The sequence below is a fragment of the Eutrigla gurnardus genome (genome assembly GCF_963514095.1).
Source record: "Eutrigla gurnardus genome assembly, chromosome: 3".
Lineage (NCBI taxonomy): Eukaryota > Metazoa > Chordata > Actinopteri > Perciformes > Triglidae > Eutrigla > Eutrigla gurnardus.
This window is the reverse complement of record NC_139917.1, coordinates 16,517,382-16,647,668: the sequence shown is the minus strand read 5'-3', so window position 1 is coordinate 16,647,668 and position 130,287 is coordinate 16,517,382. Positions and strand designations below refer to the sequence as shown.

The 130,287-nt window shown below is 41.0% G+C and overlaps 5 protein-coding genes across 9 annotated transcripts; 4 read left to right on the top strand and 1 right to left on the bottom strand.

The window, feature by feature from the left end:
- The first annotated feature begins 8,907 nt into the window (after nt 1-8,907).
- On the top strand, nt 8,908-50,319 carry rbm20 (RNA binding motif protein 20). 4 transcript variants are annotated; one of them, XM_084005571.1, is made up of 14 exons: nt 8,908-9,044; nt 34,544-35,573; nt 35,998-36,062; nt 36,386-36,495; nt 37,258-37,358; nt 42,637-42,783; nt 43,329-43,460; nt 43,539-43,615; nt 44,507-45,206; nt 45,299-45,385; nt 45,723-46,266; nt 46,574-46,639; nt 48,099-48,220; nt 49,285-50,319. In XM_084005571.1, the coding sequence occupies exons 2-14, from the start codon at nt 34,773-34,775 to the stop codon at nt 49,357-49,359; spliced, it is 3,027 nt and encodes a 1,008-aa protein (XP_083861697.1). In that variant the 5' UTR covers nt 8,908-9,044; nt 34,544-34,772; the 3' UTR covers nt 49,360-50,319. The 4 variants fall into 4 exon arrangements, with proteins under 4 accessions (XP_083861697.1, XP_083861695.1, XP_083861694.1 ...); XM_084005569.1 differs by lacking the exon at nt 8,908-9,044 and adding an exon at nt 11,047-11,214; XM_084005568.1 differs by lacking the exon at nt 8,908-9,044 and adding an exon at nt 30,459-30,658.
- A 583-nt stretch (nt 50,320-50,902) lies between these two features.
- On the top strand, nt 50,903-59,534 carry pdcd4b (programmed cell death 4b). Its single transcript, XM_084005227.1, has 12 exons — nt 50,903-51,019; nt 51,504-51,617; nt 51,945-52,259; nt 54,593-54,687; nt 54,993-55,106; nt 55,259-55,480; nt 56,734-56,831; nt 57,228-57,342; nt 58,115-58,222; nt 58,538-58,648; nt 58,771-58,910; nt 59,021-59,534. The coding sequence occupies exons 2-12, from the start codon at nt 51,575-51,577 to the stop codon at nt 59,079-59,081; spliced, it is 1,422 nt and encodes a 473-aa protein (XP_083861353.1). The 5' UTR covers nt 50,903-51,019; nt 51,504-51,574; the 3' UTR covers nt 59,082-59,534.
- Nucleotides 59,535-59,697: 163 nt separating this feature from the next.
- On the bottom strand, nt 59,698-61,917 carry bbip1 (BBSome interacting protein 1). Of its 2 annotated transcripts, none has more exons than XM_084005229.1 (3): nt 61,818-61,882; nt 61,015-61,079; nt 59,698-60,384 (listed from the first exon to the last, which is right to left on the bottom strand). In XM_084005229.1, the coding sequence occupies exons 2-3, from the start codon at nt 61,058-61,060 to the stop codon at nt 60,230-60,232; spliced, it is 201 nt and encodes a 66-aa protein (XP_083861355.1). In that variant the 5' UTR covers nt 61,061-61,079; nt 61,818-61,882; the 3' UTR covers nt 59,698-60,229. The 2 variants fall into 2 exon arrangements, with proteins under 2 accessions (XP_083861355.1, XP_083861354.1); XM_084005228.1 differs by having other exon boundaries at nt 59,701-60,384; nt 61,847-61,917.
- A 1,118-nt stretch (nt 61,918-63,035) lies between these two features.
- shoc2 (SHOC2 leucine rich repeat scaffold protein) lies at nt 63,036-78,331 on the top strand. Its single transcript, XM_084005119.1, has 9 exons — nt 63,036-63,121; nt 68,071-69,142; nt 69,499-69,636; nt 69,718-69,848; nt 71,133-71,321; nt 71,946-72,068; nt 72,909-73,046; nt 73,354-73,471; nt 74,475-78,331. The coding sequence occupies exons 2-9, from the start codon at nt 68,440-68,442 to the stop codon at nt 74,681-74,683; spliced, it is 1,749 nt and encodes a 582-aa protein (XP_083861245.1). The 5' UTR covers nt 63,036-63,121; nt 68,071-68,439; the 3' UTR covers nt 74,684-78,331.
- A 7,755-nt stretch (nt 78,332-86,086) lies between these two features.
- Nucleotides 86,087-88,427, top strand: adra2a (adrenoceptor alpha 2A). Its single transcript, XM_084005707.1, has 2 exons — nt 86,087-86,315; nt 86,469-88,427. The coding sequence occupies exon 2, from the start codon at nt 86,669-86,671 to the stop codon at nt 87,932-87,934; it is 1,266 nt and encodes a 421-aa protein (XP_083861833.1). The 5' UTR covers nt 86,087-86,315; nt 86,469-86,668; the 3' UTR covers nt 87,935-88,427.
- Nucleotides 88,428-130,287: the final 41,860 nt, after the last annotated feature.

Sequence of the window (130,287 nt, the reverse complement as noted above, 5' to 3'; positions counted from 1 at the left end):
TGTTTGCCAGGATTTACATGGTGCCATACCTTTTTAACCTTTGAAAATAGAGTACCGACAACTGGCTTTCATAATGATAGTCCACCTAATTAGTTGAGTTACTGTTAGACCTAAAGCAGGAATACATTTTGGGCCTGCTGTTGGAGGGAGATGACTGGTACATTTTGCTCAATACTTCCTCGACCTGCTGTATCTTGGTAACCACTGCTTCACTCTGTCTGCTGTTCTGCTCTCGTACAGATTCCTCTGCCACGTATTCACACTTCTATATTGAAAAATAGAAATAACAACCCCCCCCCCCCCCCCCCCCCCCCCCCCATCTCACACCTTAACTGTGATAGCTGTGGCATTTTGTCTACCATGGACATTGTTCTGCATATAAGGAACATTATTCACATTCACACTCCATGGTGGGAGGAATACTAATTTACAGGTTTACATGGTACCGTTCCTTTCCTCTTCGTCAGAAGTTTACACATGCTTATTGTTGAGTAAAGCTGCATTTTGCTATTTTGAAAGATAAATTTGTCTGATATAAAATACAGTATAGTTATCAAAGTATTGGGGTTTTATTGAAACTCACTACATGCATGCAAAATAACAAGATTATGTGTACACAGTAGAGTGGTGCTTATACATAAAAAACAAATGTAAAGCATTTCTTTTTATCAATGAAAGTAAATGTTAGTATCCATTTTGTAACTTCACATTTTTATATTATTGCACCCTGTTGCACTTTTCTGATTCCATTAAATGTCATCACACTGACCTCAAAGTCAGTTGGTTAAAAGAACGGGTGGCAACACGCCAGCGAGCCTGGCGTGACACGCATGTGCACCTGGACCGGCCGACAGAGAGAGGATCTGTCGCTCCGGCTGCCAGATATTAACAACTCTGCACACTATCTGTCGCCAGGTCAGCTGGTGATGAGGATCAGGAAGACGTGTGCTTAATTTCGGCTCAAAATTAATCTCCTACAGATTTAAATTTCCTTCCATCTGTCTCGTATATGTGTAAGATGTGTGCTCAAAATGAAGACTCATATTTATTCTTCTGTTTGTTTGTATTGGTTTGTTATCTGTACAGACAGGAACACATATTTTCTGTACCGTTGTTGGACAATACCAGGAAACTGCACTGAAGCACTGACATGGAGCTAGAGGTCACACTAAGAGGAAATGATGGTGCCTTTGGCCCATTGTAGCTTTTAATGTTAAAGTGCCCCTGTAGTAACAGTGATAGATTTTACAGCTATAGGCTGAAATCTAAGTTGAGCTGTTTTACCCATCCACCCTTTTACCAACCCGATGGCCACTTAAGTTAATGTGTAATACATCACCAATCAAGCAAAAACCACCAACAATCAATAGTTGGAAGTTGTCTTTTGTTAAACGTATATCCTGTCATTCCTAAATCATTGATTGGAATTTCTTAATGAAAGTGGGTTTGTAAGGTTAGTTTTTTTTAACGATGACACAATCTCTTCTCTTCTTGCCCATATAGTATTTCCTCCGCTACGTTATCCAGCCCTCCCTGGTGTCCCCTCTTCCCTCCATTCTCTGACAATAAACACCATATCTTTTCAACCATCCGCTTGCCCTTCTGCCCTTTGCTATCAGAACGTGGAGTGCAGGAATGGACAGATAATACTAGCCCACATAATCAAGCTATTTATCATAAAAACAGGCATAAAACTGTCCTGTTTTTCTTCTTTTTACAGGCAACAAGTTAATTTGTTGTCCAACAGGTGCTTATTAACTGCGGTGGGAGGGGGAGGAGGAAGGGGAGGGGGAGGAGGGTGCCCTGTGAACAGACTGACTCTGTCCTTGCACTTCATGGTGGTCCATCTGCCAGGCAGGCCTGACCGGCTGCCTGGCTGTCTGTCTCTCTGTGCTGCCCCAAAGTCATCTCCATGACCGTGTGCTTTATCTGCCTGTCAGATGATCAGTCTGTCTGTCTGACATGTGATTTTGGTCAGACATTTCCCTGCTCCGTACCTGTAGCCTGAAGGTGGCGCTGATTGTGGATGAGTTGCAAGCTGCCAAGCAAAGGATCATTGATGAGATTCATGGGCAATCTTGTTCATTAAATTACATTAAATTGCAGCGGTGGTGTATGTATGTTCAGTTTGTCATGGGTGAAACACAAATTTCCTAGTTCCTGTGAACACAGCATCACTCTTCTGTTGAGTCTTATTCCAGTATGCCTGACTGCTCCCACTTGAGGTAATTTCAAAATGTTATGGTTTGGAAATGTTGGAATGCCTTTTTTTAAGAAAATAAAACAAATGCGAAGATTTTATCTAGCTGTTTTACTTGGAAAAATGAACAATACCACCTAAAAAAAGAAATACTATCAGGATGTAAGAAGGGGGATTTTAATTATTACATTTTATCAATTTAAATAATACGTTTAAGGTAAAATGGATGAAGGAATGTCATAAAGCCCCAAACTCTATTCGGTATTTTATTCTGAACGATTTATTCGGTTTCTCCTTTCTACTTACTTGCAATCTTAATATTACCAAATTGGAAATGATGCTACATTCATAACTTTTCCCCCCACACAAATCATATGGAATAATGAAGAAAATTGCTCCAAGAGGAAAAGCTTTTTGGGACATTTTGACTGTTTGGCAGAGGGCGTTGCTATTACCAAATACATTCTGTATCACCAATAAGATTAAGGAAGTAGCCTACACATCAAAATTTCAATATTTCAATATTTTTTCAACAAATCAATATTTTTTCCAAATTCCTAGATATTGAAAACAAATTCAATTTTTGCAACAATGAACCAGAATCTTTGACACATTTATTCTATAATTGTTTACATTGTGCCTCTTTTTGGACTCGACTGTCACATTATGTATTTTGTAAAATTAACTGTAATATCAGAATTGAATGTAGAAATGTAATTTTGTATTTTGAACCTGAGGCATATAATATTGAATCTGTTGTTAACTTGATGATATGGTACATTTTATTTGCAAAGATGCAAGGTAACAAAAACTATCATCACTTCATCACTTTCCAAAAAAAGGTGCGTTTGTTGTAATTTCCTAAATTATTCATGCTACGTTTTTATTACCTGTACTATTACCTGTGCCAACTAAGTTAGCTAGGTAATGCTAACGCCACCTAATAGCAAGCCCGTTGTGTTGTAACATCGTAAGGCTAACTTGCTAATGCTAAGCTAGAGCTAATGTGTCACGCTGTTGGTGAGACTAGCCAGTTAGCTAAAAACAAAGGCTAACCTTCCTTTGTAAAGTCCTGAAGGTGATTTAACATGGTATCTGACCAAAAACATGTTCTATTGTTGACTCAGATAATCACATGAAATTATTAATGAGTGCAAACAGTCATGCCAAGTGTAGGAGACCAAAGAAATTAACTCAATTCGGGGGTTAGTTGAACTAACACTTTACAAGTTACTCACTGTTTACTTTCTGCATGCATTGTTGTTTTACTTAAAAGCTAATTAAAGCTACTGTGGGATTCCAAGAGGTTGGTAAAGTATATATTCTGCACGTTTTTATCTAAACATCATCAGAAGTTGACTGTTGTTTTTTTAGGACTACAGATTTGAAGCCTCAAATTCAGCATTACATAGAACGGAAGTGTTTGAGCTGCAGGAGGAGCAACGGGTGGATGAGATAATAAATCAAGTGAGAATTTGAGTCCTTTTCTCATAGACTTCCACACAATCCGAGTTATTTTTGCAAGCAGATGAGTCGCCCCCTGATGGCCAGCAGAGAGAATGCAAGCTTAAGGCACATCATTCACATAACGGCGTAGGCTGGTGTAGCTTTGACAGTGGGACAGCTCTAAACCCTCACACACTCAGCAGGATTGTGCTGTGTTCGCGTTGGCCTCATTCACTTTATGTTGCCCCGCCCATTTTTGCACTTCCGGTACAAACTCAATTGTCTTCGTTCTTCCAGTTGATCGCGAGAAGCGTTGTAAACAATGAATGAGGAGCATTCAGCAGCTACATCAGATTGTTTTACAGTATCACAAATAAAATACATACAAAACACATACAAAAGCACAATTTGTAATTTCTCTCACTGCTAGAAGGTTAGACAAGGATCCAAATAGAGAGCTGAAATGCATCAATATTAGTTTGTCTAGACAGTGAATTAACTCAACCTGTCTAGGTGAGTATTTAGCTGGTCTAATGACCTGTACAAGATTATGCTTGCTAGTTAAGTGAGATAGTTGGATACATTAGTTGTAGAGGCCTGTTGACTGTTGAGGTGAAGAACTGCACCGACGTCGAAGTGCTTCCAGTTGTTATTCCGCCATACTATATAGTTATCCTTGTTATCCGCTTAGAAAAATTGGCATGTTTAATTTTCCATCCATCCATCCATTTTCTACCGCTTATCCTGTTTTCAGGGTCGCGGGGGGGCTGGAGCCAATCCCAGCTGTCATTGGGCGAAGGCAGGGTACACCCTGGACAGGACGCCAGTCCATCGCAGGGCCAACATGTAGAGACAAACAACCATTCACACTCACATTCACACCTACGGGCAATTTAGAGTCATCAATTAACCTATCCCCATCCTGCATGTCTTTGGACTGTGGGAGGAAGCCGGAGAACCCGGAGAGAACCCACGCTTACACGGGGAGAACATGCAAACTCCACACAGAAGGAACCCAGGCCGACCCGGGAATCGAACCCAGGACCCTCTTGCTGTGAGGCGAGAGTGCTACCCACTACACCACCGTGCAGCCCACATGTTTAATTTTGTGTAACCAAACTTGGGTCGTGTAACTACTCACGTAACCGTATTTAAATAGGGACAAGGTGGAAGTGCTTGGTCGCTTCTAACTTCACCCCCCTTTGGATCCTAAGGAATATACTGGGACAAGCTACATGCTAGCAAATTAGCGCTGCGCGGAGTGCGCGCAAGAGCCATTGAGTGCACGCACAGAGGAGAGGGAGGTATGTATCACCTCGTCTAAGATCAGAGCAGAACATAGTTCAGTATGGAAATGCGGTGGTGTTTTCCTTTAAGATAAGAAGACTTTTGGCATCCCGAGATAAATGTGATTTCTCGCAATACACAAATCCAATGTACCTGTCATTCTTGTGGATAGGAGGAATACACAATAGGATTCAAATTAAAGAACAATATTAGTTTTATCTCCAGGGGTCTTCTCAGAGTGATGTTTATTTAGCTGACACCAATCTGCCTGACAGGGAGACAGACATTAACCCCTGTTGTTCTGCCGTTGAGCTGCTGAGCCCTGCAGGAGGCCCTGGCTCAGACTCCGTGGAACCAAAGGTCACCAGTCGATCTGGCCCCTGATTTCACTACATGACCCAAGCTGCTGGCCTGAAGCAACATGTGATTTGCTCAAGATAGATCCGTGTTGTTTGAATAGCTTATTCTGTGATTGACATGAGTTTTGAAGAAAAACAACAATGGCAGTGTTTGGAAGTGGTGATCTTTAATTATTAGTTATTAGCTATGCGGTTCTTTGTTCATCTCGGATGATGAAAAGGTGTGTCCCTTACCTGTGTGTTTTCCAGGGAATGATGAACCAAATACCAGGCTTTTTATAAGAGCAACCTGGGAATAAAGATTAATAAATCAACTAAAATATTAGTTATAAATGCTGTAGATTAATGTTCAATCCCTTTAATGATTTCTCTATGCCTGTGAGTAATACTTGTGTGACTGTTATAGAACTACTTGAATGCATTCTAAAGTCAGAATTTCTACTTTGCCTCATCCCTAAGTAGATTCAAGTATTTTTACTCAATAACCTTGAAAAAAGCAAATGACAGAGTAGCCTATAGTTATGCTGCTATGGTTTGATCATTTGAGTTTGCTGTTCATTTATTAACTGTGACACTATTAATTTGAAGATTTAAGTTCTTTGAAATCTCTTTCATTCAGAACAGATCTCTGAATTAGCGAGGGAAGGTTGACAGGGCAAGTATAGAAATGCTTACAGACCAGGAATCCACTTAATGAAATAATTCAGAAATGTAACTATAAGTTACTGAAAGCAGTTTTTGCCGGAGCTACTTTCCAACCATAATAGATGTTTACACAATTTATTTTTCATAAGTCATTTTTAAGTCAAGCAATACCTCTACATTGGAATAAAGCTGTGATTGTCTTACTGATACTCACTATGTCTTTACTCACTTTTGCCCATCAAATTATTATAATGGCAATGTTAAGGTAAATGTGAAGAAATCTACAGTTGAACTTGTATTTACATGCAGAAGAAGACTACCAATTTAATTTCAAGAATCTGCTCTGTCTTTTTTTCAAGACTTGCCACTTAGTTATTAACAAGTTATTGTAGGGGCTGCTCAAGTCTATAAAATGTGTTAACAAACTCTTTCTTAGTCTCAGGTCTTTATAGCTTCTCAGGTTGGGACTAAATCCATTCACACAGGATCTGATGCAGGCTCCCCTGGTGGTGTTGGTGTCCTTCAGGCCTATAAAATGTTAACTGTTTACAAACTGGCTTCTATTTATGGCTGTGTGAAACTGGCTTTTTTTTTATGTCTGCCCTCCGTAAAGCTGGTAACGCGATTGGTGGATAGTGATTTTGAATGCGGTCGCACGGCAGTGTGTCACTGTGTAATTTTAGTTCAACAATAAAAAAAAATGCAACTGCTGTTGAAGGAATTTACAGGCTGTTGTGTGTCAGTGATTGCTGGTGCCTCATTCCTTCTTTGAGCTGCTTTTATGGGGTCATATGTTCTCTGGATCCTTGGCCAAATGCTGATGGCTGCTCATAACCTCTCTGAAGTCTGCACTTGCAACAAGGGCACCGGTGTCTATACTGCAAATGACAAAACACGGAAATGGGTTAGCATGTTTACACTTCCGGTTCCCTTTTCTTGACGTCAGTGGGGTGTTTGAATGGGTTGGATGCCTGGAGTAAGGCCTGCATGGTCAACACATGCTTAAGAGACCTTAAAGTTTTGTTCTGCGATAAAAAGTTGCCACGAATTTTGAAGATTTTATGCATCTTCAAGATCCATCAAGTGGCTTAATCAGACTATGATGAGTCTGCCTTTACAGCCTCGTTGTGTATCATTGGACATGGGACCGTGGTGTAGTTTGTTTATAGCCTAACGTCAGCTTTTTACCTGAGTATCAACTGAGCTCATTTAAATGCAGAATATAGGGAAATACAGTTGCGGCTTAACCACAACCACAGCAGTGGCACTCTGGTTCAAATTGGCTAACCACTCGTGTTGACACTGAGGACAAGCCCCACACCCACTGATGAACAAAACACGTAAAATGTATTTATTCAAAGCATATTCATTTTGAATGTCTAAATGTCTAAATTTGACAGAAGCACTTCATCGCGTCCCCAGCGATACACCTACAGAGTCAAGTAGGTTGGACGACACACAAACAGACAGAGATTCCTTTTGCTTCATAGCAAGAGAAATGATCTTAACAAGCTTTTACCCCAAAGCAGATAAACACTATTGTATGTTTGTGCATGCCATCGGTGCTCGCTGATGTCCCCGTAAAAAGAGGCCGGCTGAAATAGACACCTTCTTCTCATGCAATGACCATGGCAACATTTGACCTTCAGTGTGTGTCACATGGGTTGGTAAATGAACTGGTGAGCTTTGGTTCGTCACATACTATGGCTCAGTTCTCAACATAAAGGTCTCACTCTAATGAGGCTAAAGGTAGAGTATTAGAATGGCTTTAATTAACGGACTAAGCCCGCTTAATGGCTTCACACATGTCAGCTTAAACCCACTGCAAAATAAACATTCCCCTCTTCATGGGAATGCTGCGCTCCAGAGCGGCATTCTCAGCTGCAGCCGGAGCGTTTTCTGGAAAACCGATCGCCTGGACACGGAGTTGTTCTTACTTAGCGCAGACTTACTTCGGCATTTGGCCGATGGCACGGGTTGCTATACGCTTGTCTTTGTTTTCACTGAATTATCATACGATACTGATACAGAGAACTTATGGTGTCATTACATTTGTCATGCTATGACATTAGCGCAAGGGACAAACCATTTCCCTGTTCCCTTTATCCCCGTAAAACTAGAGACACTCTAAATACCTCTTCATCTCCTGATAATGACTGCATGCGTGGTGAGTTGCCCCGTGCTGCTTTCAGATCCACACATACCGAGGATGTGGGGACACATTCACACAAACATCACCCTCTGCCAGCATTACACCTACAGGGCTGTAGCTTACCAGTTTAAGTATGAGAGAAGATGTTTGATGGAACAAATATTCTGTAGAACTAACAAATCTTTGAAAAAATACATTTTCATAAGATATTTAATCCCACAACATTTACATTTTTATATAACAAAACCTCACAAAGAATCAAATAAAAAACTTTAACTTTTCCCATCAATGTACTAATAAGTGGAAACCTGAACTGAATAATGTTGAAATAACAAGTGGTTGTCCTTCACTGCTCTTGTACCGTTTGCGGCGCTAACTGCCACACTTCTCCGAGTCGTGAGGAGTGGCGACTCAGACTTTCACACCTTGTCATTGGTTCGTTTTTCTTTTTCGAGGCCTCTTGCTGCCGCTCTCAATCATCAAAAATGACTTTTCATCGCTCAGCTTTTCAACCACAGCTGGCTACCCCGAATATGACGGATCACTTCTCAACATGTTCTCAGTTCGCACAACTGCGCTAATGTTAGCCGGACGGGGCAGCATCGGTGAGTTGTGGGAAATGTGGTTTCATGGCAAACTTCAAGAGTAGTGAGAAGGTTCCACTGATATTCTGATTGACTACAAATACCATCATGGGTAGAAAGAGACAGCATTCTTACATAGACGGCGCGCAAACAGACACCGACGCACTCAGACGGATGATTGTGAAGCAACTTTGACCATTTTTAAAGGTTGGATTTCCTGCGGTTATGTCTTAGTTATGTCTTTGTAGGCGTTTCTTTTTCCGTTCTGTAAATTGCTGCGGCCCCAGCTTTGTGGCTCATGTGTTTTAATTTCAAAGAGGATGGTGATGTACGAGAAGGAACATGTGAAACTCTGTGTAACATTTGTGGAGGTAACTATTGTTTATTTTTTCTTTGAGTGTAGAGTTTGATGGTTTTGAAGGATTGCTGGAGATACTCTGGACTGTTTAACTAACGGTTTAATCACAGTTCAGCTCTGTTACTGCCACGCTTAACACCGAGTCATTCAGGCTTGCTCCCTTATAGAAACCACTTTATGCTACAGTGGTATCTGCTTTCTCACAGGGCCAAAAATAAGTGGGGGAATTGTTATGTAGAGTTAACACACTACTCCGAACACAACAAACGACGCATGGCGAGAGTTTCCTGGTGATTGTCAGCGAGGAATCTGTCAGATATGTTTGGACTTTTCTCATTCGTCATGGAGGCAGACAAGATAATGATGGAGAGAATGCAACCACTCTTCGTTGAATCAGGGAGGTGCCCTCTGTTTGTTTGACCAGGGTTTATAATTCAGGTCCAAAATGTAAAGCATTTTTGTGTTGTTGCCTTACATTACCTCTGCTGGACTGTTTAGTCAATTGTTTTTTGCCTCAAACAGCCACTAGTTGTAGCTAGCGACATGCGCACCACCCATTTATTGGGATGAGTGTGTGTTTGTGTGACATCAGAGCTCACCAGATTACCACGATTAATAAAGTCTGAGGGTAAGTCCAAACGTCTGAATACAACATGAGAATGCTTGAGTTATGTGAACTAAGGCCACTTGTCACAAGTTTCATTTGAACATTTATAAAAATCATTGATCCATCCATTCATTTACACTAGTTTTCTAGGTTTAAGTAGCCATATGTCTTTGTGTTTTGAAAAACTGAAGCTTAAGGACCCACAGGGAGTAAAAAGTTACTCGTGAGCATGTTGTATCACACTCGTGACTTTTGACTAAAACGTGACACCATATCTTATCTAAACTCACTTTTATTAATCTTTTTAATTCATCGACTTATCTTAACGTTCAAAAAACAGTTGTCAAAAAAACCTCTGTAAACAAAAGCTTTAAATTATTAGGTTTCTGCATGGGGACAGTGTTTCAGTGTCTGTAAATAGACCAATGACAAACTCAGATTCTCAGACTGATCCTTTGGAAACAGTCTATGTGCCCAGTCATAATATTAATCCCCTTGCCAAATGACAATTTCCTATCCAACCAAAATAAATAAATAATTAAAAATCCAAGCTGGCGACACCATGCTAGAACCTGTCTTTTCCATTTTGAGGGGTGGTATATCCATCAAGGACTGCTGATGTGCTCTCACTCAGTACTATTCTTCCTCTCATGGTGATTTATTTCCAACACGTCCTACCTTTTGGCTCACAGATGTGAAACCTCAGACTGCCAGACCATTACAAAATGTGAATAATCTATTCGACACGGTGTTCCAGGAGCTGGAGACCGGACCCGGCTGATGATTCAGCAGCTAAATTGATCCCGACACCTACTGAGTGACTGATTGCATTCCCAGAGCCCCAGTGCATCCCATCATTGGCCAGACTATGCGAGTGTGCGTGTGTCTGCGGGTGTGTGTCAGTATGGGACTGTCGAGGTGATAATCAGTTGTGGCAGGGGGGACTTTCTTGTCCCTGTTGTTGTGCCGCGTGGAGCTGTCCCAGGCAGGGACTCCCAGTTGGTCCCTGTATACTCACCCCCCTTCTGCCGTCCCCTGAGCCCACCTCTTCTGGTATTCCCTCCTAAACTTCACTCAGTCAACCTCCTGTTTCCCTTTGAAGAGGCTCTGATCTGTTTTCCCCATCTTCTGACACTTGGGGGGGGAGAGGGGAAGTGAAGGAACGCGCCGGAGGTGTACGCTGCGTGGTTTATAGGGAAAGAGAGCTGGACAGAAGAGGCGAAAGGGCGCTTTGCTGCCTTTGCTGCTGTCGATCAGGAGTAGCTGAGTGGAAGAGCCCCTGCTGAAGTGCTCAGCAGCCGGTCTTTTCCTTTCTGCCATCTGTCCATGCACAAGAGAGAACGTTGACTCATCAGGATTGCTGTCTTTGGACTGTGGTAGTTATTTTTGAGGGTGGTGTTTGGGGAGGTTACGGGTGTTAAGGCTGCAGGTGGTGCTAGGGAGTTGGTTTTGCCATGCAGCAAGCTTGGGATCGGACGAGTAGCACTGAGAGTGTCAAGAGAGGCCATACAAAAATGCTGGGAAACGGACAAAGTGGCGGATACCCACCCGAGACAACAAGTGAATTCTTGCAGAGGTAAGAGACATCATGTCCACCACATAATCGTAAGGTGTATCAGTATAAGCACACGTCTGGTGCTCACATGGCTGTGTTTCACTGGGATCTGGGTGATGCTTCATGAATACACTGTAACTTCCAAAAGTAACTGTGTTGGTGGAAAGTGTTTGTGGAAGAAAGAATTATGCTGAAATGTCCGCCGCATGGAATCCCCGTAGTGTGTCAATAAGTCAGTAATTTATTGAATTATAAGTCAATAAATGATCTGCAGAATGGCTCCAAACTAAGTTTATGGATATATTCTACAAAGTATTATTTATTTCTTTTGGAATTAAATACAAGTATAGAGTAAGTATCATAAATATAAGTAAAGACACTAATATTCATCTACATCCAACTAACAAACTTTGTTCTATTAGTTAATTTGATCCTCTTTTAAAGATAAACCGGCTATAAATTCTGTGTAAAACACGTTACACGTTAACGTTATCTGCCATGGAATCAAAACTTTGGTCGTTGTGTCACAAAGAGACAAATAAGGTGGAGGTGACGAAGTTTAATATCTGACATTTTTATTAAATGTATTTTGTACAGCAAGGAGAATAAAATATATTTGCTGACTATAAGGAATATAAGTGCAAACATTTTACAAGCACACATTTTTTGACACGTCACATGACGATTAAAGAATGTTAATTGATGTTTGTATATTCAATATCATTAACTGAACTTCTTGCTGCAATGTTGTCTCAAAAAAATGGGAATTGGTAAATACAACATAATTTCTCTGAAACAAAAACTGCATGTGAAGAAGCCACTGAAGCCGTGCCTCTTGCGGTGAAAACAACTTCAGTTTGCGTGCTTCGCTGTTTCGCTGCATCTCATCTCTGGGTGAAGCTATAAATCAGCATTTCTCACAGCTAAACCACTATCCTACAAAAAAATGTGCTTTTCAGCTATTAAACAAGGACTGAATGCTTCTTTCTTACCTTTATGAATCAATATTGTCCACGTTAGGAAACAGCGATGTTATTTTCCTTAACATAACATTGTCACCACTGAAACAGCGCGGGCCTTTGCAGAGTTAATGTGGTTTATCGTTTAATGCTCGTTCCTTTATGCTTAATTGGTCAAACATCTGTCACAGACCCAGGAGTGATAATGAGTGTTTACAGTGTGAGAAAGTGTTTGCTGAGACCACATTTAACTAGCTTACTTGACAAAAGGCTTACAGCGGTCCATACATGGAGTTTCAGTCTGCTGCGTATTTGAGATCATCAACTAATTAAAGATGCACTTCTACACCTGATATCCAGCATGCCTTTCTTGTGTGAGCCAATCAGATTTCTTCTCGGAAATATTTTTGATTTATGTAAATGCTAAACTGCTCAAAAGCCAGTAACACTGGGTAACATGCTATTTTAATTGCAGATCCGTCTTTTTCCATTTCACTTTAGCTGACTCATTGTTACAGCATATTCAACATTTAATACAATTACACTCAACCTAATTTGCTTTACAGTTAGTTAACTAACTTTAAATTTAGTAGTCGTAGTCAAGTCAACTTTATTTATAAAGCCTCATATTAAAAGTCACATGTTTGCCTCAAGGGGCTTTACAATCTTTACAACATGCTATTTTACCCTTCTTGTTTTAAATACTTTCCAAAACTTGTTAGTTACTAAACAAGTACTGGAAAATGTCAATTTCCCAAATTAATAGATCAAGAATGCAGCTCCATGCTTCAGCACAAAAGTGAATTATCCTATTGTGTAATATATAAGGCCTGTAAATGTTATTAATTAAGTCACATTTATTTTATAACTCAATATAAGTAGGCCCATGTAAAAGTAACAAACACAAACCCCTCTAAAAATAAAAAGCCTGATAAAATAACAAAAGTAGCGTACTTTCTTCACAAAGTAGCGTAACAAACAACAAAAAAATCTAAAGAAAGTTCTAACAATAATAGAAATACAGAGTCAAACAGTGGGATCATAGCAAAATTATAATCATTAAAATCAAATATACCCAGAGGGAGCCGTCCAATAACAATTCTATATATTTATCTTTTCTTTAACCCTCTTAAAGTGTTCAAGGCTTTTTTTAATACAACCTCTCAAAGTTTTCTTGAATCCTCTCAATGCCTCTCTGTTAAGTGACCAACACGGACCTTGTTGTTCTGTCTGAGTCAGGTGTGTGATGTGATTAACCTCTTTATGTTACAGGATAAAAGTTTCAGTCCGCTCTTAAGTGATATAAAAACCTGACTTCTGAACCGGCCCCAACATATTATGAATAATGATGGTTTGCTGATGAATTCTCTGTGATGGATTGCACTTCAACAGATGTGCAGTCAAGGAGATTTAGTTAAGCATGTTAACATGTCTGATGCCATCAGTTTTACATGAGCACTCTTCCCTCCTTTTTTCACTTTCCTCCTCCTGCGGCTCTTCCCCACCTGCTGGCTCTATATCACTCTATGTCACAGAAGGGAAAGTTGTCGAAGCAAATTGTACCTTCTACCACAGTTCCCGCAGTTGTTCATCAGCACGCTGACGTGTGAAAATGCCACAGGAAAGGTGAATGCACATGTGCTTTTCCGTCATTGATTCGGTTTTATTGCGGGTCGCGTTTGCCGTTTGCTGGGTCGAGTTTTTTTCTCTCTTGGCCCGCTGAGCAAGCGGAGCCGCGGCTGCTTTTAAAGGCAAAACCTGAATGCACCAAATGTTGTTATACTACCTCTGACACTCAAGAGTGTAAAGTGAGCCTTTTGCAGCACAGCACTATAAAATAGATCCTTTAGATGTGATGTTGCCTTTTCTTTTTGCGGCTAGTTGTAAAACCGCTAGCTATTTCACATCACTGTCTAATTACGACTACATTAGAACAAGTCGTTTTTGATTAATGGACATATTAAAAAAAAACTTTTTTTTAATATCTTTCACCCCTCCCCCAGATGTATTTGTTTTTATTTGCATTATGTAAAATAAAACTTATTTTGCACCTTTAGGTTTGTTATCATTAACGAGGATTTTTTTTCACGAAGGTATAATTTTACCTCTTTTTTTGTTTTCTGTAACTGATTTATGATCTAGCCATCTGCCCATCTATCGTTGTCACCGGGTAAATATTTAAAACTATTCAAATAAATCTGGGCAAGTGAGGGTTTATCTCACCGAAGGGCATTAACGAGAGCTAATCTGTGAGGCCTTCCCGCTCCTCATAAGCCCAAATGCTTGTCTGGACTTGGATGTGGCGATTGATTATGGAGCAGGCTTTACAGCTCTGTAACGTGGCGAGTCTCCTTTCAAATCCACGCGATTTGTTTAAACAAGGCAGTACAGACAATGTGTTGCTTACAACAAATTGTATTTTGAAAATGGGAAGATGTTTGTGAAATGAACAAAGAAATCCTCACAGAAACTAGATGTTTATTATCAGTACTGTTAGCTAGAGAAGCAGGAGATGAGTTACGACCTCGACTCGCTCGTAGGTGAGAAAAGTCTCCCCTTGCTTACAGGAATTGTTTATTTATTGTGTCACCTCCTGTAGTCTTACTACCGTCGGCCTCCCCCACCACCACCTTAAGCATGTGTTCATTGCTGTGTTGACACGTGGCAGCAACTGTGGCTAATCTTGATGTTAAATGGCTGACAGTTGCATGGCACCACGCAGGGGCCTCCGGAGCCTCGTAGTTACCGGGGCCGTGTTGGGCGTCTTCTGTCGTGGGGTCGCAAGTCAAGTCTAGGTGCATCCTGAAATGACATCAGCAAACTAGCATATGATGTGTCAAAATCATCCAAATCCAAATCACCAATCATTTAATGATTCATACTTTTACACCATTTTAGCATACAAGCTGTAAAATATGTCCATACGAAACTTTTTGTTTTGTGGAGCCACATGTCCAGTGGTGAGAGAAAATGCAAGAGAAGGTTGATTTTTAAATGGATGTCTTCGCTATACTGCACCTTTAAATGTAATGTCACTCCTCTGTTTCAATTGGTTTGGTTGTTGTATTATTGCATATATCAAAGACGAGTTTGTCATAGTTTTTCTATTCGTCATTTGGCTTTCTTTTTGCTGTTATACCAGAAATCGTGCAGTGTTGTGATGTCAGATTTCATCGGTAAGCGTCACCAAATATCCACCAGTACTGTAGGTTTGTGACGGTCCTCTTCCTGCTGTGTTACTGTGTCCTCGTGTGAAAGGTTTGCAGGCGTTGAGATGGTAGACTTAGCAGGGCTGACTATGTGGAACAATGGGAGTGGACGGAATTAAAGAGGCTTAAATGTCTTTATACGCTGCATCAACATTAAAAGACACCAATGAGGAAAGAGTGTGAAATATTTCCGCCTGTATATATTGACCAATGAGATTTGCACATAACTTGAACAGGCTTGAGTGGGATAGACCCGTTAATCCTAAAAATCATCACAGTTTCAGGGATTTGTTCTGGGGACGCCATAAATGAAGCTGTAATGTGAATCAATTATGATGGTCTTCCTATGTGATACAGCAAAAATCACAATATTGAGAATGCAATGTTTGTCATGTCTCCCACAGAAGGGATACGGATTAGCAGGATTTTAAGAGAGATAGTTAACACAGGGCTCCATAGCGAATCTTAACGTTATTGCACTGACATCATTGGTCCGTGAGAGTGTAAATAAACTGTAAACGTATGTTATTTCTATCTGCTTTGAGACTGAAAAGGTGCAGCTGTAGCTTCGAGGACGAAGGGTTAACAAAGGTTCACATTGTGAATCCCTGGAACATCCAACAGGAGATGACCTTAGCTCTTCATCACTATCTTCCCAGTCCTTCATGCTTAAATATACAAGCTGGCAGAGTTTAAAGGTCTCAGTGTAAGTACAATCTAAATTTAAAGGGTTGTTCATATGAAACTAATGAAGCGCACTGCCCTGTGGGAAATATTAGCTTTCGTCTTTATGACTCGTATTAAAGGGAGATAAATCTGCAAGTGCTATTTGTTTATTTTAAGCTAGATAAAAGATCTTAAATGAATGTGTGTATATGTTTTTTTGTTTTTATATAATTGTTTATGTGTGATGTTTTTCTACACGCGTGAAATGATATTATATTGAAATTTAAAACTTGAATTTAAATTGTGCCAAAGTTGCGTTGGCGGCACAGATTTGGCACCTTATTAGTTTCTACTAGTTGGCTTTTTTTTAGGAGATAAAAGGGTGAAATGATGTCACTGTTGTCCTTCACCCATCAACTCTCATAGGCGTTCCTCCTCGGGGCGCATCTATCAATTTACCACATTTGTTGGATGAAAACCAGAACCCAGACGTCGTCCCAGTCCAGCATGATGACAGACCGCCGCGGAGGGCTCACACGTGGCGTTGTAGCTCGACACGTTGTGTCTCACTGTCTGAACACCGGACCGTCGCTATGAACCTAACCAGGAAGTGGATGATAAGAGCCGTGTCTTCAACAAAATATTTTGACTTAATTTAGACAAAAGAAACTATTTTTAAAACATTTTCACACAGTGGAAATTAGTATTACTAAACTACAACTTATTCCCTCCCATGATCTCATAAATCATCACTAACATTCATCATTAGAACAAAGCTACGCAAACTAAGCTTTTGGTCAAGATATCCCTCTACTGTTGAGTCATAGCCTGGAGTAAGATGTTAATGCGCGGACAGTTATGATGGGAAATATATAATTGGTAGTATAGACTCTCTAAATACATTTGGTTATGCACCTGAAATCAAAAGTTCTTCTGTCGATGTGGTCTGGAGTGTTCTTCACCAGGAACCTCCTTTTCTTGCTTTTATTTTATTTTTATTTCATGTGTGTTCATGTGTTTGTAAGGGGGGGGGGGCATTTTTAAAGGAGAAAAACAAATACTTACAGTTACAGTTTTACCATCTTATCAATACCATCGCTGTTGTGCTATTTTCTTTTGACAAGAAAAAAAAAAGTGGGAGGCCTCGCTCCTTGTTGTCAATCAGATGCTTTTGGTATTTGTTGGCGAGATGGTGAAGTGAGGGAGGAAGGAGGATTAAATGCCGCTGCTACTTTATGTGCCGCATGCAGAGTTGCTTTTTTTTTTTTTTTTGTTTACACTTCAGACACTGTGAGAAAGCCCTTACTGACACTTTCCACATTTCACCTCTTTGGGTGTAAAAGAAATCTCTTTGGTTGATTCATTGCTGTCTAAATTGACCTTTCCCCACACGCGGAGCTAGTTATTTTACGAAGCCGTGAGATAGTTTCTGCATACGACGGTGCTCCACCGATGGCATGCTTGTCGGTACACTCTGGGCGTTCACAAATGATGTCCACATGGTCTGCAAGGGCATGTGAAGATGATAAAATGTCACGCCTCTTGGCCCCTCATGAAGCCTCGGACCTACATGGATGCATGAAAGAAGCGTTTAGATGTTTTTATGATGTTCTTTTTCTCAGCTCTTTTGTTATTTAGCAGTATATATGCTATGCTAAAAGCCTTCGGAGAATGTATAGAAAGCATGTTGCCCTCCGGCTTTAACAGTGAGAGAGTAGGGTTTCTAAGTGACACATTAACCCACCCCCTGTTTTAAGTCTTAACACAGCCGCTCTGCTCCGCCGCCACCAACAGCTGAGGCCGGGGGAGATTGTAGCACGTGTGCTCACCCCAAAGGCATTTTGCTTTCGTCCACACAGTGACAGGGCCAGAACACAGGAAATGAAATGTACAGAACCTCAGCCGCATGCAGGTGCAGCACAGACAGTCAGAAAAATGAAAGGACAGTACTGACAGACGGACAAGAAATTAATTTGTCTACATTTCAAAGAGAAATTTGTTTCCATCATTCATAATACAATGAAATTACTTTTTAACAATAAATATTCATCATATTCATCTTTTACATATATATATATATATGTGTGTGTGTGTGTGTGTGTGTGTGTGTCATGGATTTCAGTATAATTTTAGCATTTTAATCGGGCTGCCCCTAAAATAATAATATTTTATTTAATATTTTTTTTAAATAGTAATTTCGTTGAGTCATCAGTTGAAAACAGCATGGCAGGTTAGAAACTTTACTAAATCTTTCTTCTATGCAGATGTATTTAAAACACTTGTAAAATCTAAAAGCTAAGTGTGTGTGTGTGTGTGTGTGTGTGTGTGTGTGTGTGTGTGTGTGTGTGTGTGTGTGTGTGTGTGTGTGTGTGTGTGTGTGTGTGTGTGTGTGTGTGTGTGTATACTACTGTATGCCTGTGGGAGCTTCTGATTATAGAGGCAACAGACTGTAAACTAATCTGGCACAAAGTATTACTAACAATGAATTTGCATTACTGTGTGGTGATAATCTCTGTAAATACAATTCCTTCTCAGGGCTCAAGAATGTATGACAGGAATGAAGGCAGACGGACTGACAAACGGATAGAACACACATAGATGTTTAAATATATAGAGATCAGGTCCGTTTTAAGTTAAGGATTTACTCTTAGTTTAGGTTTGAAATGAGTTGGTTACATAAATCAAAAGAGCTAGACTGTTAGTGATTATACTGAATTAGAGCTTGGATTCTATCAGCGTCAGGTGGCCCCCATCCCATCAGCATGGCTGGCTATGTATAGGTCCCTAATAGCAGATGCAAGGCTCAGCCTCGTGGCCCTGAAAGGGAGGGAATACCACACAGGCAGGGGGTGATAATAACCTCCCTATAATTATTCATAATTACCAGATAAATGATCATTTAGGGAAATATGATGAATCCATACTGACATAAATAGGTGGGAGTGTCAGTGCTTTAGACCAGGAGATGTTTTAATGTTTTAATTCAGGTTGTCTAGCTCTATCAAATGGTTGATATGATACCAAGCCTACTCATAACTCTGTATCAAAATGTTTGATGTTGTAAAACTGTGACGCAATGTGCCGAAAGAACTTGGACGAAATTCAGTGACACGGACGCAGTGACCTCCCTCTCACACTGAAGTAGATATACCATCGTTACACACATTAATACACACCCAACGGTGCAACAAAGGGAATTCTTTTTGGGCTTTAGGTGTGCAAGTCGTCTGTTTGAGATCTCCTGGATTTTTAGTCCAGGGAAGACTTGGCCCAAGAGTGGAGGTGATAAAACATTGGTATTTGACACTAGTAGTATAATCTGACCACAAGGTTAACAGTTTCATCCCCAGCAATTTGGCAACTTCTTAATAAAGCAGTTTTGCCAAATTCATAAAGGTCACCAAGTGTTGTGAGTGGGGCTGGGTATCGTTTGACATTTTTAGATATCGATTCCCTTCAAACCGAAACCACAACGATCCTTTTTTCGATACATAAATAAAAACTGCATAGCCTTATTAGTAGCCCAAGTATTCATTTCTCTGCTATATATAACATATTATATTGTTTTTCTTTAAATGTCAGTCTGTTATCGTGAATGACAAGCGGTATTAGTTTATTGCCAAACAAACAGGTTGGCAACATCAAAAGAAATTAATTCAACACTCATTCTACCACCCCACCAAAGTTTCTCAAATTTAACACTAAACAGTTCTTTAAATATTTATCAGTTGATTTTAGGAATATTTATCATCAGTCCCTTTTCAAAATTCACATGAACCGCTCTTCATATCGGCATAAATTAGATCCACTTATTTAAAAATAAAATACATCACTTTAAAGATGGTTTCTCTCCGTTTGCTGACAAGCAACTAACATATAAAATGTGTTTTTTTAAATGGATTCTGCCGCATTGCTCACTCCACATGAAATGCACTGGGACCACAATCCATCACTTCCACTAAACATTATGAAGAACAATGAGAGCAAAACGACATCACTGATCTGTTTTAACCAAATATTCTCTGGTCTATTATTAGTTAATAAGAAACACCACGTTTGTCCTTCACTTCACCTGTCTGTCCTCTGCTCTGCGCTCTGTGTGTCTGTGGAGAATCTCAGTGACACACGAGAGCAGAGGATGTTAATGCTTGTGTGAAATTTTAGCAGCATGAATACAAGTGAAACACTATGTATGTCTTGTTTTCTCTTCTTCCACGGCATCTCGTAAAGCACCAACGTTTTTTCCATACGAGGTAGTACTGGCATAATTCGGTAGGTGCCTGTTGGCACCGTTAACGATGCCAGCCCTAGTTAAAAGTGTTTATTAGTGTTATGATATCTAAACCCATCTGACCCAGGTCAATGTCATCCATCCAAATTTAGGAGTTCACGGCCAGTTTACATTAGAAGTAGCGTTTGTTGGAAACGCTTGCCTGCCTGAACTCTGGTTGATTGCTAAATATACCGTAAGCACACACATTGACTTGACATTTTTTCTGGGAGTGAACCATTGTGCATTTTTCAGTCTAATGCAATACAAAAAAAGCAGGGTTGGACACAGAAGAGTCTGGCATTTGTTGTTCCAGACCATGTGTGGTTATTCCCTTTTCTTATTTTCTTTTTCTTACGTGTCTACTGTCTTTTTCTTACGTGTTTGTTGTTCGGGTAGTAAAGCAACATGTCCATGTTCTAAAACGAGCTTTTATGTGTTACGTGTTTGACATGTCTTGCTTGTCTTACAGATCCAGATTTATGGGTCTTGTGTCAGCAGTGTCCCACAAGGACATAGGTGTTGTTTTCCATCCAAGAGACAGCATTGCCTCCGTTAATCTTACTCAATCGAATTAGTTGCCTATGTGTTGTTACTCTCTACGTATGAGACTCACATAAACATGTAGCAGATGAAGGCTTACCAGCTTTATTCCCACTACCATGCGGTTTTGAACATATGTGGCAATGGATGGCAGTTTAAAGATGCCTGGTGATTTGTGGTGGCATTGAGTTACAGTACGACTTGCAATAGGGTTGGCTCATGTTGCTTTTTGACCTCTTCCTATTTATTTCCCCCTTCGGAGGCAAAAGAAAAAGCTGGGCTTAGGCAGTAGATGGTCAAGCCTGCTGCCTGGAGGGCACCAGGTGGGTGGTGTATAAATTATCACACATGCCATGTCCCCAACTCCCACCCAACACTTTTAGTCAGAATTTGCTGTTCATATATAACTATACAGTTAAGCAATTGTACATGTAAATCCAATCGTTAATGGGTACTAGTAGTTGATATCCACTGTGGAGTATTAGCCTCTGCCAACAGAGTAGGCAGGCAAACAGGACTGCTAATATTGTTGACAGTTGAGAAGAGCACCTAGGTCCAGACCAGAGGAAGTGGACATGGTCACCGTGACCCCTCCCCTACGGGAGGCGGACTATTGTTTTGAAGTTATGGCATTTTGGCCATCACCATCATTGTTTGGGATCCAGAGGTGACCATATTTGGATGAAGAGTGAGACCCAGAGGGGCCAGGTTCCATCAGCATAGAAAAAACTAAGGGTACACTCACACTAGGCAATCTGTACCATGCCCAAGAACGTTTGACCCCCAAAGTCCGGTTGGTTTGACTAGTGCTTGTGCTCCGTACCGTGCCCAAGCACATTCTTTTTCTTGTACCACATTATCATCATCTGTTGGTTTGACAGGAATAGTACACTTGTGTTACTTATCAGTTTCCTTTTTAAAGTACTTTGTGAACGCCAGTATAAGCTGATTTTGAATGAATGATTTTTGCTGATTTTTGACTGAAAATACTGTTGATGACTGTGACACAGATGGATTCTGGGTCGGGCTTGGACATGATTCAGACTTGTGGTGTGAGCGGTAACAACATCACACTATGTTGAGGAAGACTAGTAATGAGACCCGCTAATGTTAACAATCTTTACTGAGGTAATTAATCAAGTCAAAATTAGTCGTTTTTTATTGGACTCGTTCAATGTCACTTCTTTTTGCAACCTGTGGAGTCGCCCAGCTGGCAAAGAGTATTGTCTTCACTTTTCAGACAAGGAGGTTGCTCCTTGGTCCAGCTAAATGGCTGTTGCTACAAGAGATGTCAGATGTCAGTTATTTTTTTAGATTAAAAAAGAAAGAAATATGTTTTTAAATCCAATCCAGTTGGGTGGAACTTTTCCATAACTAGCATTGCAATTACAGTTACACATTAATCTAAGCACTCTTCCCTGAAGCTATTTGACATTTTAGCCACAGATTTTACAGCAGTGGGATCCGACAGAACTCTAGAACATATTTATATTCAGGGATTAAATTGAAATGAGCTGAGCAGGATGGCATTAGGAAGAGCGCCTCTCCTGAGACCACGTTGCCACCCGTGAGAGCCTCTCAATCTGTCACCAAGCCCACTTTGTATAAACTTTCCTGTAATCAAAAACCATGTGACCATGCCAAACTCCCTGTGCCATAACAGTAAATAAATTAATGGCAATATTTTATGAATATATTTCCCAAACTAAAAAAAACCTCCCTGATGAAGCATGGATCTGTGTGCTGTCCTCCCCCGAGTATGACGTGTGATAAAGCTCCGCCTCTTCTTAAATTCAAGTGCCATTGTGTATCTCAGTGAAGCACCAGGTGAGCACAATTTAATACATTTTGGGTGTAGAGATGAGTCATATCAAGGTTTGTGGGTCTGGAGTGAGTAATCCTTACATAACACTAAAATTGTTACTTTGGAAACTAGAGCTCATGCATCATCATTGTGTTGACGTAACAAGTTTGGAGCTCAAAGTAAGTCCCTGAGCTTAGCTTTAATGTAATGATTGCTCCCACAGTTCATTGGTCACAGGTTTATGGAAAATGAGTGAAAGCAAAACAATCCTCTTGGTTTTATCAAGACACATGACTCATCACTGTTAGGCAACACTTGTCTCCTCCAGCCTGTCCCACATTGTTCTTTTTCCACCGTTATCATCATTTTCTCCCTCCGTATGCATGCACATAAAAGCACCACCACCAGGTTAGATGACCATGTCGTGGTGGGATCATCATACCCTTTTGTCCAACCCATGTTGGAAAAGTTTACAGAATGTGAGTTGTATTTGTTTTGTTTTTGGTTTGATATTTTGCTCGGGGTTTGTAGTCCAAAAGCAATGTGATTCCAGTCCTTCTATCTTTTAGCAAGCATTATAGACTTCAGGGGAGCCTTTCTTCATTCTGGACAAGACAAGTGTATAATGACAAACTGTCCTTATTGAGGCTGAACTTTGGCTAACTGACAATAATAATACAGAAAAATGTTTACTTTTTAATTGTTATATCGCAGTAGCCTATAAAAAGGCCCTAACCTTGAATCTTGATGGTGACCCAGGTTGTTGAGTGAGCCCAGTCTATGTCCTTCACCTCCAGGCTGTGAGGGCATTTTTTTCACCAATTTGTAGCTCTGTGCAAATGTGAAATCTCGATAGGACAATACGGTCAGTACTGGGCGAGCTGGAACCCACTGGTAAGGTCGAGTGTCCATTTGTAATTATGTAACTTTGGCCGTCAAAATGCTGCAAGACCCGACTTAGCGCAATCATTTCCACTTTTCTGCAATTAAAACAAATTATGCAATTTTTGCAAAGTTGAGGACTTCCTGATTACAGAATATGCCTGTTTAGTTTAGCTCAGGGGGGCAAACTGAATGAAGGGAAGGCGAGGGGACCTTGGACCGACGTCCTCAGGGAGTTAAAGAGGTTAATGACATCACTAAAAAGATCACTTTGCATTAAACTCCCCATTTCCAGCATTAACTCTTGGTAGACACCATGTTGCTTCAACCTCTATTCCTGGCCTCTGCTATCAGCCTCACTCGTAGCGCTATCAGGGAGCGTCGGGGAGAGATGTCTGCGTCTGGAGAGAGCCGGCCAAAGAGAGCAAGTCAGTGGGAAAGAAGATAGACGAATACACGGACGGGAAGAGGAAATGATAGAGCGGCGCTGTCGTGCCTGGCAGTTTGAGGAACAGATTAGAAATCAGGCATGCTAATGGGCCACCTAAAATACCCGGAGTGATGAGGGAAGTGGCCTAGAGGTCTCTGCTTGTCAGCACAGGGTCAAAACCGAAGACTGATTCATCTCCCAGCTGATCAATTACACCTCGGGGAGGCGGGAGGGCAGCAGGCTGTGGCTTCCGACTTCCCCTTTGAGATAGCCGTTATTAAGTAATTGGCTATAATTGCGCTGTTGATATGAATCTGTTCTCTCCCTTCCACATTTCTCTGAGTAACACAATTGGTGTCAAACTTGTAAAATCCATATTTTTGGGGGTGGGTCAGCTGGATAGGGGCCGTAAGCTTCCTCCCTGCAGTGTATGGATTTCCCCCTTGCTGATAGTAGGCTGAAGATAAAATCTCTCTATCTCAGGCTGCTCAGTGTGTTGGCTTGCAGTGCGAATGCCTTCCATTTAATCTATCACTTTCTGAACAAATAAGTCCCACCATGTCATTTTTCTTCCGATCTGACACGCCTGCCCCCCTCCCCTGGCAGCAGATGCTGTGTGGAAAATAATGCATTTTCAGTTTAGATTAGAATGATCTACGCATGAAACTAATGCTGTACAAGCCTTGTAGCCTTAAAATTATTAAACACTAAATGATTAGTCTTATTTGTTTTGTTTCTATTTTATGAGTGAGTGTTATTTCAGTGACTGGGTCCCACAGAGAAATCCCTTGATGGTCATTACTCCAGGGCATAACCAACCCATTCTGTCCACTGGCTTTGAGGAGGATTTCTCACTTACCCTGGGGTGTTGCTGGGCAACTTTCTCTTTTTCCCTTTTCCCTGTTGTTTATTTGTCATTTTGGGGGTTCTGCAGAGCAGCTGTTGGAAAAGCTGAGTTCACTTGATTTACATTGTTTGGGTAATTTGTGCTAATGGCTATTTGGGCAGCGTGTGATGCCAGCGGCTTCCAGCAGGATCAGACACGTCGAGCCATATGGTCGTAGTGGCCTACGTGTCACTGGCAGACCTCGGCTGCTTCCACCATGTGTGTTCAAAACAGGCTGGACCTATTTTATTAGTGAAGAAAGCACCACTCAGAATTCTAGACAGCATGTGTACAATTATCTCCTCTTTTATGTTTTCTTTTCCCTCTCAATTTGAATTCTATTTACGGCCATAAAAATAAAAGTGCTTGTGAGGGGATGGGAGTATGTAGAAGTTGCGAGTTATTTAAAAATATATATATATTTTGAAGAGTTTAACTGTTATTTTAAAGGCCTTAATAAATCACTTGTATTTGGTGTTTAGAACATTAAGTTATAAGGAAAGACCGCATTAATTGCCGTTGCAGGGATTTGATTTGCGATTGCTTTTGCTTCCTGAACGGTCTCTTGAAGCACAGGGCTTCCCTTGGCGATCGCGTTCAGCCACCTGTCGCAGTGGTGCCGGGCTTGGACGCGTTGTTTACTATCAATACTTTATGCTTGATTTGCTTTGAGAAATGTACAAAAAATAGGGCGGGAACCCCTAAGGTATAGCATGATTACTACTGAAGGGCAGTGAAGTAATTTGTTTTTTTCAATGATGGGAGATGAGAAGGGAGTTGTTCTGCCATTGGCTAGAAAGTGGGTGAGTGTGACAACCCAACGGGGTTTGATTGGTGTTTGTAAGCATGACGGCAGTGGCAGATGGTAAAATGCAACGCTCGCTTTGGACAGAGATGGAGGGGAGTGAGGGTGAGGTAAGAACGGAGAGAGAGGGGGGGATAAGAGAGGAAGGAGAAAAGGATTGAAGGAGGGGTGTAGCAATCATCGCTACGTCACCTCGTACACCAATATAGCTCCGATGTTGCTGACCGCTGTCGGGGAAGACTCCAGTTAGGTGTTCCTCACTGTAGCCTGCAGAATGATATAGCATGTAGAAAATGTAATGGTCCATTTTATACGTTCATATTTGGAACTGCTGAATTTCATAAAGGGAAATTATAGACTTTTATTGTGTCACTGGACGGCACGGCAGCTTGTGAAAAAGAAATGTACTGTCTACACTCAGGCAGCAGCTATAAATAACTCTTTCACTGCAGCAGGAAAAATGGCTGGTCAGACTCAGTTGTCAAAGCCAATACAATCTCTCCCCCACGCCTCAGATTACTTCACCTCTGAGTCTTGTGACACTTCCTGTGCTTAAATCCCTACCTGGGAAATACGTATTCCTCTAATCCAACATTAACTTTGCTAAATAAAGTCTTTCTTATTTTATTTTTTACGTAAGTCTCCCTTATGTAGTTCCTGCTCCCTCAGCTTTTTCAGTGCGGGATTTCTTTTGTCAAACGTGTGGCTACTGTGACAGGAGCTATAGCTGCTGTAAGTTCAGATTTCCCTTTCAGCCTGTGCGGTCACCATCCTGCTTTTTTGCCGGCAACAACTCTTACAAGCCAGATGGTTCTCTGATGTCATTCTGTCCAAAGTCCAAGAAAGCAGTCCGGCGACTTAGTCACCTGGTCCCCAGCTCTCAGCACCCAGTTTGACACTCAATGCCGGCGGACCCCAGGTAACTTGAAGGCTTTTCTTGAGCTCTTGTCACCACTCTCATATTAAAAACTGACCACAGAACACCTGATATGCCAGAAAAGAGGTGCAAAGTGTTGATAATCTGTCAGAAAAAACGTGGCGTTGGAATGTATGGTTTAAAACATTCTTCTTGGGTTTTGTTTCTTCTTTTTTCTTTTTTTTTGTGTGATTTTAATTCAAGCTTCCTGTGATATTTAACTTCCTAATGACCCAAACAGGTGTCACTCTAAAGTCCTCACATGGCCGCTATGTCAGCAGACCTCTAAAGCCTAATTGCAGATTTCCTGCTAGGGGACATATTTTTTGGGAATGCTTTTAAAGCTACACAGTTGGGCGGCAGCTGTCAAGTCAGAATGTTCCTCTTGACCTGTATGTTTCCCCCTGACCCCAATATCCCCTGTTACGATGCCCTAATGGTTGAAACAAGATCACCTGCTGCTACCATGTGTATGTGGGAGAGAAGTGGAGGAAAGTGTTTCTCCAGCGTTAGCCTCAACACGATTTAATATCATATCTCTGGGTCTAATGTGTGTTTGTGTGCGACTAAGTCAGTGACTTATTATCAGACCTGTCGTTTTATTTGACAGTCAGGCCAAGGCCGTATGCACGTGATTGTTACCTCACAAACTTTAATTTACCTTTTAATATCACTTCATAAACCCCTGTGACTGATCCCGGGCATAAATCTTACTGTTTTACAAGCATCATCAGAGTGTCATGGTATGAATCAAAGAGATGCCTTCTCTTATGGTGCTCATGAGGGGCCAGACCCTATGTCTCTTTGGCCCAGATACCTCATCCATCGCTAGGGTGCCGTAAATCAGGAGCCACCCCCGTTTGCAACCGTGCCAAATGCGGAGAGAGGCAAGCTGACCCTGCTTCCTCACCCGTACCTCGCCCCATGAAACTATCTCTCATGGCATGATGGCGGCTATGTGTTGACGATGCAAGCCGTGGCTACGTGTCTGATTTGTTGAAAAGTTAAATTAAGGCTCTGGAATGTCAGTAACCATATTGGGAAGAGTAAGGGTTTCATGGCCTCCTCTTGATTTGTGCCTCGAGTCGCATATTCTGAAGTTCATGTGTAATTGTATGCATATCTCTCTCACACTCTCCTTTGAATTAGGTGTCAGCATTGAGCCCTCTGTCTATTTAAATGTCAGCCAACTATGTATAAGGAATTGGCAAAATATATCTTAAGCACAAAGTTAAATTACATTACACATGTGTCACAATATGTAAATCACAGCCTGCAAATGTAAGCATCGTGACTCCCATTCTGGAGTCTGGATCGAACTGAAATAAGTACACGGCCCTCTATGGCAGGCCGTCAGACCTCCTGGGACCAGTTATGGCAACATGTGGCGCCACCTAGTGCGTCGTGGAAAAAGTGTTTTGTAAGACACTTTTAGTGTGTGTGTGTGTGTGTGTGTGTGTGTGTGTGCTTCCACCTGCCTTTGCTTGATCATAACCTCTGTCCTATCCTACCACACAGTGGCAGGAAACCAACAAGGAAACAGCAGAGTTGCTATGGAACAATTACGAATAGACAAAGAATAAAATAAAAACGCAACAAACTAGTGAAATCAACAAGGAGTTTTTAGGCAGTCAGTGACTAAGATTTTTCCTCTTTCCAATCTCTTTTTCCAGCCACTTCCAAAACTCCTACACCCTCCCACCAGCACCTACTGTACTTGCATTTACAGCGGCATATTGAAGGAGGACAGTTTTATAATGTCGAAACATTTCAGCTCCAAAAGCCAACTAAAAAAAAAAATACGCTAGAATGCATATGGCAAGTCAGCCTTTCTTTTATTATTTATTGCATTTGCAAGTTAGATCTCAGCTCTAGTGAGATACTGATATCAGTTTCAAAATTGGAGGTATGAAAATATAACCTGGCATACACTGTTAATTGTTAATCACATGTTTGAGTTGTTTTTAGCACTGGTTAGACCATGTGTCTTATCTGTAAGACAGCATAAAACCTTGTTGTTGTTGTTATTGTGGATGACGTGACTGTGGCACTTTCTCCATATTTAAAGTAATAAAACTAATAATAATATATTCAAACAATCCCCCTTTTGATTATTGTATGCTATTGGAGGAGGATACAAAGCGGCTTGTTGTTTGAGTGTGATGCTAACAGATGTAGTGACTGTAAATCTGTCAGGGCGGTAACCTCTTGGAGTCGAACGCTTGTGTGGTAAACGGCTCACACAGTTGCTAAATCTGCAGGTGGAGCTCCATAGAAGAAGGCTGGATAGGAAAATAATATATACAGTAGAGGAAGCTGTAGGAATACATATATTTATTTAGCTGTAAGATTTTTACTTTTGTTCATGGGTTACCTGTCTGGCTTACAGGGTCTGCTTGTTGTGCTTTTTTTTATTCATTTATGTATCAGCTGCAAAAGACTGCAATGATGTTGCTTGTGAATGGGCTTACATGCCATAAAATAACAAACTTGAAAAGTGAAAGTTTTTATTTTTTATTTTATTACCATCTTTAGTAAGGCTGATATAACATAAAAGTGAAATCCAAACCGCACCTTTATAAAATGGTATATTAAGAAGGGAAACGGTAATGAATTACAAATATATGCAAACATATTATTTTAATTGTATTATTTTTAATTGAAAATATTTGGCCTCATATCCTTTTATACAGAAAGGAGGAAATAATTTGAATGTACAAATCAAAACAAAAACATATTTGACTGTACTTGATGTTTTTCACACAAAGCAATCACTAAGGGACAAATAGGACACAAAAAAAGTTCAGCAGTATTGTTAGAAATGTGGTTGGACAAAAATGTTTGAATGTAATATCATGCTTTATCTATTTAGTACTTGTATAGCTCCAGCTTGCCTTATGTGGCATGTGATATTGAATAGTCCTCCTGTTGAAAGAAAAACATTCTCATGAACAAACCAATAAGTATCTTTAAAAAAGATTGTTTTTGCATAATTTCTGCTATATGAAACAATCTGTTTTAAAAAAATGTATTTGTAAAAATAACTTCCACAGAGGACTGCTTCTTCTTCTTCTTCTTCTTCTTCTTCTTCTTCTTCTTCTTCTTCTTCTTCTTCTTCTTCTTCTTCTTCTTCTTCTTCTTCTTCTTCTTCTTCTTCTTCTTCTTTAAAATGTGATGTAAATGTACAAGCACATGTAAAGACCTGGTTAGTAAAATAGATGCAAGCACTTAATATTTTGCAAGTCAATACATTTCACATGAATTGTTTCTTATAGTTGTTTAAACCAGTAGAGTGAAGAAGCCGCTTGTAGAATAAAACACATGCAGCTAAAGCCTGATCGTTGTCTGGCTCACTGTGACGGAGATGAGTGTAGACGGTACATTATCTCCGCCGATCACACGGCATACTCGGGATACAAATTAAATATCTGCCAAGAAAGAGTCTAGTTAAAGCAAAATGAGCTTTAATTATATTCCATATTTGTGGGTTCTTTATGGGAAATGCATTTCAAAGAGCACTAAGAGGAGGGCGATTTGATTTAAAATATGACATACGTTGTGTCATGTGCATGTGGTGCATTACATGCATTCTTCTACTACTATTTTTTCTACTAATTTGGACCCGACCGCCGACTCAACGTTGAGCTTTGGGCCAAGCTTTGAAAGCAGCAGTTTGCACAGGATCACTAAGGCCTCCTCTGCACACACTCACACACACACACACACACACACACACACACACACACACACACACACACACACATACACACACACACACACACACACACACACACACACACACACGCTGACCACTTGTGACTTCTCATCACATGCGTCTCCTCTCCCGTCCAGCGGCCTGTAAAGCCCTGATTATGCTTCCGCGTAGTGATAACGCAAGGGAGCACCCCGAGAAGTGACGTCATGCGTACATGTACATGTGCTGGCATTAGTCGTCATGTCAGAGGGTCGAGACATACGTCAGTGTCCGCTGGAGCCAGAGGTCAGGCTTCAGAGCAGCAGTGCCGAGTGTCAGAGGTGTAACTTGGACCTCCGCTGCGTGTCTTGTCAAGGTTGGTGTTTCCGCGATCCCGCCAGGTGGATGTTTCCTGTGTAAGCCTGCCGTGGCGTGTATATATGAGGTGGTAAGTCTCGTCAGCTGTACGGTGTTGGGGGATCCGCATAGAGGCAGGATTTATAGCCGTCTCCGGGGCGGCAGTGTGTTTGGACGTCGTGGAATCGTTTGTCGGATGTTTCATTGGACTCAGTTGATGCCTGTTCTGCTGCTGGACTGGACTTGAATCCTTCCACTAATGTGTTGCTTCCTCAAGCGAGGCTGTGCGGACAGATTCGGCCCATGTGGCGTTTTGTTATGACTACGGAGCTGCCTTTGGTCTTTGTGGAAGTGCGTGTGTGTTTACTTTACGAGGACACTGTGGCTGAGAATTGGATTTATGTTTTTTTTTTTTTAAGCCGTCCTGAAAAATCTACATTTTTGATGGAGGTTTGCTTAAAGTTTCATCATAGCTGTAATTGTGTTTTCTCTGGTCAAACGTGTTAGAATTGTACAAGTGTAATGTGTGTGAGAGGAGAGGTCGACCTTTGCAGTTGGAAGTTGGGCTGCACATGTAAAACATATTAGTAAACGTATCCATCATTATCTACTGATGTTGATGTCAGCTGTGTCTCATTTGCATTTAACTGTGTTTAATCCATGATATCCTTTTTTTTTAAATGTAATGATGTGGCAGCGGGTCATGTCTTTAATAATTGAGCCAGTAAATGTCCACATTTAATTGTTATCTTTATTCTGTTGATTATGGTATGTGTTTGATAGTCTATGGCTTACTTGACCTGTTGTATTTTTCTTTTTAAGCCTCATGAAGTGGAAAGCATTGTGAACTATCAAAGTACAAGTACTTGACACTACATATGACTTACAAATTCTACTACTCCCTACTTTAACTTGGATGTCATTCACTACAATTATACAAAAATGACTGAACACTTTCTTCATGCGATGTGTACTTTTTAATTGCGAAATAACAATTTACAAATTTGTCAAATATCAGTTTTTAAATGAACACATGAAGATGAGCTAATACATAATGTTATGAAATAATAGTTTTCTCTTTTTAATGCAGCAAGACAACAGTACAACACAAGTATAACACAATTCAAAATAATGGGAACTGGAAAACTTAAAAAAAACTAAATCTAAACTCCTTGGTACGACTTAGAGGTTTGTTGAATTTTAACAAAGAGTTTCTAAAACATTTTTTGTGGGCATCTGAAATGTGTTTTGTTCTTTATAACACGGACTTCATTCTTTATATAATTGTCTTTGTTCTGCTACTGAAAGCCTAATGGTAGCTCTGTCCCCCTGCATTACATACATTAGCAAACATTCTGCTGCATTACTCAACAATTGACAAAATAACTTTTGAAAAAAGCAGTTCAAATATATTGTCACTGATCCATGAAGAACATCTGCTAGATGCGGAGACCAAACAATTTCTTCTTTCTTGAGTTTATCAATTTGTCATTTACCTTAAAGAACTGATTTGTTTCTATATAGTTGTGAATATAATAGCATGTAAATAACAAAACAATGTATATGTTCTTTCAAAGAAGCCAATTCAACTGCAGTCGTAGTATGGATATGTCCAGATGACGTGGCTGTGTGGACTTTGCCAACATAAGATCATTAAATTACAGTAACAGTGAGACTAATGATCTTCATAATTTCATTAGCGGGCTTTTATCTCTCTTGCCATCCAGCTTGACACGTATTGTCCCTGTATTCATCACAAGATTGGCCTGAAGTGTCCAGCACACTGTGCCAGTAGCCCAAGAGTCCATATTAGTCTATTAAGGACACCGTGTGTCAGGATGGCACAGGATAACTCTCGTATTTATAGCTCTGAGTCATAAGCTGGAATGGTGTAATATCACTCCATCAGCGTGCTTCCTCACTTAAGAGTGTGTACAATCGGCAGTGAAAATTAAGGCTGTCAATTGTCCAACATTAGTCAATTATCATAATTACACTTGTAACCTCTTAGACTAGGGTATATTAATTTAATAATGGTCTGTTTTATGTTTTTTTATTGTATGCATTGCAAAGACATAAAACCTCAACACTGCAAAAACACCCATGCGATTACTGCACATCATTTTAGCAGTCATGTTTAATATTTTGTGGCTTTGTTCTAGTAATAAATAGTAATAATTTACAAAATAAAATTGTTGTATACAACTTTTCTGAAGAAATTTGCAAAAAAATATCCCCTTATGATTATTTTTTGTATTTTGTCCAGCAAAATTAAAAAAAAATAATGTTATTTGAAATTGAGTGTGTGCCAAGTCTTGAGTGGCAAGTAGCCTGACTCCCAGTCTCGATCACAGCTGACTGATAAATATTGAGCAACTGTGGACACTAAATCCAATTTAAGTTGTCTTTACATCCATGTTGGAATATTTGGTTCCCATTAGGATTTAGAATTGATTCGATATGCTGGTGTTATTTGCCAGCCACATTGTGAAGTTGAGTGAAATAAGTATTGTAATTTAATATTATGTCCTAAGTCAGTTACACCATTTACAACCATCAAAAGTGATTTCAGGACCATATGCCCACAGTGGGGTATTAAAGCTTGGCTTATAGCTCAGTATGGCTTGGAGTATAAGTTATGATTGTTATATGGTGAGTTTATGATGTGGCAATGTTATTGCAAGACCCCATCACAACTATATAAGCTTTAGAAGACAGACTTGGAGGTGACAATCCTTTGCAAGATTCAATTGAATAAATTCCCTTTTAAAAGTGTCTCTTCTTCTTCCTCTGTGATTAAAATGGACAACTACAACCTGTTTTATTATAACCCATTTTCTACGTGTGTGCAGTACAACCTAAATAATCTGTGTAAACAAATATCCATAACTCAGTGCATCAGTGTCTCTGCATGGAAAAGTCAGTGGCTGACAAATCTTTCTCTCTTTGGATTTCACTGCGTCTTATCTGATTGGCTTGTCACCTTTTTAGCAGGGTTGGTGGGAGCGCTTTCTAGATAGGGCAGTGTCAGGTGCTTAACATAGACGTTGTGATGAATAGTTGAGTAGACTATGTTTAGACAGCATGTGAGAGCATTCATCAGAAAAGGGCAGGCCAGTCAAACAGGGTCACAGAACCCGTGATGAGGTTCTAAGTGGTTCTCCTAGCAGTTTGCGTTATAACACATGAATAGGCGCTCAAGCTGCTAACCATTTGATATTTTAACCGTGCTCTAAGAGCTTCTAGAATCGGGTCTTGTTATATCAATTTACAATGTTGTGCGTTTTTTGTTTAAATATATGTTTTATAGCAAGAGCTGCTGTAGGTTTTAATAGATAAGTGAGACAGCCCGAAAGTTGGCAAGAGCAATTAGAGTGAATAGTGTAACTTTTGCTACATCATGCCCTCCACATTCACCTCGGTCCCAGACTAGCACCTAAACCATTGTTCCAGGAAGTGGCCCGTGGATGGCCTTCTCACTGTGGCTCTCTAGTTCACACAAGTGGAAGCCAACGTACTGTAGCTCGTGGGCAGTGTTTGACGGTGACTTAGCAGAGCATGTTATAACATAGGAGATATTCTGGGCACATTGCATCGTACCCAGTGACTTCCTTACAGCCATACAGCAAAAGGAAAATACATTTCCTTCCCATTTTTTTCTGATGTTGCAAGATAAATGAAACAGCTAGTGGAACACGCAATGCTCATTACTGTAATCATTTCCAACTATACTTTACTTTTGTATTAGTATACAATATCTGCAGCAAGCATGATGACTTGCTCCTGCTCAACGTGAAACAGGATGTGATTGACACTTTAGGAGTATGCTTGTGATAATAGACACAAACCTTAGCAGTTAGCTAGCAGTGAGTGGATTTGGCCATTGAGTTTCTTGAGGTATGTGATGTTTATTTTCTTTCCCCCCATAGCGTCGGTGCGGTGCCTGCGGACGGCGCCAATAAGAAGGGCTTCCAGGTAGGGGGAGGCGGTGTGCCGGCGGGGCCTCAGCAGCAGAACCAGCAGCTCCTCCTGACCCCAGCCAGCCTCCAGCTCGCTCAGCTCCAGGCCCAGCTTACCCTCCATCGCCTGAAACTGGCTCAGGGGGGCAATACAGCCGCTGCCGCCACCGTTCTCAATCAGGTTCTTTCCAATGTCGCCATGTCCCAACCCCTGTTCAATCAGCTACGGAATACTATGGTTGGGAACCCTCAGGGTGCCTTCCCCACGGGGGTGCTGGGCTATTCCTCTTCAAATTCAGCCTTGGGGGCCTTGGTTGGTGGAGGATTCAACACAGGAAATGTGAGACTGAACCATGCTGGTGGAGGGGCCACGGTGGGCCAGCAGGGTGCAGATTACGGTAAAACATCAGGGCCAACTTACCCTTCCGATACTGACAGGCGTGTCCAGTACAACTTAGTCGGAGGGGCGTCTGAAGCGCCAGCCACTGCTGGTGATGGACAGTACACAGTGATTAACACTCAGGCAAATAACATGAACAGCGTTGGTTTTCAGAGGGATTTCTACGGGCGTGAAAGGCCTGGACAACAAGCTGGGTTTAGTGTCAATGAGCAGAACATGAATGTTTATAACTCCACTGGGCATAAGGAACAATGGAAAGGCCCCGCTAGCTTGAGTCACACTGGAAAGATGGATATGGTTTCCAGTGCTGCCAATGTGTGGACAGCAGCTGGGCAGCCGTGTCGGTCCAGAACAGAACTGTATAACCCAGAGGAGCCAACCCCTGACCCAAAGTTTAATCCCACTAGTGGGGTTTCCTCTTTTGCTTCAAGTGGCCCGCAGGGGTTTGGGGGCTACCAGCCCCTGCATGGAAGTGAGGAAACCCTGTCTTCAGGTACCAGAACCCTTCAGCCTTACCAAGTCAACGATTACCATGCAGCTACACCGAGTCAACTGCCGCACCAGTGTAGCATCTGTGACAAGAAGGTCTACAACCTCAAGGTAAGTGGACCGATCAATCAAAAAACGTACATGCTTCTATGTAAGTGTATGAGGAGTTGCATGTTTTGTAAACATACACGTGGCGGAGGCTGCAAAACACTTGAAACTTAACAGAATGATTCACCCGCAAGTCTCATTTTTCACAACTTAATTAAAAATAGACTACAGAGGCTTGAACAAGCGGGCAACACGATCCCTCATGTGATGCTTATAGCTGATATACTCTAACTACGTGTTTTGATTTGCGGGGCAGCCACTCGCTAACTAATCCAAGATGTTGTCTCTTTAAATGCTCTAAGCCATGAGCATATACAAGTGGTATGTAAGACCTAGCAGTGTTTCCAAGCTGTCTGAGACTATGTTTGGATGGTTCGTGTGTGTGTGTGTGTACGTGTGTGTGTGTGTGTGTACATGGGCATTTTAGGACTGGGACCAGCATGTGAAGGGAAAACTACACCTGCAGAACCGAACCTTGTACACAAATGAAAGGTGAGTTATTCGCAACTCTAAAATGTACTGGAGTTAAAAGTAAATTAATTCAATCAAAAGCAAAAAGTTCTGTAAAAATGTTTGCTTTCATTATTCACCTTCATCGGGATGTTTGTGTCGGGTTTGTTTGAGCTTCAGCACTATATTGATTACCGGTACTTCCGAGCAATATCTCTCTTGAGGGTTGGAAGCATTTTATTTTGCTTTTCCTTGCTCTGCATACAGCTGTCTTAATGTTTCTATGAATATGAGCTCTGTCACAAGATATGAGTGAGCAAGGCAGGGGAGAGGCAGCTAAAATCAGCCTTCTCCGATTGTTGCAGCTCCGCCGCGGCATCAGCTGGAGCTGTTCACTACGCTGTCGGTAGGTCTTCTGATGGAGTTCTGAACCCCGGAGGGACGAACTCCATGGTATTCTCCGCTGCAAGTCAAGGTAGGATAACCCATGGGCCACCACACGTGTCTCTGTCTGCTAGTCATGTTTATCTGATCGCTGGAACATGTGAAACAGAGTGGTAGATGGAGGTCAGGCAGTATTTTTAGGATTACATGAGGGCATGAGGCATCATATTTTAATAACTTGACAAAGTGTATTTTGATACATTGATGTATGCTGTTAGAATATCCAAAATATGACTGACCACAACACTAAGCCAAACCTTAATAAATCTTACATGTGCACTTGTTGGTGCCAATCCGCCGATGACACATGTGAAGTGCTTTTCTACACAATAGTCAATAGTAACTGTCCACCTTGAATCTATATCCCTTTCGATATTCGCCACGTATTCCCTTTGTATGATTCCTTTAACAAATCTCCTTTGGGCGGGGGGCATGTCTGTAGAATTAAAAGCTTGATTTTACATTTGTATGTATTTTATAGAGGTAGCCAACACTTCCATTTAAGAGCAGTTTTCAACTGTTTATTGTAAAAAATAAACAGTTTTCTGGAGGGAAAAACACACAGGGTATGATAGAGAACCTGGGAGTATATCTACAACACAATATACAATATATGTATCACTGTCCCAGATGTCAGTTCATAGCATCGTCCTATTCCTAATATTCCCACCCAACAATACCCTGTCATATTTATTACAATGAGCGTTAAAGTTAAATAAAAAAAATCTTTATTCCACATTTGGTCGACTGTATGCTGAAAATTTAAAATCTAAATTTAAAATTGTTTTCACAGATGTATCCGCAGGAGCCAATGCATCATACTTGCAAGCTGCAGCTATGAAGACATATCCCACGTCAGATGCAGGATTTGCCTTACACCAGCCAGAGTCAAAGGTCAGACTAATGTATGTTTTTTTTTTTCTCAGGGTTATTACATTTTTCCCTTTACATGTAAATCAAATTTTGCGACAGGGTATAAAGAACGCTAGTGATGAGGACCAGCTGTCATCCTTGAAAGTGAAACCGACTATGATTATATCTTGTTTCATGGAAATTTTCAGAGTGATTAATGATTAATATCTGACTCATATCAATGACTGCTGCAGTAATAGACTAGGGCACTGGCCAGTTTCCGTTGGTGCTCTTTGTTGCGGAGTAAGATGATATGTTACTTCATTTTATCCCTAATTAAATTAAATACTGCATACCTCCTATATACTGTATGTTCTGTATATCTGAAAGGAATGTGTAGCTCACCAGCAGGAAGAAAGCATATAAAGGGCCTAATGAATGGAGCCAGAAGGTGTGAGCTTGCTGAATAGACCCAGATGCTCTCGTTGACAGCTGCTGGGGCCCAACAGCAGACTTTGTCTGGACTTGACAAGTCTTTTTCACTCAACTGGATAGCCTTCGAACTGTGTCATTAACATGAAGGAGTGTTTTTCAGATATCCTTATATTACCAGTTAGTGTTAATTTAATGATATGCTCCAACTACGTCACACGCACATGTACATTATCTGCAGAGTGAGCTGTGAGTGTTGATTTGCTCTACATACCCATGTAACAAAGCCATCATGCATGTGGATGCTGATGCAGGATATGAACAGACTGCTGAAGGGCTGCTGCGGTGACGCTTGCATGGCATGCTGGGTAAAAACAAAGAGATGTAAATGAGCATTAGTCCATAATATGTTATTTATATTCTATAGGCAGAGTTTATTTACGCTATTCATTTCATTTATTTATTTATTTGCTAGGCTACACAGTCTCTAAACATACTCAAATCAAAAAGTCTTTAATAACAGTGGAGCAAATATACATTACAGGAATGTGTTGGGTTACTAATAGAGAAGAAACGGTCAATGTTAGTCACATCACTTTGTCTTTGGCTGCAATTAAATAAGAGAATTCCCAAGAGCGCTTCTGTCACTACTCGCTGCCCGCAGTAGGTTTTCCTGTCCAAAAGTGTTGGCTATTGACTGGGGTTGAGAAACTGCAGCTGTCGATAAGCGTCCATCACGAAGGCAGGTCTCTTGCAAAGCACAGTGCAGCAGATGATGAGCGAGGTGAAAATTAGCTCGGGCAAACCTGTGGAAAGCCGTCTCTGGTCAGCTTTCAACAGTCTGCACACACACATACCTGCACACATTTACATACTGTACACACTGTACATTATGTATCTTAGCTACAGTTCTTCTATATATATATATACATATATATATATATATATATATATATATACACACACACGCACAATACAGAGGACAATTTGGACCTTCTAAAAAAATGTAGTTTGGCCGACAGGGGCCTCTATTCTGGGGCCGTGTTTGTTAAATCTCTTCCACTGTAAAACCACTTCTTCCGTTCCGACACACATGCGTGCTGTTTCTTGTATCAGCCATTTGTTCTCTTCTTCATTGCCAGGGGGACCAATTTAACAGGAGCCTGAACCCAGTGATGTGAAAGTCATATGTTTCATTGGCTGGTTATTGACAAAGAGTTTTATTGTATCACTGGGAAAATATTTATAGGCTGTGCTACATGAGCTAATAGTAGTCGCCATAAACGTACACCTGTCGACGGAGAACAGGTGGAGTTTTACTTATTTTAAAGCCCTGCAACGAACAGAGAGCGCTCATACTCATAATCTCATGCAACGACAATTTGTGAACTTATTTTCAATATATTCATTTTTACTTGCGTATGTTTGTAAATGAAAATGAAAAAGTAAACGTGCATTTTGTGATCAAAACACAAAAGGATTACTACAACCTGTACAGTGAAGCTCACACACGTGCGTTAGCATGCAAGCATACCTAACGCACATAGACAGCAGTCCTTAGTTTGGACTGTAGTTTCCAGCAGCCCAGGTTGAAGTTACACAGTAGCTTCATGTGATAAGAGAACTCAAACAGAATTAAACCCAGGATTACAACTAACTGCTGTCAGGAGCACGGACCTTAAAACCCCCAGGTCACACTCCAAAGGCAGCGGTGTAACATTTCAGCCTGGTGAGTGACTGGTAAAGCGATCTGAGGGATCGGCGTGTGGGTGCCCTGCGTAGGAACGTGGGGAGAAACTGTGAAACCAAACTGACTATCCCCAACATGGATCCCACTTTGTACAAACAAACAGACATGTCCTGAGGTGAGATTCCAGCTGATGTCAGTCAACACGCTGCCTGTGAAAACAGGAAAAGCAAAGTGTGAAATGGTTGTTATCCTTTTGGCCCTCGTTCTGTAGGTCATAGAGAGAACATATGGCCTACACACATAGGAAAAGCCATCACCTCCTTTGTAGTGTAGTGTAAGTTACAACTCGTCTGATCAGTAGATGGAAAAGTACCACACAAGAAAGAGAACCTAATAAAGAAACATTACGGTAATCACAAAAGCTATATTCCAATGATAGTTAATTGGTAGTTAAATTAAAGTAGCTGACCAAGCAAATTGCACACAGAAAAAAAATATACATTAGTCTGACCTTTGACGTGGGATAAGTCTGAATAGCTGCAGTTGGTTCCTGCAGATACATCTGTGAAAACAATTTGAAATTTAGATTTGAAATTCTCAGCATACAGTTGACCAAATGCGGAATAAAGATTTTTTTATTTAACTTTAACCCTCATTGTTATAAATATGACAAACAAAGGTTACCGTTCAAATCATTATTTCCCCCTGCTTTTTATTTGTTTATTTCTGGTATCCTTATGGAATTCTAAAACACTGGGTGGGAATAATAGGAGTCAGAATAGGACGATGCTATGAACTGAGACTGCAAAATATAATTTATTTATTTCTGTAACTGTTCATTTTTGTTGTTGTTTTGCTGTAGTGAATGTGAGTGCATACACTACAAATTTCAGGTTTTTTTTACCCCAAGGGTTTTATAAAGAAACCATATATTGAAAGCCCCATTATAGACCATTTAACAAAGCCTCAGTAGTGTGTGTGTGTGTGTGTGTGTGTGTGTGTGTATCCTCCGTGTGAGTAAGCAACAACGTGGCTCTGAGCCTCTAGTTTTGCGGTTAACAGCAACAGCTACTGTTCAAAGCCTGAGCCAACCTTGACTCTGATATCAATGTTGCTGTCAAACCGTCTGAGCTTCCAGACACAGACAACATTTTACAAGTCAAACTTTAGTGAGTGCAGTGAGCAGGACTCCTGTTCTCTTGCATATTCCAAGGACATAAACAGCCTATTCCTGGATCTGTTTATTGGGCCCAACCTGCGCTGACCTTTGTGTGTTCTGATGGCACGGAGCTGCTGATAGAATTAGCGCTCCATCATCTGAAGCTGTTTATGTCCGCCTGCTGGCCAGAAACCATTAAGTTGTGGCATAGAAATGCAGTGATCTGGCTCACGCAGATCATTTGTTTGTATTTGCCCCATGTATGTTTTGAATACTGACACACTTGCTTCTGATTATGTTCAACATGCACAGTAAAGACATTGTAAAAGTGTGCTGCTCCCCTTCATACATTCCACACGTCATGGCTGTTGGACCCGGTGCGAAGTGTATGTTAGTGTTGGGTTTTCCCTGAACAAATTCCCTGGCTGCCAGTCTGAGGTGGAATTAGGACCCCAGTCTGTCCCACACATGGAGCTGCCTGTCAGGTCTATCAGCCAGACAAGCAAGAAGAGGAGGAGGGGCCACCGGAAAACTTGCAGTTGCAGCACAATGATATAAATACGGTATATAAAAAAAATACGACCCCGAAACACAACCCCTAGATGTGATGCTCTGAATTTACAAAGCAATGATGTTAGGGCAACATGAGGTGCCAAACGGTATGTCCACCAGGCTAGTTTGACGTTGAATAGAGATGACAGATTAAATCAGTCAGTGGTAGCGGCACTTTGCATTTTTAAAGTCAACATGGAATAAGCAAGTTTTTCAGGGGACCTAATGGAAAATGTGAATCTGCCACTAAAAGGGTGCACATGATGTACGATGGAGTCGTCTTCACATTCCTCCACTTTTGATCACAGAGGTCGAGATTGAACCGACCGAAGTTGAAGTCGATCTGATTAAATCTGTAGAAAGAGAAAGTACAGCATGTGCAAAGGACTCTAAATGTCCTAAAACGCCACATCCTGATGGATTTTGGGTACGTCTTTGTTGTACGTCTCCACGTCTTACACCTGAATACCGAATTTTATACATGTGGGCGAAACCTCAGTAAACGTAAATCAATTTTAGCAACTGTGTAGGAGGTGCTATCGAGCCATGTTTGACCCCCCCAAGCACGAGACCCCTTAAAATATAGAAAGTGTGCCAAGATGCACACTTTTTTGTGAATGTTAAGCCCCTTAAAAAGGCGATTTATTTGAGAAAAAAAATTGTAATTACTTCAGTTTCAATAGAGTCCTCACCAATCGCTGATCAGTGCTCGGGCACTTAATTAAGCAATAGATTGTCCGAAATTTTGATAATACAATATCTGAAACTAAAACAGATATTGGTTTCACTATCTCTGTACTATCTCTATGCAGCCCACTGTGCATCTCCATACTGCTCATTGTCTCTCCTTAAAGTTAATAAAAGCAATGCAAGTCACTATAGTTGGCGGCCCAGAGGGGTTTGTGTTAAATGTGTGAAATGTCTGGGGCCAGTCAGCTGACAAGTCTCTAAATCCAAACAAGTAAACTTTCATTATCACTGCGGCGCTACTGCCAAGGAACTATTCATAGATGGAATGAGGTGGGTCGTATCAAGGAGGGAAACCGACACGGCATCCTGTATGATAGTGTTACATGATGTTAGGCAGACTAGTTTCCTGCAGTGTGACTGACTCTGTGCTATACAGACTCTACAAAGATCACATAGACATCTTTGGATAAAATTTTTGTTGCTGTCATGCCCCAATGAGAAGACCAACCAAGGCCTAGCTTCACACAATTACTGAGGTTACAGGTAGTTCCAGTTTATATCTGGTACATCTACCCATGTAGAAATAGAAGAGGTGACGCTGTCTCTGGAGCAGTTAGCTTACGCATTGCAACTAGATTTGGATTCAGTGTACGCAGGATCTCAGACATCCTGAATACAACCAGATGACTAGCCCAGTATGCTTAGATTTTGATACATTTATTATTTTCAAATGTTCAATATATATTTTTTTCTTTGTGACATTTATTCATGGTCGTCATAAATTTGCTTATTTGCAGCCATTTCTAGCCAGAAAGGCCACAGCAGGGAGAGTCGTTCACATCTGCAACCTCCCTGAAGGCAGCTGCACAGAGAATGATGTCATCAACCTGGGACTTCCCTTTGGAAAAGTCACCAACTACATCCTCATGCGCTCTACCCACCAGGTACGAGACTATTGCTATTTATTGATTATTTGATATTCATATAAATCAATAACTATTGCACATATTTCTGTCCTGACGAGTTCCAAAACATGTATTGATGTTGATTGAATTGTTATGCTTGTAAAAAAATGCAAATCATCAAATTATCTATGTGCATTTAATGTATTTTTTTTTAAATATATTTTTTCTGCAGCTGTTATGTGATATCATATATTTTGTCATAACATACTAGATGTTTAGCTTCCAGTACGTGACAACTCATTCAGGAGTCAGTTATCAGCACTCAACAACATATAGTACATATAATATCACACCTATGAAAGCATTCATGCTAAAATGACGGTGTTGGGTTAGGGACTAAAGCGACGGTTCTCGTGTTTTATTACGGCAATGAAATGTGAACGCTTGTGCTGATGATTTTCAAAGATTAGCCTGAATCCATTCTGACATTTGAGATGTGCGGCATGTGCGTACAGACTCAAGAGAAACTATATAACTGTCAGAAGGGGATTATTGTTTATAGCAATTTCCTGTTCTCCCATCAGGCATTTGTGGAGATGGCATATGTTGAGGCAGCTCAAGCCATGGTTCAATACTACCAACTCACTCCAGCTATGCTCAGCAATCAGAAACTTCTCATACGGATGTCTAAGAGGTACAAGGAGCTGCAACTCAAGGTAAGACTGAAGAACAAAGTAAACAGCAGGTTATAGACTCACTTAACCAGGTATAACGTGGATTTCTTTTCTGTATAGAAACCAGGTAAAGATCTTCAGTCGATTATCCACGATATCACCTCTCAGCGGGAACGGGATGAGATTCAAGATCAACAGTAAGGCAGCTTTTCGTTCTAATTTCAGCCTCAAATGCTTTTTTTGTGGTGCTTTTTTCCTCCCTTTATCCAAGAGCACGTTCAGATTTTGTAATGCTTTCCCTAAAAATCCTGCCCTTGCACTCAAATAGCTTGCGCTTGGACACATTGTTGCTTGCATAGATTTCCAGAGCTCCAGCTATCCTCTCACTGTTGAAACCCGTCGACCCATAGAATGCAGGTGTAGGTTTAACCAACAGGTGTGTTCGCTTTACTAGAATTTCCCTGACAGTGGTCACTCTTCAACCGGATTCATCCACTTTCAGCCACCTAGGCTTCATTAGATGTGCTTCCCTTCCTTTATTTACAACCTTTGGAATAAATGGGCAGTTAATATACATACCAGTACAACTCCTGTACTTCTTCTTTTACTATAATAGCAACGCCTCCTGTTGCATATACTAGTGAGAACTGGTTTATGCTGTTTGTGTTTTTATGGCAGCTTGCTACCACAAAAATACCACTGAACATTATATACCAACCTACCCAGACCTTCACTCATTGAGATACCGTTAACTGTGCATCAAGCTAACATTAGCAGAGTATTTTCAGTTTCAGCTTAGAAGAACTACAAGACTAAAGTTTAGCTTAATGTGGACGAACCATCTCAAATTAAAACACCACGCTCTTGTATAACGAAAGGAAACACGCTTGAGAGATTTTTATGAAGCTAAGTAGCTAGCCTGTAGCTTTGAGTCATTGAGGAAAGCAAAATTGACACTCTCTGAGGTGAAATTGACACAGTTGATTACTTAAGTTGAGTCAGTGTGGTATTTCTGATCTCCACACTTACAAAGTGGAGTGCAGCTTTAGAGGATTTCTCCATGTAATCTATCCATCATCTCCCTCCAGCTACATGCCAGAGAGAGCACGCTCCCGCAGCCCTATCAGCCGCTCTCTGAGTCCTCATTCCCACAGCCCCAGTTTCACGTCATGCAGCTCGGCCCACAGCCCCCAAGGGACATCATGCAGAGGCGCGGAAAGAGGTAGCAATGGCCTGGGCCCCCGCCGGGGCTCTTGGGATTGGTCATCGCACTTAAGAAGGGGTGAGGACGAAAGGGAGAGGGATGATCCATGGAGGAACGGGGGCAGCGTGGACGACGATCGGCCCAACGGACGGGCAGCCGACCGTCGGAAGGCTTACCAGAAACCCTTGGATCATATCAGCTTGAGATCTGCAGATGAGCGAGGAGGTGGAGGTGAAGGGTTGAGGGGCAACAGAGACTGGCACCCACGAGGCAGCCCTCAAGGCATGTCCTTCGGCTCTTACAGGAATATGGAGGACGGCTTCTACATGAAGGATCAAATGTACAAGTCAGACAAGCTGGCCAGACCTTCATATCAAAGGCATGATACTAAACCAAAGAGAAGGGATGGCGGGGACTTTCACAGTAGATCGAGGCATTCAGAGTTTGAGATAACTGAGGAGCCCTTTCGCAGAACACTAGAAGACAAGAGGCCGAGTTCACCGGGCAGGGACAGGAGCAAAAGGACAAGCAGAAGACACGTCACTGAGGAAAGACATGAGAAAGAAGATGCTAGTGAAAATACTGTGAGTAGCTTTTGTCAACATTTATTATTTGTTGTTGTATGCCTGCTTTTTATGGCATGTCCTTGTCGTTGCTAAGTCATTTCTCTTTCCAGGATCGCAGGTCAAAAGAAAAATCTGTTTCACCTCAGAACAGCAAAATGCCAAAAGAGTCGACTGAATGTAGTAAAGAAAGAGACACTGTAAGTAAGGATTGTGGTCCTTATAACACTACTAACTCAATCGCATTACATTCCACATTATGGGAAAGGCTTCTCCCCCAACACATGTAGGTCTATAACTCATTTTCATTCTGAATTGGAGCCAATAAACACATCTGTTTTTTCTTAAATTATTTTTTACTTTCTTAAGATACGTCGGCAATAAACAACATTTGGTAGAATCATGTTTTGAGTGGAGTATGCCTTTTTAATTTAAAATTGCTGTCTGTGAATAAAGATATACTGTGATATAATGTAAGATTATATTGCCCAGTCCAGCTACCACCACTAAAGCTCTTTTCCTGATCCATTTTCTAAGGTGAAGGAGGGGGAAAGCGGAGCTGAGACTGATGAAGAGTGTTGGTATCCTAAGAACATGGAGGAACTGGTCACTGTCGATGAAGTTGGAGGAGAAGACGATTCCATAATTGAGCCAGACCTTCCCGAGCTGGAAGAGTATGCATCCTGCCCCAAAGAGTCTGCAAAGGAAGAAGCAGCGGAGGACCATATATTACCACCTACCTCCTCCTCCTCTTTGGAGGTGCCGGAGACATCTGACAAGAAGTCTAACCAGGAAAAGTCCAATGAGGAAGTTGTAACCGCAATCACTCCTGAAAACCAGACGCTCAATCCAGTGGTTCCTGAGCTACCAACCACTAATCTAAGTAACTTCCCCACTGAGGAGTTCAAGGCTGCACTGGAGGATACCTGTTTAGAGGATAAAGTAACCAAACGTGAGCGTTCAGAGATGCAAGTGGAAAATCATATTTGCGTATCAGAAGACAGCAAAGCCCTGGAAGAGGGACAGGTCTTGGAAACGATCAATAATGGCAGTCAACACAAGGATGGTGTTCTTAAAAAAGGTACTTTTCAGAAGAGTCAAATGTTTGCTGCAGAACCAAGTGAGATCGAGCATTCAGTTACATGAAGAATCCTGAAGGTTTAGGTTTAGATGTTTTCAAGTCTATCTCAATGGGATAGATTGGTCAATTAATCAATTAGTCTATTGTCCAAAATATATTATCAAATAAAGATAAACTAATGATCATTTATGCAGTTTTGTTTCATACAAAAAGGCATTCTGAAGTATTACAAAATGATCAAAATGTATATTGTTGAGTAAAAGTTTTGTGCATCCTGCCTTTCTTATAATTAACATGCATTTTACAGAGATTGAGGCCCCCTCGCCAACTCGCGAACAAAACAAAGCAGTCAGTGAACACAGCATCCCTTTGGGTAAGCATAAAAAGTTTTTTATCACTCTGATCCTAACCTGAACATTTCAAAATACGATGAAAATGAGAGTTATAGGCACTATATTTGATATTCTGTAAGCAAATATCAGGTTAATATTCAGCGGTAGAAATAATGATACAAACTCAGATTTCTTGGGCTGAATAAAAGTCCAAGAGTCCTTGAACTGGTTTATATTTAACCGTTGTCACTGGGACAAGTTCATTGAGCCTGTGGTTTTAGTCCTAAAGATAAAGTGTTATCATGTACACCATTAGTAACTGCACTGACAACCCGTTGCATTAACACTCTAATTGGCTGGAATTGCTTGGCCACTGACCTATTTCCATGAGCAGGTTGTGAAATGCACCCCTGAGAGATGGGTATTTATATTATCATTAGGGCTAGAATGACACGGCCAAGCACATGGCCGGTGTTGGGTCTGCTGCATGGAGACTTACATAAGCTCTGCTGCAGCGTAACAACAATAGACCTCAGTACAGACACATGAGCCCAGCTATTTCTGTTGTATGATGACTCGAGCATGTGTGTGTGTGTGTGTGTGTGTGTGTCCAGAGCAAACTGTGTCCAATGACAGCATGGCTGTGACAAATTTAACACTGATGAGTCATCTGGATGTTTTTTTTTTTTTTTTATTGTCACAGGCAGATACGTGCTGTTGAATCGTTCTTCACACTCACCTGAACAGTGTTTCAAAAGCAATAACATGCATATTAATATATGTATGTTTTTTGGAAAAGGGGTATTCATCTCATCAGCATATAACAGGCAGTTGCCTCGGCTCGGATTTGTGACACAACTATGTCATGACAGGTGTATTACCCAAGGCAGCGAAGTGACGTGTGAAGTTGTTTGTTTGGAAACTTTTCATGTGCATTTTACTAACATCCAATCTCATGGTTTCAGTCTTTTGAAACTTTTTGTGTGAGATTTAATATAAAATACATTAAAAGTACATTTATGAGTTTTCATTTTGGTTCATCTTTTTTCGGTAAAATATATATATTTTTTTTTCATTCAAATATCTTGAATTATTGTGGTTGGAGTGTAGAAGGAAGTGGTGTAGTGAGGATTCGACCCAGAGAGGTTAGAACTTCATCAGACGGTGATTTAGTTTCCCTCTGTCAATTTGACTGAATAAGAATGCCAAAAAAGATGCACAGCAAATATAAAAAGCAGGATCATTTTACTTACACCGCTCACCCAAAGATTTAAATGAGGCGCTGGAGCTATGCACAGGCAGTCTAGAAGCAAAACCTCACCCTCAAATCTATCCAAATATTTGATGCAGTTGATAAAAAAATAAAAAAAAAAGTTTAATTTTGATCTTGAACAAAGTGCAGCAACTGTATTGCAGTATTGCCTCCAGGGCTGTCACTGTTATCTGTCAGGTGCTGATGTCTGGGATTGAATTTGAATTGTTGCGTTCGCTGTCTGACAGGCGTGGAGTTCATTGTGCCGAGGACCGGCTTCTACTGTGAACTCTGCGGGCTTTTCTACAACAGCGAGGAGACGGCAAAGACCACTCACTGCCGCAGCACCGTACACTACAGGAACCTGCAGGTACGGTGACACACTGGTCCTACAGACGAATTAAATGACCATCTGCTATTATAATTCCACATTTTATTTAGTGAATTACATGAACATGCTTAATGGGTTTGTGCAGACATGTTGTTTATGAACACAACATTTGCTGTCACACCTTTAATACTTAAGAATATGGTATAAAACATTTGAATCCGTATGCCTGCGTGCTCAGCACCGAGGGAACTGCTGGTGTGGTCCACAGTCAGTGTGGCCTGGTAGCAAAATTCACAAGATCAACACACCTGTTGCTGGCTTGGAGAGTTATCCCTCCGCACACATTTAGCACATGCGTGTTGTATTAGGTTTCTCTTGCCTTTCTTCTGATGTTGATCTCATTTTAGAGAGAAATATTTGAATTAAACAATTTGCGGTTTGCACTATGTGTTGGCCAAAAACAAAAGAAATGTAAAGACTGTTAATATACTCGACAGATTAATGAGAAAGTGAACGGATGCTGTGAGATGGGCACACAAGCGCAAACATAAAAGAATGTACACATTGCATTTTAAATTGCAACTGTATTAGGTTTCTGATTATTGGCCACTCAGCACTGAGCCATCTTGCATTTCTCTTGTCCGCGGCATCACAGCTGAGGCGAACGTTTGATGGATTACACACCAAGAGGAACATTTTATTTTTAACAGTTGTGCTGTCTGTCAAAGCACTCTGTGTTTGTGTTCTGGTGTTCGATTATTTAATCAGATTTTTGTCCGATTTTTTTGTTTGATCGTAGATTTCTGTAGGTTTTTGTTTTTACTCACTCAACTCCATAGTTCTGCTTCAGCAACATATTATTACATATTAATTTACAGATATTTGTAAAACATTATTGACATTGTTATCATCAGTTCAGTCCAACACAGCATCAGCTACAGCTTTTCACACAAGTCTTTAACTGCTGTACCAAAAAAAGAAGAAGAAGATGCCTCTGATTTAGCAAAGCTCCCGTTCTCAGATATTTGAAACCGGCAAAATGGATGTGGCTTAACTTACAGCAAATCATTTATTGTTTTTTCTTTTCTCCTGCTCATCCACAGAAATATCTGTCCCAGCTGGCAGAGGAGAGTTTGTCAGGCGTACGGGTACTCGCTGCATCCTCAGCTGCACAGTGACGTCAGCTTGACCTCTCACCTCTCGTACGGCGGACAGCAGAGGAAAGATTCAGTATGGGAGCTGTTGGTGCAAGGAACTACATAGATAATGTGACACTTGGAAGTTAGAGTATGTGGACAATTGCACTGGTTTTGATGTTTTGGGAGAAGGGATATCTTGAATAGTGCTGACAATCCCAGCCATAGATTTCTCAGTTTTGTACATACCCGAGGCTACAATATTTGATTGCATTTTGTTGTGGTTTATCGATTTCTTACATCTTACTATCTTACAGTTTATTTCAGTGGATGTGCGTGTGATAAAGTGCATTTGTCATTTTTTTTGGAATGGAAATACACTTGCAATGATGTCTAATGACTGAGAAGACACATTTTTACAGTATGGGCTCATATTAGTCCATTTTCTCCAGTTTAAATCAATTTTTAGCAATAAAGATACACTAACAGCTGCAAAATGACTTGAAATGATATGTGCCAAGGAACGTTTTTCCTCAGTTAAAAACAACTGATTCTCAGGTTTGTTCTATTTGTTTAATATAATGCAATGTATAGTTTAGGAGACATTACATTTATATTTATATGTGGTGCTTTAAAGGCTCTTGCTGTTTTTCATCGATATATGTCTGCCAGGTAAAAATGTAAACCATTTGGATTGAAAGTGATGCAACTATGAAAAAATCTATTTATTTTTCCTTGCTGTTTTATCTCGGATTGAATTCACAAGACGATCCCAGTCATATTTGCCAATATAATGCCTTAAATATTGAAGACCTCAAACTGGACCATGTGTTTAATTTATCAGAGTTAAACATGCAATGTTTCATGTTGCAGTGATTTGATCAGAGTGATTATCAAGTCACTCTGTTTTGTATACTGTGAATACTGATCCTGTGACATAAACGGTGGTGTTTGTTTTCTTTGAAGAGCTTTTCATATGATTTTTTGATGCAAAAAAAAAAGAAAAAACACAAATAAAAACACTTTGAACTTCTAGTATTTTATTCTCATCAGTCATGACCCAGACCCAGGTTACGGTACACCATCCATTATGTAGAGATTTGAGTAGGAAGGTTGTAAAAGAGCGCCCCCCAGTGTTGAGGCAAGAAACAAATCTGTGCAGAAACGATAATATACAGTATGTTGGGTATTCTTGTTGGACATTAGGATTGATGCTGTCCAAATGACAATACTTTTATAGAAAAAATTTTGAATATCATACATTTAGTCTACTTACTCACGCAGTATGTTTACACAACATATTATTCTTAAGTGAGCTGTTCATGCTTTGGCCAAAAGAACAAATTATGATCATTAAGTCAATCAATCAATCAATTAATCAGTTATTATTATCCACCTCCTCGCCGTCAATCATCATTAATTAGCCACAGTGGTGTAGCCGATCAGAGTTTATCCCCAATGTAAAGAAAGTTGTTCTGCGGTACCACAGATAGGGGGCAGCACTTTGCAAACCACACAAAGCACGGAACATGCAAGAAGAAAATCCCGTGGTGCATTTTCATTGGTCCTTTGTCTAAAAAACACGACACACCTCCGACCAATCGGATAAAGGAAGGCAGCTCTACGTGCCTGGGGTTGCTGGGTAGATAAAACAAAAACAACAGGATTCGTGCCAGAGTTTGAAGCACGGACTCAACAGACGGTCAGTGGCGTTATGTGTTTCGTGAGTTATCTAATCGACAGAACAAGAAAAGCTAGACTTGCACGCGTTGTATGTCAGCGCTTTTTAGGATTTAACTGTGTTATTGCTGTAGCTGAATGATGTACGTTACGTCGAGCTAGCTCGATATTAAAGATATCTTTTAACGTTATGACGTCTGAGCTTCAACGACAGATAAACGGCGAGTCAGCGATATATAAGAACGTCTAATAAACCGCATAAGGCATATTTATATATGGTGTGTGAGTAGTAATAGTGTTGTGTGTGTGTAGTTAGATACTGTGGAGTTTGATGCTTTGACGCAGCTCTTTATTTTGACAGCGAACATTCAAGCTAACGCAACGCCAGCCATTGTTTATCAACAGTGAGACTTTGAATGAATGGGGGGGAGGGGAGGCTGTTGCGTCGTTGCATGTCTGGACGTGTTGGTAACTAATTTATTTATTTTTTCTCTTCGACGTCGCAGGTATCATTTGATATTCTTTTTTTTTTTTTGCAAACTATTTTGTTGCAAAATCTCTTTTTCTACTGTAAAACATGGCAACTGACTGCGCGGCCTGGCTGAACGCTAACCCCGTTGGTGAGTGTTTCGACGGTTTAAATGCCTCCTCTGCTGGGTCTGATGTGGGGCTGCTGGGGCGGAAGTGGTTGATGGCACACTTTTTTTTTTTTTTGCAATGCCTGCAGGTTTTGTGATGCTAAATTTGGAATGTTCTATTGTGCTGCTCATCCTACATTTTCTGGTTGACTTGAGATAAAAAAAAATGTAGTTGCACATAAATTCAACAAATAAACACGTATGCATCTGCTCTATTCCCCTTGATCTGCATATAAAAGCTAATCATCATTGTTTGTCAACATAAAACCTCCCCCCCCCCCATTTTTTTCCTCTTTTGAAATCCAACAGAGGCGGAGGACCTGAGTGACTCCTTGGTATCTGGAGAAGAAGACAATACAGGATCGGTCATCAACAAAAACATAAAAAATGAGATCAATGGCAACTGGCTGTCCTCGACAAGCAGCAGCATCCACGAAGCACGTCTCAAGGCTAAGGCCAAGCGGAGGCTGAGGAAGAACTCCTCCAGGGACTCTGGCAGGGGGGACTCTCTCAGCGATAACGGGGACGTGGTCAGGGGAACCACGGTGGCACCCACCAGCCCTAAGAGCAAGCTGCTGGACAGAAAGTCTCGACTGGGCAAGGGCAGAGGTCTGCCAAAGAAAGGTAATTTAACATTTCAATAAATGGCAGTATGATGATGTTAAATGATCACGTAACATTGTGAGATCAAATGTTTTAGTTTCTCTAATTTTCAAATGAGGTCCTTTTGCTGGTCAAAGTAGATCAAAGACCCTCTGTTCAAAGGGAAGACCGACCATGTGTGACATACTTATCATCACCTGGTGGCCCTCCATCTACCAGCAATAAACCAATTAGCATGTACACAAATGGCTGTTGATGTTTTGACCAGGTTACACCCACGTTTTCTGTTCTTACCATCTGCTCGGTCATGCTTTTGTGGAAATTTCCATTAGAGGTTAAATAGTAATCGTTGCGTTTGTCATGTACCAGGAGTTGCTTTTCTTAGTGTGAATCTGTCAATACATCAGTGTGGCGTGAAAATGTCCCCCTTTGGACTGCCGTGAGAGCCTATGGAAACAGCTGGCTGTTATTTGAAGGGACATGGAGTATGAGGTGGAGCATTTGCCCTGTGTATGAGAGTTTTTTTTTAATGTTTTCGTTGATAATAATGGCTTACTTTTTTACCCAATGTATCCATCAAATCAAAGATGGCTCCTCTGAACTGCCTTCTCCTTGCTCCTAACAGTATTTTGACATTAAGAGTGACGTTACAAATGTATACGTAGATGAAAACTAAGCAAGTGTCAACATGTTCCGATAGTCCGTCTCTTACTGTATGTGCTCATTCAGTCATGTAAGCATGCAGAGGCTACTTATATGTCCAGTTAGACGGCAGTACAGTTCAGTCACTTTCCTCCCATGGGCAGTTGAGCTGGAGCAAGTTGAGTTTTTCTTGGCATCACGTCCGTCCATTTTCCTGGCTGTGTAACAGAACTGTCATGCCAGTGGATCTTTGTTATTTGAGCTTTCCATTAGAATTTTTTTTTTTTTTGCATTAAAAGTTTGTGTACAACAATTTGAAAGACAAATGCAGTCAATTTGCACAATCTCTGGTGGGAGTAAACTAGCGTCTGCTATTTTTAAATGCCGAAGCAGAAGTAGAACCAATGTGGGTTGTGCTAAATGAAGCGGCATGTCATATACGACATACTGGTTGGGACTAATGGAGGTTTTAAAGCATGTCACACAAGCTGCTTGGTATCAGGCTTCTTAAACTGTCTCCAATCTGTTAGTGCTGACCTCAGACCCAGCAGATTGTGTTTGTGTAACACACACAAAGGCGTCACCTCCCCAGATGGAGGGATTATATCACATGATCTGTCCTGGGGTTAGAAACATGTAGCATGGTACAGATTACACACAGATAATGGTCCATGTGAAATTAGCAATATTATTATAACAACTGTAGTGTTACTTTTTTAACCACTGCCAGCCTTTGAGAAGTCAAGCTCTAGTGTTATTATGGTTTATTAACTAATAGTATAGAGATATGCTGTGTGAGATCAGGAAGTCTGACAGACAGAATTGTTTTTGTGGGTTTTTTGGGGCGGTACAAAGATCTGCTTTCAAACACACTGTACATTAAAGGCCTACTGGCTGATGGTTTGTCAAAAGGGATCCTTTTTTCATGACTGTTATTTCCTGTTATTGTAAACGAATCAGAGAGATCAGCAATTAAGACGAGGCCTATAATGAAAATACTGCACGCATTTGTAAAACAATCTTTATGTCTCCCATAAGGGTGCATCTTATTCTGATAAATGATAAAATCCATACCATGCTTGCCAACCAGTCATATCTGGTGAAAATAATTCTGTCAAAGCACAATTTGATCATTTGAATTTGAGTATTAAATAGGCTGAAATGTAATTTCTACCTATTTTTATATGAAGTCATCTTTATTCAGATATATTCTGTCAAAAACCCTGGATATTGAATGTTTCACTGCTATAGACCATTTCACTGTAAAGAAAAAAAATTCCAAATGTATCACACTTTATTTCCTGTTGCAGTGTACGTGTGTGTGTGACATCAGCTGACAGGAAGTAAACACCCAAGCTGTTGCCTAGCAATACAAATTGGTTGAAAGAGTCTATATATCAGCATTTCTGTTTCTGTGTCTCAATATTTTGAGATTTGACTTCATGCTCTGTTACCCTCAACATCAGACCTTATTGTGTCTGGTTTGAAAACTATAAACTGTAACTTAACTTTCTTTCTATGGTAACACGGAATTGGGAATAACGACACAAAACAACTCGTGTTTCAGGTAACCCAGATTAGTGTGCCACCAAAATCTTCTGAAAATGACACGGCTCATTGACTTTTCTTCTTTTTACCATATTGCCTTAAAGTGAGCGATGGTGATGTTGTGAGGTGTCAAGTCTAACGTTGTCAATGACCTTTGTCTGCAGGTGGGGCTGGAGGAAAAGGTGTGTGGGGCCGATCTGGTGAAGTTTATGAAGCGGAGCTGGTAGATCAGAAAGACCCCAACTATGATGAAGCTCAGGTACTGACTGTGCTGTTGATATTGTACACCTTTCCATTATACATGTAGTGTTTAGCATAACAGCATGATCATAGATAATCTAATGCAATCTGATGAACAACCCTGCAATAAAAAAAAGTACTAACTTGCATCATTCTGTAGATTTTTCTTATTTGGCTTTATGGTGGATAAAATAAAAAATGTGGCATTAATCTGTAATAAATACTGAAAACTATACATTTTAATGCTTGATAAAATTACCAGCATGTATGGCAGTTCATCCTTATTTAATCTCACAGACCTTGAATGTAATTATGTTTTGACAGGAAAACTGTGTGTATGAGACTGTGGTTCCTCCGCTGGATGAGAGGGACTTTGAGAAGACAGTCACCCCCATAGTGCAAGAGTATTTTGAGCATGGAGACACAAATGAAGTAGCGGTAAGTGTGCAGCAAACAACCTCATCACTAAATGTGATCTCATTTGTAACCGAAGTACAAATATACATTAAAGTCCTCTAAAAATAACAAGAAATGAAAGATGAACACAACTATGAAGCCCAGGCTAAGTAAACGCCTGTCCCCACATCCAGGAGCTGCTTGCAGAACTGAACCTGGGACCCATGCGGAGCGAGGTGCCCTCGCTGGCTGTGTCACTGGCCCTGGAGGCCAAAGCCAGCCACCGGGAGCTCACCTCCAGGCTGCTGGCTGACCTGTGTGGGCCCGTGCTGTCCTGCAGTGACATGGAAAACTCCTTCGACAAGCTGCTCCTGGAGCTGCCTGATCTGGTCCTGGACACACCCGGAGCCCCGCAGGTGAGCCTCCTGAGGGTCTGGAGATAAGTGTGTGGACACCTGTAGCTATTTCTTGAATGTGCGCTTTTTTTTTAAATACCTTAAACTGCTGTGAAAACAGGATGGATATACATTTAGAAACCCAAACATTAACGCTGAAAGAATTGTTAGATCATATGGGTTAGTTGTTCTGGTTGACACATTTCCAACAATGAAGCAAGCCCCTCAAGCTACAGTAAATGCACATCATGTTTTTTCATCATTTGTATTTTAGGATCATTCTATTAAATATGTTTATGTTACCACGTTACCAGGACATTTAAACAAATTCAGAACTGGCTCACGTATGTCAGTCCCATTGCAATAGACAGACAAGATTTGTCAGACTCGTTGTGCTGGTGGTGTGTTTTCTACAGTCTGTGGTGAAGCAGAGGGCAGCATGTGTGTGTGTGTGTGTGTGTGTGTGTGTGTGTGTGCATGCGTGTGTGTGTTCTTTCCTTTTCAGCCTGCGCAGACATCAGATCTCTCCATTGTCTGTCTGTGCTCGCAAAATGCAAACTCAGCAAAGGAAGCTCAAAGGGTTATTGGTCGTCCTCCGTCCACCCCCCTCCTGTCACATTGGGGCTCACTAGCCATTTCTGTCCCACTCTCACTCACAGATCTCTGTGGGTTTAAAGCAATATTATGACTCTGCCCTGCCCCTGTCTCCTTCCCTTTATCCCTTTCACTCCTCTCTTTCTCCTCATGTGCCTGCTAGTCCAGGCGTGGCCATGGGTCGAATGAGACGGAGCTGCCCCTTGTCTGTACAGGAACAATGATCGGTGATGAGCGCAGGCTTAGTGGAGGCCAGAAGAGCAAAGCCAGCTCTTTGGTTTCCCTAAATCATGTGCTCACACTACTGTAAACAAACATAGACACGTGACCCTGAGGCCACTGTCAGTCATCTGTCATGTCAGTGGTTTTTTTTGGGGAACTAGTTCTTCACAACCTAATATGTAACAGAATTGTTTGTTTCACTTTAAATATTTGTACTTTTTTGAAGGAGTGGGTTAAATGTATTTTAATGTCAGGCGTTCATGAGAGCGTTTTTTTGGCTACAGTCTACATCTGTAACCTTCTGACTTCCTTATATTAAACAGAGGGGCTGCTTTATGACGAGTAGACAGAATAGCAGGTCAAAGAAACAAGTTTCTATCCATCTGCCATCTTCAACATGGTGCCATGCAAATTGTTTGGGTTTGTTTACATTTTTTTTTTTCACGTATATTTTCCAGCTGGTGGGCCAATTCATTGCACGTGCTGTGAGCGACCAAATATTGTCCAAGAGCTACATCGAGGGCTACAAAGGCAGGGTTGACTGTCAATACACAAGGTATGTTATTGTTGGCCGAGATTTCAGTTTCCTGTCTTATTATCATGGCCTCAGAGATTGTATCGGGGCTTTAAGTGTTTGTGAGTGGGGTTATAGTCAATCCCTAAAGATAAGAGGGTATTTTGACAACAATATCATATATGCTATAAAATAAATTATATTTACATACAACATATCATTGAATATAGTATAAAAATTGGTCATTCAGGAAGGAAGGTATGAAGTACAGGAGAATCTGAGTCTTTCTTTGAGGTGTGTTTTCATGCATGTAAATGAGTAAAAGTGAATTAAAGTGTTTTTCAGTACAACAATGTGATAAGCAAAGGTTTCTGTTTCTTCATCAAAGCCACAGCACCCACAAAACGGCTGTAACACAACCCCTTTTTTTTCTTTCAGAGCGTCCCTAGACAGGGCGACTGTGCTGCTGAAGATGAGTATGGGCGGCCTACGCATAGACAGCCAGTGGGGGAGTGGCGGGGGGCAGAGACCTGTCACACAGCTCATCAAAGAGGTATATTACATAAAGCAGACTTGAGAAGACACTGGTAGTAAACTTAATGTCTTCTTTTTATTAATTTCACTTTTTCTAACCAACATTCAATGTAATTATTATTTTTATGTCATAAGTTTTATGATTGTGGTGAATTTCCATTATCGGGCTAATCGTAAATCTTGCCTAATTTGATAGCTGGGAAATTAAATAGCATACAGGTGAAAATGTTTGCAACATGTTCTTCATTCGTTTAAAAAAATTCTCATAATCACTGGGCACACTGCTCTAACTTTAGTGTAGGACCCCTGGGGGGGAAAGGTTTTAGGTCTTTTTCTGTAGCATTCAGGAGGATCTATTTTCAGGTATGGAATACAGTGAATAAGTATGCTTTCTTTCATTCATAGTCAAATTCATGCAGGCCAGCAAGTTTCCACCGACAGACAAACCAATATTGGCTCTAGAGGGGGCCATCCACGTTATTGCATCGGCGACTCGTCCTACATAATTGACACATGGGAGAAGTCGGTTGGTTGCAATGTCACGCTAGATGCAGCAGCCACATTCTACATACTAGACCTTTTAACATGTTCCAACAGCATTAATGTACCCGTCTGCCTCACAGTTTTTGAGATGGATATGTGTGTGAGACCATGATTTATAGAGAGAACCTTAACACAACTTCAAGAAGAATGTCCTACAGTAACGACTGATTGGTGCCCCTTTTTTACAACTTTTTGTCGCAGTAAGAAATAAAATAATATTGATAATTTCTTGTTCTCTGTCCTGTCAGATGAACCTGCTGCTGAAGGAATACATCCTATCTGGAGACGGCAAGGAGGCTGAGAGGTGCCTGAGAGATCTGGAGGTTCCCCATTTCCACCATGAGTTTGTCTATGAGGTAAATGCTTTGGATAAGTTTCCTTAAAGCATCAAGTATGAAGTGTGTCAGAAACTGTACATGAGAGAAACCTCCTAACTGAGATAGAAAGACCATGTTCATTCTTTACCTGCACAGAGTTGTGTGTGCAGATGACACTCGGTCGTCATTTGAGACATCTTTGTTTGTGTGTTTTGTCTTTTTTTCATCTTTAATCCCCATTAAGGAGTGTAAACAACTCTGGATCTCAACTAAAATATGTAGATAAAATAACTGTTTTGTACGACTGTAGGTTTTTGATTACTAATAAACGAATAATATTTCCATTTCCCTCAGGCAATAGTGATGGTGTTGGAGTCCAAAGGAGAGAAAACACTGAAAATGGTTTTGCAGCTACTCAAGTCACTCTCTGCATCCTCGGTCATCACTGTAGACCAAATGATAAGGGTAAGGCGCCGCCTGGTGTTTGAATTATGCACTGCACATAGTCAGTTCACCAAGCACCAGCTCATTTGTTTGCTATTAGAAGATGCTCTATTATAGACGGTGTATTGTTTTCCCTTTCATAGGGCTATGAGAGAGTTTATATGGACATTGCTGAAATCAACATTGATGTCCCTCGTGCATACTTCATTCTGGAGCAGTTCGTTGATAAGAGCTTCAGTTTGGGAATAATTGATGAAAAGTTAAGAGATCTTTGTCCCTGTCGGTAAGTGCATTCTACTAGGTTTCGCAGACGCATGCCTCACATTCTTCGTCAAAGTTTCCCAGACTTTTTTTTGTTATTAATGTGTGTTAATGTGTTCTGTCTCCTGTCAGAGGCCGGAAGAGGTTTGTCAGCGAGGGAGATGGTGGTGTTGTCAAAGTTGAAAGCTACTGAGGAGACCTTTTTTATCTGCCAGATTTCCTGTAAAGAAGAGGATAGAGCTACTTTTTTTACTTGCATATTTTTCAAAATAGTTGGGTTCATTCTCCCCTTCTAACAGTCAAAATAATGTACATTTCTGAAATTGAGGTCGGGTGAAAAACAACAAAGAAAACAACTGCACTTTTGATTGAAACTGAAGTGGATCACTTTCTTCAAGTTATTTCAATATGAACATTAACATAAGCTAACCCTTAAAGTGCCACGCCTCGCAGTGTCAGTCATTCCATGTTGTTTTGTACAGTATTTTCTTGATTTCACTGCCACTCCCTCTGTGTTTTGTAGAAACCAGTGTTTATACAGAGATGACTGGCTTGTGTCAAAAGCTTTATAAAGGGGTATTAAAAAAATAAAGAAAGGGGAGCATGTTGGTTAATTGCAATACAGGCTCCCTAACTTGCTGCTGTTTCTATGCTGTGCTGGTGTTTTTTTTTTTTGCCCTTTTAAAATTACACAAAGATGCAAAGATGTCATTATTGAAGGTATCAAGACAGGAGTACAGTGCAAAAACAAAATGCCAGTTGGCTAACTTCACAAAATGGTGTTTAGAGTGTTTATTTTTATATCTGGGGAATACTGGTGTTTGTGAAAAGTACCACGTATTGCTCCTTGTCTGTTCATTAAATCCCTATTAAATGATGAAATTTTGAATGTCATACTATGACCACACAATACCAGCTACATTTTACAACTCCTTGATCTGAAACATGATATGCTATGCCCAATATTCACTCAATAAGGAAGCCGTTAACTGTCATTTCCTAGAATGCATTAATGCCAAATTAGAGATGCAATTATAGAATTAGTCTGAAGACGTGTACAGGTCTTGGTGGCCAACAACACTGGAATAACTGGCAAGCAATAGATGAAATCCTAACCAACGACTAAAACGTTCAAACAGTTTAATGATCGAGGTCTGGATCTACTCCCTCCCTGGCTTATCTGTTACATAGCCATACATCAGTCACTTCACGTTGCACTTTGACTGCCCATGCAAATACTTATTCTACCAGTGAGTGGAAACTCTGGATCTGTGCCATCTATCCAAAGGAATGTTCTGCCATTTTGACCATTCCTGCAGTTATGAATACTCCATTAGGCGTCTACTGCAACTCCTTCATTGCCAGTTCCTGCTGCCTTACAGCCTCTTGAGCCTCCGTCTGCATCTTCTCCAGTTTCTCTAGGGTGACTGATTTGAGTGGGAGCAGCTTCGGCTTACACAGAACCATGGTAGGGACATCTTCCATGGAGAGTTGCCCTGTGGATGTTGCAAAAAATAAATAGATTAATAACTCCACTAAACTCCAACATATATCGTTAAATTGCATCAACTAATCTTGGCTAAAATGCAAAGATAATGACCTTGGCTTGCTTTTTGCTATTTTTCACAGAAGCCTCACGGACATTAGCATTGAGAAGTGTTCTACCTACTGACATACTTTTAAATAAAGTACTGCAACTGGGAGAGCATCGCTGCCAAACAGTTCTGCAGTTAAATTGTGTCATTCTTGTAGCTTGTATTTTAAAGAGGGGCCCGATGTTACATCTGTAGGATTATTGCAACTGTGGGCTCTCAGTTGTGACTCATTACACAATGTCTTGCCAATGTATTCTGATGGTCTGTTTTTACAAATCAACTGCATCAAACAGCAATCTATCCATTAGATGCATTACATATAATATATAGTATAATTATACAGTAACAATGCCAATTATTTGAGCTATAAAGAGACTGTGAAGAGCGAGGACATAGCACACAGAGCACCCACTGACTAATTTTGCAAGCTTTTGCACATTTCTAAACAGTTCACATGTTGTATTGAGCTCCACAAACAACCTATTGTTTGCAACTACTGCTGTCCAAATAGCCAGCTGTTGTGATACAGACCTTGTTTAGGCAGAACTTCTCTGAATATTGACTTGACTTCTGGCATTGTGTCTTCTGAGTGCTCGCTGAAAGGTACAGTAAACGTGTTCAATTATTTAACATATGTTATCTGAAAAACTGTATTCATATCTGTGTATGCAAGCAGCTCTGTCCAAGAAGATGAAGCCAAAGATTTTTTTTTTTAATGTGGGGTCGTCAAGATAGCTAATGTTGCTGGGCATTTCTTGGGTTTTCTTAACGAATAGTGGTCCGAATCAATTACAAGAAAGTAGTAAATTGCGATATTCTGATATAACCCGCCAGGTGACAATCAGTTAGTTAGATATCAGTAAACAATACAACAATGTAGAACTCAGACACGTGTAACACCAGACGATCCTTAAGGGAGAAAACATTAGTGGTGCCCTGTGCTGTCAACCTTAGCTGTTCTAATATGTTGAATATTCATGTTTCAATTCCATTCGACCCACATTTCCACATTTTCCGTGTTTTTGATGTAGCAATAGCGTTACGATAACTTAGCTAGTGACAAGGTTACTGGCTGGGTCGTGGGGCTGATTTAGATCGGGGGTAAAAACCGGACCCATTAGTTTATAACATAATAGCTATCTGTTAGCTCACTATAACGCTAGCCATGTTTAGCACGTAACGACGCAGCACAGGCCTAGCTAATGTAACGGCAGCTTTCTTTTATCAAACTATAGGTCAAATAGAGTCAATTGACAATACGCTGCAATAGCTTTCCTTTTTAGTTTGCGAACACGTTAAATATATATATATAAATAAGTAATTGTCCATAATACCAGAGAGAGATTAGAGAGCAAAATCCCACCTTTGGTAAGAGGAGGCGATTTGAACGGTTGTCAAGCCAACGCTTCCGGGATGATCACGTGACCTTCTTCTTCGCTTATTTCTTTGCCACAGTGCGTTACTAGCATCTACAGGCTGCTCTCGGAACAACACAACTCAATATCACGACCATAGTGTTGTTTGTTGTTGTAGTAATAGGTTTTTGACGCGAATGTAGTTCGATGTATACAATGTATGGACTTTACTTTCATTTTATGCTGCTTTATTCTTCTATTCCACTGCATTTCAGAGGGAAATATTGTAATGCTTACTCCATTTTGTCTATTTTGCAGCTACATTTAAGAATTACATGACAGAATATAATTTTTATATATTGAAAACATATCATCACGTCATAAACACTGTAAATAGTTATTTTAATTTGCTCCAGCGGCAACATGAAAATGCAACTAATATGTTAATGCATCAACAATAGCAATCCAATGATAATACATTAAAAATATAAACTTCTAGAAAAAGGACAGCTCTGTATATGTAGGCCTACTTGCTGCCAATACTAATGCACTTTTATTTAAAGACGGAAGGCTGTTTTTACATCTATTTACCAAAGGAGGTAAATGGATGTTAAAACAGCCTTCTGGTGTTCATTTTCTCTTTGCTCATTTTAAAACTACAAAAGTACGCTTATGAGTTTGCGATCAGAAGCCACTTATGATGAAATATTAAATGTATTCAAGTAATGGGGAAAACACAGAACATACACAGAGAATGAACTTTTCATTGAAACAGAACACATTTGTTTAATCCAGTTATTTCCACTTTTCAAATGAAAATGTTTTGTATAGTCTTACATTCTAGATGTTTAATTGATGGATGGGTAGAATAGAATAATTTGTATAAAGGTTTGAAATATCTTGGGGAAATGTCATAGCAAACAGAAACACTTATTCCAAGCAGAGCATTCTGTATCAGTCCTGACTGTCATTAAATAACATTTGAATGTTACCACTATGTGGATTATTATTATTATTATTATTATTATTATTATTATTATTATTATTATTATTATTATTATTATTATTTCATACACAACAAGTAATTTATTTGTGTAAGATAAATGCGTAAATGAAGCCAGAGTGGTTTATCCAGGAATATTTTATTGTAATTCAAAGTCTCGTGATAACATTGGTTAGGCGTGCGAATGACGCAGTTTGGTGGCCGGGGAGGGAGGGGAGCGGAGCAGTAGTGTAGGAAAAGAGGAGGAAGCACCAAGGATGGCGGAGTCACACCTCTGAAGGTAAAACAGTTTTATTATTATCGCATTAACAGTGGACGTTTTACCCCCACAGCGCTGTCACGCACCGCTTCAGAGTTAACGCACTCATCTTTCTATTGTTACGGCGTGTGTAACGCTGAAGTGTCATTTTGCGATGGTGAGTACGAACGCACTCTTTTGTTCAGCTTCGGAATGGCCGCTGTTTTTCAGAGTGTTTTCTTTTTTTCGTCGGCAAATATTGAACACAGGAACGGGGCTTGTATGATGCGTTACAATTAGCATCCGCCGTTGTGTGTGCCGAAAGTGGCCGCTCGGCCGGGATATCAACCGCATCCAGCGGCTGTTCTCTTTGGGTGTCTGCTTCCCGGATTGCGCTCAGCTGGCTGCAGCAGAGATTTCCCCTCTCGGTCGAACTCACGGCTAGATGGGTCGGTCCGCGTCCGACAGCGGCGCTGCTCGGGCCTACACACACTTAGCTCTGCTCAAAGCTAACCGCTGGATGTGATTTAATGTGTCAAGCAAAGTCTCGACACTATTTGTGCCGAATACTACGCGTAGCAACGGACATTTTGTTCTGTTATTGCATATTGGCCGCTATTCTTCCTCTTTTGAATCGTTACATTGCTCGCTGAACTACTGTTAGCTGGTAAGTGAGCTAACTTGCTCGCTAGCTGACGTTAGCAAGTTACCAGTCTGGCATCACTGACGTTTGCTTTGCTGTTGACGTTTAGCTAAGCTGCTTCCTGCCTTGTTGTCAGTCGTTTTAGTATGCTTAGCCGTTGTGTGTTCCTTGTTTTGAATATTTCTGACTAGACATGTATATGAACATATTTTCCCCAGTTACTTTCAAGGCTGGTTAACATTTTCAGCCTACGTGAGTTGGCTAACGGCAATTAACGCTGGTTAGCTAGCGTTAGTTGTCGTTTAGGTTAACAGTCACAACGTTTAGATACATTATAAGTGTCAGCGTCAAGGTATCGTCGTCTCATCAAACAGTGACACTAACCCTGATGTGTTTTCCTTACGTGTCCATATTATGTAAATTCATTAATCTCGAAAGGCGATTTGACTTTCCGACCTGGTCCCGTTTTGTCGATAATCTGTTTCCAAGGATTTGTCATTGGCACACGTATTGTTAGCAATCAAGCTAACTGTTAGCTGCGTCCTGTGGACGGTTGTGGAGTAAAGCTAGCTTTAAATTAGCTGATAGTTGACACCACACCTCTGGGTTGCTGTTTCCACCCCAGTATTACACGCTTAATCGTTTTCACTGACAGGCCAAGTTATTCCTGAATCGTAATTCCTTGTACTTAGGCGGTATCAAACTGTCGAGCAACAACATAGACGCTGGGTTTGAGATATTTCCTGAATATGAATCTGTAATGCATGTAGTATCACATCACTTGCATTTGCATTATTATATTCCCTGATAGACTAACAGTGGTGGATTTCTTATTCAAAAAGGCAATGTTATGGACAAACAAAAGCAGGAGTACAGTTGATGGTTATGCTTAGGCCTAAATGCACTAGCTTTTTGTCAGATGGGCCCAAGATATACTTAATGGAAACTTCATTAGTCTCTATGTGGGTTGCAAGTGCCACAAAGTGTGTAGTAGCACTTAATGGTGGTGTTGTGTTAATGTTGATGATGGACATGCAAGCTTTTCTCCAAAGCTGTATGAGTTGAAGCTCATATTTATGTCTACTAAATGAGTCGTATTAATTTAATAGAACTCATTAAATTCTTGCAGGTTTGGTCCTAGCACTTGTCTGCTCAAATGACATCTTCCATTGATTTTGGCTACACTGTTATGCAGAAATCTATGTATTTATCTATTTAACATATGCAGCTGAGATTATGCAATTTTTTTGTTTGGTTCAATTTGTGCATATATCTGTTCGAACTATGACAGATAGATCCTGCATGGGCCATTAAGCTTGATTTTTTTTCAACATTCATATGATGGTCATACATTTGTTACAAATAGTAAAAAATTAAATAAGAAATTATCTTGGTTAATTGGCATTTATTCTGGTGTCGTTTGCTCTGTTGTTAGATTTAAGCAGAAAACCTCAATGCTTTAAATACTGAGGTCAATCCATACAGATAATGTTTAAATGTGGCTTGTTATAAACCATACAATGTACTAGGACAGGATGTAGAGAGTACAACCATAAAAGGAAGTTGCTTGCAGATAGGCTTAGATGGCTCCCACAGTTGGGCTGGCCTGGTTATTCTCATTTTATGTTAATAATCATTTTGTACATAGGTATGGCCATTACAGTCACTGTTTCATGTTAAACCTCTTATTTATGTTCATCTGAAAGAGCGGCACATCCTTTTTATTTACAGAACACACTGTCAGGCATTCTGTCATGTTAGGGGTGCTGCTATTGACCCAACAGTTCTTTTACCCAAAAGGTCATATGACCTGTTGTTGTGGGGACTTCATGCTTTGAAAGCCACTTCTAAAGATTACTCTCAGCAGTCCTAACCTTTTCACTTAGCTCTGATCCTGAGCCAAACCTGTCTCTCTTTTTGCCTTGGCTTAGCTTGTACTAGTGCAGGAGAGCTTTACACAGTCACAGAGGAACAACGGCAACAGAGACTAAACAGAGCCATGCCGCCAGAGACATTCTGGCTAAGATTGTCATGTAAAGATCCAAAGGTTTGAACGTTTTGACCGAATGTCTCTGACACATCAATATTCAATGTGATCCTTGCAATACAGGCTTTATAGGGGATGGCTAAAATCTAAATGCATATTTAGGTGGGGCCATGGCTTACTGTAATGTCAACACCCGCTGGGCCATGTTTGTTTAGTAGGAGTAAGTTGGTGTGGGGTTATGTTCAGTACATTCAACAGATTTGCTTGGACTGGCACACCGTGGTACTGACAACCCACCAAATCTGTTGAAGTGTTTTCTCTTATGAGGAAGAATATTGTCAGGGTATATATATATGTTGTTGTTTTTTGTTATAAATTCCTATATCATTTTGGTTGTTCTTTTTAGTTTTCTTTCTGCATAATGTAGCTTACATTGCACCCTTAGCACACAACAGGCTCAACATTAAATTAGTTAAAATGATAGTTTGTTCAAATATATTTGTAATAATTTATATAGAATCGTATATTGCATGATATCTGTTGAGGAAGGAGTGTCGCTGTCAGTTCTTTCCAGCACAAAAGCCTTTTCAACAGTTAATTAGAGGTGTGGTTCACCTGCAGAATGGCTGTGAAATAGGCACAAATGAGGACATTGACAATGGTCTGACACGTATGACTTACTGCTGCATGCCATCAGTCTTTAGTATCTGCACATGCTTATTGCTGTTTGATTCTATACACTCATTGTCTTTGCTTCGCAGTAGCATTCTTTTTTCAACACAGCAAAGTGCAGGATTCTCTACCGCTGCCTACCACAGCAAACAATGATGAAGATCAGAAAAGAATTGGGCACAACATATGCAATACTATTGCATCAAAAAATGGTTGGAGCGACTCCAATCCTGTGGGCGTGCCGATCAAGTTTCTTGGTTTTAGGGTTGTAATGGTGTACTAGTATCACAGTGGTATAGTGGTTATTTGTGGTATAGACAGGAGTAGTATGGCCATGCTGTTGAATGCCTAACCTGTGTTAATTGTTAATAAGAAATGCATTATTTTATTTTATTCTGAAATAGCATTCTTAATTTAGTTGTTAATTTAACATGCTTTTGCTGTTTACATGTAAATTAACTTGCTTCAGTTATATAACATGTTTTCTTCTTAATCCTTTAAGGATCGTTGTAACTAATTATCATTTTAATAATAATAATAGTGTAATACCGTGATATTGAGATGGTTATTGTACCTTGAAATTTTATACCGTATAACCCTAGTTATGATGACAGTGGAGGGGCACTCCTTATGGCAAGAAGCCAAATCACAACATTCAGCAGTAGCCCCTTTTACACTGCCTTTCATTGTGAGAGCATCACGCTTTTTTTCTGTCCATCGTCGGTGTAAACGCTAACCGAGACGGAAAGGGATGACAGAATGTTACACATTTGAGACGGCATCGGAGGTAGTCACAAAGCCATATCAGAGCGATTAAATATGCGAGACTAGCAAAAGTGCACCTTTCATTGTTGTTTGTATGTGCTCAAGCTAGCTCTCTCGTTCTGCAATGCCGGGATGCTTTGTAAGCGCAGACACCATTGCAGCATTACGCCGCAAAGCAAAGTTCTCTATAAACGGTGCAGTTCACGGCATATTTTGACTGGCTTTTCCGCCAATATGGCAGAAACGTCTGTGTAAAAAGACCTAGTGTTAAATCTATGCAGTCGCTGTCTAAATAACAGAGACACAGATGTATATATTTAAGACAATGCATTAGATTCTAGCAAAACAATCAAACATTTGTATATGAGCAAATCATCTACTGCATGAAGCTAAAGACTTTTACACTTGTTTGTGCGGTTAAATGCTCATAAACGCATCAAATCACACCACAAAAAAAAGTCAGTGTAAAAATGTCTTCCATTTGCCTACTTTGACAGACTATTACTCTTATTTGAGGTAACAATATCTATTTTGGAATACACAGGACTTAAGTTATTTATTATTTCTTCATCACTTTCTGACCGTAGAAGCATATTCTGATCTCTGTTTGCCACAAGCAGGCCCTGTTTACTATAAACGGTGGTGAACATGTTATTTTAGTAGGAGAGGTAACACGTTTTGGATGTCGAGATGAAAATGAAGGTGAAAATATGTTTTGTGTTAATTTTGGCATGAATCAGTTTATTTATCTCTGTAAATTGGCAGTAAGGAACATATTGTATCTGAAGTTAAAGAAACAAGTGACAAATGCAAAGATCAGAAAATTATTAACAAACCCTATTCAACTATTGAAATTCAAAATGCTGAGACTGTGTAAAAATGAAATCGTAAACGTGAACACATTTTTTTTTTCTTCTCCAACAGTAAATCTTCGAAGGATTAAAAACCCGGATGACCTTTGCAGCCTGAAAGAACTTCTATCAGAAGGTCCTGGGATTGTATGCAGTTTAACCACTTAAGCATGTGGCCCATTGGTGCCACAGTCCAGCTACTTCAAAGGATTTTTTCTCCCTTGGCATTTTAACAAAGGAACAAGTATCAAAAGTATCGGGGGGGGGAAAAAACCTTTGGATCACAAGATCTTTATTTCAAGGATAATCATAAATGTGTGGGCCTGAACAGGGATGTTTTCTTTAGAAGCCTCCTTGGCTGTCTGTATCCCCTTTTCCCTGAGTAAGTAACCTGACGAGAGACTCCCATGAGCAACTCTGCAGGAGGCCCGATAACGTCGACATGAGTAGTACTTTAGGCAAAGAAAAAGATTCGAAAGAAAAGGACCCCAAAGGTGGTCCAGCGGGGAAAGAAAGGGAAAAGGAGGCCAAGGCTCTAGCCAGCTTAGTCAAGGATGGTGGCAAAGAAACGAAGACCAAAGGGAAAGATGCCAAAGAAGGAAAGAAGGACACAAGCAGCTCAACACCGGGTGTTGCCTTCTCTGTTGACAATACGATAAAGCGGCCAAATCCGGCACCAGGTACACGCAAGAAGTCCAGCAATGCCGAGGTGATCAAAGAGCTCAACAAGTGCCGTGAGGAGAACTCAATGAGACTGGACCTATCTAAACGGTCCATTCACATGCTGCCCACCTCTATTAAGGAGTTGACCCAGCTGGCTGAACTCTACTTATACAGCAACAAGCTGCAGAGCCTGCCAGCTGAGGTGGGTTGTTTATCAGGCCTGGTCACTTTAGCCCTGAGCGAGAACTCCCTGACCAGTTTGCCTGACTCCTTGGACTCTCTTAAGAAGCTTCGAATGCTCGACCTCCGGCACAACAAGCTGAGAGAGATACCGGCTGTTGTCTACCGGCTGACATCTCTTACCACGCTGTACCTGCGCTTCAACCGCATCACGACAGTGGAGAAGGACATCCGGAACCTATCCAAGCTCACCATGCTCAGCATTCGTGAGAACAAGATTAAACAGCTGCCTGCAGAGATTGGTGAGCACAACCAATACAGGACAAATTTGTCAAATTTAGACTACACAAGAAACCAACATTTCTGCTTATGGCCATTAGGGATTACATAACTGTGTGGCTAATATTGTGTTTATAGGCTTTAGTTTGTGTTTTCCACTAAAGAGTGCTGGTCATCTTATGCACATAATGTCCAATTGTACTGTAAGAGAATTCTGACTATAATACTTGATTTGTTTTTGCAAGCTACGCACCATTCTGGCCTTGTAAAGAAGCAATACAATGAATTAATGGATGTCTTTGGTATAGCAGATGGTTACTGAAAATGCTGCTATCTTGAATTAACTAAATATTTGTATTTGGTGTGCATCTTTCTGCAGGGGAGCTATGCAATCTCATAACCTTGGATGTTGCCCATAACCAGTTGGAACACCTACCGAAGGAGATTGGGAATTGCACACAGATAACCAACCTCGACTTGCAGCACAATGAACTTTTGGACCTCCCGGAGACTATAGGTAATATAAATGTTTTTAAACCCAAAAACACATTTATTTTCTGTGAAAAGTGTACTGTAAGTTTTTCTATTCTCATTGTAGGCAACCTGGCAAGCATAAATCGCTTAGGTCTGCGATACAATAGATTGTCAGCTATCCCCAGATCATTAGCCAAATGTCGAGAGCTGGAGGAGCTAAACCTTGAAAACAACAACATCTCGGTGTTACCAGAGGTAAGTGGAAACAAAAATAGAATGACCTTTCAAATATGATAACTACATGAAAACACAATTATGATAATCATCACTTGCGATTTTAATTTGTATTATAATAACATCAACTATTATAATAAAAAATAAAACTGCACATGATGATCATCATAAATTGTTACTTACAGTTTCCTTTTTTTTTATTTAATAACAGCAACTATTTCCTTGATAATACCTTGATGAGCCACAAGCTCTCTGGACTTCATACTCATCTTCAATACCGGTTTGCCTTGCGTAGTGCTAATCAGCTTAAATCCTTGTCCATGACCGAGGTCTACTAGTGCAGGCATTCCCAAAGACTGGGTTGGGACCTGCAGGGGGGTCACAGACTTTATTTGGGTCACCTAAGAAATTTGAAGAACTTCTTCCGTCTTTTTTAAAGATTAGTTTTTCCAGGCAGAGAACCTGTCGAGCCTTAATTTTTTTTTAAATTATTTCTATTATAGAGAGGAAAATGAGGGAGAGGGGGACAATATGCAGGAAACAATATGCAGGCTGGAATTGAACCAGGGACCACCGCATCGAGGACGATTAAGCCTCCGTACATGCGGCGGCTGCCATAACCACTGCGCCACCAGCCGCCCCTTCTTTCATAGTCTTTAACATTTATATCTGCAGTACACCGTTGAGCCACTTGAGGGAGCCTGGATGTTTGTTTTGTTCTTATAATTGTAGTCTATTTATAACACTGAATCTAATATGAATGGTAATACATTCTGTTTGGTTAACTGATGTTAGGACATGAACAGAATGAGATATCGTGATAACTCCAAGTGCCTAAATCCATTTATTTGGTCTCATTTTTAAATATATATTTTCAATAGCATACGTGTAAAACATATTCTGCTTCGTTGTTGCAAGGACCAGTACAGGCAATCTTTCCTTTCCAGAGCAATGACCCTGTGCAACACCTCACCTCTGAGTTCAAAGAACTCTCAGCTGTATAGATTTTGTTTCTGCTTCCTATATAACCTGCACATGGTGAATGGTTTTTATTTAAGTCAAAACAAAAATGGCAGCAATTTGCCCACTTATGCCTAATATATATTGTTTACGGTATTTTATGCTATGTTTATATTATATACTGTAGTTGTTCTACTTTGGCATATTTATAGTGTATTTTAATATAATAATGAAAAACTTTGGTCTACAATGTACTATGCATCTGGAATAAAACTCACAGCCTATAGTAATAGATACTGTCCTTATCATTTTGTTTCTGCCATGTCTGTTGTTGTGCTTGACTAGGGCCTCCTGTCCAGTTTGGTCAACCTGACCAGTCTAACACTGGCAAGGAATTGCTTCCAGTCGTACCCTGTTGGTGGACCATCCCAGTTCTCCACCATCTACTCCCTCAACATGGAGCACAACCGCATCAACAAGATCCCCTTTGGAATCTTCTCCAGGGCCAAAGTGTTAAGCAAGCTTAACATGAAGGTATATATAAACATGTTTGTAAATGAGTGAGATATAGATGTAACTGCAGGCGAGCCTCTGGGACCTCATCTCCCTCACCGGACAGTGTCGACTGTCTCTCATCTGTGTGATGTTTAGTTTTGTTGTTTCTTTTTCTTGGGACTGGAAGTTGAATGGTCTTCTTTCTCTGCCTGTTGATCCTCCATTGTGAGTCAGCAGTAATGAAATGTACCTGCTGCTCCGGGCAAATACCGATTTCTGATTACAATGAAATGCAGCATACGCTTCCGTGAGCTTCCGCTGCTGACTGACGTAAAAAGAGTCATTCATTTTGAACGTTGTACGGGACTGTTGGCACAGACATAGAGATCCTATTTCTGTGCAAAGCAGTAAGTATAAGCAATTTCATTAGTGGGTCACATGATCAATCAGCATTGTTTTACCTCACTCTTTGATAGATAGTCACTTAAAAGACAATTAAATAGATGGACATGTTACGGACTGACACTTTAAAACAGAACAAAGTCCAAAACACATCTCACATAGCTTACTGGTCTTCTCAGCCCCTGGAACAGCTCTGCCTTGTGTTGACCCTCTGAATTGCCACTTATTTTGCTAAAAAAGTTATGCCATTGTGTTCTTCAGGACAACCAGCTAACATCTCTGCCGTTGGACTTTGGCACATTTACGAGCATGGTCGAGCTTAACCTGGCCACCAATCAGCTCACAAAGATCCCAGAAGATGTCTGTGGTTTAGTCTCTCTGGAGGTGAGTTTTGCATTCACACATTATAGGAATTTAGCTTTTGAGTCAGTGAGTGAGGTGATCTTGCGAGTGAATTGTTGAGGCTAATGGTTTGTGTAACAAACATGGGTAACCACTGGGCTTTATTTAGCAACTCTAAACTCATGTTATTACTTTTTAGTTTTGGTTATAAACTAGGGATGCTCCGATCCGACTTTTTCAGTCCCGATACCGATGCCTGGGCTTGGTGTATCGGTCGATACCCGATACCGATCCGATACCATTGTTGAATTATTAATAAGCTGCATACCTTCCACCTTATACCTTCCTTCCACCATGTGGAAGAGACTAAAGGCACCAGACTTTCCTAACTAAACATTACTTTCCTAACTAAGACAAAATAACATACCGGTAGATGTAGTTACATCTATCGTTTTCCATTTTCATTTTTCTAAATTCTGTGTTTTACAATTTTAGAGCATTTCTTTCCATCAAATGGTGCCTAATCATGTGGTTGATGAATCAAAACAAAGACATTTACTAAACATTCTAGTAGTTCTAATTCCAATTCCTTGTCATTCAAAGACCATATATTTATGCAGGAGTCACAATATACCATCGAGATGTTTTAATTATCGTTAATCATTAATATTAATGGAGCAGTGCGATGTGAGTAGTTTACCATTTTGTTTTGTATTTGATTCCATGGTTTCACCTGATTCAAGATTGAGAAATTGAAACATTTTAACAATTTCTCCATGGATTATTTGACACTTAATTTAGAATGTGTGATTGCTTTATTGCTTGTTTCATGATGCCAGACTGTCATTTTAGACCTGTTTATTTTTGCCATTGTCTTCACAGGTGTTAATATTGTCCAATAATCTTCTCAAGAAGTTACCACATGGTATTGGGAATTTGAGAAAGCTACGGGAGCTCGACTTAGAGGAAAACAAATTGGAATCGCTACCTAATGAAATAGCTTATCTTAAAGATTTACAGGTAAGTTTGCCAGAAATGCAGTTCTCTCTCTCATCTTTTCCTGTGGGGAAACAACTGTTTATTAATTTAATTAGGATCTTAGCGTGTGTCTGTGTGTCTGTGTGTCTGTGTGTCTGTGTGTCTGTGTGTCTGTGTGTGTCTGTGTGTCTGTGTGTGTCTGTGTGTGTCTGTGTGCGTTACAATCGTGATTGGCTAACAATGGACCAGTAATTGGAACAAGAACTATTACGAGTCTTAATCAGTGAGCAAAATCACAATTGCTATCAACACAAATACATTATATACTGTGCTTTTACTCTTTCATTAGAAATTGGTGTTGACGAATAATCAGCTGACAACGTTACCCAGAGGCATCGGCCACCTCACCAACCTGACCCATCTTGGTTTGGGGGAGAACCTGCTGCAACACCTCCCAGAGGAGATTGGTATGTACTCTCCTCAAACCCCAGCCACCTAGGTCACTATCATGCTTATACTACTCAAAGGGCTTCAGAACTTAACTCATTAGTTGTAGCTGTTTTAAGTTAAAGTGTAACTTTACCATATAAAAGTGAAAATATATATATACCACCTCAGAGTGCTTAGTCCAACTTGAAAGAGTTAAGCCAGAGATTAAAATGTGTCGAGAAAGCCAGACTGGACCCAGAGTTGAATTATACCGGTTTGGGGATGTTTAGGTTGCCATTAGAACAAATTGTATCTCAATACATTTTTAGTATGACAGTATAAACTGTAGGACCGTGTCGAAGAGTTTGAAGCTTCATCCCTAAATCAACATTTGAATGGTGCACAGCTGTTTTTTTCATTTAAACCCTGTATTTCTGCACAGTTGCAGATAAAGATTAGGCCACATTAACATTGAGAGTATTGCTATGCTATTCATAGTAAGTTTCCAGTGGTGGCTGCGTAGCAGTGATGCGCCGGTCGTGGCTCGGTCACGGGTTCAGGCAAGTGTTCAGTGTTCTGAGTAAGTCGGTTAGTTAGAAACTTCAGTGTCCACAATGTGGAAAATGAACTTTGGTGTCACATTACTAATAAGAAACTGTAGAAAGAAACTTTAAAACTTTGGAAGAGTCATTCATTTCATTTCAATAATTTCTTAAGAAACTTTTTTTAATATCCGCCACACCCACCCAACCCATTATGAGTCAATCCGCACAGCCCCTACCTGTAAAATGAATTAATTCATGCATGAACCAATCTGACCCGCAAGCCGCCACCTGTATGCATCATAGCAGTACAATTGTCAGGACAGAGTTCTGGGAGACCAGAACAGGGACACTAGTAGAGCAGTACCAACCAACCGACCAGCAGATGTCAGTCCTAGTGTATTTCCTGGAGGCTATTGATTTCAGACCCTGTTTCCCTAGATGACAGCACCAGCTTCAGTACATGGCTGGACTAACGGTAACTGATGTCTGTCTTCAGGTACACTGGAGAACTTGGAAGAACTGTACCTCAATGACAATCCCAACCTGCACAGCCTCCCGTTTGAGCTGGCCCTCTGCAGCAAGCTGTCCATCATGAGCATCGAGAACTGTCCCCTCAGCCACCTGCCACCCCAGATTGTCGCGGGCGGCCCCTCCTTCATCATCCAGTTCCTCAAGATGCAGGGACCATACCGTGCCATGGTCTGAGCCAAGAGCGGCTCAATCGCAGTCCTACTTAACTCCAAACCCTCCACTTGCTCTGCACCCTCTCGCCTGCCCGCTCCCATTATGTGTATCATACACTAAAGAAAATAGAATCGCCACAATCGGTGTTGGAGGGGCAAAAATACCAGGAGAAGAAAGAAAGTGGGGTTTTTTTCAACATCCTTGGGTAGAAACCAGGCAAATCATTTGAGAGACTTGACTTCTCTGTTACTCCAGAGTTTATTGCGGTCATTCTAGGACCCCCAGCCCCCCCACCCCCCCACACTCATGTTTCATTCCGAATCATACAAGAGGAAATTATTTCCATCTCTTTGCCAAAACTGAAGATATATAAAGTTATATATATTGAGTAACTGTGAGCTAAGTGGCAAGTCTTTTAACCATATAAACCGTGCTCCCATTGCCAATGTATTTACAGTAATTACAAGCATCTATTATGTGAGCAAAGATACAATTGTATGCAAAAACAAACAAAAAAAAAGTCTTTGGAACTTCACATTTACTGCTGCTGCCATAATTTTAACTTTGTCATCTTGTTGTATTTTCTTTTTGATATTCACTTTTTTTAACATCACCTTCACTCAAAATAACGTATGTTAACTGCTTCTTGACCATAGAGAACAAAGGTCTAATGATGGCATGTTAATAATTTCTTTTTTGTATTTTATTTTATTTTATTTTTTACCTTTTTATGTTTAAATACTGTGCCTATGTTTAGAGTGACCCAGTGGTTCATTTCTAAACACAATTGTCCATGAGAATACAAAGATATAAATTATTTCAATATTTTTTTTTTATTACTGCTGTTTTTAATTTAGATTTTCCTTATTTGTAGTGTTTTTTTTGCTGTTGCATTAATCTGTTGAAGCAAGTGATATCAGTTGTAAAATAGGGTGATTGGAGATCTTTTTAATAAATAGCAGCAGTAGTTAAACATTAAGCTAGTAATGTATAATATGGGAAATGCCAATCATACATGCTTGGAAAAAAAAAAGCTAGTTTGACTTCTCCAAAACGGGTGGTGCTGTGACCCCCGTCTATATTGATTTTGTGTCACAGAAAGGTATTGGAAAAAAAGTCAAACCTACACAGGTGATGGGATAAATGATGAGATGTTTTTATATATGTATACAAATCCTGGTTGTTGCCTTGAGTGCAATCTTTAGATATGTTTACTGGTTTGATATTCTCTTCAGTGTTGGGCTGCATAGCTATCATTCAATTGATCATACATCAACATTGATCAACATATCAAGCATTTAAAAAAAGATGTTATCTGGGTCTCTGGAGCAATTGTTCGGCTACGAATAAGGTTTGATAATAAAACATTGACAGGTAACACTTCCTTTTTTTTGGGCTAATATCCTCAATTTGCTTAAATTTTTAACTGGGTTAAAATAATCTCAAGTACATGATGGAAAAGGTTCCCTTGATTTAGATTCTCACACACATGCACACATATATATTAGTATTTTGTCCCACACTGTCCCAGCAATGCTGCTGCTCTTAATGCACTTTTAAAAGAAAAAAACATTGGCATCCTCTATATTAAGAAAAACACACAGTAGCCTCTCATTGGTTATTTTGAATGGGGGCATTTTGTTTCATAAAGTATTTTATCTGTTAAACGGTTTATCATGTAAATTTGTATCAATTATATATAAATGTTGAGTTTATCAGGCTCAAAATATACTAGTAACTTTATTTCGGGAAGTTTTATCCTGTCAATCTTAATTAAAAGGAACTTGCTCTCTTGAACTGTAAAAGAGTCTGTGGATACGAGATGTTTTTAATATTCCCATATCCTACTTTCTCGATTGCAAGGTGAAATGGCTTACTGCAGTTCAGATCAGCATTGTTTATTTTAAATCAATTTACATTGATTGTTTTCTTCTTTTTTTTTTTCTAAATGATGAAATGTGTATTCAGTTAGTATTATTTCAAGTGACTGTACATTAAAAATCCCAACAAAAGGTAGTCAAGCCAAACTTTTTTTTTTTATTTGTTTTTTTCTTTCTTCGGATTGAAAATGTGTTGCATCCCAGCTCTATATCCAATCATGATTCTGTTTTGTATTGAAAAGTGTGGGTCTACTTTTTGTTTTGCAGCAGCTTGGTGTGTTTTTAATGGGCTGTGATTCGGTCTCCTCCACAGGAGGCCTGAGCGATGAGATTTCCACAGCTTACCTCGGGGTGGGGCCGGGTCGGGGGGGGATGATGTGTGCTGCTTCTAAGTTACCAGCAGAACCTGTTGCTGCTTTTCGTGGACTGAAACAAATGCTGTACGAGACAGAGGCGGGGGGGAGCCAGGGAGAGCAGGAGGGGGAAACCATCCACTCCCAATACCGATACAGACTTCACTCGAAAACCTGACGAGGGACAAATCCACTGACCTTTTCGATTTGGCGTCAGGCCCAGTGGTTTTCTCAGATCAAATCGTTTGGACACAACGATGAGACAACACAACAAGGTGCATATTTGAGCTTAACGCAGTTACAGTACAAGACTGTCGGAAAAAGACAAAAAAAATTGTAAAAAGGGCTTTCTGTGTTCACGCTCAACAAACACACCGGAGGCATTGCATTCCTGGGTTTTCTATAAAAGCTTTGGAAGTTTCTTTTCTTGTGTATTTACTTTTCGCTGTAAACAATTGTGTGAAAAATGCCTTCAACAAGTACTAAAAAGTGAGACGTGCATTAGGTATGCAGCAAGAGTGCTGTGACCCGTTTTTACATTCAGTCTCTCTTTACTTTTTTCATGTGCCATTTCTGCGAGGTTGAGAATGCCAGTGTATGAAGATGCAGAGCATGATGGGATGCGGGGCGGAAACTGAACTGGGCTAATTGACCAGAGAGAATTTATCAGATCCTGGAATGTAGTTTTAATGTGCTGTGGAGGAGATGGAGATCACCGACTGACGAAATGGATCAAAAACGACGACGACGTATTGCATAGTGGTGCATCCAAAACAATTGGAGTATAATTGGTGTTTTATTTTATTTTTTATTTTTTTTCAATGTCTGTTTTTTAGGGTAGCGGAGAGCATCGCAGAATTAAAGTCATTTTCGCTCCTTTTGCTATTGTTCTGGATCATATACCTTGTCTTTTTCTTGCCTGGTTATTTTGTACAGGAAACAAGCATGTTGAACACATATTTGACATGATTTGTCTGGGTCAGAATCGGGCGGGGGTTTTTTGCATAGAAGACTTGGATTTAGCGGCTATTTGGTGTATCTGCAAATGCTCCCTTTTTGTATATTGCAAAGAGTATCGAAGCATTGTGTGGCAATGCTTATCCTACTTAATCTACATTGACAAGCAGCCTTAATGACCTTTTTTATGTGTTTGTTTGGCTATTCCTTGTGTCTATGGCCACTGACTGTACTTGATGACAAGCAACTGGTCATTACAATGTAAATTTGGGTCTAGTTTCTTTCTGTCTTATTTTTTCCTTTTACTATGTACAGTAATCTGACGTTACGGTAGACTCAGTATTACAAAATCTGTAATGTGATGAGAGTTTTACAAAAAGACAAAGTGCAATGGAAGATGATGCCATTATGCTACCAAGTGGATGTGCATTAACTTGCGTCTCACTTGTCTTTGGCATTAAAGGGGAATTCCACCAAAACTGACTTGCATTTTTCTTCTTCTTTTTTCTAAGTACCAAGAAGTTTGTTTTTTCATGTTTCACCACACAAATCATATCAGGCATGAGTAACATATATTGCAAGATCAGGTGACATAAACTTGTGACATCATCTCTAATAGACTGAGATTTTATTTGATCTATATCAAATCTGCGATTTTAATTTGTTTTAAGATGGTTCAGATCGATGTTTTAGGAACACGTTCTCCGTCGTCAGAGCTTATCACTACATAAATGTTTGGTTTTTGTAATTAAACCAAATCACTTTTGGTGGAAAGGCCCTTTCAACGTGTAGCAGCCAGCTCTTTCTCTGAATCTCACCTGCACACACACACACACATCTGATATAGTATCTCTATACATTAACTTGACTGCCTTATGTGCACCAAGCAAAACCTTTACGACCATTTAATCGACAAAGACAGATAATCACTTTTCTTTCGTTAATGTCAGTAAAGGAATCTGACTCCACGGATGTTGAACGGATTTTGAGGGCTTTTGGGTCAGTTGTCTCTTGATTGGACGAGCAGATGCAGACATGACTACCTCTATGTGAGTCTTCATTGCTATCCACAGTGACCGAGATCCAGTCTGAGGTGTTTCTACCTGTGTACATATACAGAGCTGCATGCTGGCAGCAGGAACCTGGATTCTGGACTAGCACTTCAACCACAATTTGTTTTACTAAACATCCCTCCGTTGTTTTATTTTGGTTTTATGCCTTTACTAAGTATTATTTGGCAGAGGAAACATATTTGTCTGCTTGGATGTAAATACTGAACTTAAGCGATGCCGCCCCATTGTAAAACAGTTATCCTGAAACCAACTACCTGCAGAGAGCTACTTTGCAAGTGACTGAAGAAGACGGTGTTTAGTGATGTTCTGTATGTACATACATCTTTTTAATCGTAATAAACTGATAAATATTTACAAATTTATGAAGTGTCTATATGTCAGTTTCACTAAGCAGTTAATGCGTATTTTTCTAATGTAAGAAGACAATTTCGTGATTTAAAACACAAGCAGCGATAATATTTTAGAGAAATCTAAAAGTTATGTTGTCATTTTTTTTCCATTTGTCTTTTGTTTTCCTTTTGAGAAAGTATTCTGACATTTACTGGCAGCCTGAAAAAAATGATTGTCGAAGCTTTCTCAAAAAATTCCAAGAACAGATTCAACGTTTCGGTGAAATTCATAGGTTGCTGTCCTCATATTTTGATCACAGAGCATGAAATTATTTTACTACACTTATAATTTGAATGAAATCCAGATATTTGCCAAGGACGTTCCCTATAGTGTTGAAATGTAACGGTCTGTGTGTTACTGAGCTGCACAATCCAGTTAATGCCATTGTTTACGTTGCCTCGCGTCTCCCACAACAATCATTCATATCCAAATCAGTTTCACATCAACTCAATCAGGGTCACTCACAAAAATGTACAGAAGCTGAACATATAAACATATTTCAAACGTTTGTGTAGCCATCGGTGTGCATGCAGGGTAGCTGGAAATACGCTCAAACTTCTTCCTCTTTAGGCGTACCACCGACCCGTGTCAGAGCAGAACTGGACTTGCTTGAGGTTTTTGAAGACATTAATCTGAGGTCTCTTCAGTTCTAACCGAAGATGTCCTGTCTGTATTATATATGCAGTATTCATATCAGTTTGTTATCATTTAGAGCAAAGGTGTTGAGATTTGCATTGTGGTGCATGGTCACCCCAAAACTTTGCTGTTCTCTTTTCAAACCTGATGACAGATCATATTCAACCATTTATTTTTCTCAATCAGGCAATAATCCTGTTTCAGTCAATTATTTAGGTTTCCATGATTATTTGAATGATTAAATACAGGATATGGAATGAAAGATAGTATGAAGAGCAGTGGGCCACAGTTATATTTTAGATCATATTTATTCTTGTTTTTATTGTCTCTCTGCTCTAGTCCAACACCGCCCCCCGCTGGTGATTTACAATATTAATATTATTAGAGCTGCTTGCATTTCTCTAGTACTAAGAGCTTTGCCAGCTACAGGAGCATGAAGATTGTAACACAATTATCTCAAAGTCTAATGTCTATCGTCTTACTGCCTAGTTTCACTTTAACTGTGTACATCTGCGGATTTATTACCCCCGTTCGTCTGGCCCTTATCACTAAAGGGGCTCTTCGGGACATCACCAGTATAAACAAAAGTAGATACATTGGAATAAACCCTGAGCCCCTCAAGTCACCTTCCTATAAATTGTCAACCCATAATTGTCCCACGGAGTCGTCCTCCTGAAACCGGGAGGCTCTTGCAGGAGATGGCGGGTGTCACTGTATCCTTGCACTTGGCACCCTCATGCATCAACAAGCGCCACGACAAACTGCTGTTTACCCCAAAACAGTCAGCGAGACAGTCCAGTGGCTGCTGCTTATTCTACCAGCGCGGAAAGTCGGGATTATCAGGCTGATCTGAGCGCCATCTCATCATTGGTTGGCGCTTTGATTGTTCACTCAGTTTAAAGGCCTTTTACACATTTCTCAGATGCTTTGTCATCATTGGCAAGTCAAGTGGCTATCAAAAAGCCCATTATTGTTTATTTACAAAGTGTCAATGTCAATTACAGATTTTTGAAAGGCCAGATCAATAAGGGGTCGGTTGACACGGTCCGTTTCAGAGTGAGCAGCTTGAGTGAGTGAGTCCTGCTCAAGGGCCGGTCAGCCATGGAAAGCAACACTCCTAAGAAATTACACTCTTACCCACCCGGGCACATGTATTGACTGGCAACCCATATATTGCAATCATATTGCATGTAAAGGTTTCAGAATTAACAATAAAAAATGTAATTTAAAATGGTATTATTACATTGCCTTATATTACATTGAGGCTACTTTAACAAAGACCAAACTGAGTTCCTCATTTAAAATGTTTGCATGTTTGACATGTCAGATTGACAGACTGTACATAGATTCAACAATTCATTATACTTGATTAATTGGAAAAGTGCCAATTGAACACTTACATATTTTCCTGATTCCTAATTAGAAGCTAATTATTATTTTGAAAAAGAAGTCATGATAAAGTGGACTATTTAAAGTATGTCGAAAACAGTCAAACATACAATACTTAAACAAGTTATAGTATTGTATATTGAAAAAAGTCATGAATAAGTCATAGTATAGCATGTTGAAAAAAAGTCATGAATAAGTCATAGTAGCATGTCGAAAAAGTCATCGTATGTTGAAAAAGTCTAAAAAAAAGTCCTAAAAACGACCACTAAAATATGTTGACACGAGTCATTGTAAAGTTGATTTACCCCAAAAAGTCTTCATTTTCATGTGGAGTCCTATATGTTCAGTGATTAGGATTCCTAGTTTACACCCAGGTGGCCTGGGTTCGACTCCCAGTATGGGAACATGTTTCATAGTATAGCATGTTGAAAAATGTCATACTCTAGCATGTCAAACATAGTTATAGTATTGTATGTAAAAAAAGTCATGAAAAAACGTCTGAGGCCCAGAGAAGCAGATAACACTTGCCCCTATGGGTTAGCATTGGAGCTATTCTGGAAGGCTGCCAGGCAGGTACACATCTCGGGCTAGGTCAAGTCCATTTTTGTCAGGTTGTTTGCTTCTAATAAGTCGGGATGACCCTGGGGACAACGAAAATGGGGCCACAATGACCGGATTTCTCCTTTAAGTGCGCTGCAGCAGCCAGAGTTTCATTTTCAGCTGGCTGACAACAACACACGGCGTGTCTCTAGTAGAGGTGGTAAATCCAAGTCTGTGTGCTGACTCATGGATCTCTGGGTCAATCACCAAACTGATCCGGGTGACTTGAGTCACTTGAGTCAGTGCCACCCCGAGTATACAAATCCTACAGACAGATTCTGGGCACCAAGCCTGTGACATTGTAGGGGGAAAAAAAGAAAAAAAGACCATTATTCAGAAAAACATGTTTTGAATACATGTTCATGGAACATGTATTCAAAACATGCACTACAATGACAAGAAATCTCATAATATGTATGAAAAGTAAGGAAGAGGGCATAGGCTGATTTGTTCATACTATAGTATGTTTGAAAAAAGTCATACAATAGCATCTCCCTAAAGTCATGAAAAAAGTCATAGTATAGGATGTCCACAAAAGTCATAGTATATGTTTAAATAAGTCATGAAAAAGTCTATCATGTCTAAAAAAAGTCCTAAAAAATGTAATAGTGTAGTATGCCTAAAAAAGGTCTAGTATACCATGTATACCATGTTGAAAAAAATCATGAAAGAAATCATAGTATAGTATATCGAAAAAAGACGTATGTAAAAAAGCACGTTAAAAAAAGTGATATAGTACTCTATAAACTGTATTGTGCTCCATAGGATGCTTGGTGTCCTTCGACTCAGTAGCTTCTCCTCTTTCATGTGACTACAAACATGGCTGCACCGCGGATGGATTTACGATGATATAAATTATTGATTTATTCTTGTCCCACGTGTTAAATTAGCCCCAAAAAGTTAAAAACCCATTTCTAACCATTAATATTTGCAGTAAAATACACGTTTGGCCTTGTTTTATGGACATTAGGGTCCAAACTTTGAGCATCAGTTGAAAAGAAACACCATTGTCCCGTTTTTTAATTATAATATGGCTGTAGTGTGTTCGGCGGTTAGGAGGCCGATAGGGCAGGACGGGTTAATGGCAAACAAACAGTACAGACTAGAAATGAAAATTTCACCACACCTAGTGTATTTGGAGGATGTAAACAGGGTGCAGTTTGTTTTTCACAGACGTGACGTAGGCTACACATCATTTTGACAGCTACAGATCATCGAGTTAAACAGCCCCTGGCTATGACATCAGGTAAATATTTGCCTTGTTGCAAATGACTTCAATTGTTACGCTGAATTGAACAAACTCACACCATGCTATGCTCTTCAGCTGTTTGTTAATAGGGCGGGAACATTTTGCTTTACAAAATATATTTGTATTGTATATGGGAAACAAAAACGTTACAATTGACCCCAGCTGCCCTTGGTCTGTAAACTGCACATTTAAGGTAATCTTAGGGCCAACGAATGAGGAAATACACACAGAGGGAAGATATTTTTAAAACTTAGACCTGCTCCCAATTTACATCTGTAAACATCAAAGCTGATGAAGCAGATATCTAGGATTCCTCAACTAGACCCCGAGAGTGATCACTGATTCACTGATGTGATCCCAAATTCACAAGCTGAGCATCAGCTTTTGATGGAGGCGTGTGAGGTCAAGCTCCTCCTAAAAAAGGAAGTGTGGCCAGACGATGTTATCCTGTTACTGTAACACTTTAATTGAACGCTCAAATACTAAATGTGACAACTTTGACAAGTATGGTGGCTGAGGAGGAACAAGACATTACAGAATCACAGAGGGAGAGCGAGGGCGGCTCACAGTCTGGATATCGGACCGGTCTGAAACTGATTAATGAACAATATGAACAGCTTCATGTAACAATATGCAAAGAGTGAATAGCTGTATTGAACACATTGGTTTCCCAACAAAGTTTGCTGAGCTATAGGATAATATTGACACTGTTAGCCTGAGGCCTGTAGCCCTACTACGAAGCAGGATTTGGGCTTAGCGAGGTAACCTTAGGGTTAACCCCGGGTTTTCCGTCCTACGACGCTGGTTCACTTCTTACCGGGGTAAGGTAACTTACGCTGCAGAGCTAACAGCTTATGTTCCTGATAAGGTGGAGAAAAACACCAGCTTACTGACCAATCAGCTCTCTTGGTGGATAAAAAGAAGAAGCTTGGTGGATCGTGAGAGGGTGTCTTAGGAGAACTAGAGTGTTCAGAGACCGGCAAAACCCCTTTTCTTTCCCTGACAATGTTTTATATGAGAGATACACATTCTCATCAGAGGGAAAGACTTTTCTGTGTCATCGTACAGCCTTCTGACCACTTTGAATTATGTTTTTATATTTATTTGATTTGCTCCAGGTCTGTTTTACACCGATTGCACCTGAAAGAATTAGCCTGATATTGTCATAAACCACGACATAAAAATACATCTCAGCAAAACATTCATTTGTTTAAAGTTATATTTTTGGCCTTTTATTGCGGGAGGACAGCGTGAGAGTTAAAGGGACGCCATGCTTTAAAAGAGGGCCACATGGTAGAATCGAACCTGGGACCGCTGCAGTGAGTAACTCTACCACTGAGCTATCAGCACAGTTAAAACATTTATATAATCAATTAGATCTAGTAGTGATCTTATGATGGGGCAGTCATATTATACAACTATTATTACTATTAATGCGACTTACGAATTCACACAGTTGGTGAGTTTTTACCAGCTGTCCTTCCTGCATTTGGCAGATGAAACTGTTGCTTTTTGCCTGTATTATATTAACGTCTTCATATTTCTTTAATTTTTCCGTAAGATTATGGTTTGCTCCTCGTACATAAAATATGCCTCTCTGCTGCCGTAGACTGATCTGATGCTGCAAACGCCGCCTCTTTCATGTGCACGCGCTCATAGCTGGAAAGGGAAACCCTGGGTTAAGTTAACAAGTTGATAACCAGCATCATGTGACCACTTATCTCTGATTGCCTTTGTTAGGATTATTTAAGCTGGATAACTGAAAGATACCCTGGTATGTTGAACTTGCTTCGTAGTATAGGCCTCTGGTCTGGAGAAGGCTAGCTCTACAGGATAAATCTCCATGGTAATTTATGCCATAACATATGCACATGCTTTCGTGCAACCGGATAACAGATAATTTAAACCAGGATGACTGGGAAATCCAGACTTAATCCCTTATCTAGAGTCTGTGCAATAGCCCCCAGATGTGTGATGTGAAGCTTAAAAACGGTGGCTGAATAAATTAAGTTTGTCGAAAGTAATGAAGCGCCTCTGTTGATGTCCACGTGGTGTGGCTCTTGCTGCTGCTTAGCAACGGAGTCTAGCAGCTGCGCTGCAAAAAATATCTGTCCCAACAGGTCCTTTAAGTTGAATGTGTGTGTAATTGTTTTCACTTCACCATCTTAATAATAGTTTTACAACAAATACTGTCATCTCAGTGTTTGAAAAAGGAAGAAAATAAATCAATTTTTTCTAAATTATATTAAATTAATTAATATTTTTTTTATGGAAATAAAGATGAAGCCGAGGTTGTAAAGAGATGAGAATTAAACCAACCATATAAATCAGGCTTTACCTGATCAATGTGATAACAAAGTGGAACACTTTATGGACGAATGCCCAGATATAATATGGTCAACTGCAAAACACGTGATAATGTGTTAGTTATAGACTAGACTACTTCCACGTTATCTTAAATACACCATACAGCTTTACCCCCTCTCACATCTGAAATAAAGACCCTGCATGTTCTCCTCGATTCATTTCTCTAATGCACTTTCATTTTTATTTGGATTTGGGGGGAAGTTTTACTCCAATGTAAGTGTGTTCTCTGTCTAGGATTCTCCATTTTTATTTTTAATGTGTTTTCTCTCAAGGACTTTGAAGGTTCGATATAAAAAAGCCTTATTTTTTCTCCTTATTATTATTGTTGTTTTGCACATAATGATGCTGTTTTCCTGCAATACCTTCACTGGTGTTATTATCTGCGGCGTCACGCGCTGTCGGACCCATCACGTCCGTCCGTGTTGACACTGTGAACGCGCGGTGACCCGCGCGGAGCGGGACACTTTTTGCAGCGTGCGGGCTATAAAGAGAGGGAGTGGCGCACTGGTTAACAGTGAGAAGAGAGAGTCCGCACGCAGACGGCAGCACGGCAGCGCCCGGGATAACATGATTAACGCTCTATTAGGTCCGCGACCGAGCACCGCTGGATGCAGCACAGGGATCACAGTGTGGGGAGAGAGAGGAGACTTCACCCGCCACATGGATCTTATTCGCGTCCTACTGATCTGCTTAAAGAAGTTACCCACTGACAGCTTTTTAAATGTCCGAGCGTCTCTGGCACTGGCGTTGCTGCCTCAGGTGAGATTATTTCCTACTTTATATTATTCGTGTTAATGCCTTTCGGGGGGGAGGGGAGGGGGTAATAATAATACAAAGTATTCCACAAATGATTGAAAAAGTGTCAAATAGCACTGATGTCTGATTTTTACTTTTGTCGCCTCGTGTTTCCAGATGATCTGAGAGCCTTATAAATGATAAGAGCTTCTCCGTGAGGAGACACGATGAAAGAGAAAAATCCTGGGAAGCCTCCGAGGAGTGATTCAGTCCCTTCGTTTCACAGCCCTGCAGTGGGCTACTAGCTCTCTCCTTCCTGGTGATGATATTTGCTAACCTCAGGTGAACTCACTTAGGAAGTGGGCCAATCTGCTCCAATGGCAGTCAACGAGACCAACCACACTCTTCCAGACGTGGCCCCTTACAGCCTCCAGATCTCCCTGCCGCTCACTGTGCTGGTGGCGATCATGATCCTGCTGACGGTGTTTGGCAATGTGCTGGTGGTCATAGCTGTGTTTACAAGCCGGGCCCTGAAGGCCCCGCAGAACTTATTCCTGGTGTCTCTGGCTTCGGCGGACATTTTGGTGGCTACCCTTGTGATGCCTTTTTCCTTGGCCAATGAGCTCATGGGATACTGGTACTTTGGCGAGGTGTGGTGTGAGATATATCTGGCACTTGATGTCCTTTTCTGCACCGCCTCTATCGCCCACCTCTGTGCCATCAGCTTAGACCGCTATTGGTCCATCACACAGGCCATCGAGTACAACCTGAAGAGGACACCACGACGCATCAAGTGCATCATCTTCATTGTGTGGGTCATCGCGGCGGTTATCTCCTTCCCTCCTCTAATCACCATGGAGAAAGAAAACAGCGTGGAGGAGCCCGTGTGTAAGATCAATAATGATAAGTGGTACGTCATCTCCTCCTGCATCGGCTCCTTCTTCCTCCCCTGCGTCATCATGGTCCTGGTGTATGTGCGGATCTACCAGATCGCCAAAAAGAGGACACGGGCGCCACCGGGGGACAGGAAGCGGAAGGAGATGCTGAAGACGGCCACTGTCGGCGCCGCCAACCAAGAGGGGAACGACGTGGGAGCAGGCGACGCAGAGGACCGCCTCTGCCACGAGAAGCTGAACGGCGAGAGGGACATCGAGCTGAAGGAAGGAGTGGGAGGAGAGGGAGGAGCAGATGAGGAGAAGGGAGAGGAGAACGGGGTGGACCTGGAGGAGTCGTCCTCCTCTGACCACAAAGTGAACAATCCCTGCTCGATCAAAAAGAAAGCGGCCAAAGGCAAAACCAAACTGTGCCAAATCAAGCCGGGGGACGATGGCGTCCAAAAGAGGGTGCCGAGCACCAAGGGCAGCCGCTGGAAGGGCCGACAGAATCGAGAGAAACGCTTCACCTTCGTCTTGGCCGTGGTTATTGGCGTGTTTGTCGTCTGCTGGTTTCCCTTTTTCTTCACATACATGCTGATGACGCTGTGCGAGTCCTGCCTGGTGCCCAACACACTGTTCAAGTTCTTCTTCTGGTTTGGCTATTGCAACAGTGCACTGAACCCCATCATCTACACCATCTTCAACAATGACTTTAGGAGGTCGTTCAAAAAGATATTGTGCAGGAGGGACACTAGAAGATATGTATGATGGACTCAGTCTGTATGTACATACGTTTATTATATTTCAAATCAAATATAAAACACATAGACCGTTGTGCATGGGTCACTGGCTTGTACGCTCTCGGTGTAACTGCTTGGAAAGGCTTTCCCTGGATGAGCTTTACGTGCAGCATCTTTTCAAAAAGAATCCAACGCCTACAGACCGATCATACAGAGAGGTCTAAAACAGAACACAACACCACAGTGAAAACAGGTTTTTGTTGTTAATGTTCTTTTTTATTTTTTCATTAATGAAGCCAACATAGTGAAGTCATAAAATGTGTTGTACTTTAAACCTGTCTGAATACGTGTCTCTATTTCCGTTGTTATTGATACAGTATTGTGCCATTTTGTATAATAAATCAAATCAAATCATCATATTATGATGATAAAGATGACGACGATGGTTAGGATGATGATGAGGTGATGATGACGTGTGGGATAAATGCTGGCTCTTTATACAATAAAACCCATTTCCTGAATTGGTCTCAAGGCTGCACACACACACACACACACACACACACACACACACACACACACACACACACACACACACACACACACACACACACACACACACACAGATTTGAGTCTGAATTTGCTGGCATTAAGAGAGAGTTCCCAAAATGCAAAGCTGTTTTACCCGTGATCCTGAAGGTGTGAACATGTTGGGACCAGGAGGGGGAACCCATAAATCCTCTCGCGCAGTAAATTATAGACATCCAGTTACTTTCTGGCAGAAAAGTTCAAATTCACCGGTCTGCTGAATCTGACCTTTGCATGAGATTAACAAGGAGCTCAGTTCTTACAGTTAACGAGCCCGATTGGAATACGTGCAAATGTTCTTTGGTCCTGGGATTAATTGTGGAGGTCTGCAATCTCAGACTCCCAAAATGAAATCACTTGTTTCATTTCTTTATTTTTTTTAATCATACAAGTGTGTGTGTTGCATAGGCTGTTTATGAATCACTTGTGGATGATGAATAGGACGGTAATCCTGGCACGGGAAGAGGAGAAGTAACGGTTCATTTGCTGCTTTGTGTTACCACAGTATGCATCATTAAGTGAAGACACAGAGCCTGTCAAACGAGAACCTGACTGACTGACTCCTCTCTCGCTCTCTCTCTAGTAAGTATAATAGATTGGTGAACAAAGCAAAAGAGTGACAGTCGTCTGTGCAGAGAATACAGAGTATATCAATTTCCCAGCGGAGCGAGTGTAAGTAAATGTATTCCTATTCAGCCAAGAAGGCAGGTGAACAGCGCTGTCCTCAGAAAGCTAAATGGTTCATCTGGGAGCCTCTCTCTCAGTATGTCGGCACCTCTTCCACAAAGGCTGGCGTGCGCTCATATTAGGCCCGTGGAGTGCTTTCCCAGCACGTTTACAGAATGTGTACGTGTTCCAGTCTGTGAGAAAGAGGGAGAGGGCGTGTGAGAGTGTGCAAGTGTGTTTGCAGTGCATAAACACACGGGGCGAACTCCCACAGGACAGACAAGCTCGCAATCGTGCTGCTGCTCTACACTGTGTTTTTTTTTTTTGGGTGGGGGGGAATCCTAGATTACATACTTACCGTGCCCCTCAATTCCCAGAAGGTGACATTTCATAATCTTGTGTACACAAGATATTATCTTTTTTTTATTTACCATGGACAGGTGCATATTCATTTAAATTTCTACCAGAGTTAGCTCATGAGCTAATTTTCATCTGTAGTCCCTGGGCAGGTTATTACAAATAAGTGGCCTAAGGTTATCAAAGCAATGCTTCAGCAAGCAATACACAATAATACAAAATAAATGACAAAAGTAGCAGATATGTAAAAACAATTAAGAGTTTGTATCAACAGTGCCAGAGTGCCACAGTGATGGGGTTGGTTTGCTTTAAGCCATCTCTTAAGTTTCTGTTTAAATGTAAGGTAATTAGTGCTCTCTCTTGATGAAATAGGAAGACTGTTCCAGTAGTGGGTAGCTCAGACTGAGAAGACTTGCTAAGTCTGGATTGTACAACACCTTCCCCGGTGGTAGATGCCCTCGTTAACCTTGTTGCCCTCGTTGCCCTGCTGCTACTATCCCTCCACATTATGAACTGACTCAGGCTGGGAGCTGCAAGCCCATGCAGCACCTGAGAGTGGAGGCAAGCATCTGCAGCATGTGTTTAAATGTATCAAAGCTAAATAAATAGCACTTTTTTAGTTTTATAATTTACTTTTCCCCTACAAGATTAAAAAAGATCACATTTGGGACTTCAGGGGCGCCATAGCAGCCAGCATGAATAAGAAGAAAGGTGTCTTATTGATGTTCAGTCTTCAAAAGACCCTAAATTCTGAGTCTAAAAGCCTTCGTTTTCATACCTGCACTTCTTAGTCAGGTTAGATTAGACTGCAGACCAAATTAACCACACCGACATGTTTGAGGGGTGTTGCTCTTGGTCCGTTCCCAAAATAATTCTTGAGTGGATCGTTTGTGGTAGGAACACAATTGCACCAATTTGAGGCGCAATTCCAGCACAACAAGCGCGTAAAAACATGGAACAGTATTAACAAACAGGGCACACTTGGGTAAAATCACAGATTGCCTGCCACATGAGCTGAAAGAGGCAGGTTGCGCTTTCAATATGTGCTCGTGGGAGGGTCCTGGAGAAAGTGGGAGGGTCCTGGGGAAAGTGGGAGTTCTCTGCAAAATGATGGGAGGATAAGTGTTAAGTGCGGCTAATCATATATTTGCCGGTATTTACAAAAACTTTACAAAGGAGTGCTCCCACCTCTAATCTTCGGATGTGGATGTCTCAGGTCTGGATGTCTCAGCTCTGGATGTCTCAGGCCTGGATGTCTCAGGTCTGGTTGTCTCAGGTCTGGATGTCTCAGGTCTGGATGTCTCAGGCCTGGATGTCTCAGGTCTGGATGTCTCAGGCCTGGATGTCTCAGGTCTGGTTGTCTCAGGTCTGGATGTCTCAGGCCTGGATGTCTCAGGTCTGGTTGTCTCAGGTCTGGTTGTCTCAGGTCTGGATGTCTCAGGTCTGATTGTCTCAGGTCTGGATGTCTCAGGTCTGGATGTCTCAGGCCTGGATGTCTCAGGTCTGGTTGTCTTAGGTCTGGTTGTCTCAGGTCTGGATGTCTCAGGTCTGATTGTCTCAGCTCTGGATGTCTCAGCTCTGGTTGTCTCAGGTCTGGATGTCTCAGCTCTGGTTGTCTCAGGTCTGGATGTCTCAGGTCTGGATGTCTTATGTCTGGATGTCTCTGGTCTGGATGTCTCAGGTCTGGTTGTCTCAGGTCTGGATGTCTCAGGTCTGGATGTCTCTGGTCTGGATGTCTCAGGTCTGGATGTCTCAGGCCTGGATGTCTCAGCTCTGGTTGTCTCAGGTCTGGATGTCTCTGGTCTGGTTGTCTCAGGTCTGGTTGTCTCAGGTCTGGATGTCTCTGGTCTGGATGTCTCTGGTCTGGATGGGACGCTGAGAGGCGTTTAAGTGCATATAATGATTTTCAAACAGAAATATGCACTACTCCAGGACACAGGACCTTCTTCCTGTTAACCCTCTTGGTCTCACCCCAGAAACATCTAACCAATAAGCGGAGTGAACGATCTCGTTGAAGTGATGCATATTGCATCGCCTGGATTATTTTCTGTGTTAAAAAAAAAACAAACCAAGGAGAAAATTGTCCAATATTACACACTCACTAAACAAATAAATCAATACTGAGCAAAAGAAGAAAAAAAAACACCCTTATTGGCATTTCTAGCAATGTGGTGGAGAGAAATTGCTCTGCCGGCCACAGTCCGCTCTGGTTAGGGGTCACACAGTTCCAGAATTGTAAATTGGTTACCTATATGGCGGGTGCAATGGTACTGACCGTCGTTAAGATAACACATATACAAACATAACGTTGTTATGCTCGATGATGCCGGTGCCACAGACGATCCTGCTAGCTGTCACAGTGATGACATTAACCAAATGGGAGAACGAAAGAGTCTGGACAGATGAGCACCAGCAGGCTGATTCCTGTGGAGAACAGGCAAGAAGAGGCGGCTGCAGAGGACCTCCCAGCAGGAGATACGTGTAGTGACTGTAAACAGAGCTAGCCAGTTAGCAGGAAGGCTGCCAACGCTGTACCACTCAGGTGGCTTAAACAAATCTTTTAATTGTGGTTGAGAGCAGTGTATTTTGTTAATGTGTTGTTGGCTTTAATTGAATGTACCTGCGCTGCAAATCCCGTGTTGTTGAGACACAGTTAGACTGTATTATAGTTATTCTGCGTTTGACTTTGAGTGCTCCTGTACTGTAAATCCTGTTGAGATGCAGGGGACTGTATTCTTTGTTGCTGTTGTTCAATAATTGCGTGTAGGCCTATGTTCGCTCACCCGTACCTCAGTCCTGCTTAGACAATTAGACATGGGGATGGTCCAGACAAATATTGCCAGGGCCTGAATTTTGTTGCTGGTTCAACACTGGCTGTGGCACAAGGATAGAGGGCAAATGATACCGTCTAATGGCTTTTTTCCTACATGTGTGCATGTGAGTAATACTTCAAGACAAAAATGTGAAGCAGCACAGGGGGGTTGTCAGTGGACTTTTCGTGTTAAATGTTTGTGTTTGTCTCTTGCTGCCCTCCTTTTCCTCACTGTTTGCTCACACATCAACAAGCAGCAGCTATAGCATTATGCAGATGTGCTTGCTGACAGCCTGAAGGAGCCAGCTGTTAAAGTCCGCAGACCCCCGGGCATGGATCATCCGATTAGAGTGCACATTCATCTCCAAAAGGCTGATCATGGCGGCTAAGTGCAGCGACTATTCAAAGAGACGGGGGACAAAATGTCAGCAGCACCAAAAATCATACAGGACAAACAATCATTTGTAGTTGTGGGATGTAGGCGTTTGGGGGGGTTGCATTGGTTTGGCTGCATTTCATTGAGATGAGATTCTGTTTATTTCTGTGTGTGTGTGTGTGTGTGTGTGTGTGTGTGTGTGTGTGTGTGTGTGTGTGTGTGTGTGTGTGTGTGTGTGTGGATGTGGGAGGATGGGTGTGCCTGCTTTGTACACGTGTACTGTAGGTGGGGTGAAGAGGTCATGATGACAATGAGGGCTGAGGCACCCACATGCTACAACCTGTACATCTTTTTTTATTTATTTATTTATTTTTTACCGTGACATCCGCCTATTCGAGGTGGCTGCAGTTGATACATGATTATTCTTAGTGTTACTGATGACTCACTCTTGTTTTCCCCGACTTTTATTTGCTTGTCTTCAAATTAATTCAATTAATTCAGTAAATTTCACAGGAGGTCTGCATTCGTCATCTAAATTATACTTTACACCAAGCAGGAACATATTATTCAAGTGGGATCATATTTTTTTTAACAGTCGGCTTTCAGCTCCTTACTCTTAAAAATCTTTCAGAGTGGTCTCATTAACGACAGGCTGATTAGCGATCAGGCCTCTGGGTCTGATTGAAGGAACAAAACAACGCTGGGCAGTGGATATTTCCCTGGGAAATCATTTGTCTAGACAAATCTTTTTTTTTCCCAGGAGCTCATTATGATTGAAAGCAATCAGCTCCCGTCATTCCCAGAGACCGTACGGCATCACGCAAAGTGATTATTAGACCTGCAATGTAATTCGCTGGTGGTCGAAGAAAGGAGATTTAACAGCATGATTTAACTCTCCACTGATTTGTACTACCTCGACACATGTACTGATAACTGATAAACATCATCACAACCTTGCTGTCCATATATCTCCAAAATGTACACTTTTACGTAAGCCAAGAAAAAAAAACACACCCCTGTTAAAGAAATTAGGTTTTAATTGGTTAATTTAGCGAAAGGAGTATGTGAGTTTCCTCAACCTGTATCAGTTAATTAAATAGTCAATTGATCTGAAACATTTTAAAAGAGTGTTACGGAAATGCATTTAACAGAGACAACCCAACACATTTCCAGCTTCTGGCTCATTGTGTGGCTCTGTAATTATCTCAGATAAAAGCCACAAAGAGTTGAGCTCTCCATTATTACAGGCTCTTTGTGCTGGAACTCCCTCGTCTCTCTCCTCGAGTGACGGACAGCAAAGGAGAATATGTGTTCGGTGACCAGGAACAGCAAAGACAGCATGAAGCAGACAGGGCAGTTGAGGCGGGTTTCTGTAATGACTGTCTAGTGTGTACTGACGGACGGGCCGGTGGGCGGTTGAAGGAGATTATACCCGAACACTCGCTGTTTCATCGCCGCAGCACTTAATGACGGTGACTTTGTCACTAAGTCTGTCATGTATGTGATGAATTTCAGCAAGGGTTAGTTTATCCAAGAATATTTCATACTGCTGCTCTAAAGCTTCTTTTCCTCCTATAGTATAAATGGACTGCTTTAATGTGTAGATTAGATTAGAAAACTTTACATTTGCCACTAAATCAACATGATTTATAGAGTGTTAATTATCCCATAATCATCGCTCGACTGATTCATTGTGTTTATTGTGTTTCAAAGCTTTATGTAGGAGGAACTCCCATGACACCCTGGACACAGGTCAGAGGTCACAACTGCAGTTTATTGACGTTAACAGTTTCAAGCGTTTCAAGCTTGTGCCCTCTGGTGCTTGCAGGTTACATTGAATCGATAATCTCATGTGAAATGGGAACACTGTCCTTTATCATTCGTTCTATCATTGACAAACTGCATTATTTCATGAATTTTGTCAGCCATTAGTTTGTGGACTGCCTTTTGGAGCCTCTAGTATGACATTTTGACTGTCGCCATCTTGTTTTTGACATGAGAGGGTGGAGCTTAGAACAACCGAATGCTAAATAAGACAATTTTAGGAGACCGAACCGGTTATGATTCACTTTAATGAACTGAAAACACAACGTCCATCATTTATTTGACTCTATACTGGACCATCATTTACTAAATGAACACTGTATTAAAGAAGACTTGAAACTAGCAATTGAGACTATCGACTATCGATGTTTACTGAAGGAATAAATCAAGTGAGAAGGTAATTTTCTTTTGTACAATTGCACTTTGTTTTGCAACTGGAGGAGTTGCCATTAGAAACAATGAGGCACTTCCTCATTGGCTTCACTCTTCAGACATGGAGGTTGCCACCTGATGCAATTCTAAAGAGTGTTATGCATCCTTACCACCTAGGAGTTAACTACAATGCTGATAAGCTTAAATATTTTAGTAAGTGATCAAACAGACTTTAAAGCAACTTGAGGCAGCCTCATACATTAGTGGATCAAAAGGGCAGGCAACTAAAAATACTGCTGTGAGGTGTTGTCAGTAAACTACACACAGACTGGACTGAGGTGCTTTAAACCAAACCAGCATGCTAAAGTAAGCCCAGTGCTCTCACTGCTGCATACATATTTGTTTTAGATGATCACAGACATATCTGTAAACAACACCAACATTTCATTTGGATACATGGGTCAAATCTATGGGCTTTTAATAGTTGGGATGGTATTGTTCTGCTTTGTTGCAGCCACACATTTCAAGCTGATTCATTTTTTTCCTGATTGCTAAACAACAGCAGTCACAACTGAAGCCACATGTTTCAAACGCTCTAACAGTCACACAGGCTAAACAGTTCACATGGAGACGACACACAATGTCACTCAGAACACACTGAGAGGAAAATCCTAACATTTCCTAACCTAACCCTAATCCCAACTTTGAGACGTGGCCTTGAAAGGCATCCAAAACCTTCCTTGTACAACTGTAAAGATGCATTTAAAAATAACTAGTTGGGACGAAAAGCAGTTGCCATATTAACTATAGTACGTTTGGGCTGAGGTTGTAAAGCAGAGACTCAATTTAGAATGAGGAAAAACCATAGAAATAAAATGAGAGTAGAACGGACGTTCCCATTCAAACCAACATAGCAGGTTGGTCATAGTGGCGGCCATTTTTATGTGTACCGTTGTCATTGCAACAGGCTAACTAACGTATGAACTGAAATGTTGCAAAGACTCACTGACATAAGGTTTCGCGTTACGACCCAATGAGCAGCGGAGTCGTACGATGCCGGTGAGATTTCAGTTCACCAGAACACACAGATGTTGGTCATTGTGAATGTGATTACAGGCCCAGTCTACACGATGAGCATCAACAAGAGGCAGACAACAGGTATGAGATTCCACTTTGCTAGACGTGATACATATTTATTAAACTAGTTCAGACTTGCAGGATCTCAGAAAGTGATGTGTCCGAAAAAAGATGCACACAACCGCTAATTCACTGCTGTCAGACCCCACATACTCAAAACTGCCAATTATTGCCTTATTCACTCACTCATTCATGTGCAATAACAGTATCAAGGTACACCTCTGTGCAATATCAACAATTCATGTATCCTATTTCATACGTGCAATGTGAACTAAACCACTCAATTTGCCTCGATTTTTGCCTATGTGGTCTATCTTGCTTCTTATTGTTGCACTTTGCAGCTGTAATATTGTAAATGTCCCCATCGTGGGACTAATACAGGTTTATCTCCTCTTATCTTTGAAGTATGTTGAACTATAGTACACATGTTGAGTAGTGCATAGTATGTGATTTCGGGTGCAGTCTCCGTGTTAAGATATCAGTAAATTATCAGTAAAATCTGTGTTTTGTTCTTTTTCTTACTTGCATCTTTCAACAAACAGCAGCCTTGCAAACAATTCAACATGTAATTTAATTTAATTTTACAAGTACTATATAGTAGTCACCTCACATGTGTTAAATCTGAATAATTCAACAATTATTGAAGGAGCTAAAAGTGACTGGAAGTTGGCATATCACAGAAAAGAAATGCATTATAGGTCATTGTCGGTATCGTGGAAAATTGTAAATGGTCTGCCAGTGAGCCTGAATCCAAATGGTGCAGAATAGATCTGATATATGGGTGTTATCATGACATAGATCCAATGTAAGAATGAGACAAAGGAGAGAGTGGAAAAGGAAGACAGACGAAGGGAGAGAGACTAGCAGGCAAACTCCCAGGATAATTTGATATTGTGAAAACAAACAGCTAATTAAGACTCGAGCCAAAGGTTCACAAGCAGCAGGTGTATGTCGTGTGTCTGAGAAAGAGTGGGCGAAAGAGAAATAGAGAGACATTCAGAGAGTGAAGTGAGTACACAAGCCACTCTGGTGGGAGCAAAAACACCATCTCATCTATATGCTAAAGCCTTCCGCTCTATCTGCATGACAAGAAATGTTGAAACTTCGACAAGCTCTGCCCTGCTAATTGCTGTATGTATTGCACCCTCCCCAAACTGCATTCTGACCATCATCTTCTCATGTAGCAGTCCCCTTTTTGTCAAAGCTGATGTGATTCCGCCTCTCCCCATCAATGAGAATAATCCTATTTCCCTGAGACAAAAGGCTCATCTTTCATATCAATGCCAGTGGTAAATTAGTCTGAGGCCCAGGCATGGAAAATGGACATGATAGCCCATATTTATGGGTGAATTGGGTTATGTAGCTGGCACACACAAATGGAAGAAAACCACCGGTATTCTCTCTGGAACGCTCCCAGCGAATCATCATGTGTACATTAAACAGTGGCATGGCTGGGAGAATATGGGTTTGGAAACCCAGGGACGTTGTGCACAATTGAAAGTCATTACCAAAACAGTTGCATATTGTAATGCGTCACCCAGTGCCAGCATATCTCGGCTTTCTCACTTTGACTGCCTGCCTTCATTCACTTCCTTCAACATAAAAATCAGCATGCCCTGTTTTGTGTTTTCTAAAAATTAAACACAAAAACAATTTTCCTCCTGGGGAGCGCTTCCCCACAAATTGAGTTAAATGCTCCCCAGAGAGAGTGCGTAAATATTTGAGCCGAAACATAATTGCTCAAGAGAAATCTGAGGGGGGAGACCAATATTCCTTTGTTGGATCAAGGGAGAAGTGGTGACGACGCCTGGACTTTGCTTCCACACATTGTTCCGTTATTTAAAGTGATAACGCAGGTGTGTTGCGGCACATTAGACTACATTAGGCTGTGTAAATAATAGGCTATTATTTGTTAATGAGAACATATTGTGAGGCATTGTTCCAAAAACCCACTGTAAGTAACGCTGGGTTTAAAAGACTATAACACAACAGTCTTCTTAGTTCACACAAAACCATTTACACAATCACATCTGAGAGATTCTCCTCTATTCAGGTTGTGTTAAGCAGAAACACTCTGCCAATGAATTCAAACCATCCGTTTCTTAACAAAAGGTCAGACTTAAAATGGCTCTCAGAGCAAGTCTGTGGGGAACCATATCATTTGCTCTCAATTTCACAGGGCACTGTAAATCAATACAGCAAGGTGTCTCTGTGTGTACAGTATTTGTTCATCCCTCCATACACGCGTGGGATTTCTATGTGTGTGTGTGGGAGTGTCAGACATTTTGATCTTAGTGAGACACAGAAAAAGATTCTTCTTTCCAGATCTGCTCCGAAGTCTCCACACTGTATTTCCCCTTTAACCTCTCCTCCATCGGGCCTCTTCCCTTCCCATGCAGGATGTATTTTTTTAATGATCGACACATAGGCGCACATATTTAACGTCAAACTGCTTTAATTTATGTAATCCCTTCATGCTTTCATTTATCCAGTCTTTCGGCGGGGGAGTTGGAGGTGGGCTGAAAAAGATGCGCGAAATGTGGAAACAGGAGACAGAAAGAGACGGCTATGCATGGGCAGTGGAGAGGTAGACAGCAGCAGGGAGAGGGCCTGGCTGTGAATACTGATAGCATAATCATTTGTGTTTCAATTGTGTGCGAAAAAGCTAGTCAGTGCTGGGGAGGAGACGGGGAAAGAAAGAAAGAAAGAAAGTGAGAGTCGAGCTCGGGGGAGGACGACATCTGGCGTGGTCTCTCGCTCTGTCCCTGAAACGCTTCCCGGGTTCCTGCTGGTTTCTTGGGGGAATTGCTCGTGCCATTGGGGAGTTGACTGATGGAATTACAGACATCAATCACCCATAACATGCAGGAGGAGTAGAGACACATCCAAGAAGGCCATTTAGGCATTAAGAATGACACGATATGACGTGCAAAATGCGTGTCCTCTTATTACGGAAGCATGGGAAAAAAGTTCACGGAACCTTTGTTCCCCATTTCATTAAATATGTCACAATCTCACCAGGGCTCTTCTTGAGGAGTCGATCAAGCCCAGCGAGCGGATGTTTACATTCTGGCTATTAGTCATCATTTTTCATCGTTAACGTCCTGGCAGCTAGAAAAATCTATTTCTTATGACTTAACGCCTTGATAAAACTGCCGCTGAGCATATTTCTATCAATATCTCCTCCGTCAAAATGGATTTGACTGAGCAGGTGGCAAGTCACTGTGTAATAGTCCTCATCATTTAGCGCCCTGCTGAGTTACGATGGAAGCTGGCTCCTTCAGACTGTGTGTGTGCGTGTGTGTGTGTTTCCGTGTGTGTGTGTGTGTGTGTCCACAGTAGTCAGTTCTCACAGGATTTCAACCATCCTGGGGGAATTACATGATAAACAGCAAAGCTTATTCTGGAACTGCCCACCCCCGCTCCTCCTCTCCTCCTCCTCCCATCCCCCCCTTTCCTTTCTACTGTTCCTTTCCTCCTCTCCTTTCTCTCTTTCCCCTTGCTCATCAATTCTCACATCTTCTCTAATTTTAGTTCCTTTACTCGTCTCTTCACCTCCTTTCATCTGTTTCCTTTCTCCTCTTTTCCTGCTCTCTTTTCCTCTACCCAGCATTTTTGTTTCCTCGTACCGTTTCCTTTTTCTTTTTTTAAAAGGGTGAAATATACAACATTCAGAGCAAACAACTATTAGCGATGTAAAGATAGTGAAGTAATGGAATGGAATAACCTGCATTAGATCTGTCCAGATCCCTAGAGGTCTTTAAGTCCTTATTGAAGACCCACCTTTTTTTTAAATCTGGCTTTCACCATTTTTCTATATGTTCTTTCTCATTTTATTGTATTATGTTTACTATTTCATTTATTGTCCTGTACAGTAAACGTGCTTTATAAATAAAGTTTGTGTTGAGTAATGTCTGAAAGTCATTCTCACTGAACATCTCCTTGCTCGGTTTACACAGCTGGACCAGCTTTTAGTGCACCCTTGTGCATATGAGCCTGCTAGCTCGCTGCCGCCACTCAGCACAGCGCTCATATGGTGGTCGGGGTGGCGTCAATGCCAAGCGCCGGCCTCCGGTTCCCCCTCAGCTGGACACTGTTAGCTCTGTCAGCACTTTTGCTGCATTTAGCAATTTTGGTGCCGTGTCAGAACCCACTGAGTGGCAATATGCTCCTTCTCTCATTCTCACATTAAGGACCTTTATTGTTTCCATTCCTTCTTGCCTGTCTTATTTGCCGTTTCCTTTCCTTTCCTTTTTTCTCTTTTCTCTCCCCTCCTTTCCTCATCTCTTCCTAATCCTTGCCGTTTCTTTTCTTCATCTTTTCTCATTTCCCTTAACTTCCTCCTCTCCTGTCTTACCATTTCCATCCTCTTTCCTTTTACTTCCTCCCCCTTCCCCCCTTGTCATTTCATATTATCTTTATCCTGTCTCCTCCTCCTCCTCCTCCCTTCCCCCCTCTTGCATCTGGTGACCTCTCTTCCCCAGTGGCCGCTTGACTAAGTGGGAACTTGTTGAAGAAATATGAAAACAACAAGCCAGACACAAGGCGAAGGGATGTGACTGCTGCCTGGAGATAAGAGACAAACTGCCTGTGACTTCTGGAGTCCCTGCACACCCCACAAACACTGCCCTATGGCAGCAGGCGCAGTGTCACGGCTACGTTGTGGCAGAGAGGAATTGGAGTATTACCAGAGTGGGATTCAATCACAGGGACCTGTGTGCGTAATTTGAGGGCCTTCCCGAAGGTGCTGCATCCGTACTTCCAATTCGCCGTTATTTTGCAGGGAGATGATGAACTTATCATTCTGATGTGATGCTGGAGAGATGTGCAATACAAACAAGCATATTTCACAAAACAGTGCTTTTCACTGAGCTAAATCTGCATTGGAAAAATAATCACGTATGTGGACACAGGCGTGAGTGAGAGGGTTGAAGTCAACACTCCAGGAAATAAGGAAAAAAGCTGGAAACCTATTTTTGTTGTTGTTTGGAGTAGACGTGACTAGAAAAAGCTAGGAAGAAAAAGCAAATAAATATGAGTGGACAAGGCAGTTTGTAAGTAGTGTGGAGGTATCTTTCGCCTGCAGCGATATTTGATTGGAGAGAGATTACAGTGTATACTCAGAGAAAAGTCTGTCTAGCATAAGACAAAAGAAATTGACTGGGTGAATGAAGGACAGGAGATGAGCCCCATCGCTGACAGTAACGGTAAGCTTGGATGTGTGTGTGTGTGTGTGTGTGTGTGTGTGTGTGTGTGTGTGTGTGTGTGTGTGTGTGTGTGTGTGTGTGTGTGTGTGTGTGTGTGTGTGTGTGTGTGTGTGTGTGTGTGTGTGTGTGTGATTGAATGCAAAGTTGTTATGAGTGTTGAAGTCTGAATGGATGTTTGCACTGATGAAGGGAAGTGTTTTCCTTTCAGTGTGACTGAGAGTGTTGTGCTTGTTTCTCTCACTACTGTATGCATGTGTGGTTTTCTTCTCTTTTGTCTTCATGTCCCGAGTGTTATTCCTGAACTAAATCTTAATTTTCTGGTTCGATGCGTTTTTCGATGCGTTTTTACTGCTTGTGTCTGAGACTATTATCCTGGCTAGAATTGAATTAGTATTTGTTTTTTAAATGTTATTTTAATTTCAAGTTGCCATGTGCTTTTGGCCATTTTTTTTTAGTTTATTAGTGCCATTATACTTCCATGACTCCAGTTTGTTTGGTCACATAATCACTTAAGCAGTGAATTGAATATTCATGCAATATGTACTTTCATTCATCTGGACATCCATTTCAAGAACACATACGCAGGAGGATTTGAAAATTCTAATAGCTAAAAGGAAGGTTTTATAAAATGAAGAATGCACTGAACTTAATTGATGAGAACTGAGGGAGAAGCTGTCAGCAGCTTCCATTTAAATGCATTTATTTTCTTTTTTTTGCTTCAGATAGACTAAGGTGCGGTTGAGTGGTTTCATTTCTTCAACTGAAATAAAGTATCCATACAAATTCAATTCTGTCACATTCTCATGAATACAGAAATGAATAAACAACTCAAAATCACAGTAGCCTGTCATTGCATCCTTACTTTAACAGACCATAATATGTCAGAATTAACAAGAGTGATGACATTGACAAAATAAATATGCAGGCTGCTCTCACTCAGCTTTCGTACTAAAAAGTACGAAAAGTAAAGCACGATATTTTCGTATGATTTCCTACGTATTACACAGAGCCGTAGTCACGTAAACAATGCGCTTTATGCTGGTAGTTAGAGACCATCAGACCTAAATCTGACCATAACCTTTGGGGAATTTAGCTCAGTAGGTAGAGGGGGTTAGCCAGCGACCGCAAGATTGCCGGTTCGATCCCAGGTTCCTCCAACTCTAATCCTAACCTTACCTTTTACCCTAACCCTAACCAACAAACGAAAGATCATATACATGACATATACTTTGTGACATATTAAACAAAATGTCACAAAGTACTCACCAATTCAGTCTGAGAACCAAGGATAGAGGGAAGCTCCTCAATCAAAGTGCAAACAGTGAACAAACTCAACACACCTGTGTCAGCTGCCTAATTAGCACACCTGTGTCCGCTTCCAAGCAGTCATGTGACCTTGACTTCCAACAATTAACTTTCCACTTGGCTGTCTGAAAAGTAATGAAAAGATATCCTGCTTTTCTGTGCTGCCTTTAACCGTGAAAGGAAAATGCTTATTAACATATTGTGCTTATTAACATTTACATGAGTACTTATGAACAACTGTGAGGTACTTTTTGGTGTCAGCAGAAACAAGTGGCTAACTCTACATTTGCATATCATAAACTTGTTGACATAGCAAATAGCAAACTTATAGAAAAGAAACTACAACAAAAATATCGATCTCATCACACTAGTATCGATCCTACTCACATTGGTATCGATAGAATCGATATTTGGATCGATGCGCCCACCCCTAACAACGACACGCTGTTTCTAAAGTGCGAGCAGGTCAGTAAAGTTCTGGGTCAGAAAACCAATGAACAATGAGGTAAAATATGCTGTATGGCTTTGTAGATGTTAATGGAACTGCAGCTCTACTTGCAAGTTTTGCAAGTAGAGATCTAAATACTTCTTTCACAACTCTTGTTTTTGTGTTCAGATAATGGAAGCTTCTTTGCAGGTTAACTACCATTTTGTGAGAACACATCTTATTTGCATATTGTTTTTTATCAAAAGGTAGAAAATGTTGCTGGATAGTGAGCAAGCCTTTTTTTTCTCTTTCAGCTGCTCTAAACAGGTATAAAAATATCTAAAAGACTGTCACACTAAACTAAAACTTCTAAGCAATGTACTTGGAATTACTTTTCACTTTAACTTGAATTATTTCTTCCACCACTTCCACTATTTGTTGCAACCATGGGCGTCGCTAGACACCTTTTACTGGGGCACGTGCCCCAGTATTGATCTGCCGTGCCCCAGTAAAATCTGCCGTTCGAGTTTTAACGAGCTACTATATTTGGCAGTGGATTCATTTACATTGATAATAACGATAAAAGAATGGATTTTCTTTTTCATCCACAATCTCAAACCAACGCAGTTTAACCCAAAATACAAGCTGAGGCGCGCACCTTGTGGTCCGGGTCCGGCGCGCACATTACGTCCATGCACGGCAGTGTGCATGTCGTTGCCGGTGCACCGCTGTTTTTTGTGATTTTAGTAATAGGGGGCCTGTGCCCCAGTAGAGCTTTATGTCTAGCAACGCCCCTGGTTGCAACCAACAGCAAAAATACAATTCCATTCCCTCCAGAGGGGCAGCTCAGCCAAAGAAAGTAAATGGGCCTTTGCTTGGGCAACTTTAGCCCGGCCTTGTGCATTTTCTATTTTGACACCACTATGAACAGAACGACATTTCTCTGTGACTTCCAAAAAAAAAAAAAAAAAAATGCTAAAGTTTGGGTTGGGAGACCTTGAACACCCCCCCCCCCCCCCCCCCCCCCACCCCCACCCCCAAATTAAAGAAATAAGTAAATAAACACGGTTGACTGTCGGTAAGAGAGGGAAATAAAGAGCCTGTGTTAGAGTCTGATGATTTGTTGATTCACCCATCCAGCCTAAACTCCCTGCACAGACTGTGATATTAAAATTGAAGGTTTGTGACAACACTTCCCTCTACACAATGATATGTGTCTGTAATATGATAAAAAACCTTGTGCCGTGGTTTAGCAGTCCAAACACTGAGAAAAGTGAGTGTTTATTTGTATTAATGGTGGTTTGTTAGAGATAGACAGGCTTTTTGCCACAAACACTCGGGGCGATCCGAACCCCGGGGTCTTTAAACACTGTCTGGTCTGTGCTGTGAAACGACATTACTGCTCACTTCTGTTTTCTCCCAAAGATGAGTAAATATCTCATTTGCAGAAATGGTTTTATCATGTTGCTTTGGCCTTTGCAATATCTGCTTGCCATTTGTCGCACAGTGTTTCGTTCATCCTGCCCATTGGGGGATTTTGTTCTGGTTAGTGCTGGCTCCTTGCATTAGCAGCCCTCCCTCTCCCTTACTCAATCTCCCCAAAGTGCACAGAGGTGATACTAATAACACACCTTGTTATGTAAAAAGCCATCATTCACATGAGTCAAACCCAGGTTTTACTTATGGAAAAGTTGCCGTGATGCACTGATCCTTCTAAAAGCTTTACACAGATTGTTGTGTTTTTTCAATGGGATTAGGTGCTTTAACAATGAAACCCAGAGCCCCCCCCCAGAGAAATAACAGGGCGTTCTTTGCGCTGGACTGCCTGAACACTAATCATAGTTTATCCATAAAAATGCTGCTGAATTTCATGAACAAATGTTTGTAGAAAGAGGTATAAAGAATGGGCAAGGTTGTGCTTTATGTGTTCTTTTTGTATTCTTTTTTACTCTACATATTCTCTATAGCTCAAAGCAGACAGCTTAACAACACCCTTGTATTCAGTATTTGTTGTTGAAATATTTTCCTGCAGTGACACATTTTGTTTCCCAACAATTAGACGAGGCCTGGAAGAGGAGATTAACACAATTAATTACCATGCTGATTGTGTAAGTATTCCATGGTAGCACTTTCCGGTCTTTGTTTTAGCTGGCGAATTGGCAAAGAACACCTGGTGATGCAGAGCAGCCGGCCCTCCCCCCTGGGGGGCACCACTGGGCCAGTCCCTCACACGGTTGTTTACTGGGCCGCCGCAGATACTGGGAGCATCAGTGATTCACTCGTTCAGGTCTGAATGGTAGAATACTTCAGAAAACATTTTAACGTAATTAAAAATAAAGGTTAGTGGCGCATCATGAGTTGTATATTTTTCCTACAAATGAAAAAGGAAACATAGATCACATTGAGGAATTTCCGGTGGGGTTGTAAAGGAGTATCAGAAATATCAAATGTGAACGGAAAAGGTCAGGATTTTGTGCCAGCCCCTTGAAACTAAAGATTTTAGGACTGATGTTGTGTTGACAAGCGTGTTTTCGTCACCAGTTTGATCCCCTGGACTGGCAGCATCAGCCTCAATGATCATCTAATGGGAAGCTGCTAAAATCTCCTCAAAGGTGTTATTATAACCTCAGCGCTCATACAGACACATTTTGTGTGGAAACAGCCACAACCTTGGCTGGTTCATAATTAACTCTTTTGTTACATTCACTGAAAACACCATCGTTACACACAAGGTCACTTTGAAACTGATCAAACATTGCAAACTGCTCAGTGTGAGAGTTCGGGTGATAAAACCTCTCTGTTCTCCTTTTTTATCAGTTGTCTTTTCTATCACAGGTTTTTAAAACATCAACAGTGGAAATTAATTGAGTACGGCGTTTGTGTGGTGATGGTTATGACATGATAATAGGTTTTGTTTGGATACCCCAGATTTGCTTTTATGGCATGTTGGTATACATTCATTAGCCTTTGGTCAAAAGTCTGTTATCTTTTTATGGTACGACCAACTGAACAGAGCAGCATGTACGAGCTGAAGGATGATGGTACAGTCCTTTATATGGCTATGTGAGTGAATTAAATCAATGTTCATATTGAATTGTTCTTTTGCTGATAAAGAGTGTAAGAAAAATGTTGAGTTTGGCTGCTGTTCTATGTGCAACATACATAGTGTCTGATTGTCTTTGCCAAAATAATCTTATTCTCCATACCTATAAGATTACAGACCAAATCAATATTTCTGTTAAATGTGTGAGCCATTTTTCAGAACAATAACTAAGTCAGAAAAAAATAAAAGTATAATAACTTCTAGTAAAGTTTTAAAGTAAAGAAATATTAGCATAATATCGTTCATCATTTTTATTACTTTCTCCAACATCTGCCACCATGTGTTTTTAATTGGCATTTGGCTGTACCCAGTCCACTTGTGTGGGCTTCTCCATATGTTCATTGTCAGTTGGGGCAATTAAAAAAAACAAAAACGCGATTTTATTTTTACAAAAATATAAGGAATTGTAATAAAATCTATGTGTGCATTTTATTAAAACCAACCAAAAATTAAATCACAATAGCACCATATTGGCCTTGAGTGGGTAGAGTGTAAAAACAGCATAAAAGCAAACTGTCCAAACATTTAAACAAGTTATTATTATTACTACATTTTGGAAAGGAGTTTTCTTCGTTGACTTTGCATGACTGCTTCTCTCAGTTCAACATACACTGCTGTGGGAGGCTTTTACCATTTGGACACGACAGAAAATATGTCTCCACTAGATCAGACACCGATCTGGTTAGTAGAAAACCTGCAATAGGCCTGCATATATAAACATAGGACTTTGTTGAATTAACATTTGTATGACCTATATCAGAGTGTCTGCAGAGTTCATTGCTGAAGTTATGAAGCAGAGCTATCTCTGTGGTTTTGTGTCTTTTTCCCACAATGTGACAAATGTCTGCTGAAGAAAAATAACCCACTAAAGTTCAAAAGGTCCAAATCCCCTAAAGACAACATTTTGCAATGCCACTGCTATGAGAGCCTTTTGGCTTTTTTCCTTTATTTTGTTGGTCACTTCTGTGTTAACAAACTGTTTATGACCCCGGGGCCTGTGACCCGGAGTAACTGGCAAACACAATCTTTTCCATCATCTCTTTTACTACTCTGTGTCGCAGTATACAGCCGACAGGTTCGTGTGTCAGAAGTGGCACGTCGATATTCCACCCTCTGTGTGGGAGACTCTAAATGTCACAGTACTATTTCAGCCATACATCGAGAAGATCACATGGCTGTATCACCTGGTTGTGAGGAAAAAGCTACATGAGATGAGAGGATTTCACCTGATGGACAGCAGCAACCCGTCATCACATCGTCTGTGCTGTGTGCGCCTCGCAGCCTAGTCAAGTTATTTTTTCCAAGCCACGGTGGAAAACGTTTAAAGTTTAAAGTTCTAAACCCTCATAGAGCCCGATCTGTGAGGAACGGCATTTGTCAGCGGCAGAGTATTTCATTAAATAGGATCTGCCCCCGGCGTCGCTCATATACATGGAAGCCAAACCTGCCAGCGGGCACATAATCAGAGAAAATGGAGATGAATATTGAAAAGGAAAGGAGATGGAAAGCCTTTTATTGACCCATCAAGTCACTTCTGGAAAATGACTGCTAGACCGAATCGATAGTGCTCTGGCATTCAGCTTTGCAGGGTTTTATTGTGTTTAAATAATGGCCTCCGAAAGTGCTGGATGATTGGAACAAATCAAAGCACACTCCTGATTGGAGTTGTATGAAAACGGGACTTTTATTTAATAAAAAAAATAAAAGATGCATACCAGCTTCTCAATTCCAAGTTCAACTTTAAAAAGTTTACTGACTTTCATCAACGTCCATCAACCTGATATCCTGTTTTGCATAACAAGCTTTTAATTCACTTTTTCGTCTTACTTTTCAAAGTTTGATGGGCGATGATGACGCCTCAGGGTCCACCTGATGTCTTCTTGTGATATTCTCTCCTCCGCTCTTCCACACGCTGGCAAACTCAGTCTCAGGAATTTCTGGGAGCCTCTTACCTTGCTCATTGATTTTCTGCAGCAGCTTGTGGGGTAATTGCCCTTATCAAAATCATGACCTGTTTAATGATGGCCGCCTTTAATCGCCCGCACACTCGCCAGCAGCTACTGACATTTACTCCAATTAATTAATGCAAAGACAACAGAAGGCTGGTATCTGCTCCACTTGGCTAAGATGGCAGCTTCCGTTATGTAACACGGCCAGGCGAAGCCTTAGATGGGGGAGAGATGGCAGTTGATATCCTGCTTTCAGAGAGGCGGGACCAAAGAATTAGAGATGTTCAAGTAAAACAGCTCAATGCTTTGAGAGGAAGGTCATGTGGGAAGCCATGACTAAACTATGTTGGGTTTTTGATCTCATTGTCTTGCAACATTGTCCTCAAGCTTTTATCGACTTTGAGTCACAAATCTAACAGCAGGAACTGAACATTCGTCCAACAATAAAACATGACAACTCTGAAACCAATAGAAACCCTTACCTATCACCACTGTAATATCTTAACTAAGTACAATTTATTTGATTTTTTCAAAATTATCGAGATGCCTGTCTCATTTTCAAAATATAACATGGTCTTGCACCTCCACAACTGGGTGGGTTTCTACAGAGAAGAACAGCAGTGGCAGGCAGGGCAGCCAGCAGGGGAGACTGTGTTATAGACGTAGTAAGTTTGGCCAAACAGTCTTCTCAGTAAGGGCCTCGAATTATTGGAACTGCCTTCCTATTGAACTCAGAGAAAGCATCAGCTACCATTTAAAACCAAACTTAAGAGATGGATTGAAAACAACCACTGCAATCATCAATAGCTGGTCTACCTCATCCTTGGTACTGTCTTTTCATGTCTCTTTTCTCACTCTCTTAATTATTGTTTTGCTTTCTTTCTTTCTTGGATTCTTTCTTATTAATGTAAAATGATGAAATGATGAGCTGCCAAGGGACTACAGATGAAAATGAGCTTTTTTGCTAACTCTGCCAACTACCAATAATACCCAATTATGTTTACAGAGATATAGCAGTCCTGCCATTTGGATGCAAAAAAGTATAGGGAAAGGTTAAAAGTGTGCATGGTCAGCTTAAAAGGACCTTATGGTAAACTAACTATATAACTATGTGAGGTTACCAAGGAAGGTTACCCATTTTCGTCATGGCCATTACAACTTCTGTGTCTGTGAGATGATAACATTGGACTCAAAAATACTTTCCCCCAAAGATTTACATTGGGAAAAAGACATCTTTCACTCAGCAGACAATCTATTTGTTTATGATTATTTCATACTAATCCCCTTACTTCCACCCATTCGTGTGAGTGACCTTAGATTAAATGGCTGAGGGGCTTTCTCTATGGGCCCCATGGATGTGCGGAAGATCTGGGTTATTTTATACTCGGCACTCACGCTACTTTGGCCAGTTTTCTTTACCCATCCTAATCCAATCTGAACAATCCCCATCAGGGAGCAACATATCAACTAAAGGGTAACTCACTATTTATGGGATGTGGGAATCAGTGATGTCCGTCATGTGTGTGGTGCAAGAGAAAGCTGAAAGATAAACTAAGGCAACAAAACAAAACGTGAGATAGAGAGAGAGAGAGAGAGAGAGAGAGAGAGAGAGAGAGAGAGAGAGAGAGAGAGAGAGAGAGAGAGAGAGAGAGAGAGAGAGAGAGAGAGAGAACAGACAGGTGAATCACACAGCAAACTCAAGACCACAGGGGTCACCGCAATCGAGACAGGATGCTCACAATGAATAACATTTACAATGCATTTTCTTTGTCATACTGCATTATACTACTAGGGTTAATGAGCTTTGCACTGTAATACCTTCAACACAGATCATCAGCTGGTGAGAATGCTAACTACTGCGTTCATAAAAATGAAAGTGATCTGTAGTTGTTTACTTCTGTGTGACCCAATGTGAAAAAGAAATCCAACAACTCATCACAAACTGCATGTGCAGTGCTGGATTGGAAAGCTTGATAGGCAAAGAAACAAACTATCATTGTCAACATGACAAGTAACTGATGACAAAGTGTGTATTGATCCGGGAAAATATTTATCCTCCAACCCTGAACTGTGTGAGGCAATGAAATAAAATGAAAAAAACAGCCACAAAAGCCTGGAAGCAAAAACTCATTGTCATCAACATTAGAGCGATTGCTATTCGTTACATGAGCCAACAGATATGAGCCAATAGATATGGTTCACTGGGGAAATTAATAATACTGTTCCACCTTAACATTACAAGCACAGCTCTGACACTGATGCACTGCACAATATGCTCAGGAAAGGAGAAAAAAAAACTTTCACATAATCCAAACTGTGGCTGAAAACCCAGTTTAATTGTAGACTGTTGCACATGTCGGACAGGTGTAATTAGTGATTAATGCTTCGCTGCTTTTGTGTTTGTTACACCGTGCTCTGGCTGTGTTTGCTCCTGCTGCTCTCCATCTGTCATAAACAAACATGTTTTCCCTTCAGGTGAAAGTGGCCACTCGGTTTATTTGTTAGTGCTAGCAGTCTGCTGCTCCTTTTATTCACTTCTGCTGGTATTTATGCTGCTGATCTCTTTTGACTGTTTTTTTCCCTCTCCAGTCGCAAGCCTCATTGCTTCATCTGCTGCTCGTTATGCGTTCTTTCTCTCTCGGCTGTCCCCGTTCTCCCTCTGCTGATTGTTTTATTTGAATCCTGACATGCTTCCCCACTATGAAGGAGGCCTTTACCTCTCCGAGCCATCTTGATCAAATAACAGTTTGCCTTTTAATCTACTCGCCTGTATGCTTGAATGTTTCTGAATGTCTCACCACGAAAACAAATCCTCAATTCACATCTGCCTCCCTCCTCTAGACAGGTGTTCTAACGCGCACAAACAAACCATCAGGGCTTGTTTTCTGCACTGCCAACTACATATTCAACAACGGGGCTGTTGTAGTTTGATTGCCAACAGAAAGATGTAATCACATGCCACGTTGCATCTTGTATTTCTCTGAGCTCTTGTTGTCTTGCACTGCCAACCGAGGCAGAAGCAGCCCGACCCCGTTCCACGGGGAAGGGAGACCACCCCGGATCAAATGCTCCTCTAAAGCTCATAAAATCACAGGTTGCCAAATGATTTCTTGTCATGGCTGAAAAGGCGACGCGAGGGCACAGTTTGGACTTCAGAAAAAAACTCATCTCAGCGGTACAATTCTAGGGTACAAAAATGTCGGTACAGCCAACAACAAAACAAACTAAAGAGCAGCACACTGTGAGTAGTTTAACTGTTGTAACACCAGGACAGCATACAAACAAAAGATGGGAATAAAACTCCAAAACCAATGTGACAATTGTTACAGCTCATGACTTTTAGGAACTGTATTAATAGTTTCATATTACGATGTAAAAGAAGTCTTGTGACTAACCAACGTTTGTGTAACATCAAGGCTATGTAAGAAGTTTTCCTCAAGACTAAACTGGGCATCCATCTTGGACTGAATTAGGATCCAATCCAACTGACCAAACATAGCCGGATTTTCGATGAAAGTTTATTTTTGGGCTGAACGATGGCCATGACTGGCTGACCTGATTTTGTTGGCGGTCAGTAAATATCACCCAGTTCCCCCTGCATACTTTTTAGCTGTTTTATTTTATTATCCACAACCGCTAGTGTTAAGGTCACTAAGCTCATTGCTCATCAGTATCGTTTCAGTAGCTGTTTTCAATGAACGTTCTCTGTTAAACTCAACAGTGACAACAATGACACACGTCATCAAACCTCGCCATGCCACAAGTGTTGATCTGGGGGAAATCTTGACTTGACAATAACGCCACACAAAACATCAGGCGCTCAAAAAGAAATGAGAAATAATCGTCTGGACGTTTTATAGCAGTGTCATTGGTGCTTTTGCTTCCCACTTCTCAACTTATCTGACTTAAGAGCTCTTGAAACCTGATGGGAGGGAAAAAAGAAGCAGTTTTCTTTCTTCTTTTTTTCCTAAACCAAGGTCTCAAGGAGAGCTGTGTGAGGACTCACCTGTCTGGAACAAAACTTCACTGATCAGATAAATAATACAACAGTTGGGACAAATAAATGGGATGAGTCAGATATTATGTTTGAGGAGTTGTAAGAAACTTAAAGACACCTTAAGGCTCTGTGAATATTGAATATAGATTTATCAGGTGGCCAGAAAGACAACTCCACTGTGATGATTAAATAGCTTTGTTTCTGCTGGAGGACTAAGTAAAGAGCTATTTGCCAATAAGTTAGTCATTTATGCAGCTTTAACAATCAAAAACAATTTGTTTCTCACCTGCATGTGGACCTTGTCTACACGATTTAGCATGGCCACAGAAACCTTCCCATTACAGCTTTGAAACTACATTTGTCTTCACTGTCATGTTGTACAGCAGCAGTACTTTTTAAATTAGCCCAGGATACCTTACCCACACCAGAGCTTAGAAGTTATCTTTAATTCTCATTTATTTCAGAGTCTTCCCTCCGTTAACTCCTCCAGAGGACTGTGCACTGAACCACTTGGCGGCACACTGAATGCCGAAGGTGTGTTTTAATTAAATGTGTGTGTTGGAGAATCCACAGTGTTTAGTTTGTAGTGTCCCAGATGGATGGCTTCTGTGGAGTTTGATATGTTCAATGTGGCCTTGCTGAAGATTGCTGACGGCGGCATCAGGAGGCATCCGACAGCCTTTTAATTATGCCTCTACATCTGCCTTTGTACTCTGGCAGCAACTTCCTCACTCTATATTTCGGTCTCTCGTTCCAAACTCTCAGATGCTTGAAAACATGAAAAAAATCCATCATGTATTCACACTTGCAGTCTGTGTCTGTTCGTTGTGACAGCGTATGTGACCCCACATGCCTGCAAGAAAGGACGAGATCGGAGTACTTCGTCCACTATTATTAGTTTATTGAAATATCAACATTGTACCTGGGCATATGAATAGACTCTGAACTTTCATTTTAATAATATATTGAGAGAGAATTCATCTCAGTATTTGTCCTCTATAATGTTCCGGAAACTGCTTCTCATGGACTGTAAGAAAGAAGCTGTCTTTACAACTCATTCTACCAATGGAGATGTTGTATATCGGGCAACAATTAATATAGTTTATAACCGATTATGCAGATTTGTTCTTGGTTGTCCTTTCACAAATCATCACTGTACAATGTATGAAACACTTAGCCTTCCTTCTCCTGTCATCAGAAGTCAGCAGCAACTTCAAATGTATACAATTCAACAACCCAATTTATCTAAAGCAACATATAATCCCCTTCTCTTCAAATTATCAACTGAGACATTCCACACAGCTTTTTTCCACTGTTCTGACATTCTCCAAGTCAATAGGAAGGCAAGCCTCTATGTTCAAAGCCCCATCTGATTGGAACAACCTACCTGGAAATTAGATCCATATCATCATTACAAGTTCAAGTATGCCCTGTCTTCTCATTTAAGGATCACTTGTTCATGTCCTTAACTCAGTAATGTGTTATGACTAATGTCACTAATTAACCATCTATTTTGTTACTGCTATTACATAAAATCTTTGAATGTAAGAAAACAAGATGGCACATCCCAAGGGGTTATTCCGAATGAAGAATTTCAAACGTAAACTCGGAGAGAAAGTGAGCATGAATGCCTCTCACGTAGAGCCAGGTGCTCTGTTCTCACTCTTGTCGCCTCTGCAGAACACCGAATGGGCCGGTCAGTGTATAATGAGCTTGTTGTGGTCAGAAAAGCCTCAGAGAGGCTCTTAAACAATACAGGGTTATTGTGAGGTGTGCAGGTGTAGGATATAAAGAATGTGTCCGGATTAACAATTGTGCGTTTAAACATTTTTAGGTGTAGAAAAGTGACAGATACTCTGTGAGATAGAAAGGTTTGGTCAAATGGGACTTTATAGAAATGCTGTCAATTATTTGGTGCAACAGCGTTTACATTTCTGAAGCCAAGCAAGAAGGTGGGCAGTTTTACATGAGTGACATTTTATTAAATACGCTTATTTGCTATAGGGTTCCTTCTGTGTGGAGTTTGCATGTTCTCCCCGTGTAAGCGTGGGTTCTCTCCGGGTTCTCCGGCTTCCTCCCACAGTCCAAAGACATGCAGGATGGGGATAGGTTCATTGATGACTCTAAATTGCCCGTAGGTGTGAATGTGAGCATGAGTGGTTGTTTGTCTCTACATGTTGGCCCTGCGATAGACTGGCGTCCTGTCCAGGGTGTACCCTGCCTTCGCCCAATGACAGCTGGGATCGGCTCCAGCCCCCCCGCGACCCTGAATACAGGATAAGCGGTAGACGATGGATGGATGGATGAATGGTTAATCTGCTTAGATTCCAAAAAAACACAGGATGAGATGTTGATATCCTTGTGCAAGTACATTCAAATAAGTGGTGGACATGTCGGTGAATGGTGAATGGTAGACTTGAAGAAGATTGGACATCTCAAGGGACTATGCATGGCAGGGGTGTCCTGTTCCCTGAGTCAAACCTAAGCTGACAGCATGCCTCCTGCTACTTGGGGGCCCATTTGGGGTCATTCCTCTTCAGTCAGAGCCACTGGCTGCTTTTCTCTCCTGCCTCTGATGCAGTTTTGATGGATGTGCGCTGGCTCTGGCCCCTAACTCCCAAGTCCCTCAGCAGTTTTGTGGTAGATGTTCCCACAAACCCTCTGCACCCCACCTCCACTGGGCGGACTTCCGAGTTCCAGCCACGATGTTGTTATTCAGCGGCTAACTCTTATATGGCAGATGTTTCCGCTCATATGCCTCCTCCATGGAATCCTCCCAGGGTACGGTGAGCTCAATTATATAAACCTTCTTTAGGGAAGGGGACCAGAGCACCAGGTCAAGCCTGAAGGTGGTGGTGGCAATCTCTGAAGGGAACACCAGCTGTTTGCCAATATCCGCCAGCAGCTTCCAGTCACGCGCTAAGCACAGTTGGTTTCCTCCAATGGTGTGAAGTTGCTTCTGGTAGCTGTAGCCCCCTCACAGGCAAAGGCAGTTGCCCATGAGGTGTTAAATATTGGCGGTGGTAGAGCGTTGATGCTGGATTGTTTTCCCTCCAGTGTGGAAGCAAGGCTCTTCAAAACCTGGTTGTGGCGCCAAGTGTACCGCCCTATTTATATTTATTTATATTTATAAATGAGGACCATAAATACATATATAATACATTTATATACACCAGAGCTGCCAACTCTCATGGTTTGACCGTGTGACACACTCTTTTGCCTGTTTACACACGCACACACGCCACACATCCAATTTCTCACGGCAAAAAAAAAAAATAAAAAAAATCTGATCTTCAGCCTAGAAGCGTTTGTTCCTTTCCAAACTCCCCGACGGTAGATGGCGCTGATGAGCGCCACTGAACCATATGTACTGCACCCATATATGCTGCATCCGAAGTTAGCGACAGAAGAAGAATGAGACAGCGGGAGAAACTACCTCGAGGAGTTAGATGGGAATCTAAACTCTCATCTGAGACTATACTTACAACAGAGCTGCCAACTCTCACGGTCAAACCGTGAGAGTTGGCAGCTCTGTGGTTACCCCCGACAAAATCTCACTCCAAGGTTTTTTGAAAAGTTGGCAGCTCTGATACACTCAACAAAAATATAAACGCAACACTTTTGTTTTTGCTCCCATTTTTCATGAGATGGACTTAAAGATCTAAAATTCATTTCAGATACACAATATTACCATTTCTCTCAAACATTGTTCACAAATCTGTCTAAATGTGTGATAGTGAGCACTTCTGCTTTGCTGAGATAATCCATCCCACCTCACAGGTGTGCCACATCAAGATGCTGATCTGACATCATGATTAGTGCACAGGTGTACCTTATACTGCCCACAATAAAAGGCCACTCTGAAATGTGCAGTTTTGTCTCACAGCAAAATGCCACAGATGCCACAAGCATTGAGGGAGCGTGCAATTGGCATGCTGACAGCAGGAATGTCAACCAGATCTGTTGCTCGTGCATTGAATGTTCATTTATCCACCATAAGCTGTCTCCAAAGGCGTTTCAGAGAATATGGCAGTACATCCAACCGGCCTCACAACCGCAGACCACGTGTAACCACACCAGCCCAGGACCTCCACATCCAGCAGGTTCACCTCCAAGATCGTCTGAGACCAGCCACTCAGACAGCTGCTGAAACAATTGGTTTGCATAACCAAACAATTTCTGCACAAACTGTCAGAAACCATCTCAGGGAAGCTCAACTGCATGCTCGTCGTCCTCATCGGGGTCTTGACCTGACTCCAGCTCGTCGCCGTAACAGACTTGAGTGGGCAAATGCTCACATTCGATGGCGTCTGGCACGTTGGAGAGGTGTTCTCTTCACGGATGAATCTCGGTTTACATTGTTCAGGGCAGATGGCAGACAGCGTGTGTGGCGTCGTGTGGGTGAGCGCTTTGCTGATGTCAATGTTGTGGATCGAGTGGCCCATGGTGGTGGTGGGGTTATGGTATGGGCAGGCATCTGTTATGGACGAAGAACACAGGTGCATTTTATTGATGGTATTTTGAATGCACAGAGATACCGTGATGAGATCCTGAGGCCCATTGTTGTGCCATACATCCATGAACATCACCTCATGTTTCAGCAAGATAATGCACAGCCCCATGTTGCAAGGATCTGTACACAATTCTTGGAAGCTGAAAATGTCCCAGTTCTTGCATGGCCAGCATACTCACCGGACATGTGACCCATTGAGCATGTTTGGGATGTGCTTGACCGGCGTATACGACAGCGTGTACCAGTTCCCACTAATATCCAGCAACTTCGCACAGCCATTGAAGAGGAGTGGACCAACATTCCACAGGCTACAATTGACAATCTGATAAACTCTATGCGAAGAAGATGTGTTGCACTGCATGAGGCAAATGGTGGTCACACCAGATACTGACTGGTTCTGAGTCCCCAGACCCCCAATAAAGCAAAAAAATGCACATTTCAGGGTGGCCTTTTATTGTGGACAGTCTAAGGCACACCTGTGCACTAATCATGATGTCAGATCAGCATCTTGATGTGGCACACATAGGTGGGATGGATTATCTCAGCAAAGCAGAAGTGCTCACTATCACACATTTAGACTGATTTGTGAACAATGTTTGAGAGAAATGGTAATATTGTGTATCTGGAATGAATTTTAGATCTTTAAGTCCATCTCATGAAAAATGGGAGCAAAAACAAAAGTGTTGCGTTTATATTTTTGTTGAGTGTATGTATGAGGATATTCTGTGGCTGGTATCTCCCATGTGCAGGACAACAAGGTAGCCTATTACCTAATGGTACCTGCGTAAACTGTGTATGTAAGGAAACTAAGGACGATATTCAAATATGCATATCAATGTATATTAATCTACAATTTCAATACCTGCTCTCGTAAAAGGGGCACCATCTGTTGGTCAGACAGAACTTTATAGAATTCACGTTAATGACTCTAAAGACCACTTATTAATTAATTAACAATTAATCAATATAATTGAATAAATCAGTCTCATTTCCTTAGATCATAAGTTCTTGAAATAGGGATCTTTGTATTCTGCACAGAAGAAATACGACTTTATGCTATAAGGTTATTTATTGATTAACTAGGGATTAAACAAAAATGAATAAAACAATAACAGATGTGATAAACAAAACACCAATACAACGCCAGAAATATAACTGGAAATGTGATTAACAGCTCATCTAGCACGTTTGGCGATAAAGGCGAGTGTGTTCTTCCTAAGAATTCGGACTCCTTAGTAAAAGGAAAAGGTGAATAATGGGATAAATGACCTCACAGATATTAGATATTAACAGACGCTATACTTAGTTTCACCCTACAACTCGGTCATTACTGTTGAATGCGGATTTGGTCTTACTTTGGGACGCTTCTTCGCTTACTGAAACTCCAAGCGGTCGCTCTTCCGTCGGTGACGTAGACCCGAGGGGATCTTCCCCGTGGCCCGAGGGAACCGTTAGCGCCGATCTGTGGTAGTTTTGTAGCGGGCGTCCGTCTTTGCCGTAATCCGTCTTAGTTAAACAGCTGTCTTCTCCTTGAGTTTGGCCTTGGGTGGCTTAGGTATAAGCGTCAATATGCCAAATCTTGCGGCCGCCGGTTGAGTTAGCATTGATCAAAAAGGCTTGAGGAAAAAGAAAAGCTGAAAATGCAAAAATGAAGAATCTAACGACGAACAAACTATTCTAATAAAAGTAATAAAAGTTAGGAGCTAAGAAAGGGACTAAATTCGGAGAGGGTAAGCCGGGTGGCCAGCGCTTGTTGGCGCGAGTGGGGAGACAAGAGCCGGGGGGCCAGAGCCGGGAGGGGAGCCTGGGAGGCAAGAGCGCCACGGGTGTCTGTAAAGGCAGGAACACACCGGCCCAACCGTTGGACGTCTGAAGCGTTTGGAGAGGCTCGGACGAGGTCGGGAACACATATGTTTGGTGTGTACAGCTGCGTCGGAAGCTTTCGGAGCCGCGCGGACGTTGTCTGATCAGACTGAGCATGCGAAGTCTGAGGAGGTGGGCTGTTGGACGTCTGAGCCATTGGATACTCTGATTGGCGGTGTGCTAGCGAATCAGAGTATCCAATGGCGGTGTGTGGGCGGGGCGGAAGTGACGATGGTAAACTCCGTATTACTCGTTCCCTACTGAGACGACGTCTTCGTAAAATAATGAGCCCGAGAGCACACAACGCGATTGTCACCCTAGCCAGAGTCATCTTTCCAGAAATGCCAAGTATTTAGTCCACAAAGGTCTTCTCGAGTCGAACGAATACTGAACCAAGACTGTGTGTGCATTGTTTTTATCTGCACTCCGTTCCGTCATTTCCTGTTTTCCTGTTTTGGAGTACTGGCGCCACCCGCTGTTAAGGAGGCTTATTGCATCTTGCGCAAGCGCAGAACGTGCACGCTGCTGTGTGGTCGGAAGCACGTCGAAGCGGTGTGTACAACGCAACTTTTCTGCCGAACGGGTCAGACGAGAGGCAACAGAGTGGGCGGAGAGTGGTCGGATAAGGCAGTTGGACGTCTGGGCGGTGTGTGGGGGCCTTAACACGCAGCTTTTATGCTGACCGTGGGGGCGTGTCCAGGAGGGACCCATTCGAGTTACAGTCCGAAATCTTTGTGATTTAAACTGTTAACCAAAACGAAATGTAATCCTATGATTAGAACGTTACATCTCACACCATCTCGCCGTTATGGTCAAAGTTGGCACATTGCAACTGTAAACATTTCTCTGTACAAATCATTTTTGCTAGAGTTGAAAGGAACTTTGATCCAACACATACAATACAAACCTATCAAGCTAGCCCAACCAAGTTTGGTAACTTAGTAAGCATTTTGTCCTTGATGATGCGGGCAGATTAATGAGCAAACATCTGTCTGACTGTGTGAGTGCAGTAGTTAAGTCCATTACAATGACAATGTTAAATTTGAGCATTTTTGGTTACTTCTCTGTCCTTCGGCGTAGAACGACGGGAAGTTCGCCAGTATGCTTATAATTCTTCAATGATTATTATGGATGGTTTTAAACTAATGTTGAACACATATCTCATCCTTTTCTTGGAATGGTCAAAATGTGAACATGATTTCCTGCAGAGTTCATGTGACCTCTCTCTGCATGCCAGCAGACCAGGTCATTAGTTTATGACTCCCAGAGGGGAGGAAGGGGTCTTCAACATGACTTAGGAGCAAATGGTGAGGAAGAGATAAGGTGTTATCCTTTATACTTCAATTGAGGCTCTCTGTCAAAAAAAGGTGTTAATCAGTTTCCAGATGTGTTTAGGTGCCTCAAAGTCTGGTGACTCTGAAGGACTTGTAGATGCTCTGATTTAAGGGTTCGTAAATCCTCTAACCGAGCCATAAAGCGGCCTCACATTTCCTCCAGGTTAGTCCAGTGACCTGAAGGAGAATGTTTACTCATCTGCTGCGATGGGACCTTTGTCTGTATATCTTTTAAAGGCGAATAGTTCATCTTTCGTTCGTTGAGAAGTCACATCTGTGAATCGTGGGGCTGTGGCCCCTACACATGAATTTCTCTACATTTGCTGTTCATTACTGGAACACTTATGGCAGAATAAATGCACACATTATGCACTCATCAACATCGTAGAGGGAAGCTTGGGGAATGGATTAAGTGCAGTGGACCTTGAGACGAACATCGTCCACGGCCGATCGCCCAGCCAGACGTGCTGGACCAAAGCCACCAAAAGTGAGTCGACTGCCCCTGGAAGAGAGGGAGGGAGCCAAGATGGAAGCTAACCAAGCTAAGGCCTAAGGCTATTTACCTACCCAGTCTGCTCCAGGCTGTCTTAAGTCCAGACCCAGGGAAATTATGTGGATGAAACAGGACTTCAGGGTAACCCAGCAAAGGAAGGTAAGTGACTGTTGTACCCACATATTTAAAGAGACCTGGCTCCATCCTGTTTTTCTTTTGTTTTATTTGCCATGTATTTTGTGAAGCAAATGGGCTACAACATAATTTTGTTTTGCATCCCTGTGTCGCATAATGACAATAAATGATCCCTGAATCCTTGAAACATCTGCAGGCAAGTTCAACAAGCAGCAATCATACTTGTACAATGGAGTAAAATCGGAGACATTCAACAAGTCTACATCGAGTGCAGATCACCCCACTGTTACAACTAAACATCCAACAACAATCCAAACCAATGAAACAACATGCTTACACTGTTGTGGCAGTGTCCATCTCTGTTGCTTCACACAGCAGAAACCTTGGATCAGCATTAAGATGAAAAGCATTCATTGCGATTCTTTAGTCTTGTTTCATTGAAGAAACACTCTCCAGTTCTGATCTAACTCATGCTACGGTAGAACGCTAACCTCTGCTAGGCAATCACAACCGCTCAGACCATTCACCACTGCGAAGCAATACACAACACGTATTTTACTATTCTATTTTTCTATTTTCCTATAAAAAATGTGCGATCAGTCTCTTTACAAATCACATTATGCTGCCACGAGACACAGAAATCTATTAGAATAAATATTTTCATGCACAGTTCTCTGAATTACCACTTAGAGAAAAACATCTCACAGTTTCCAGCTGAGAGCTGTGTGTGTAAGCCAGCTGAGTATTCACTGAGAAGGCGTTGAGTAATTTGGTGTTTTGTTTCCAATGTACGCTAAAATCTTCTCTTTACCCGAGGATGAGAGGTGGGCTGCCTGCCATTTTCCTCAAAAAAGCCTGACATCACACATATGGATTTAAAAAAGAAAAAAATCTAAATAGATGCGAGTATTGACTGAATTATTTAAATGTGTAGGAAGATCATTTGGATGAAAATGTTGTTTACCCACTCTTTTCTACATATTTGCATAATGATAAAGATAATGATGCATAATATTTCAAATAATCCTCTCATGCTCCAATTTATCAATCTTGAGCCAGTTTTCCAGAACTTTTGGAAAACACAAAATAAAATGTTAATCGTTTTATTTCTTGTTACATTTCTCTCACTTGTCAGTCCAGTTGAGAACACTTGAACACTTTGTTTTCAACTCACTCATTTTAATTCTCAACCTGAGAGAGAACACTGATTGAATTAGGTAGGCCTATAACAATGTTGTCAAACATCGAAACATTAATTTGAATATGCAGCGGATTAACCTGTATTAGGGAGTCAATGTTCTAACCAAAACCGGAGGAACAAGTTGTCAGAGTTGTGAGAGTAGCTGACACTTCAGCTCCATGCTCAATACTCAAATTTAAAATTCACTTAATTTATGTTACCATTTCAAATGATTCTGAAAACAGTATTTGCAAATCAGAGCTAAAACAATTTAATTCCCTCTTGCTGATATCAAATGGTAATAATAATAATAATAATGGATTGGATTTGTATGGCACTTTTTTCAAGAGACCCAAAGCGCTCTGACAGGGTTCCAGGTTCCATTCATTCACACACAGTCATACCGGTGGTGGTAAACTACGATAGTAGTAGCCACAGCTGCCCTGCGGCAGACTGACGGAAGCGTGGCTGCCATTCTGCGCCTACGGCCCCTCCGACCACCACCTCAAACATACAGCAGTCATACACATTCACACGAGGCAAGCTGGGTGAAGTGCCTTGCCCAAGGACACAACGACCATGACACAGTGACAAGGGCGGGGATTGAACCGCCAACCATTGGCCAACCCACTGTACCACCTCAGTTGCACAACAGCTGTGAACCCTTCCTGCTGGGTAAGCAAATTTTGGTTGGTGTTTGTTTTAAGTATTAACTGCAGCTATGTCTGCACAAAGATAACTGAACTCATCTTGTTAGTGGCAAAAACTGACCTAAAACATAAAGAAGACTTCAAAATCAAAATGACTTCAGACCTTGTCCTCAACTGCTGCGATGAATGCAAGGTTTTCTACAAGCATCGTTTTTAAGACAGTAATATGGAGATCATTTGAATAGCGGTGTCTTGTGCTCTGATAAACCAAGGATGTATTATAGAACTGGACACGGCACCACTGCTCAGCCTTGCTTCATAGACTGTTTATGAAGTGGACATAGTCATTGTGACAACATCCATCGGTTTGTGGACGGAGTTTTGAGTCCGACATTTTGGTTTAATTTTGTCAACCAGTAAACAGAAGTGACCAATTGTGGACTGCTGTGGAGCGACGGGTGGATCTGACAAACACAAGCTAACCCTAACCTAGTGCATCTGGCTCGATCCTACTTCTGGTTAGAAGCGTTTAACAATGTTAGCGACCATAATTCCAGATAACTAAAGTGTTAAAGCAATTTTAGTAGTAGTAGCTAGGCCATGCTAGTGAGGTCACGGTAGTGAGTCCAAGGTTGGCCATTGGTAGCAACTCTTTCAATCACAAGGTAGCTATGCCCTAAAGCATACCCTGCTTTATCATCTTGTTTACTCTAAATTAAACCATAATTCAGTAAATGGACAGCATGCATCATTGAGACCATAATATTTTTATTGATATACTGTAGTTAGTAGGGTAACTTTCTCATAGACTTCCACGCAATCAGACTTGCTTTCGCAACCAGAGGAGTCGAGCCTGCTGGTCAGTAGAGAGAATGCAAGTTTAAGGCACTTCCACATTGGCTTCACTTATCAGAATAGGAGGTGAAGCAAGGCAGGCCCTTGCTTCAATTTCTTTTCTAGTGCCCACTGTACATAAAATCATCAGCAGCCCAAAAAGCATATTCATGGAAAACATTAATTTGGAAAAATGTTGACTAGTGTTGCATGTTGTACCATTTATGCTCTAGCCAGATTCATTGATGGAGCTTGGAAATTAAGACAGGTTGTATTATATCCCACGTAAATCCCACGTTTGCTGCTTGCTGTCCTGTATTTTGGAAACTTGTTTGTTCATTCCTGATCTGTTATGCTCTGTTTGTCTGTTTTTTTGCTTTGTTCTGTTTTGTTTTGCTGTGGGTTTTTTTTCTTCTTTGTTTGTTTTGTGTGGTAACTTTCTTTCGCTCTCCTCCAAAACGACATGCGAAAGCTGTCTTTGAATGTATCTAAACAATGAGTGTCTTGTAAGCCCGTGCGGGCTGGGCACAAAAAGATGTGCATGACACTTAAATAAATAAAAATCAATCAATCAATGTACCAATACTAGAAATGTACTATGATACTCCGCCATTTAAAACTGTTCGATAGACCATTTTACTAGAACCAGAACTTCAAGAATGACGGTGTTTTAATAAGAGCAATATTCATGGGTTAATTAAAATGTGCAGTCAGTGCCGACAGTGTCAGTGCAGCTTAACTCTCCTTCCACTCTCCATTCCATCAGGCTGCAGTTCTCATACTGACTAACTAGAGATATGGCTGCAAAGACAAATTCTTACCAACGGTCCACAGCTCGACAGTCAGGCCAAGCCCGCAGACACCACAAGGCCTGTCGGTAAAATATGTTTTAAATCACGCAGACCAAGGGAGCCAACACGTCCAACTTGGAAAAACATGTCGCCAAATGATAACTGTTTGATTCGGCAAGCTTATCATTTGGGAAACATCTCTACATGCAAACATTTACACTGGGAACAATAAGTTAACAATAACTTGCAAGCTGCTAAAAGGTATGGCACACATGGTGGTGAAGCAATCCAAGGTTTATTAGCCTGCACAATACAGTAGTGCAATCCAAGGTTTATTAGCCTGCACAATACAGTAGTGCATTGAAATTAACTGAACACAAATGACACAATACACCTCCGTGGTGGAGTTCTGCATTTTCTAGTTTTCTATTTAGATGTAATAATGACGATTGATGAGAAAGGTCTCTCAAAAGTAGTTATCTTCTTTGGCATTCGGCTATCAAACTAAAAACTGGAATATTAAAGTCTTGGCATATTTTATCTCTCTCCCCAACAGGCACGTAAACATATGTCAGCAGTATAAGCAACCACTCAGGTGAGACAGCCATCGCTTGCAACCCACAGAAAGTATAATAGTAAAACAAGTACAAAGAATTAACGAAGCAGTAGCTGAGAATTTCACAAATCTTGAGAGGCAGTTGCAGAATATATGACATACCTGGGATAAATTATTTCCTGGATATTAAAATCTCAAAGCCGTACACTGAAACTATAGGAATGCTATTCAAGCACAACTCACACCTCAGCTTTTCTTTGCTTGTACCACTGACATTAGGACAAGCAGTCCTATGTTTAACAGTCCTGATGTTTAAGATGTTCAACTTTATATTCAGATCATACATCAGACAGTCTGCATGAAACCCTGGAGGAGATGGTGTCCAAGAAACCAATTTGAGTCATTTGAGAGCTTCACTTGGACACCATGTTTTGGCCAAAACGTTTATCTGGCTGTAGGCAAGGCTATAACGCTGGACAGCGTCTCAGCATGCTTGCAGACAACTTTGTCTGCCTTTTAATGATGAGAAGCTTAAAGGAAAAACAAAAGATCTTTGAGCTTTCTGAGCATAAGTTCATTCACGATAAACCTATGTGCTGCAACTCCACCTTTGAGATGGCGGACGGATTACGGTAATAAATTGTCTGTGCTGTTTTGGCTGAAAATCTGAAGAAGCGACACCTGAAGACACGCCTAAAGACTCAGACAACTGCAAGAGAAGTCCCTTGCCCACTAAGCAGCTTCACAGATGCACTAAGTGGAGAAAAGGACTCCACGTTGTCTTTATTCTGTCAGTGAAGGATGGAGAAAGCTTGCTTTCAAGTGGCATGAAAAGAATGGTAAGAGGAGTTCAGAGCAAGATGTGAAAGCAGATCGCCGGACACCGTCCATAACACTCCAACATTCCTTGATCCAAGATTTTAAGGACTCGTATTGAGCTCCACAGCAAAAGAGATCCAAAGAAGCAGGTTAAGCAGCAGAACAGCGGCAACGGGAACATCAGTGAGAGTCTAAATTTCCAAAAAATTGTTGGAAAAACAGTTCCCACATGATTCCAAACTGTACACCTGTAGACTTTGACTCATAGATGCTACCCAAAGGGCATCCCATTTTTCATGGCATCTTTCAGTCACTCATGTGTCGAGATTGGATGTTTCATCTATAAAACATCAGTTTAAAACTCTTACCATAAAGTAACTACTTAAGTGAGAGTAAAACAGAGAAGTCCGAAAAGTATTTTTATTCAGAGTGATGTCACGTCTGAACGGTTTGCTTGTTTACATAGCCTAGATGGGTCAGAGAGGCATGATGGGATTAACACTACTGTCCATATTCAATGCATGGATTTAGAAAAAGAACAGCTTTGGAAGCAGGGCCCCATTCGCTCCTATGACCGTTGCTCAGTGGTGCACAAAGCAAACATTTTTCACTTCAGAGCATAAAATAACTCCACTCCACATCCATAGGTCCCATAGAGCAAGCACACTAGCATTTCCTTTAACCTCGCCTTCCAACCCTTGGTTTGGGGCTCATTCACATGAAAGGAGGAAGGGAAATCACCTGCATTGGTGCATTTTAGAACTTTTAGGACCTAATTATTTAAATAAGGGCCATTTAAGTTTTTGTAGTCAGAAGTTAAATTTCCTTAAAAAGAATCTCCTGAGTTACAGACATAACTTTGCCAATGTCTATGTGAGAAAATCCTTTTGGGCCCTATAGCATTGCGAGAAGGACCCACAAGTTGTAATTCTACGGTTTGACCACTAGGTCAAAAAGTGTTACTTTGAGCTAAATGCTAAAATCAGCGTGCAAATATGCTCTTGATAACTCTGCTAACGTGAAGACTTTAAGCAGATACATTGCTTACTATGTTCAGCATCTTATGTAAGTGTACTATCATGCTGTCATTTGCTAATAGGCTCTAAACACAAGGTACAGAATAGACTGGCAGGAATGTCATTCTTGATTTGCAATCCCTAAAGCCACACAGCTAAAAAACATTCATCCACTCTTATTATTTTCTGCCATATAAGTTACCAAGAGCGAACATTTGCTATTTTTACCTATTACTCACATATAATAGTAGTGCATGTATGGAGTGCTGATATCCTCTTCAGCCCTAATGTTCTCGCTCACATGTGCTTTAACATCTAATCAAGATGCAAGGTCAAAATGTCAGCTCTGGATATAGGGGAGATGTGGCTGATGTGCATTCACAGTGGCTCCTTTAAAGAGGTCACAGGTTAAGTGGCTGTAAATACGGCATATTAGTGAGATTTCATGACTCTCATCCTGAGACGTACCAAATCCGATGATGCATACCAGTTCATGCCAAACGCATCTCGAACACTGTTAACCTTTGGTGGAGGCTGAGCTCTGCTGTAAGAAGAAAGGTGATCTGTCTCTTACACTTAATACTGAAACTCTGCAAGGCAATGCAGACAAACCCATTCCCCAAATTGTGTCCTCTATCTGCTGTGCTGCTTTCTGCTTTAATGTGGCTGATGCGGAAGAGCAGTCTATCTCTCGCCGTCTCTCACACGGTAGGAAAATTGAATTATCCGGAATAAAGAATGGCATTAACACTCTGATGAATCAAAGTTAGTCTCAAAGTGTAGGCACAAAGAGGTAACCGGAGACTTTAACTGCATGACTCTGTCTCTCTCTCTACAGTTATAGGAGATGGTTTCCATGACAATCATGCACTTTTGAGAAACAAATGAGAATGAGCTGGAATATGAACTTCCAGATACCCCCCCCCCCCCCCCCCCCCCCCGCCAGATCTTCTTGATTAATTTTGTCATTGTGTGAGGAGGAGGAGAAATGTTTAATTTGCAATCATAATGAATGTGGCATTCTATGCATACAGACACTTTTTCAAAATTGCTTTCAATTATATAACTTGGCTCTGGTGGATCCTGAACAACTTGTCGACTCTTTTTTTAATCTTAATCCTGCAATAAACAATTGAATTCTACCGAGCTAACATCCGGAAATGTAATAACTTAAAGCTGCAATCAATAGTTGTATATTAACAATACATGATTTGTGTAAAGTGTAGGTCCTGTTAGCTCTTTTAGCTCATTACTCTGCTGCCTATACATTTATTGTAGTGATTCTAAGCAGTGATGCACTTTTCTATCCATCATGATCTCTTGGGAGTTATGTGTCTACTTGAGGACTGAGAAAAATCCCTGTTGCATTTCAACTTTAGGAAAATCATCTGCATGATTTGGAGAGAAGGACAATGAAAAAGCATCTTTATTGTGCAATCAGGTGCACTTTCTGTTAGCTACATGGCAAAAGATCTAGAGGACAGTGGGCAAGATGAATAGCCTGAACCTGTGTGTGAGAGAATGGATGATAGGAGACAGGAGAGTGGAATGCTTCTAAGTGGGTGTAAAAAAAGAAAAGAAAGAAACACAAGAAGAGTGTGACTGTGCAGGAAGAAAATGGAAGCAAAGCCTGCAAGTTAATAGTCACATTAGCCTGCCATCATCCACCTCGGCAGACCACAAAAGTCTCTACACTGGAGCTGTCATTAAACCCTAACCCTACAGGTGTCTGAGTGAGCGATTTTAACCAGAGTAAACAGAACAAGATTAATGGTGCGAAATAGCACACAAGGGCCACAGAGCTGTTGGCGCATTGGTGACCGTGTCAATGAAAAGGTTATTAATGTTTGGTAAGGTGCATACAATGTCTCTGTTGCTCTGCTGCTCAGTATTTTTCCTGTTGTAATGTGCTCTGGTTGAAGCATGCACATGCGTTTGTTTGTGCAGCCATGTGATTTATTGGGAATATAGCCAAGGGGCTGATGGAACATTGTAAATGCGGGTAAATGATTTACAAAATATTACATGCAGACATTCCCTTTGAACACATACTACTCTGTGACTTTTGTCTCATTTTTTAAAAGCAGAAGACCCAAAGAATGAGGTGGAAAACCCAGTTACAGTAAAATTAATCAAAACACTTTATCGTTGTTCCAATCCACAATCCTCTAGATTTGACAGCAGTGATCCAGCTCAGGCATATGTGTCCAAATCAATAGCAAATTTGGGATGTCAGTGCCCAGCCTGCAGCTCATTACATGGGCCAGGATTATTTACTAGTTTTGGGCAGCAGCCTCCTCCATTCCTCCCTCCTTCTCTCCCTCCTTGGATAGGATAGTATTTCATACAAATACTCTGCCACACTGTATAACCCGCTCCCACTCAGTGTCACCACTGGTTTGTATTGGTTGGATTGGATTCAAGTCAGATCTTGAATTGTGCATTTCAAAGCAGATCTAAAGATTTTCCAATCCTGAAGACCATACTGTACTAGTATTTCTTAAGATTTGAATTTCTACTTTAACTAAAATGAGGAAATATAAAGCAAGTTTGTTTTCACACAAATTTAAAGCATCAGCTAAATGTCAAGAACCATGGAAAGTAGATTATCATTCACCATCCCTTTATTCAAAATATTTTAACTTAACCCGATTCAAATTTAAATGAATGATATCCACTTTGGAAAAAGTTATTGAATGATGTGATATTCTCGAATATCAATATTTTGTGAATAAGAGACTTGATGGCTTTATCATTATCTGTTAGATAAGATAACTGCTGTTTGGTCAGATGTTGCATTCTTTTCTGGAAGAAATTAAATTAATATTTAATGGCCAACAAACCAGAGAAAACAAAAGCCTTTGTTTTGGCTCAGCAGTAGGGCTGGGTATCGTTTGAATATTTTAAATACCACAACGATATGTTTCTTTAAATGATTCATTTCTCTACTAAAATTGTTAATTATGTAAACATTCTGTCATGAAACATGACATTAATTTATTTAACAGTCTGTCATTGTGAATAACAAGGTAATATTAGTTGATTGCAAAAGCAACATGTTGGCAACATCAAAGACAATAAAGTCCATGTCATCAAAACACCAATCTGGATATAATACAACAATAGACAATCCAATTATGCATGCATTCTGTATATGTTCTGAGTAAATGGCCCTCAGAAGCACCATGGTAGACAGAGTCATAGTGGGGAGGGTGGAATCGGCTACACATGGCGTTCTCAGTGGAGCCTTGGTAAGAACTGTAAATGGGATAAGAATTAGCTGAAAACTAGCTTCCTATTGCTAAAAAGCTACAGTCTACCCTGCTAACTTTAGCTAATTTAGCCAGGCGTGCTAGTGGGTAGCTTAACACTGCTGGCTAAATTAGCTAGCTACCGAACATTTATAGTTCATAGTTGTGGAGCGAATGTATGCAAGTTCAACAGTATCAATACCCGGTAGGATCGGCGTAATTCTGTCAGAGCCTGATGGTGCCATTGGCTGATACATAGCCCTACTCAGCAGCTCTGTTGCCCGAGTGGCTCGGCCTGCTGTGTACTGACCATCCAAATGATGTCTGAGGAGGAGGCTGTGATCCTGCTTCCTGTGTGTTTACTCACAGCTGTTCAACCAGGGAACGCCGGCAGCATAGGAAAAGGGGGCCAGATTATTCTGTCTCTACCAAATGAGGCAGAACGGGGCTAATTCTATTTGAGCTTCACTACTTGAGTCAACTTTACGGCCCAATTAGCTCCCTGAAACGAGAGAAGGCTAAAGGAGAGAAAAGGGGGATGTGTCAAGGTGATGGTGGCAGGAAACACCAATGTCCCTGCTAGATGGCAGAAAGACAGAGGTGTATCATAATATCTTGGCTATGTGTGTTTTTGATCTTCTGTGCACCATTATGAAGGACTAAGCATGCTTGGGAAATCTAAAAACTGAATACAAAATATATAAACATGATGCTCTATAGTGCAAGTTCCAGGCGTGAAGTGAAATTTGAACATTAGTAGTATTTTATCTATATGTTAGCACCAGGACCCAGCACATGGGAGCACATAGTTAACTAGTCACAGAGTAGC

Excerpts from the sequence above, each read along its gene's own strand:
- rbm20 (XM_084005568.1), top strand. The coding sequence starts at position 30,519 with ATGTCAGAGGGTCGAGACATACGTCAGTGTCCGCTGGAGCCAGAGGTC. Across the intron at positions 36,496-37,257 it reads ATTCTCCGCTGCAAGTCAAG|ATGTATCCGCAGGAGCCAAT; the intron begins GTAGGATAACCC and ends TTGTTTTCACAG. Across the intron at positions 42,784-43,328 it reads TCATGCGCTCTACCCACCAG|GCATTTGTGGAGATGGCATA; the intron begins GTACGAGACTAT and ends TTCTCCCATCAG.
- pdcd4b (XM_084005227.1), top strand. The coding sequence starts at position 51,575 with ATGGCAACTGACTGCGCGGCCTGGCTGAACGCTAACCCCGTTG. Across the intron at positions 51,618-51,944 it reads GCTGAACGCTAACCCCGTTG|AGGCGGAGGACCTGAGTGAC; the intron begins GTGAGTGTTTCG and ends GAAATCCAACAG. Across the intron at positions 58,649-58,770 it reads CTGTAGACCAAATGATAAGG|GGCTATGAGAGAGTTTATAT; the intron begins GTAAGGCGCCGC and ends TCCCTTTCATAG.
- bbip1 (XM_084005228.1), bottom strand. The coding sequence starts at position 61,060 with ATGCCAGAAGTCAAGTCAATATTCAGAGAAGTTCTGCCTAAACAAG. Across the intron at positions 60,385-61,014 it reads AGAAGTTCTGCCTAAACAAG|GGCAACTCTCCATGGAAGAT; the intron begins GTCTGTATCACA and ends CAACATCCACAG.
- shoc2 (XM_084005119.1), top strand. The coding sequence starts at position 68,440 with ATGAGTAGTACTTTAGGCAAAGAAAAAGATTCGAAAGAAAAGGACCCC. Across the intron at positions 69,143-69,498 it reads ACAGCTGCCTGCAGAGATTG|GGGAGCTATGCAATCTCATA; the intron begins GTGAGCACAACC and ends ATCTTTCTGCAG. Across the intron at positions 69,849-71,132 it reads ACATCTCGGTGTTACCAGAG|GGCCTCCTGTCCAGTTTGGT; the intron begins GTAAGTGGAAAC and ends GTGCTTGACTAG.
- adra2a (XM_084005707.1), top strand. The coding sequence starts at position 86,669 with ATGGCAGTCAACGAGACCAACCACACTCTTCCAGACGTGGCCCCTTAC.